This window comes from Miniopterus schreibersii (assembly GCF_964146895.1).
Source record: "Miniopterus schreibersii genome assembly, chromosome: 10".
Classification (NCBI taxonomy): Eukaryota; Metazoa; Chordata; class Mammalia; order Chiroptera; family Miniopteridae; genus Miniopterus; species Miniopterus schreibersii.
In genome coordinates this window covers 23343391-23487569 of record NC_138110.1, presented here as the reverse complement: position 1 = coordinate 23487569, position 144179 = coordinate 23343391, and the positions used below count along the sequence as shown (strand labels likewise).

The 144179-nt window shown below is 45.4% G+C and overlaps 2 protein-coding genes across 3 annotated transcripts; both read left to right on the top strand.

The window, feature by feature from the left end:
* Positions 1–51064: 51064 nt before the first annotated feature.
* On the top strand, positions 51065–116304 carry LOC308563103 (urea transporter 2-like). The gene is made up of 10 exons (XM_081149832.1): positions 51065–51143; positions 90984–91168; positions 94013–94193; positions 95180–95369; positions 97271–97399; positions 101386–101578; positions 105521–105668; positions 106740–106874; positions 108585–108634; positions 109127–116304. Exons 2-10 carry the CDS (start codon positions 90995–90997, stop codon positions 109307–109309), a joined length of 1383 nt encoding a protein of 460 aa, XP_081005958.1. The 5' UTR covers positions 51065–51143; positions 90984–90994; the 3' UTR covers positions 109310–116304.
* LOC308563104 (urea transporter 2) lies at positions 109263–139068 on the top strand. 2 transcript variants are annotated; one of them, XM_081149834.1, is made up of 11 exons: positions 109263–109301; positions 124882–125004; positions 127102–127184; positions 127900–128059; positions 128743–128932; positions 129264–129392; positions 130260–130452; positions 133050–133197; positions 133850–133984; positions 135078–135127; positions 138005–139068. In XM_081149834.1, exons 4-11 carry the CDS (start codon positions 127912–127914, stop codon positions 138203–138205), a joined length of 1194 nt encoding a protein of 397 aa, XP_081005960.1. In that variant the 5' UTR covers positions 109263–109301; positions 124882–125004; positions 127102–127184; positions 127900–127911; the 3' UTR covers positions 138206–139068. The 2 variants fall into 2 exon arrangements, with proteins under 2 accessions (XP_081005960.1, XP_081005959.1); XM_081149833.1 differs by lacking the exon at positions 109263–109301 and adding an exon at positions 117746–118525.
* Positions 139069–144179: the final 5111 nt, after the last annotated feature.

Sequence of the window (144179 nt, the reverse complement as noted above, 5' to 3'; positions counted from 1 at the left end):
GCAAGGAAGGGTGTCCTTTCTCTCTACTGACCTCACTGTGTGCCACCTATGAGCTGGTCCAGGGACACAGAGGTAAGCGAGACAGGTAGGGTGGACAACTCACCAGAGGACACAGCAGGCTCAGGGACCAGCTCCATGTGGTGGGCTTGATGGTGACAGCAGAGCTATTCCCTCGAATTCATCTGACTCTAGTTAACTTTGGGCAGGCCACCTGAGTCAGCAGTAGGGCAGAAAAAATGACCTCTCAAAGTAACTTCTCATGAGACATGGCCCTGGCTGATTTGGTTTGGCTGGGATTCCGAGACATTCCAATATCTGCCCAGAGGGCAGGCCCTCGGCCCAGCCAGACTGACCTCAGCCTCGCCTCTCCCAATAGATAATTACGCCTTCAGGTCTCCAAAGCAGCCCCAGTGTGGGTAACCCTTGGAAGTGACATGCTGTTTTCTGATGAGAATTAAAGGGTCTGAAGCAGCCAAAAGGCTTTTCAGCTGGAGAGTTTATTATTCTTTTAATTGTGGCATTAAACCTCGGGCTAGCATTGCATGGACGGTCACGCTGCTGTCCAGCTCGCCCAATGACAGGCTTCATCGTGGCCAGGGCCAGCCTGACCCGGTGAAGGCGGCCACCAGTTCTTGGCTGTAGTTGCAAATCCTGGAACTCGAGGAACTCCATACCCTCACCTTCTCTCCCAGAGCTTTCTTGCCTTTTTGGCTGATGCCAGACATTCTACCTTTGGGACTTGGGACATTCTACTGAAGACTTCAATCCCTCTTTTCCCTGGGAGGGAATCTTAGGTTCATAGGGGTGCAAAAATAGAAGTTCCCGGGTTACAGAGAAGAGAGAACAAGCAGTTTGCTCAACAGAACAGCTGCTCTAAGAGTTTTGTGCTCATTACAACTGTTGTTGAAGGTGGTTGCACTGAAGTGCCCAAATTAATGCTGTCTTAACTTTGACATCTTCGATTAGATGTGTTAACTCTAAGCTATTAATATAATAATAATAAACACAATATCTAGACTCAATCTGCTTTATACTCTATCATATAGAATAAGGAATGAGGTACATGATGTATTTTCCTAATTGCAGTCCCATGCTTCAAAGAGCTGTTACCTGCCAAAGCACAGATCACAGCTCTGGTTTATTATAGCATTTCTGAGACACCTTTGAGAGATGCCATCTCATGTCATGGCTGATACAAATTAGATCCTGTTCACCATGTGCTACATCCATTAGCTTTCATACTTTATTAAATACTGTAATTTTTTTAAGTAAATAATTCTTTTTTAAAAAATTATACTTCCATTGTTTGCATGTACCCAGTGTTAAACTCCAGCATAACTCCTCTAGACAGCATTTGCATTTGGTCATTTGGTCATTCATTCAATCTACTTAGCAACTGTCAAGTACCATTCTAGCCTCCAGGATTACCGGTGGAAAGCCCACATCTCAGTCTGGAGGTGAAATAGACATAAAGTAAAAGAGCACTGTGACTGCTAGGATCGTGCAGTGACAGAGAGAACCCAAAGGAAAGGACCCTAACTTCGGGGGGCCCTAGGAAAAGCTTCACAGAGGAGTGGTCCAAGCTGATGCTGTCTGAACTCAGCCCCTGGTAGCCAAGGATTGAGACACTGTGACAAGAGCTCACATATCCTCGTGTTTTCACAAAGAGATGGATAGTCTAGGGGACTAGAGTTGAAAATTTTTTTCTAGTTCTTTCCTTACAAAAAAAGCCAGCAACAACAACAGACAGATCTCAAGGTTTCGGACACCTCTTCAGTAGAGTGCCACCTTAGCTCCTTCTCCCCGGAGAGCAGAGCCGAGGGCAGGCAAGCTGGCTTGCACAGGTGTCAGGAAAATAAAAGTGTCCACCGTGCTCCTGGCAAGCTGAGAGCCCCAGCTGGCAGGGGGCCAGCCCAGTGGCAGGCAAGCAGGATAATACACAATCTAAATGCAAACGTTTGAGGCCTGTTTGGGGAATCAATTAACAATAAGCATATATATCCATTTATAAAATAGCAGTGTGCTACAGTATACCCACATTGTGACTGGAAACTAAAATAATACCAGGAGGAATAATTGTTAAAAACTGTTCTCCAAAAAGCCAAGTATATAATATTAAGAAAATAAAAAATGTTGTCCATCTGCAGAGTTATATCCTCAGGGAGGCACCGCAGAACACACTAACAAGCAACTGAATCCATATATAAATGAACTGAAATTCACGAAGGTTGAGGAGAGGCGAGGTGGGGACCGGACTGAAAAATCTCCCTTGCAGATTAGCTGCCCCTAACCCAGGCATAGTTCCATTTGATCGCTTCTTGTAGGAGAGGGAATGCTCTGAGGCTGGGCACGACCCTCAGGGGAAATTATCTGCCTATTCACGGTCCCCAGTGTTAGTTCTAAACTTGGATCATCCTCTCCCACTTCCACACCCCCAGGCCCACACATGAGCACTTGTGAGCGCATACACGCACACACACACACACACCCCTCACTGGCTCACCCCCCAGAGAGAATCCCAGATGCATCACTCACTGTTAGCTGCTCGCTGGGGAACAGTCCCCTGGCAGGGACTAATTGGGATAAGGGGACAGGGGTGAAAACAAGGAAGGTAAAGAAAGTTCATAAAATACAACCTGAGTGCTTGGCATTCAAAGAGGTGCCAAGCCAAATATCTTCTGGCTAATGACTCTAAGAAATTAATTTAAAAGTTCAGAGAAACCCACTATGCCCTGGCTCCCGGACCTATGGCTGTGAGAACACTTTGGGTTCTACTCTGAGGTGAGGTATCTGAGTGAAGCCAAAGTCAGATGGAGTCCTGAGCTAGGAATTAACAGGCTGGTGCCACCAGGCACCTGGCAGTGACATCAAGCTATTCGCCAGCTCCTCTGGGCTTTAGCTGACTTTGCACAGAGTAGGAGGTGGCAGCTACTGCTCCCTTCACATACTGGAAACCACACCTGTGGCATGCTCAGAGGTCTAAGGTCCAATGGGTGTGCCTTGTAGTCTGTTTGATTTAAGTTCTTGAAGGTTGGAAACCATATTTGATATGTCCATGGAGACCAAAACGATGCTTTAGCCATAATGTTGGAATGAGCCATTCCACCCTGCTGGACAATCCTGGAACCACTTTCTCCACTGGTGTGGATAATGGAGACTTGGTTGTTAAAGAAGCAAAGCCCAGATAGGCTTTGAGTCCCTACCAGATGTAAAGCTTGAATGAAAGTCTCAAAACTCCCTTCAAAAACATGAAGGTACTACACGTGATTGTTGACAGATTACTTGATAGAGAACTCGGGTGACAGGTGGTGCAGGTCGTGAGTCAGTAGGAATGCATTGAATTTACCCCTTTATTCCCTACAGTGCCTGGTTCAACGCTTTACATAGTACTGAGGACATTAACACCTTCTGAATGACGATTAAACATACTTAAAATTGCATTTCTTTCTGGTTTTTAATTAAAATCTATGAAATAAGCTCTGCATGTAAAAGGAGTTAAATCTTTAAGGAAAAGTGTTTGGGAGTTGACATCCCTGGGCCAGAAGCAGTGTGGTGCCCTGGGGAGAGCGTGAAAAATTTCAGCATCAGGAAACTTGGCTCTAACACCTCTAGCTGTGTGACCTCGTGTGATTTACTTAACCTCTGGGAACTTCCATTTCCTCCTCCCTAAACCTAGAGGTAACAATTTACCTAATTTGTAGGTGATTGTGAAAAGATCAGGGAAAAGGCTTAGTAAATGGCAAAGCCCTGAGCAAATATAAACTGTTATTATCATAATCATTACTATTGTAGGAGCCTGCATTCCATTCTTCGGAATGACACAGATGCTTTTCCTGTGCCCTGCCTGAGTAGGGACTTCTCCCAGCTGAGGGATGGTGTACACACCTTCTTCCCACCGCCTCTGAGACCCTCGGAGACCTGAACAGCTGGCCCAGCCAAGAGTGGTGTCTAGGACCCACTAACAGGCCCACCTGTGGGCTGGCTGGACCCACACCCTGCACCTCCCATCACCCCAGTTCTTAATCAGGTGATCCGTCACTTATCATGTTTAGTCCACCCATATTTTTGAGTCCCAACATTTTTATTGCCATATAACATTACATTAGTTTCTGGTATACGACAAAACAATTCAATACTTATATATGTTGCAAAGTGATCACCACAATAAGACTAGTTAACATCCATCTGGATACACAGTTACAAAAATTTTGTGTGTGTGACCAGTACTTTTAAGATGTACTCTCTTAGCAACTTTCAAATATATAATATAGTATTAACTACAGTCACCATGTTCTACATTACATCCCCATGACATTTATTTCATAACTGGAAGTTTATATCTTTGACCCCTTCCACTCATTTTACCCCCATCCCACCCTTCACCTCTGGCAACCACCAATCTGGCTTTTGTATCAATGAGCTTGGTTTTTGTATTTTTGTTTGTTTGTTTAGATTCCACATATAAGGAACCACATATGTATTTCTCTTTCTCTGTTTGACTTATTTCACTTAGCATAATGCACTCAAGCTCTATCCATGTTGTCACAAATGGCAAGACTTCATTCTTTTTATGGCTAAATAGTATTCCATTGTGTGTGTATATATATATACACATATATATGTATTATGTGTTATATATATACATATATATGTACATGTATATAAAACATTTTTATTCATCTATCAATGGACACAGGTTGTTTCTATATCTGTACTTGTAAGTAACTCTGCAATGAACATAGGGGTGCATATATCTTTTTGAATTAGTGCTTTATTTTCTTGAGATAAATACCAGAGGTGGAATTGCTGGATCATATAATAGTTCTATTGTCAATTTTTTTAAGAACCTCCTAAATGCTTTCCGTAGTGACCGTACCAGTTTCCATTCCTGCCCACTGTCTATGAGGATTCCTTTTTCGGCATCCCTCACCAACACTTGTTATTTCTAAGTCCCTGTATTTTTTAAGAGACTTTTGAGATTCTGGTCTGGGCTTTACCTGGAGGAGACTTGATGCCTATTTGATATGGGCTTTGCTCCTGCACTGTGTGGATTATCCACACCGATGGAAGGAGCAGTGCTAGGCAGAATCCAACAGGGTTAAATTGCTCATTCCAAGGTTATGGTTAAAACATCTTTTCCAGCTTTGTCTCAAGCACTGGACCAAGGACTCTTGAAGACACAGAAGACTCACCCTTAGAGAGCGTCCAGGGTAGGGACAGAGAAGCACAAAGGCAGACCCATAGTGACTACCAAGTGAGATGAGTGTGATACAGCTCAGCGGCCAGAGGCACTAGTGCAGGGAAAGGGTCAGAAAAGCTTGGAAGTTTGGGAGAAGCAGGAAAGAAAAGGGGACATTTAGACAGAAACCGTAGCCTTGGAAGAGCCCATCAAAGCCTGGCCGGGCGTGGCTCAGTGGTTGAGCATCGACCTAGGATCCAGGAGATCGAGGTTCGATTCCCGGTCAGGGCACATGCCCAGGCTGCGGGCTCAATCCCCAGTGACTCTCTTGTCACTGATGTTTCTGTCTGTCTCTCTCTCCCTCTCCTTTCCTCTTTCTGAAATCAATAAAGATTTTAAAAAAAAAAGGAAGAGCCCACCAAAGAGAAAGCCTGTCCTTTTTCTCCTTTGTCTTTCTTCTTTTTAACTTTCCTTTCAAGGGGAACAGATTTACATATGAGTTTACGTCTGGCTCAAGTTATCTTCAAAATTCACTGTATTCCCTAAACCATCAAGTTGCAAAGTTTAACGTGCACCAGAACCTGTGGGTGAGTGTGTCAAAACTAGATTCCTACAGAATCAAGATCTCTGGGGTTGGATCCCAAAGCTGCATTTGTACCAAACAGCTCGGTGATTCCGGGGACTTGAGCAGAGGAGCGGGTGTGAGCCTGCTGATAGTGAGGGTTAGGGAGCATCCCCAGAGGGTGAGAGCATTTACCCAGAGCCTTATGGGGGAGCTGGCCTCAAGTCCACTCATTGAGCAAAAGTCTTATTTGGGGGCAGTTTGTCATGGAGGAAAGAGTGCTGGGCTGGGGAGTCAGGAGACACAGGTTCTAATCCTGCCTTGAGTATTTGCCCCCTGAGTAATGTTAAAGCAGCCATGGACCTTTTCTCACCCACAGTTTTCACATCTTATTACCAGAGACAACAATCGCCCTCACTGGGTTATTGTGGATTTCAAATGGGAGTATGAATGCTAAAGGACCTTCAGAAATATAAAGTGCTATAGGAATGCCAGCATCATGCTATGGGTATGTTGTGTTCTGAAAAAGAAACATTTTTGGCATTCACATTGTTATCCAAAGCAGCTAAGCCCGAGAAGCATGACCACTAAGAGCCCCTGAGAAACGTCTAGCTTGCAGTGATAAACTCGAGAAGTTTGCCCTGGCGGGCTTGCCCTTAACACTTCAGACCAGGGTGAGTTTCAGCCCTGCCCTCTGAGGCGCGACAGCTTCCCAGCAGCATCCCTCGGCCCCCGTCTCTCATTCTGCTTGAGATGGCCCCCAGCTCAGGGCGGGAACAGGCCTACATAACTCACTACCAGGAATGGAAAGGCCACCAAGCACACTTAATTCTGAGCTGACATTTCCCGGGAAACAAGCCTAATTCTCCATCGTCCTCTAAAAGAAGCTGATGGTTTTGGTAATAGGACTTTCTCCAGGAAATGCCATTCATGCATTCATTCATTCATTCTAGACCGCAAATATTTATTGATTTTTTTTTTTTCATCGTGCTTGTTGTCGCTGCTGCTGTAGTTTGCTGCGTGAAGATGTTGTTTATTTGCTTGCTTTCCTCTGGCTCTCATCTGATTTCTCAGTTCTCACTGACATGTGGGTCATTGGAAAATCATATCGTCCAACAACTACACCCCATTACCTAGGGCAATGGAAGTCAGAGGACATTTTTAAGGACATCTGGTTTAGACAATCTGGATTGCTTAAGGTTCCCATTACTGATAAATTCCAATGCACAGCATACCACAGCTTTGTATATGTTCAGCCAAAATACTGGTCTATTTAGGGTTCAAGTCAGGAGCAGTCCAGGTTCCTTACCAGGACCCCGTAGATGGTCTGCAGCAGGCTGTGGTCTCTACCCAACACTAAGGGAATAGAAACTAAAGGGTCTCCGCTTTGCAAGCTGGAGAGGATTGTAGCTAATACTCAATTTGAAAAGTGGATTAAAAAATAAAGAGGAGAGATGCCAAGAAAGTCCCTCTAGGTGCCATTACTATGATGGGTCTAGGAAACCCAGCCCAGACACCATGCAGTGTAGGGAAACATCAAGAAGACTGTTCACTCAGGACAGCAGCAACCAGGGCCCCTTGGTTGCCACCATTTTCTTCCCCCACCAAATCCTCCCTGTCTTTAGATACTTGTCTCAAATGATGCATCCTGCCTGTGACCTGACCCAACCCAGGTCAGCCTCTGTCCTGCCATGCAGACTGCTGGGACCTATGCTGAGGGCTGTTTTTGCCAATGTTGTTCTATTTTTCCTGGAGCATCTGGATCTCTGGTCACATTTGTCAAGCATTTACCCAACACTAGTCCATTTGTGTGGATTTTACCATTTAATCCTCATATCCATTCTATGAAGAAGGTTTTGTTATCCTCAATCTGTAGATGAAAGATGCAGAGAAGTAATTTGCCCAAAGACACATAATTTGTAAGGGGTAGAGTTGGAATTTAGCCTCCAGACTGATTACAAAGCTGGAACTTTTTGAATACTATGGGCTGCATCTAACACCTGTCTTTCCTGGCTTTGGAAAGATTGGCAGAAACTAACATAAAGAGCCTGGAATGGAGTCTGGTAATTTGTAGGTGTTCAATAAATTATCTTTATGCCTGTTCTTAGCCTTGGACTGTGGATCTAAATTGTTTACAGATCTGCCTTTCTCTTGAGCCTTAAACAAAGAGTTTGTTTGTCACTGAGTGTCCTCAGCACCCCCAGAGAGTGTCTGGCTATTCAATGCCTTATGTTTGTGAGGTCTTCAATAAATATCTGTTGAATCACATTATATTGCATTGTATTGAACTCAACTGGGTCTTGAAGACCTGGCCAGGTATGAATAGAGTGGGAAGAAGAGAAGACAAAGGCAGTAGGAGGGTTGTGCACTTGACACAGTTTGGAACCAGCCAGCTGGAACCCAAGTGAGATGACAGGTACCAGACAACCTAGAGGAAGCTCAGAGCAGCCTGATCACCTACGGTTAGCAAGGCCCTCATCCAGCCCACAGGAGGATCAGCAGGCAACACATGTACATGAAATGTTGACATTTCATTCTTTCTCTTAGCTCAGGTCTCATTCAGAGAGTAGGTGAGTGAAGTTTTGGTGGCAAGAACAAAGGCTCAGAAATGAGAATGTGTACACAGGTGTAGAACCTAAGTCTGCTCCCATCCTTAAATGACTCACCTGCCTTCTCTGGCCTGAGTCTTCCCATCTGTAAAATAAGGTGTTGGCACCATGGCTCTGCCAGCCACTGCATTTCATGACTCTGTGACTAAATGAAGTTTAAAACTTACAGTGCCTTATCTTACAGCTGCCTACAACAATTGCTCTACGGTAGCACCAATTAGCATTCCATCAGCTGGCAACCAACACCTACTCGGCCCACATCAGTATCAGTCACAGACGAAAATACAAGAGGAGGAGAAATACAAACCCCTGTCCTCAGGGGTCTAAATCTAATATGGAAACCGGAAGAACCTCATGAAACCACTGGGGAAGAGAAAGGCTGCTGGGCACTCAGTGCTCCTTTGCAGGCTCCAGAATTAGCTGCCTCAATTTCTGTTGGATACTCTCAGTGGCACCTTGCTCTGACCCCCCAGTCAGTGTGTGAGGCTGGGAAGAGGCATGCAGGATAAAGTCAAAACCAGGATCTCACAGAAAGGCTATCAGGGCTTGACCCAGGTTATGACAGGTAAGGGCAGAGGGGTTCATGGGCCAAGGAAAAGAAATGGCTTCCAGTGATTCTCTGAAGGCATTAGCCTGGTTCCCAGTCCTTCCTAAATTAGGTGCCCATCCAACTGGATTTCTAGCTGGTTCTCCAGGATGGCAAAGGCACTGTTGGCCAGAGTCATCAAGAAGGCCACTCAAGGACAGGCTGGGTGACCCTTGGCTTTCACATCCATGAATTAGTCAGTCTTCAGTTTTACTGATGGAAAAGTTCTTGGGAGTTCCTAGGCCAGTTCTGAGATCCAGTGGGAAATAACTGGCTCTGGCCATTCTGTCTGTTGCTAGACACCTCCTCAGATGCTTCCTGCTTCTCTAGTCTGCAGCTCTCTCCTCCTCCCCCACCTTGCACTCTAGGCTTCTTTAACATAGCAAATCCCTCCAGTTCTATTTTTCTTCTCTGAGCATCCCTGTTACATCCACTATGACAGCTTGCTATTCCTCTGTCTCCCCCCCCCCCCCCGCCAACACCAGCTTCAGCATAGTGCCTGCCCATTGAAGGGACTCAGTAAATATTTGTTTAATAAGTGAATGAATCTAGAACATTCAAAATAGTTGGAATAGATGACTAAGAAGATCCAGGGCTGCGTCCAATTTTCCCTGGTTCCTCCCCTCCTGCTCCAGACGTCAGACATTTAAATCAAAACATCAACCAAGTCCTCTTACATTAGAACAACTTTTCATACATCCAAACAACCACCTAAGCCATTATCCCATTTGGGGCTGCACAAGACTTGGTCTGAAATTCTAGTTTCTGCCACATACCTTATGCAAATTACTTAACGTTTTTGAGGTCTAGTCCCTCATATATAAAACAGAGATAATATTTTCTTCAAAGTGCTGTGGCCAAGATCAAATGAGAGAAAGCATTCAAGTGCCTGTCCCAGACATGGGTGCCCACAAATCCCTACACCTTTCCTGGGAGGCATGATCGCCCCCACCCCATTACCACTGCAAATTAACAGATGAAGGAGCCTGAGCTGAGAGAACCAGTGAACACCTTGCCCAAATACGTGGCAGAATCAGGAAGAGAACCTGGCCTCAGGTTCTGTCTGCTTATCCCATCTGGTTTCCCAGAAGCTCCCAGAACCTCTGCATATGTCACGGGGTCATGCTGTCTGGGTTGGAGCGTGCACAGCATCAAAGAAGCAGTTTCGGGTGCAAGGACTGCCACCCACGAGGTGTATTTGGGCAATCCACCTGATTTATTCATCTGAATCCCAGAATTTTCTGTGTCTCAAACTGAGAGCTATGACCCAGCCCTAGCACACAGGATGTTTTCAATGATTCAACTACAAAATATATGTAAAATGCTTTAAATAATAGAAAATACTAGGAATCTATGTAGCATGGTAAAGGTTGTTTCTCCCCCTGAAGCTGGAAGTCTTTCCCCTGCATTTTGCCATGCCTCACCCCCAACCCAACCTTGAGATGAGAGACCCCTGTCCTTTTTTCTGACCTTGGTTGGCACTGGGGAGGTTTCTGGTTGGCCTAATTCAGGAGATCTACAGCATTCCACCCACTTCCTGACCACATTAGTCACCAAAGGTGGAATAATTTGGAAATCCCAAGGCAGACGACTGTGTGTGTGTGTGTGTGTGTGTGTGTGTGTGTGTGTGTGTAAATATTCCTTACTATCAGGTGAAACGCCATAAAGTGTCCTCCCTTCTTCCCCTGCCCATCATTTAAACTCCCCTTTACACATACCTGGGGGTACTTTAAATATGGTTTCTATTAGTGATGAAGCAAACAAAATGACTTGCAGTTAATCATAGAAATAAGCAAATGAAATAAGGGCCTCATTGGATCAGCCCTGGCATCCCATTTCCCCATCTCCCTCTCCCAGGAAGGGTCAGGTGGATTGTGCTTGCCATAAGTGATTGATTATAGCGCCACCAGTACAGTCTACCCTACATGTCTTGAGAAATGTCCCTTCTCCTACCACCTCCAGGCTCCCTAGGGATACACAGCCAAGATATTCCTTGGCCCCATTTCCCTTTATTACTGGCCATTAACTCCTTTGACTTGGGTTGAACATGTGCCAAAGCCCTTGGCTCAAACACAGGAATCGCTTTTATTAATCACTAGTGATGAAAATATGCTTATCTCACCCACGATAATTTCAAAATGCTCACAAACTTAACTGACCTATTTGCTGTGCATTCCAATTAGTGTTTTATAAATTTGCTCAAAAATTATTTTCCCATTTTGATAAGACTCCTAAGACTAGGAGTATATATTCTAATAGAGTCCTAGATGAACTATGGCCCATGACTCCACCCAATGCACTGGCAACTCTAAATTTCCAATTGTACAAATTCAAATTGAGGACAGATGTGCCGTTTTTAAAATAAGTGGTGGCAGAAACATTTCATTTCTAGGTGTTTACTGAGACAGGATGGAATTCAAGGTGCATCTTGGGGCTCTTTAATATCACACAAGTCTCATCAGAATCAACCCACTAGTTCAAAGGATATACTTAAGCAACAAGGGGAATGAAAAATGATAAATGGTCAACAAAAGCATCATTTTACTTGGTTAAATGAAGAAAGAAGATATCAAGTATTGAGTTCTCTATATGAGGGACGTTTTCAGAGAAAATGAACTATATTGCATATATAAGTATTTGGTTTATGCAGGGAGGGTCTTTGGCGTTGCAAATCTTAGTCTGTACAACCATTCTCTTCCCAACAGTGACCCCTCATGGTTTACCTTCACTGGGATTTCCTATCCAGCTGAAGGGAATTTTAAAAATCCTCTTTGCTGGTGTAATCTGAGAGAACCATGTGTGACAAGGCCAGCAGTTATTGTCAGGATGCTTTGACACTGCAACAAAATATTAATTCCTAATTCTGGCACCTAATTGGGAGGTAAGCTCTTCTAACCAATAGATTGATGCTGTCAGACATTCCTACCAATGAGTAGACCAAGGCTAACTGTGCTTGGCACTGTGGGGGCACCAAAGGAAGAATCGCATGATATCTGAGTCGAGTAGCTTGTAATTTGCTTGGGAAGATAAAGAAACTACCTAGAAGATCAAGTAAATGGAAATCAGGAGGGCCAAACTAGTGCTTTGGATAAGAAGTGATGTTGAGAGGTCAGCAAATTGTCACAAGGTGGATAATATAAGAGAACTGAGCTGTGAAGAAGGGGAGGTGGGTAGAATATCTGATTTAGCTGTAACAGAAAGTTCATGCAGAAGAGGAAGGGGAAATAAATACATTGTGGACAGGCAGAATGGAGCAAGATTGCAAAGGCCTTATAGGCCAGGCTAAGGGGGTGAGTTTTAACTTTCATAATCTTTTATGATTATCTGGAGCAGGGACTTTATAGGCAAAGAGGGAACTGCTATAAAATTCACCATGACCCCACACAGAACACACAGAGCACAAACAGAGGAAATGTAATTAAAGGAGGGAGGTATTGGACAGGAAGAAGATTCTTGAAATCAGAGTAATAGATGCTAGATGGATAACAATGGAAAGTTATAAACATAAAATGTCAGAGCTGCAAGACTCTCAGGGATAATTTACCAAAGCCTTCATTTTATAGATCAGGAAAGTAAGACCCGGAGAAGGGCATGTCTTGCCCAAGGTCACACAGCTGGTGAATGGCAGAGCTGAGATCTTCTAGAATCTGTCCCCAAGAATAGAAAGCTTAGCTTTCAGCTCCTGCATGGCAGATTTGTCCATGTTCTGATGAACAATAGGATCCTGAGTCCTCAGACAGCAACTCTCTGCTGATGAGACAACTCTGGCAAATCCCAGACTTAAGGTGATTAAAAATAAAGTCACCTTTATGATCTCATTTTTCATCTCTTAAAATCATCACAGCATATCCCCTTCGATGTCCTATTTGTTGTAAATGATGTTGATGATGATGATGTTGTCGAAATAGCTTAAGAGAAAAATAAGACAGGTCCCCACCTAAAACTAGCAGTAGCAACAGAATTACATAAATTACCCAATTACATAAATTATCCAATTAATCTATTCCATTTTTTGCAAGAAGAAAGCGAAAAAATGTATATTTTAGAAAAAATACATAAATCTCTGTATTTTCTACTGAGTTCTTTGAAACTAATTGCCCTAATATAAAACTGTCATTCTACTGGACCCAGAGAGTTTTTCTTTTTCATCTCATACTACCAGCCTCATTTTTCCCTAATGCCAATGCCTGTCATATCCACTTTCCGTTCTAATTCTCTTCTCCATATCTAACCTTCTCTAAGCCTTAACAACTCTCTATGACTAACATTTTGGAATTACTTGTTGAACAAGAGTAGGGTGCTGCATGAGAGCCTAAGTAGAAAGAAAGTATAAGGGTTTTACTTACAATAATTTCTGTGGGAAGCTATTTCAGTTGTTTGGAAAATTTTAGAGCATGAGATCCAAGGTCCAAGTTGTTACTAGTCTGGCCTCTGAATAAATGAGATACTAAAATAGTAATAATAATAATAAAAGTAAAGAAGTGTACCCTTAAAACAATAGTATGCCAAGTCTAAAAGGAACCTTAGAGTTTATCTGGTCCAACCACATTTTATAGCTACTTCTTCAAGGTCAAACAAGGGATAAGTTGGGCTTTCATGGTGTCTGAGGGACCTGGGAAAAGGGTTGAAAATGGAGCAGAAACATATAAAATAATAGATTTAGAAACCTCAGAGATCATTAGTCTTACCTTGCATTATATGAAGGGTAACCCTGAGATTAGACAGAGGAGCTGGCTAGTTCCTTGTCAGTTGATGATAGAGTTGGCACCTAAAACCTGGCACCATTTCCTCAGCCTAATATGCTATTCACTGCACCACAGGATGTCTTTGCAGCCATTGATGGAAAGAAAAAAATATCCTTCAAACATTAGCATATTGTAAAATCTGAGTTTACTGGGATTCTCAGGAAATGCAGCATTCTGTTTAAATGAATTAGCTGGTTAACGAGACTCAAGGTCTGCTCCATGTCTGTAATTCTTACCCACTCTCCCATCTTCTGTGATATCTGATCCTTCACAAAGAGGTAACCAGAAAGTTCCTCCTGTTTCTGCTCTGGTTTTTTGGGAATCTTTCCAAAATGTCAGATTTCCATTATCTTTTTAATTCTCAGTCTAGTCTAGTGAACATCACTGGGCCTTTGTTTGCTGATGAAGGATCTCGCTAGCACTGTGTAATGCTTGCTATTAATGACAAGGCTGAGATAGATTATTTTGCACACTTCTATTATTTCTGACAACTTTTCCAACTTGAGCTGAATGTGACAAATAGACAAAGACTTTGTTGAAAATATAATTTGTTTCTGCCTTTTTCTAGTCTGGAGTGTATGTGATGGGAATAAAAGTTAAGACAGTTGTGTACTGAGTTCCCACAGTACACAGTACACAGGCTCAGTTTCTCAGTGACATTCTCATTGATCTGTATTTCCATCCCTGTTTCTCAGATAAGGAATCTGAGCCTTGGGAAGGTTACATAACTTGCCCAAGATCATGCAAATAGTGATGGGGCTGGGATTTTAACCTAGCTCTGAGTCTGTGGCTAGCAATGACCATGCAAGGGACTGGGGTATATTCCCATCTATTTGACTTTGAATAAAAGCCTCAGTGTTAACAATTCTATACGGAGACAAAATGTTTGATGATTTTTTATCTTTTGGGGGTCATGTTTCCTGTCCAGGCCTCAGCTTCTTCATCTGTAAAACAGGAAAATGAGAGAAGTGAAGCAGGCCCCTACTTACTAACCAGTTCCTTATCCAGCAGCATGAGTCTCTTTATAATAGTTGGACTTGGAGCTATAGGCCATGAAGGAGACAGATTTGCTTGTTGTCATCTGAGGACATTTAATCAGAAGACAACATGGCAATGAATGAACAAGTCAACAACAAATGGATAAAACAGACTGTCTACATTTTCTTGAGCCAATAGATTACACACTAAATGTGAGTAAAGAAACCAGGTGTTCCAGACTTTAACCTTTAAATACAGAAATGCTAAGAGCATTCCTCCTTTTCAAGCTGTCCAAGAGGGCTTCTTGGAGGACATGAGATTCATTGTATTGTGTGTAAGAGAGAAAACACCCTGGAGAGAGGCAAAGATGGTGTGTTCTAATAGTCTGTTAATGCTGAGAGAAGGCTCTGAGGCAAGAGTGGGATGGTGTTGACGTTGAATGTACCAAGTATCTGTTAGTTTCCTGGGGCTGCTATAAGAAAGTACCACAAACGAGGTGGCTGAAAACAACAGAAATATATTCTTTCAGAGTTTGGAAGCTAAATGCTTGAAATAAAGGTGTTGGCAAGGTTGATTCCTTCTCAGGGCACTGAGAGAATTCGATTCGTGCCTCTCTCCTAGCTTCTGGTGATGGCTACCCATCCTTGTCATCCCTTGACTTGTAGATGTATGTCTTCAATCTCTGCCTCTGTCCCCACGTGTTGTTTTTCCCTGTGCATCTCTGTCTTCTTTAGAGGACAGTCAGTCATCTTGGCTTAAGGGCCCACCTTTCACCAGTATGACCTCATCTTAACTTAATTAGATTTGCCAAAATCCTATTTCCAAATAAGATCCCATTCTAAGGTACTGACCGGTTGAGACTTCAACAGATCTTTTGAGGGGACACAATTCAACTCATGACAAAATGTAAAAAGCAGAGTGACTGGATGTGAATAGCAGCAACAAAAAACACAGAAGTGAAAATATCCAGGTTTGCTGGATTGTGAGAACAGTGAAACTATGGGATTCCTGGGCAGGCAAAGGCAGATCAATCAACTGCATTCCCTGAGCCCTGGCCTCAGCAGGGCCTATCACTTGATCCTTGGTAGGAAATAGACTGCAGTGGCCATGGGAGGGGACAGAAAACAGATAGGAGGCTGTACCTGGCATCCAGGTGTTACCAACAGCTGAAATGGGGAAGGTTGTACAGGAAGCAGGTTGAGAGAATGATTACTTCAGTTTGGGATGTAGGATGGAGATTGTAAAGGAGGCAGTTGGATATATAATTCTGGAGCTCAGCAGAGAGGTCTGATTTGGAAATAAAAATATGGTGTCCATCAACATATAGATACAGATGGTGTTTGTATTTGTTATCTATAACTGTGTAGTACATTATTCCAAAAGTTAGCAACCTAAAATAACATTCATTTACTCACACAGTTTCCCAGGTCAGGAATCTGGGAGCAGTTTAGTGAGACTACAGTCAAGCTGTTGGTCAGGGCTACAGTCATTGTTAGGCTCAACTGGAGCTGGAGAATCCACTTCCAAGCTCATCACCTAATTGTCAGGCCTCAGTTCTTGGCTGGCTGTTGGCCAGAGGCTTCAGTTCCCTCACCTATGGGCTGCTCACACAACATGGCAGTTGCTTCCCCAGAGCAAGTAATTCAAGAGAGAAGAAGAGAGGAAAAAAAAGACAGAGAACGCAGTCTTTTTTATAACCTAATCTCAGAAGCTACATGCTGCACTTCTGCCATATGCTCTTAGTCACAAATATGAACCCTGGTACAGTGTGGAAAGCACATGATATGAATACCAGCAGGTGGAGATCATTGGTGTCATCTTGGAATTTGTTTTTTGCTCTATTTAAAGCCATGGGCCAAAAAGAGATCACCAAAGATCCCTCTCCCCCTTCTTTCTTTTTCTTCTTTCCTTTTGTCTTTTTTTTTTTCTTTCTTTTCTCTTTTTTATCTTCCTTCCTGCCACATGGTTGCTGACTACCTACTACATGACAGGCCTTTTAAGGCCACTGGGGTCAGAGACAACTTAAACACAGTGCTTGTTCCTGAGGAGTTCTCAGGGATGGCAAGGCAGCCAAGTAAACACATAACCACACCCAGCACCATCGTGACCCAAAGTGGGACATTCCAGGTGCCCTGGGAGCCCAAAGAGAGAAGCAGTGAGCTCTAGGTAGATGTAGGGCTTCAAGGAAACCTCTCTGAAGAATATGGAGCCAGTTAAGAGCAACCATGGGGTTCTAGAACATTCAGAAACAGCTTCAGGGAGAAAGTTGGAGACCAAGAATAAGAGAACCACTGGACTGTGAGAAAGATGAAACTAAGACCCCTCCTCTCATCTTGGCTTTGGGCTCTGTCTGTGAGGTGAGGAGGTTATACCCTGCTTCTAGAAACCCGCCCACCAGGATGTGGATGCTCACTGCCATCAGGGGTGGCACCTCAGCAGGCAAGGATGAAGGAGTGTGTGAGGCCAAGGGCTGGGTGCGCCTCCCACAGGTGGGAAATGTAGTGGCGTGGCCTCAGAGCTAAGGATCAGATCAAATCCAGACCCTGCCTCTATCCCCAGGCAGCCAGCCCTGCTGGAGCCCAGCCAGGCAGCCCCATCGATCCCAGACCATGTAGGAGAGCCTTTGAAATACGGCTGCCTCTTCTCGGGCCTGCTCCCCGTGCCCCCATGGTGTCATTTCCAAATCCATTACATTCCAATGGCTTTGGGATCTTTTAATTACATGTGACGAAGCTTTGCCGTTGCTGGAATTAGACGGCCTGTGTTGACGATTTATAGGCCTCAGCTTTCACGCAAGCAGGGTAATAAATAACATGAAATGGGCCCTTCAGTATTAAAAACTTCAGAGCTACCCACTAAGCCATGACAGAAGGAAAAAAAAAATGAAAGGGTAAAAAAATAAAAAAACAGTAATGTCTGTGTCTCATGTGTTTAAAATACTGTATGTGAAACAGGGAATGTCAAAAATACGGGGTGCTGAGCAATAGGCAACTCATAAAATTTTATCTCTGGTATGAGGATTTCCAACCATATAATGAGGACTTTCCTTTTTTTTCTTTTTTAATCCTGGGCAATTCATGCCTGATGAGGTGACTGAGAGGGCAGGTTGGCTGCTATACCCATTTTGCTTCCTCAAATTTAATGGCAGGGTAAGGACTGAAGGCTGAAGCAACCCCAGCCCCCAGCTCCCCATCTGGACTCTCCTCCTGGTCTCCTTGACCAGTCTTGTATCCTTCCTCAGACTTTGGCTCATTCTGGTCTCCATAACTGGGACAACCCCCCTAATCCTTTCTTTCCAATCATATTCTCTGGCCTACCCTCCAGCCTTCCCCCCAGTGCTTCCTTTGACTTCATATGGCACCTGCCCCAAACATGTCACCCAAACCAGTTCATACCAGGGTCGGTCAGATGCTTGTAGGCCTTATCTATCCTGCCAGAATGGAAGCTTCTTGAGGGCCAGGGCTGGGGGGTCTTCCTTCCTTTCTTTTCCATCTTGGCACCTGGCACAGAGCTGAGCACACAGCAGAAACTCCACAAAGACTTGCCCTTGTGATTAAGAAGCTAAGAATCAGGAATTCAGTTGGGTTTCAGTTTAGAGAGGCAAGAAACAGAATATGAAAGAGGTTGACAAGAGTAAGGGGCGAGACTGGAAGAGAAGGAGAAATGTCTCATCTCAGCCATTTGGATTGGGAGGAACATGAGCTCAGGACACTTCAAACACAGGACAACAATACAAGTGGGGATCAAAGAGCATTGGGATCCAAGGCCATTCTGGAGGCAGGGATGTTTTGTGCCTATCAGCAGCAGGAATATTTGGTATCCTTACCAGTGGTCTGCCTCTCCCATAATTCAGTTGTGTGTGTGTGTGTCCCTGTCTGCTCCCTCTACTGACCAGCCTGATGAGTTCAATTCTGAGATCAGACAGCCCACTGAAGTTACATTGTCCTTAGGCAAATCTCTTAAACCAAGACCCATTCATCAGCACCTGGCCAACCTAGAGATAAGCTTCCCCTGGATCAGGTGCCCACTGTGGTCCAATCATCCATCTGTAAGGGACAAGCTTACAGGCACCAGCTTAAGTGCTCAGGTAAAGACATAGATCAAACTTGTGTCCATTGGAATGCTGAGGAAGGGTCGGCTTTCTTGGGGCTTCATAATCAGAATGGTTCACAGAAGAGATTTACCTTGGTTTGAGCCTTAAAAGTTGGTCCAAATGTATGTATGTAGAGATAATTCTAGACTTGAAAGAGTCAAAGAGCACTGTCTAATAAGGCATTCAAGCCTTATGAATAAGATGAGATCTAGATTTCCAAATCTGAAGGAGGGGAGACAATTTGCGGAGGGCACCGAGGTGGATGAGGGTGTGTGAGGTCACTGGGCTGCTTACTTGCCTCTGTCTGAGGATTCTTGATGCAACATAGTCAACATGTGGACAAGAATCACAGAGACACATTTACTGCTGTGTTCCCGGTGCTTAATAAATGGTCTACACAAAGTAGATCCTTATTTGTTAAATGAATTAATAATGTTGAAAGGCAAAGATCTCTTCCTGACAGCAGGATAACTTCTTTAACAGAATTTATGAGATGTATCTATCCTAGGGGCTTGTTAGATGAAAGAGAAAAGGGTCTTTAGTTTTGGGGTCCCTCAGGCATCAACCTTCAGAAAGCCTAGCCCTGGCTCAGTTGGTTGAGCATCTTCCCATGCACCAAAAGGTCACCTGTTTGACTCCCCATCAGGGCACATACCCAGGGTGTGGGTTTGATCTCTGGTCAACGTACACGCTGGAAACAACCAAACAAAGTTTTTCTCTCATATCAATGTTTCTCTCTCTCTCTTCCTGTCTCTCTAAAAACAATCAATTTTTTAAAAAGATCAGAAAGCATAGCTTAGGTATTCAACTCTCTTGGCTGAAATAGCCTTCAGGACTATTACAAAGGTATATTTCCCTGCTTAATAATAACTTTCTAATCTCTGTGGGCTGGAGTTCCCAGAAGTCATGGGTGAGAAATGTAGTTAGTGGCTTTGGAAGTCTCAGTAAAACTCAGAGTGGATGGTCAGGGTCAAAATAGAACTGCCTCTCCTAAAAGATGGACAAGGAGAAGACAAGACTAAGGGAAACTCAGCAATACCAGTGTCTCAAGCACAAAAGGTATTATGCTAAGTGAAATAAGCCAGTCAGAGAAAGACAAGTATCACATGATTTCACTTATATGTGGGATCTAATGAACAAAATAAACTGACGAACAAAATAGATCCAGAGACATGGAAGGATGCAACAGACGAATGAATCTCAGAGAGAAAGGGGGTGGGGGTAGGAAGAGATTAACCAGAGAATTTATATGCATATATACGTAACCCATGGACACAGACAATAGTGCAGTGAAGGCCTGGGGAGGAGGCGGGAACTGGGTGGAGGGAGGTCAATGGGGGGATAAAGGGAAACATCTGTAATACTTTCAACAATAAAGATAAATTTTTTAAAAAGGTATTAGAGTGGAATTTGGTGAAAGAATGGAGAAATGGGGAAGTTTGACTTAAGACACAGAAAGTGAACTGTATCAGGAAGCTACTGGACAGTTTGTGTATTTTCTTTTCTCCATGAACTTACTACAGTGGATAAACAACAATAGTATTTGTAAAGATGAACCTTATTTTATATAAGAAAAAAAAAATTCTTGAAATATGGAGAAAAAACTGGATTCCCTTTACCCACTGACTTACATTACTAGATTTCATAGAATCGGTGAAGTATTGTCTAGTAGATCTGTAAGGTACATTAGAGGTTTAGATCAAATTCCTTATTTTATAAATGAAGTATATGAAACTAGGAGAGTCCATAGTGAAAGTAAAAATGTGATAGTAAAAAACCAGTGGGAGGGGTTAGAGCAATCAGCATCAGCCATTTGCTCACAGTACTGTCCTCAGGGGCTGGACTTGGCCTTAGACTCCAGGGCTGTTATTCATTTAATATTTAACATTATTTTATATTTTTATTTAAATTTTAATTATTTTATATTTATTTATTATTTGCTACTTGTCTTTAAATTGACCCACATTTTTTAAAAATTAGCCTTACCCTAACAATACCTATAGTATCAGGGTTTTATGAAGATTATAGGTAGCTAGACAGATAGCTAGGTAGAGATACATACACACATTTATACATAATATCTATAATATATTATAAAATATTATATTATTAATTCTATATTACATATAACTTAAAATCAAAATAAATATATAAACATAAAAATATGAAATATTCATCCATAGATGGCCTGAAACATTCTTGCATACCACTAGTGGTATATGCTTGCCCTTTGGAAAATACTAGACCAGATGATTTTTATGAAATTTTAAGATTCTCTGATTTCTGAAAAGAGGGTGTTTTGTGAGTATGGGCCACACCTGGAGCACTTCCCCTTTTTCTCTCCACATTCCTAAATCCTGGCCCTGCTCAAATCTCACCTCCCCCATGAAGGCTTCTGTGCAGAAAAGAGGTAACATATCAGTCCCGAGACTGCCATCTGTAGGAAAGCCTTTTTGCAAGGCTGGCCTTCAGTTGGGGTGTGGGAACTTGGATTTCAGGAATGTTCCCGGCATTCCCTAACTGATCAGCACTGCTCTATGAGCCTGAACTTGTGTGCAAACAATATGGTTTATGCTGAACAACTACTTCCTTCTCTGGGAGTCTGGAATTTGGGTACGTGCTAGGCACAGGGTGTCTCTAACCCCCAATAAAAACACCAGGCACTGCATCTCTCATGAGCCTCCCTGGTAGACAACACTTCACATGTGTTGTCACGATTGAGTTTTGGAGGGATTAAGCATGTCCTGCATGACTCGGCTGGGAGAGGACTCTTGAAAGCTCTATTGCCTCCAGACTGCCGTGTGCCCGTTCCTTTTGTTGCTTTTGCTTTGTGTTTTTTCACTGTAATAAATTTTAGCCATGACTGCAGCTCTATGCTGAGTCCTGAACCACTGAACCCGGGGGAGTGGTCTTGGGAACCTCACATACAGCTTCCTTCCAGACCATTCCACCCTCCCAATTCTCTTGCTAGTCTGAGCCCCTTAAGCAAATTAGATATAAATATAGTAATGCAACTCTGTTCCTTGTTTCTTCAATTAATATATCATTAGTAATATACAGTGTCTCTCGCCCACTAAGCTTCTTTAAAATCAAGGGATTATTTCTTATATGACTTTGATTTGCGTTTGTGTTTGTGCCTAATAATGTCTATTCATAGTAGTTATTGTTCTAAGTTTTGTTTTTGAGAAAAGAATCCAAAACAAAACAAAAAGATAGATGCAATATGTGGTTATTGTAAAAATAACTTAGAAAATACAGAGAAACAAAAAAAACTTAAAATTGTCCTTGATTCCCTACCCAGAAATATCCATTTTAACCATATGGTTATATATCCTTTTTGCCCTCTCATTACCCAGAAGTAGCTTTCATAAAAATGGTATCATGATTTTTGTTAGTTACCTTTTCTTACTTAATATATAATGGACATTTGTCCATGTGATTACATGTTTATCAATACTGTCATTTTAATAGTTAGTTAATAATAACTCATTATGTGTCCCGAACTGGTGATTTTCAAGCAAAACACCACCTACAGATATGCTTTTATGTGTGTGCCACATAGTATTGACCTACTCAATATTTATAAATAATATGTTAGAATTAGTTGCCAGTATCTGTATATTGAGAGACTTCACATAAATGTCTACATTTTCTGCTTTTCTTTAAAAAATGATAACACCACATTCCCATTGGGTGACATGGATAGAGCTGAGTGGAATCTACCTTTTTTAGACGGAGCTTATGTTCTCTATTTGCCTCAGTCCCCACCATGCCCCATGGCCTCCCTGAAACTGAGGCTGAGGATCAGTTGCTATTTATCATGCTCTTGGGCTGACTTTCTTTTGCTACAATCAAGAGAGAAGTGAGACATTTCTTGTACTGATATGTCTAGCAAAAACTAGACTAAAAGATACAAATAAAGAAGGCAGTTTGTTTCAATAAAATGGAAGGGATCATATTTCTATAATCCTCAAACTGTGTGCCAAGGAACCCCAGTGCACCACAAGGAACTGGTAAGAGTACTGAAGGATGTTTTTAATGGTCAAGGAACATGCCATGATACTCATTATTGTCAAATATTGCCCAAACTACCAGCTTGAGGAAGTTCAAAGTTTCAATATTAGATCACGCTACATATGATATTATCATATTTTTGCAAAGCTGGGTTACTGTGTTAAAAAGATAATACCATACAAAAATCAATGTGAGACAGGAAATAAGGGTGGAGGTGTCCAATCTGATCCCAAGGTTTGAGTAAGGCTACAATACTCAACAGGTACACACATCTCGTTAGTAAGTAATTATGATTATTTAAGAATGAAATATAAATATTATTTTTCTTCTAATTTATGTGTAATATTTCTTCAAATAGCTATTAAATTGATAGGACACAAATACTTATTAGTTTATTTGGGCCTGTCTACTTACATGAGGCACTTATTTTGGCCTAAGGGTGCTGTAAAACTATTACTGAAACCAAGTTTCACAACCTTTGGCACGTTCCTTGTGGAATTAAAGATACCATGCTGACTGGTTTCACTCTTGCCTGACTAGTCCCAACACACATGGTCACTATGTCCTTACAGTTGGTACCACCTGTGTTGGATACCTCTAATGCCTTACCCCTGAGACATTTAGATTGCCTTTTACTATTTAAAAAACAAAGAGGAGCATCTTCATAGCAAATATTTTCAGGTATTCAAGATTATGTTCTTAGAATAAGCTCCTAGAAGAATTGCTGAACAAAGATTAACCAAGCTTTTAAGGTTATGAAAATTATTTCTAGATTGATTTGGTTTCGTTTGAGAATCCCAAGACAGAGAAAGCGGCCTGACATACAATTAGTACAGAATACATGGGGACTGAATTGAATTGGGTCAAATTGCATTGAAGACAATCAGATCAAACTGAATCTCTAAAAACACTGGGCTAAGCTTTTTCTTTCCTTTGCCTGAAGTTGCCTCCTTCCTTGGCACAGGCTCTGGAAGCAACAGTCAGCATCACTGGAACAGGAGAGCTCTTGCTATGGCAAGGAAGCTGGTGGGCAGGTTCTTTTACCAAAGAATATTTTCTGAACCCTGAAAGGCCAAAAAGCTGAACAGTTGTGTCTGGCTTTGATTCCAGACTAATTTCAAATCTACCACTGACTAGTTGTTGACTTTAGACACATTACTTAAAGTTCTGCGCCTTCATTTTCTCATCTCTATAATGAAAATAATAATAAAAATTACTTCATGAGTTTGTGATAGAGGTAAAAATGAGATAGTCTATGTAGATTCTTTGCATAGTGCTTGACACGTATTAAGCTATCAATGCTAGTCAGTGTTATATGTTCTCTTGTATTTTTTACATGTCCTCAAAGCAAGATTCACCTGGGTTTTTATTCCTTCCTGCAGGCTGACTGCTCTTGCTACTGATTAAGACATAGGGAAGACATACCAGACCATGCCCAGCCTTCTTAACCCAGGAACTATTCTATTTCCTATCTTGGTCCCTGGACCCTTTTGGGCCAACCTGAGAAGAAGGCACTGTCTAATCTGTTTCCGATTAGGACACAGGCCAGGAGGTCCAGGGCTCCTGCTTGTGCTGAGTGGAGGCAGCTACCAGAGCAACCTGTTCTTAATAGTTACAGAGCCAAGAATATTGCCATCTGAACAAAGCAAAAGCAAAAGCAAAAGAAAGATCTTTATTGATTTTGGTTTAAAAAGCATGAAGGATTTTTTTCCTGGTCTTCATCAGGCTTAGAGACCCATTGCTTTGAACATTAAAGGGCCAGATCCCCACCCTTAACATGTCTGCTCAGGGAGAATTTTCTCAGAAGCATTTACAGCCTGATGTTATGTCCTTGAAATTCCTCATGCCTCACTCCCCGTGCCCCTTTCCTCTAATCCCTTCCTAGTCTGTCTCATCCTGCAGCAGCTCCTCCCCTGATTCCTTGGGTACCTTCAGAATAAAGAATAAACTAAGATGCTCTGGAATAAACTAAGCCAGGCAATGGGAATGCCCACAGACCCCACAGATGCTTGAGTTTCACAGCTTACATTGTAACTGATAGAGCTCTTAGCTTGGAACCCAGGAGCTGCATTTGAGTCCCTGTCCTGCCCCTTATAGGCCTTCTGGTGACAGCCTTGACCCTCAATTTACTCACCGTTAATGTAGGAATGATAATGTCTATGAGATGGTAAAATAGGATGACCTCCATGAAAATGCTTTGTAATATGTATATATAACTACGAGATATTTTAATCAAGAAAAACACTTGAAGCCCACTGTGTATTGATTGGGCCCAAGAAGACTTCTTGTAAAAGAGGGACTTTGGAGGACAGAGGGATGCATAGCAGATGGGTAATGAAAAAGTCTAGGAGAGCCAGAGGGCCCTGAATTAGGTGGAAAAACTAAAGGGTTGTCCTAGAGCAGACAGAGGAGGGGATGACTGGAAGGTGGACAGGGGAGGGTAGGATTGAAATAAGACTTTGTAGCTCAGAAATTGGAGTCTTTTTTAACTAATCATTCAAAATATTATTAGTGAGAACCTTCTAAGGACTCATTCTGGTGCCAAATTGTTTCATGTGTCAGAGAACTCTGTTCATGGGAGGCAGGAACACCAAAGTCAAAATGGGAGAATGGCTTGGCCGGGCGTGGCTCAGTAGTTGAGCATCAACCTAGGATCCAAGAGATCACTGTTCAATTCCCTGTCAGGGCACATGCCCAGGTTGTGGGCTTGATTCCCAGTGAGGGGCATGCAGGAGGCAGCCAATCAATGACTCTCCCATCATTGATGTTTCTATATCTCTCTCCCTCTCCCTTCCTCTTTCTAAAATCAATAAAAATATATATTTTTTTAAAAAGGGTGGGGGGTAGAATGAATACAGGACCAGGTGTCCAGTGGGAGCTCTTGAAAAGGGGGAAGCAAGCCTGACATGTGGTGTCACCCTGGGCTCAGGGCTGAGGATGGGGGTGGGAAGGTGGGCCTGAGGCTGCACAAAGAAGCCCTTGTGCCTTCACCACCATCACATTAGCTTTTCCCAACAGCATATGAGTAAGATTTCCTTTGGCAAAGATCAAGATGCTCAGGGAAATGACCAGAGGAAAAATAAGTTTCAATCAGAAAAGAGTAGTAGAGGAAGCAGGTAAAAGAATCATAAACTTTAGAGCTAGATGAGATCAGTTCACCCCCAATTCAGAGCCCTCATTGTACCCAAGCTGAGGCTTATATGGGTGATGTCACTTATCCTACAAGCGGAAAGCAAGTCTCCAGTCTCATCATTTGGAGATCTTTCCATTCCTCGAAAGTGGCTTACAAGGAGCCAAAGCAAAGGATCCTAGACTATGGGCACGGTCCTGGAGGGCACGCTGGGGCATCTGTGGTGGGTATTGTAAAGGCTCTATGTACCTAGACGAAGGTGAAAAGGGGCCCCAGAGAATGGAGAAAGCATCACTCTTGATCATCTCATAGTAGTGCCAAAGGTTGGCTTCCCCCCCCCCCCCTTCCCACGCTACCAATTCCCTCTGCTTCACGCCAGGATTTGGGATATGCATTATGTAGGCAATGAGGTGTGAGTGGAAGTAAAGTTCCAAGGGCTGGAAATGTGACCACAAAGGGCTCCTCCCCCTTCTTTAGATTGGAGCAGTTAAAGAAATAGGAGCTTGACTTCTGGTCCATCCACGCTCTGTTCTTAGTGGATACCTGGAGCCAATAAACTCGGGTGCCTCCAATGAAGGGCTAAGATGTGCTGGGCTCACAATTTATGCAAACGACTGAGATTCAGATGTGCTACAAGCATGGCAGGGCCAGAGCCAGCCAAGCCGCAGGAAGCATTTGGGGAAAAGGCTGGAGCAGCTGCCTCCTCAAATCCCACACACCGCCTCTGCGCGGCCTCTCCTCTGCCTTCCCCAGACAGGAGACAGCTTGTTCCGGAGACACTTGTGAACATGAAAAGGGAGAGGGAGGGAAGCAGAGGGGAAGAAATCTATTCTACCTCGCAGCTTTCCATCTATACCCCAGTGGAGCGTGGGTAATTTGTTATGCCTAATGAGCAAGAGCTGCCTTATGCGAAGGCAAAAATGCCAGTGGGATGAGAGGCGAGTTGCTATGGGAGACCAAGGGACCCCACTGAAGTTTGTACAGCCTGGCGAGGGAGTCTTTGCGGGAGGAAGGAGCGGCTGTCTCCCTCCATCAGGGTAATCTGCCCTTGCCTTTGGGCTGAGTTTTCTGTGTTTCGAGGCTCCTTTACAGCTATTGTGATAGTTGAGCTATACGGCCACCCAGTGTAGTAGGTGGGTCTGGGGTTATTTTCCCTGTTCTTCAGGTGAAAAGACTGAGACTCAGAGGAGTTAAAGAAAGTGTCCAAAGTCATGAAGGTAGGAGGATGGATATATTTCCAGATTCCTAGTTTCCAAATATTTTTCCATATGTGTCTTGTTTTTAAAAGGGCAATCGGGGAGCTTGAGGGATGTCAAATACATCAAACCTTACATAGAAAGATGGAAATGGACAACGTAAGGTCAATCAAGTCCCACTTCCCAGAGGAGGACACCCCATAGATGACTCATTACCAAAGAGAAATTTAGATAAATGCACACATTGCAGTTGGAACAAATGACCTAGGAAACTGGATGGGAATCTCGAGCCGAACAGGGTAGGGCTCGCACCCTGGCCCTCCTACTTTTCCAGGGTGACCTCTCAGCACTGCCTGTGTCTCCTGCACCCCAGCAACTCAGAACCATGGCTGCTCCCTAAGTCCACCAGACCCTTCCCACTTTCGTGCCTTTGTGCACCCTCTTCCTGAAACTTCAAGTTTAAATATAAAAAATTTTAAATTCCCTGAGTTTATTTCTCCCTCCTCTGAAATCACACTGAAATGCAGATGTGTCTCCCCCACCTTTCTCCTCCACTGGACTATGAGCTCTTTGAAGGTAGGATCTGCAGTTTAGTCATCACTCAATCCCCAGTACCTGCCAAAGGGCCTAGCACTTATTGGGATCCTAGTAGGTGCTTATTAATTGAATGGTTCCATTATCAAAACCATCTTAATTTAAATCAAAATCATTCACTGAGTATCTCCTTGAACTGGTCATTATGCAAACAATGGGGTGCGAGTTAACTCTTCCCACACTCTAGCGCTCATGGAGACCTTTGGTAAAGCAGAAAGAATGTTTCCACTATATTGAATTTGAACAACTTAATTGACATTATAGGACTTCAAGTGTGGTGAAATCTGAGCTGTTTAAGGAAGGATCTGAGGAGCCTTGAAAAAAGAAAAGGAGTCACAGGTCTTTCCAAGACTTTACTGAGGGCCCTAAGGGCTGGGCTCTGTGGCAGCTGCATGACCAACACGAGGTACAGTCCCAGTTGTCACGAACTGAGAGGTATCAAGCCAACACAGCTGAGGCAAATAGAAGAAAATGAAGGACTATGTACTAAGGAGCTGTTCATTTATACCATGGAGATGTCAGAAAAGTGGAGGCAAGAATAATCAGGAAGGCTTCATGGAGGAGGTGGCATGAGCTGGAATTTGGATTATATTTAGATTCAGAAAGACACACATACCCAGAATAAGGGACAATCATGGGTCTAGAACCAATAACTAATCAATATGGCTTAAAACAAGCAACAAGGAGCCTTAAATCTATCCTCTACCCTAACACAGGCTCCACCATAGGCAGAAGACACATGAAGACATGAACCTTCCTTTGCACCAAGACACTAATTTTTTTTAAATATGGAGAATTTAAGAAGAAGAACTCCAGATGGATTTTAAACACAGTGGGGAATTGGGCGGTGTGATGGCAGATGGCTATTTCAGCTGCACATGGGTAAAAATAATTTCAACTCCCCAATACCCAAGACTGCTCTGAACTTGTGAAAACCTCTGAAGGAAAAGCTGCAGTGTGATGCTCAAAGCACAGAGCTGCAGCAGATGGGGCCCGAGGGCTGGGAGCTCACCAACAAGAACATATCTACCGCTGTTGGAACAACAGTGCTCAGACCATTTGGGGGAGGCCCCTTCTCACCAGATGCTGTCAAGGCTGACTCTCAATTTTAGGCCAGGCTGAGCAAAGCTCTCTGGCATTTCTTCCTCTACATAGAGAGGCAGGGGAAGGGAGATGAGTCCAGTTGAGGGCTATGTGTGGAGGCTGTGAGTTGAAGACATCAAAGGAGCAGAAAATATCCAGAAGGGGATAGTGGTGAGTGTGTGCTCCTGGGAGGAAAGGTGACCCCAAGGGGGGCAGGGTGATGACTGTGAAAGTTGTCACTTCTGAGTGTCTGATGGCTGCAGATGTTGCCGGACTGGCTTTACTGTGGCAGGCTGGGTTTTCCCACATTTACGGTCATGTACACTACACCCCAGAGATGGAAGTGCATTTTTTCCATCTGACTGCCACCTTGTGGAACACTGACTTTTGTCACACTCCACTATAGGGGCTACCAGAATGAACTGACCACAGGAGTGAGGGAGTCAGCCAGGCCATTAGCAGCGTGATGAATCAGGCATTCAAAAGGTCTGGTGCCAGAGAGCAGACAGAGACAGTAGGCAAGGACTAGGAGGGGCATGTGTCTATGTCCGTAGGAAATTAATTCCAGAGGAATGATCTAGAACAGGAGTGGTTAACAGAAGTTGGTGGCTAGTCTCTGGTCCAAGTTCTAGGTGGTCAAAGATGCAGGCAAGAGACCCTGAGTGAGCTCTGACCCTAAACAGAGGCAATGCTTTCTGCCTTGTCCAATAGGTCCTGACATCTAGGGACCACATTCACTCATGATGTCACTATGGTTTCCTGGGTAGTGTGGATCTGCCTGGGCAGCATGCTGGGTACACATTAGCTGGAGGAGAACATAAGTCAGCAATACAGCAGAAAGGATGAGGAACACTGTGACATCAGGGGAAGCTGGTTCTTAAAAGTAGTCATTTACTTGTGTCCCATCCAGATCCGCCTCTCTATTTTAAGGTAGCAGGAAGAAGAGGGCAGGGCCATGGGTTTATATACAGCAGTGATTCTCAGTGACAAACACAACAGGGAGGTCTCTGCAAACGATTCCAGGGGGCCTCAGTCTCAGGGCCAACCTCAAGTAGAAGCATGTGACAGAATCTAGTTTATAATCTGGCCTATGGACTTGACTAGGGCTCAGAGCCCAATATTAGCACAAGAAAATAAAAGTATGCCTTTATCCATATGTTAACCCATTGAGGGAAAGGCAGAGAAACATTGGTAATGGATACTCTTGATTTATTGGTTCAGAAAGAGACTCAGATGTCTCCTTGTGTTTTCATGTGGTAGGAGAAAGGATGGTGGGAACCTGAGGTAAGGATTACTGTCCACCAAGCCAGCAGGGTCTGTGTCCAGCTCATTCCTAACAACCTCCATCCTACTCTCCTTGTCTTGCTCTCATCATTCTTGTGTGTTACGTGCAGGAGGACCTAACTTCTTCAAGAGGTCTCACATGACCCAGTTTGCCCCTTGTCAATGTCATTTCTTCATTCTATCCTCATGACAACTAAGACAGTTTCCCAATGATGCCTTCGCTCTTTGATACCCCCTTTGGTAGGGATCCACCACCAAAAAGAAGCAGAGCCTTCTGCTCCCAAATGGCAGCTAAGGGGATTATTGGGGACAGAGGAGACCATCGGGTGGGTGAAGAGAAACTCGCAGTAATGTGTGTTGTGGGGTCAGCTGCCTCCTAAAGCCAAGAATGAGCAGCGGTGAAGCCATCCAACATAGGAAGTCAGGAAAAGAGGCTGCAGGGGTGGCTAGGGCTTCCAGGCAGGCTTTGCGGGGGAAGCAGTGCCTTCCATGATCTGTGCACAAAGGGGGGCCTTCAGACAGGTGAGGAAAGGGGAGCACAGTCACAGATATGGAATTTGGATTTTCTCAAAGGCCCCTGAGATTGCAGCAAGTATTATTGCAAAATATTCTTATAAGGGTTTAGAATTAATTTGCATCTCGTATTCATAATAAAATCAAACAAATCCCTTCATCTTGTAGATTTAAAAATAAGACCCAGGTAAGTAAAATTATTTGTTAGCTGCAAATCTGTGACTTGTAGTGGGTTCCCAGTACCAGGCTCTTGTCCATATATGTCCTTTATCATTAGCCCAGCCCTTCCTAGGGCTTAAAAGATGCAACAGAAAGAAGAGAATGAAATGGACCCAAGCAAATGCTCCATTCAACTCTGTTAGGTTGGGAAGGCAAGGGACACCCTCTCTGTGTTACAGATGAGGTAATTGATTCTCAGCACCCTTACTACCAAGGAGAGAAAGGAGCAGGGCTGGGCTCTCAGGTCCCCAGGCTCCTCTCTCCCCTACATATGTGTGGCTTTCCCTCCTTCCTCCTCTTTTCTTAGTCTCCCAATGCCCATCACACACTCTGGACTCAGCAAAGCTACTTTTCTCAAGGAGCTGGTATTATGGTGGGGAGACACAGACAAACACAAATCAACATGAAGTCAGGTGGCATTGGGTACTGTGGGGAACATAAAGCAGGAAAGAGGGGTTAGGGATGCTGGGGGCAGACAGTGGCTGCGTTAGACAGGTGGGGAGGAAAAGCAGCTCAGATGAGGGGCTGAGTGAGCAGTGACTTGGAATATGGAAGGAGATCAGCCATTGGAACACCCGGGCCAGGTGCATCAGCAGCAAGTGCAACAGATGTGACGGGGTAGTTTGTCTAGCAGGTTTGAGAAGCTTCCAGGGGCTGGGGTGAAATGAGCACAGGGAAAATAGTAGCAGCTGAGGCCAGTGCAGGAGGCCATGGCAAGGAGTTGGCTTTGACTAGGAGGAAGATGGCAGCCGTGAGAGAATGTAAGCTTAAGAGGACCATACATCCTAAAAGGGCCACCACGGCTGCCTGCAGTGTTGGGAGAGGGACATGAAGCAAAGAGAAGAGTGCTAAGGCTATAGTAGTAATGGAGGTAAGAGGTGATGATCAGTAGACCAAGGGCTTCCAAACTTATGAGCTCAAAAACCCCGTTTTTGCATTAAATAAGCTCCCAGCATGATACCAGCTACCATTTTAGTATCTGTGGATTGGGCTAACACTATTGCTAAATGAACCCACAGTGTCCACGTTGCAACAGCACTTACATACCTTTGGAAAACAGTGGTACATGGGTGCATGCACGTTGCCTTATTTATGAGGTCTGCTGACTCAATGTTCAATGAGTAGGTGATTTTCAGACTCCCTCCTCCCCATTGAGACCCAAAAATAGGCCACTGAAACTGTTCCTGTCACCTTTCCCATTACACTGACCAGCCTGAGCATTGTTTCCTCAGGCCTCTCTGCTAGAAGAGTCTAATAAACTAGTGCGGGCTCGAGTGTCAGTAATGATAACTGAGCAAGGATTCCTAACTTGGAATGGATCCCTACTTGGGATTCGAAAGGTACAAGAACAGCCCAAAACCATAGGCGAAATATATGTGAGTGTAGGCAATATGAGGTCAACTTTCATTAGATTCTCAAGGGGCCCTTAGTAAGAAAAAGGAGCAGGATAAGGCTCACAAGTTTAATGAGTTATTCCTCCCAGATACTATATATGTTTTAATAAGGACTTTCAATGCTTAACCCCAAACAGTGAGCACCAGATTGGGGGGGGGGGGGGACAGACATTTTGAATCCACCACTCTTCATTTCACCCCAAGCGGAAAGATCCACATAATCTATAGGTAAAAACATAACTTCCCTCATTCCAGAAAGACAATTTTCTTTCCCTCCTAACATCGGTCTTGGCCCCTGCCTCTGATATGCTCATTAAAAATCTGGAATGAAAAAGAAAAAGCTATACCAGTGTTCCCATCTGAGAAACAGCAGAAGGGCAAGGTCATTCCAAAGGAGCACACATATTGGGAGCAATAAATAAATAAATAATCCAAAGCCTATATGTTACCTTTGGGTAAATCATGCTTGATTTGAAGGTCAAGAGCGTTACAATGCCCCGCTTCACCGAGGGGCATGAAGGCTGAGGCTTGTGGTCTGGTAGAAGAATTTGCAGGGTGTAATTATGCACCCCTTCAACATCCCACCACCTTCCACGTGATGTGAAACAATGTGTCACAGTCCCGAACAGTCAAAGCAGTAATTTACAAGAGTCAGCAATTCCACAGGGCAGGTAGGCCATATTTCAAAATGGGAAAGGGAGTTGGGGGGGACGAAGGAGGGGGAGCCAGCCGATCAATTTACAAAGATCCTGTTTCTCTGCCACTCTGTTGACCTTTCAGGCAAGACCTAATGCCAATTAGCTCAGTTATAAAGTCCATAATTCTTGTGGGGCAGGCCGTGTGTAGCACATGATCATTTTACAACGTTTGCCCTAATTTGCAGCCCCCAAACATGGACTCCTGGGGCTGCAAGGTGGGGGTGGGGGAGTTTGTTGGCAAGCGGTGGGAGCAGCTGGAAGGGATCACAGAGCACAATTACTGTCTGCGCATGGCCACATCTGGAAAACAGCTCCGTGCTGGCTTTAAAACAGTATTAATGAAGAATGGAACCTTGTGCTGGGAAGGACGGGGTTGGGGGGAAGGAGGGTGATGGGAGGAAATAAGAGGGGGGCACCCTTCTGCCCAACTTGGTGGGGATGAAAAGACAACAAAGAAAACAGCCGGCAGTGTATAAGACCAAATCCAGGGAGAAGAGGGTGCTGACAAGAGAGAGGCGGCAGAGCAATGCTGTTCCTTCAGGAGAGGTCCCTGAGCCTCCTTCTTTTGCCATCTTCAAAGCCAGGCGCCCATGCAGGACGGGCCCTCTTTGCAATGATGGAGCAGACATTTTTCTGTAAAGTGAGATTTTAGTGATATCTGGAAGATTCCTAACTAAAAGAATACACCCCACTAGTACTTAAGTTCTACCCCCACACATTAAGGCCTTTGGTCATGGGGTCCTTTCTGAGATGGATTTAAAAATGCAGATGCACCTGCTCCCTTTAGGACACCAGCACATAGTAGTCGCCCCATAAATATTTGTTGGCTAGAACTGAATTGAATGAGCTGAGTAAGTCCTTTTGTGACTGTGACCACATTAATTCCTATCTCTGATCTCTCAGCTATAAGGGTGATGCTAGACCGATTAGGCTCAACTGTGAGGGCAGGGTCACGTCTTTCCAAGGGGGTACATCAAATTCGATGGGGAGAGGAGAGAGAGCATTCATGGTCTGAGAAAGAATATTCAATAGTATAATATGCTAGTTTCATATTTTGAAAACAGTCTTCTAATACAAAAGACTTGCCTAACACAAACTACAGAAAGCAATGCTCAACAGAATCTTTCTGGCTGGTGAGGATTCATAAACTGACCTTAGAATTCAGAATGGGCCCTTCCTCTCCCACCAGAAATCAAAGCATCTCTAGATCTCTCAGGGAAGGAGGGGGGTTTATTTTATTGTGGGTCAAAAAAAGGCTGAGAAACTCTGAGTAAACGGATTTGAGGCCTCCAGCTCCAGTGTTCTCCATTTGGCAGTTTAATGTTCCTTCATCGAGACAGAGCAGCTGCTCAGGTTCCCAAGGTCTAGGTACCCTTAAAGGGAGAGCAAGGACATATTGCAAAGAAAACAGAGTCCGGAAGGTGTAATAAACTTTCCCTCCTTTCTCTGTGCCTGTTTCTCTGCCTGCCCAGCATTACATTTGGCATTGCTTAGGGGTTTGGAGGACATGGTCCACCTGAATGTATGTTTTCGTGTTTACCTGAAAACTTCAAAGACTATAGACCTGTAGAGGTAGAAGGAGCCTTATCCACCCCTACCCCTGAGGCAGGGCACCCTTCATCCTCCCACAGAGCACAGAAACTAAGCCCTTAAGCAGGCCTGAGTTCAAGTCCTGCTTCAGCCATCTACCTGCTAAGTGCCATTGGGCAGTTCATGTAATCTTTCTATGTCTTGGTGTCCTTTTCTGCAAAATAAAGATAATAGTACCCACCTCGTGGGATTATTGTGAGAATTAAGTGAGATAATATACGTTGCTGTGATTTCCCTGCTGCTTGGAATTCTAAATTTCTATTTATGCGGCACAATTTCTATTTATTTACATACGACTTTATGTGTAATCTATATATAGCCAGATTCAGGATGGGCTTAGCATGCATGCCAAAAATTATGTTTCTGCTAAGAGTTGAGCCCTCGCATGAAGCACCCATAGGGGAGATGTCTTCGTCACTTTCCCTCTCCTGAGAGCACACTACTCCTCCACGCGATTGCCAATATTAAGTATAAAAAGTTTCTGCATATGCGAATTCTTTAGAATACTCTTACCAAAAGAAAGCATTTCCCACATGTTCCAAATAAACTCAAGTGCCGTATCTATAAACCTGAATACAGCCAGCTCTTTGCTACATGCAGTAGAGCATTAGGCCCTGCACACGGTAAGTGCTCAGGAAAGGGCAGGCAATACTAGTACAGCATCTTTGCCAGTAGTACAGTCCTCGAGTGTTAGGAAACTAGTATCCTCTAAATTCTTAGCTTTCCCTCCATGGAAGCACTACCCACGGAGCTGAACCCCTCACCCAGATGACCAGTCATCAGATATTTGACAGCTGCTATTTTGTACTGTCCATCACTCTCACCCCCTCTCATTTTCCCTACACTTCTCATTTCCCTTCCCTAACAGTTCCTGCAGTAGTAGACTCTGCCACCCTGGTCTAGACGTTTTGTGCTAATGCCTCTCTATAAAAGGAGTACATGTTCAGACCAAGCCGCTGAGCCCCATGAATGTGTCTAAGTTTGCATTTATTTTCCTGCCAGCCCTGTCGTATTGCATGCTCAGGTACTATGGTTACACACCCCTGAACTTCCTAAGGAAAAGGCATTTGGAAACAGCTTGGAGCAGCTGGGTTTGACGCAAACTTTCCTCCCCCGCCCCCCCCAAAAAATAAAATGCCTCCAGTGCTGCCTCTTGCAGGGTCCCAATTCCCAGCATCTCTGGACTTGGATTATGGCCAGGGGAAGTCCTTGCCTTCCTAAGACACATCAGAGGCCCTACATATTGGGCCTCTGGTATGTGATAAGCAATCCCCCCACCCCAGTGTAGCTTCCTCCCCTACTTTTGCCTGTTCTGTCTGGCAAGTTTTGCTCTCTGAAGAGCAAGGAGCCTAGCAGTAGCTTCTTGCCCACTCAATCTCTCCTGGAGATAATTCACACTCCTAAAGCAGGGTAGGCACCTAGGAGAGACCATCCTAGGCCCACATGAGTGTGGGCCCATGAAGATGTCCTTCCCCCAACTCTCAGTTGACTGTAAAAGAGTGCCTGAGTGTCTGGGTGTTTCCAAGAGTAACACAGCCATGAGCCACCCTGACTGTCGCTCGGCCAGCACAAGGTGAATACTCATAGACACTCAGAAACATGTTAAGTATATGAATAATTCCCACTCTTGGCCCCATCTCCTATAATCGCTCCTTCCCAGCCACTTCATTCATTCACTTTTCCCCAGCACTCTTTCCCTCTTGGTTCTGCATCTCTCTTTCTCCTTTGCCAGTTGAAGTGCTGCCTGTCCTCAAGGCTCAATTTGAGTGCCACCTCCTCTGAGAATCCCTAAGGACACCATCCTTAGTGAGCTCATGCTCTCTTGATAGCCATGCATTGTGTCACTGGTCTGACCCTCCCTTGGATGGCATTAGTCTGAGACTCGGGTCTATGCCACCTCATGGGAACCGTGGGAGCTTGAGCACCGGGCACAATGCAGAGAAGGTTGGTATGAGAAAGGAATGACTCTGAGGAAGACGGTCTCTGGGAGGCCACACTGGGCTGTGAGTTTCTCAGGGACAGAAGGGAAGTGGTTAGAAATTGAGGAGTAGAGCAGAGAAGAAACCACAGATGCGGGATCTCACAGGTGCTGCGTGTTCTGCAGGGACTGGTAGTGAGCCTAGCTTCACTGAGGTGGGCTAGGGGCATAAGGAGATGGGAGCTGAAGGCAGGTTGTGGTCATCTGTTAATGCTTGCAGGTTGGCAGGCATGAGAAGTTATAATTCCCCACAAGAATCCACATGGCCACAGATATCAAGGAACAAGGTATTACTTGGTCACTAAAGACTCTATCTTCCTAACCAGTCATCAAATAATTTAGGGTTCCTTAGCACTGTGGTCAGTGGATTAGGGGACACAGGGAATTAGAAGCTAAACATAATCAGTGCGTTCAGAGAGCTCATCACATAAAACAAAAAAAAGGTGAGATGCTTAAACAGCCACAATGCTCGGCAGGGAACGCTAAGTCAGACATGAGGGCAGAGGCACTGAACATTTGGGAGGTTAGGAATGAGAGGATGGTGAAGATCAAAAGGTCTAGTTGAAGCTGAACCCCTTGGTCTGGTGGGAAAGAGATGGAGATTGAGTGGAGCCTTGAGGATGGCAGAGTGGGCTAGAAGGAGAGGAACAAAATGTTACATTAAACTGGGTTGGTATGCTCAGCTCCACTCAGCAGAGAGAAGCTTCGTGCAAGATCACCAAAGTGGGAGAAAACACAGAAAGACCACCTGGTCAGTCTGTGAAAGTCTTCAGTGTCCAAACAGGATGTTCAGATTTTAATTCTCAGCCTTGGGTTTGGAGCCCTCTTCCCCAGCAGCTCCTTGTAGGGAGCCTCCATGCTATGCTCTGTCTTTCAGTCTTGGGGGTGCATTCCTGCTTGCCCCCACCCCTCTCCAGGAAGGTTCCCTTTTACCCCAACTCTGGAAGTTCTGAACAATGTACTATAAGCCCATCAGACACAGAGGACACCAGATAGACTCTGTTATTCTTGTCCCCCTTCTTAGCACAGAAAAGGTCAACTTAGGTCCTTCCTGGACAGATACAAAAATAAGGCATTGTCCCCGTCACCAAGATATAAAGCCACACTGTGGGGTTAAAGCCAAAACAAGCAGTGCAGATAAGAGTTCTGAGCACTGGAGGGGGCGTAGGAAGTGATGTGGGGGATGTGGATTCATGTGGACGGTGCCCGGGCCAAGCAGAAGGGTTTTATGCTAGAGTATGTGCTGTGAGAGCAGGGATGTAGGGGGCTACATTCCAGGTGGGGAGCAGGCCAGGAATCAGCAAAGTGTTTTGGGGGACACTGGGGAGACTGACCAAGATGAATCAAAGTGCAAAGTACCTGGGAGGTTGGTGGGCCAGGCAGCAATCCAAGACTCCCCCTGCACCCTGTGGACAGCTTTGTTCAGTGGTCATTCTTCCCTATCCTGTTCTTTACAGTCCAGCTTAGTCTGCAGAAGCTCCCTGGGGAAAGTGACAGCAAAATCAATGGCTGGTTTGCCTACTTCTAAGGCTGCTGGCCCAGCCCACGTGTTCCAGGGGCCAGGCCTAGAGGTGACGTCTATCACTCCTGCTCACCTGCCCACTTCACTGGCCAGACTGAGGCTACAGGGCTGCACCTTGCTGCTGGTGAAGCTGAGAAATGGAGTCCAGGCATGGGCCAGGAGGAGGGCATCCTGCCAGTCTCTTCCTCACGGAAACTCGTGTAATCACCAAGCAGCATTAGCAAATGTTAACATTCTCTTATTTGCCTCAGATCTTTGTAATGAGAAAAATATATATACGGAGAGAATTAAGGAGGCTTATGTCCCATTCCCCATTCCCTGTACTCTCTCTCCAGAGGCAACCCTGGCAAGGACTGCATGTATTTTTTCTCATCCTATGTTCACACATGGACATACTCATGCAGATCCATAAAACACTATGTAGTGTTGGTTTATGTGGCATTGAACCTTCATAAATTGCATCTTAACAAACAACCTTTCTGTTTGCGGAATCTATACATTTGATGATTCACCTCCATTTCCTTTACTGTGCTCTTGCTCCTGTCATCATGTTCCATGTTCTCTTTATCCATTCTTCGCTGATGGACATGTAGCTCAGGTCTTTTTGCAATTATTTATTAATTAATTTTTTAGTTCTTCTGTTGGAACCACACTGCATTGAAATCCTTGTACCTATTTCTTACAACCCACATTCTCCTGTTGTAGAGACAATGTTGAGACTCTCCATTCCAGTCCAAATACAGCTGTTAAGCCTTTCTCGCATGCAGAACACCAAACTAAATGCAATAAATGATGCAAATGACGCATCCAGAGGAGGTCCTATCTTGGAAGAGCTTACGGTTCAAAAGCAGGGATCACCCTGTTAGAAGCCTGCATGTCAAAAGCTCTAAGACAGTGCCCATGTGCAATGAGGAGATAATATGTAATTGACTCAATACAGAGGAGTGGAAGGCAGTGAGACTAAGCAGAAAATCTACATGGATATGGATTTTATCAAGAAAGCTTTCTTAAGAGAACTTGATCTTAACAGGGACCTCAAAGAAAATATAAGATTTAAGTTCTTGGTGGTAAGTGTTGAATGAACAGGAGGAGAGAGGGCATTCCTGGCAGGAAGAAGAGCAGGAGCAAGTGCCCTGGGGCAGGACTAAGCCTGGAATATGAGATGTCTAGTCTGGCTGGAGCGCCTGGCTGAGATGGGCTGGGAGCCATTCTTCCATTTTCAAATTCGAGCTCAGCCCCACATTCGGGACGATGTCCACGTGGCCTGTTGCCCTGGGCAGGCAGCCCGGTGGTATTTTTCCATTACCCTGAGCGGGGAAGAAGTTCAGTGACTTGTTGATAGCAATGTGACCATTCAAGGAGAAAACAATTAGGGATGCTGACCTCTGGCCCCTGGAGAGGAGGGAGAGAAGGAAAAAATTCTCCCCAGGGGGAAGGAGCCGGGTGGGAAACATCCAAGAGGGTAATTGGTAAATATTATTGTTTCATTCCATGTTTGTCTGCTCCGCTCAGGTCCCTCTGCAAGTGGTGCGTTTAAATCACACTGTCTGACTTTGGCAGGTTTAATTGAGTCGCCACTGAAAAAGAAATTATCCCTGTGCTATTAATTTTTATAGTTCCTCGGGGCTTTTAAAAAGTGTTTGGATTTTCTAGGACTTTGAAAATGAAAACATTAAATTTTATTAAAAGGAAATGCAGGGGGGCTGGCAGGGCCCAGCCAGGTCCTCACAAGACTGTTGGTGGAAAGGTTTGGGCCTTCACAGGCAGAGTGACAAAAGTTTTGCCCTTTTTGGAATTAGAGTCAGGTGGTCTCCAAGGATGTGTGATGTCAGCCAGGCTGGCATGGGGCACCCAGACCCTGTGCCCACATTCAAGCCCTCTACTGGCAGCCACAGGCCAAGAGAGCTCTGTGCGGGGCCAAGGGGTACACAGGGCAGACCCAGCTTGTGGGAGCCAGAAACTTTTACAATTTAGGGGACCTTCTTGAAGAAAAAGAATTCCAAATACAAAATTATGCTTGAAGTGAAATAAATCGTATTTAGAAAGAGAAAGTAAACCGAAGCAAATTATAAATTTTAAAAAGCTGACAAATTCCACAGGCACCACAAAATTTAGAATAACTATCTGACACTTGTCCATATTACTTTTTCTCCCTCCATTTTTTTTTTTTTTTTGGCCATCAACTCTTTGATCATCTCTTTAAATGACTATCATTTTTTTTCCATGTCATTTTTTAGAAAGAGAATACAAAGATAATTCATTCTCCCCTCTAACAAGTTGATTCCATTTCATATTTTATTATTCACACTTTAAAAAAGTTCTTTCCATCTCCCAATTCGTCACTGGTAACGCCATGTGAATTTTCAGGATTGTTATCAACCTTGGGAAACCCTCTGTCAAGTATCTTTCATTATGAGCTATGAGATTTCAGGGCATTTCAACTTCTCTCTTACAGTGACAAATCTAAAATACTCTTTGAATTTATGAAACTTACTAACCAGATTGTCATCAATGTCCTCCATGCAGTGGGACATAATGAGTTTTACGTTATCTCTGTCAATGTCACTATTTCCTGTCAAATCAGTGAGACACTTAAACATGGGGATTCTGATAAATTCTCTGTCGGTAATTCCCATCAAAAAGGAAACAAAATGAATGGTGCATTTATAATAGCATTACTTTGCATGATCGAGTATATTCTTGATGAGAGAGAGCTTTCCATTTTGACTAGGTGGTGATGAGAACAGAATCCTCTGCGTAGAATTTCACGTACCTGTTTTACACCTTGTTTCCCTTCCACTCTCCTTGAACTTCCAGGACTGAGCACCTAAGATATGTTTGCTCAGGTCTCCATACAACTTCAGGTGTACCTTCATGGCCTGACAGAAAAAGGGCACCTGCAGAGGGAGCAGCAGGGTGTTCCTGGAAGCCTTTGCTACGTGGTGACAGCTAGCGGATAAGTGAAGTACACAAAGAAGTGACTGAACACCATGGAAATACGTCTCACTAAACCTAAACCAAACATACCCCAGTTCAACTGCCACATAGCTAGTTTCCAAAGTGGTCACTCTGATGCCATCAAAATGAGAAAAGTATAGCAGAGGACTAATCAGAGTTGAAAATAACCGTGATATGAACAGATTATAGTTAAAATATCTTGGGTTCACCAACTATATGAAAATGGAAAATTCACTTCTGCACACTATGGAAGATCTGGGGAGAGGACCTTGAACCTGGAACTGCCAGGGAACTAACTGCATGTCGAGTCATAAAAACACAGAGCTACGAACAACCCAAACATGACAAGTAAATTGAAGGAAGTCATGTGGGGCTGCCATTGAGGTTCAGACCAGCAGGTGATCAGATTAGGGTGAGACAGGAGGGCCAGGAAGGCCAGAGGTGGAACTTGAACTGGGTATGATTCAGATGGCTGAAGAGGAGCACACCTGTGTTCATGGGTGTGTGTTTGTGCACACATGCACATGTGCCTGTGGTGCACTGTGTGTGCATGTGTGTGCCTCTGTGTGAGCATGCATGTATGTGTACATGTGTGCACATGTGTGTGTGTGTGTAGGGAGGAAATAAAGGGATCAATATAAAGTCTGCAGGAGAAATAGCCTGGCATAAGGTGGACATCAAGGTGGCAAATGAGGACACTGAGGCTCAAAAAGGTGAGGCAATTCGCCAGGTTCCGCAGTTGGTCAGTGGCAGAATGCAGAGCCATCCCCAGGTGTCCAGCACCCCGCACACAACCTCGGGTTCCTCTTGGGGGTTGTATCATCCTGTCCTGCTTCTCCACAGGTGGGCGCCTCTTCTGAGGGTCACTCAGTCGCTATAACTTACCCAGCCAGTCCTGACTCAGGAGAGAAGGAATTTGCCGTACCCTTTTACAATGATGCCTCAGAGCCAGCTCTGTCCCCGGTTAAACCCACAAGGCACTGAGTGTCAGGCGGGGAGATGAGTTCAGGGAAGATGTCTTTTGCTTTTGTGACAGGATTGTGGAGGTTGGCCCACTTCTTCCTTAAGGAAACAGAGTAAATGTGAGTCATTTCTGTTCCAGAAGTAAGAATTCTAGGTGGTTTATGTGTTATTTCAGGTGAGGAAGTAAGAATGTTTCTACCAAACATCGGGTAGAAAATCAAGGAATTGTAATAGTCACTTCAGATTTCCAGCCCTGTGCTCTGCATTCAGCAGTCTCAACTCTATAGTGGCAATTTTCTGATCATGCCCATTTTATAGACAAGGAAACTGAGGTTTAGAGAAGTTAAGGAGTTTGCCCAAGTCACACAGAGCCAGAATTTAGACTCAGATAGTCTGATTTCAGGGCCTGTGTTTTAACCCCTGTATAAAACTGCCTCTAATGGAAGTGGGATAATTCTCCCATAAGCACAGAACATGGGACTAGATACCCTAAAACATGGGATCGTTTAAAAACCCTCTAAATAGAAAGCTGATGGCAGCTCTCTTTGTGCTGTTACCCCAACACACACACACACACACACACACACACACACACACACGTCACTGCCTCCCTGACCTGGGTCAGACTTCCTTCCTGTGACTGTACCCCCACCAACAATTAAGGCTTCAGCCAGTTAGTTGGTGATCTTTGACTCCTGTTTAAGCTCCACATGGACCTTCAAGACTTACAGCTTTCGCCTCTGAATATTTCAGTGTATTAAAGGAAGAGTCTCGGGGGTGGGAGATTATATCTCCATTAACAGATAACTGCTGGCGAGGCGGTGCAGGCTGAAAGCACTTCCAGCTTGGCTCGGTGGGTCAGGTTTATGATGTGGCCCGGCAGGTAAGGCAAAAGGTTTTCAAAGTGTGTGTGTGTGCACGCACATGTGTGTGTGTGCATGTGTGTGCGTGTGCTTGCATGCACATGTGAGTGTGAGTGTGTGTGCATATGTGTGTGTAAGGTATTTTCAAGTGATAACTAAAGTTGCAGCCTTATGTGGTCAATGGGAGTCTGGTAATTTATTTGAGTTGAGTATTTGTGGAGATCTAGAAGCAAACCACTCTATCATTCTCTCTCACTATATAGCTGAGTGTGTGCACATAGGGTGTGTATAAGTGTGTGTGTGTGTGTGCAACTCACAAAGAGAGAAAGGACCAAAGAGTTAACCTGACACAGCCTGAAGAGTACCAGTTCCAAATTTTCTTCTTAGTTCTGTTTATCACTGTTCATGCCAAAAAGTAAAGGGCAACACCCCCCTCCCAGACTTAAGTCATAAATCTCAGGCTTGTGGGAACAGGGCCCACCCTTCCCCAGCAGAGACGCACAGAGTGTGGAAACTTCCACTGGCCTGTGATTGACCTCCCTACCTCCAAGCTCTTGCATCTTAAAGGGACCCTGGCCAGCCAAGAGAGAGCAAGCTGGCTGGACAGCCCAGATCTGTCTGCCAGTTTTGAGTATGCCTTACAACTTGAGAAGGAGTCAGAGTGGCCCTTAAATTCAGAAGCCTGGGGTTATTTCACTCTGCTTCTGAAAAAGCTGACCTCTCTCTGGGGAATGGCCCGGTGAGCGTGCGGCACACAGGAGATTGGGGAGACAGGACTCCTGGTCATCAGCTCCTCTGCCTCGAGCAAGCCGCCCGCCTCTCTGGGCCTCCACCTTTGCTGACCACTTCACTGAAGAGTTGTTGGACTCAAATTCACAGTGGTCAGTTACCTCAAAAGGAGGCCTGTGAAACAGGACTGTGAAAGGCGGGCAAGTACGAATAATTTCATTAATAACAGACCTAGCCCAGGATCTTCAGGAGATGAGCATGACGATGTGGAGAAGGGCAGCGAGGTCTCCCTGAGCCTGCTCCTCAGCATCACGGGGCTTGACACAGGCCAACCTTTCCAGTGTGACTGCGCTCGATTCACTGCAAGGGAACCTTCATGGGTGTTGAGCTGCCCTTATCCCCTCATCCAGACACTCATGGAAGTGCCCAGCATGGGGGGGACTGAACCGCTCAAGATGGCAGGAGTAGATTCCTTTCTGTGCCCTACGACCTGTTCCTTGCGATCCCTCCCTGCCACCCTCAGTAGGGCCTTGCCTCACTCACTCCCTGGGAGGCTGTGAAACTAGGTTAGTTGGTGAGCTCTACGGGTGAGCCAGTACATCACTCTCTTGTGTGTGGTGCTATAACTGCCCAATATGGCACCCCTGCCAGAGAAGCAGGAGGCCCAGGCTAGCCTTGCCTTCTGAGAGCATACTGTCTGACTGGAAGAGTATGGTAGTCATTAGTACTGTCGGCTAAATATTTATGGTGGTTCCCCATTCAAGGCACATGGTAGGATTACACCTCCTGCTCATGGTGGTGGGTAGTTCCACAGGCATAGTTTTGGCCCATAAGTTGTGAGCAAAAATGTCACGTCACTTCCAAGCCAGAACTTCTAATTGCTGAGTCAAGGCCTCACAAAGAAGTATTTTATCTTCTTGAGGACCAACTGCTTCAAGAAGGCAGCTCCTTTGTCAGCCTGAGTCCCCTGAAGGACAATGCTGAGCAGACCTCAACCCCATTCCCTATTGACCTTGACAGACAGTTAGTATAAGCAAGAAATAAACCTAGGTTTTAATCCACAGAGATTTGGGGATTGTTACTGCAGCACAACCTAACCTACCCTGACTGATACAGAGACACAAAGCACACAGGTCTTAGACAACATGAGAGTAATACAGGGCTGTGGATAGTCATATTCTGAATGTTATAGAACTGGTGGTAAATGCTGGATGCAACAAAAGAGGAACTTATTGTTAGCCAGGATGGTCTGCGGGTACTTCTAGAAATCTGAGGAGGATTTAAATTAAGAAATGTCCACCTCTCCCAGTTCTCCCTAAACATTGAGTACTGATTTTAACCTAAACTGCACTTCCACCATCTCATTAGTTAGGAGAGCATCGAGCTTCACTTGCACCCTTCACTACCCCCTTCCCTCATCCCAACTGCTTCTCAACACACACCTTCAACCTTCTATTTATTTCTATCTTCACTCACCCTTACCTCCAGTCTGAAAAAATATGGTGCCCTCTTCCTGGCCAAATCCAATCCACTCCACCAACTCTCAGGGACCTCTCTCCCTCAGTGATTCACCATTCCCCACTCTTGTGTTTATACTCCCCCCTCCTTCTCCACCGCTTCCTTATCAACAGCCTGGAAATGCTCTCAAACACCTTCCTATTTGAAATAAAAATCATCTCATAACCTTGAACCAACCCCTTTACTCTAGTCCAAATAATTCATTAATATATCAATTCTACACTTCCCCATTCCTTTAGAATTCACTATGAGCTTCCTTCTTACAAAATAAAATTCAAGATTTAAGGATCAGATGCTATAAAAAGCAACTCAAGGTATATTTAATCCCGACTTCATATCTCATTCCTGGACAGTGTTAGCCCTCTCACAATATAGTATCTAGGAAATCAATATTCTATGAAATAGCAATTTCAAGAGGAAAGTTCACCCTGGCCGGCTACATGTGGGCAATTAGGTATGCTATAGTGACAATGGGCCTGATTTACTATGAAGTGCTCATGCCATTATGATAAAATAATTTGGCTCATTAAGTAATCTGTCTGCCAAGAAGAGTGCTGGTCCGCACCAATATCAACTCTCACCGACAGTGAGAAACAGAGCCCTGCGATGGAAGTCAGGAGTCCTGAGTCCCTGTCCCAGCTGTCACCTAACCAGCTGTGTGACCTTGAGCCAGGCTCCTGTTTGCAGCCTACTCACCTCCACCTTTAATCCAGAGAGTTTGACTAAATACCCTGCAATGTTCTTTAAAACTCCAACATTTTCGGTTCTCTCTCATCATTCTTTTCTGTGCTAAATTATAGTTTTGTCAAGAATGAAGAAAGAATTGTAACTGTATTAATTTGTTCCAGATAAGCAGGGGAAAAAGAATCTTTCATCTTGTAGCAAGTGTATGCCATTGAGGGGACCAGCTGGTGAGGGATTGCTATGGGCTGGTGTGTGGTTAGCATCTCTTAACAGAGAGGAAGTAGAAAAAGAGCACAGTCCTCTCTTCTCATCCCAGCAACACCCAGTATTAGCTGTGTGATCTTGAACTGGTCACTTAACTACTCTGGGCTACCCTTTGGCTCTAAAAATCTATGACATCTTAAGACTTTGGGGAAATGACATCATCAAAGGCAAGTCATTTTAAACTCTGATGCTAGACTCCTTTAAGTTTATCAGTTTATTTACCTGAGTCTTTGGGGCACTTCCTGAAGATGGGAGATTAGGATGTGATGTGCTGCACTTCATAGAGGAGGAAGCAGAGCTCTAGATGGATAAAGAACACATTCAAGGATGCACAGCCCAGAAGTATGGAGGCCAGGACTAGAACACATGTCAATTTGAGAATCATTTCTCTAATAAATGCTGTGAGCTGGGTATTGGGTTAGTCGCACTTTTAAACACAATGGAAACATAAGGGACCTCTGCTTTCAACTGGCTGTCTTTTCTCTGTCCATACCCAGGCTTGGCCTGGGCAGTCCTTTCCTCCAAGATACTATGGCACAGAGCCCTCCATTCGCCTTTCAGGCCCTCATAACAAGCTTGCCATTCTTTTTCAGTTGCAAAGATTTACTGGTAATTTCTATCAGGGCTGCAGAGATGGGTATAAAAAATAAACATGTGACCAGTTATAAAGTCTAAGAAATTAGACAGTGTTTTACAGTTTTGGTCCTGATCATAGTTCTTGGCTCCTCACTGGGAGTTACGTAGAAGTCTTCAGATTCCTGCCCTCGGAGTCCTTTCTACTGCTCCACCACACCTTCTGTTTTCTTTTTTGGGTCCATATTTTTTTTAATATATTTTCCATCACCATTTATCACCTCTATGCCTTCTTCCACCTCCACCCACCTCTCCCTCTCCTCTGCAATCACCGCACTATTGTCCATGTCCATGAGTTCTCTCTTTCTTTTTCGCTCAATCCCTTTACTCCCCACCCCACCCCCAACACTCCTGCCCCTCACCAGAGCTATCAGCCTGCTCTTTAACTATGAGTCTGTCTCTATTTTGCTTGGTAGTTCAGTTTGCTCAATAAATTCCACATATGAGTGAAATCATATGGTACTTGTCTTTCTCTAACAGGCTTATTCCATTTAGTATAATGTTCTCTAGGTCCATCCATGCTGTCACAAAGGGTGAAATTTTATTCCTTTTTACCGCCAAGTAGTATCCCATTGTATAAATGTGCCACAGCTTTTTTATCCACTCATCTACTGATGGACACTTGGGCTGCTTCCAGATCTTAGCTATTGTAAATTATGCTGCAATGAGCATAAGGGTACATATATTCTTTCAAATTAGTGTTTTGGGTTTCTTTGTATAAATTCCCAGAAATGGAATCTCTGGGTCATAAGGAAGTTCTTTTTTTAATTTTTTGAGGTAACTCCATACTGCTTTTCATAGTGGCTGCACCAGTCTGCATTCCCACCAGGAGTGCACAAGGGTTCCCTTTGCCAGCCAAGATCATTTATGTCTGCCAGACATCCCAGCCTGCCAAGACTATAGCAACCTGCTCCATTATTTGAAAAGTCACCAAAAATCGGAAACAACTGATGTCTGAAACAACAGAAACATTTTCTCGTTGAGCAGAATATGTTCCAAGTTGTTGGGGTTGGTTGAAGATTATCTGAGACCTACAATTATGTTTGTTGGACCCTCTAGGGGCAGCTGGTCACAACCCGGGCTGCACATCAGAATCATCCAGCACATGGGCCCCACCCTGCACCAATTTAATCAAAGTGTCTGAGGGAAGGTCCAGATACCGATTTTTTTTTTAAGCTCCCCAGTGATTCTAACGTGCAGCCAGGATTGAGAACCGTTGCTATGATGAGCTTGCTTCCTTTCCTCTGGGGTGTCTGAGACTTTATGGTTAGGCTAGTCGTTAAAGATATTAGGATTTAATTAACACATATGCATTTTGACTGGCTTCATTGAGCCAGCCAAGGCAGTTCCCAAGATAGGTTTCAAGGGTTTAGACTTCTGTCTTTTTTCCTGAGAGCACGTGTTCAGATGCCCCTAGCACATCACCAGGTGAATATCCCACTGACCCTAGGGAAATCTAAAACATAAAAGTGGCCTCTTATGCTGATTTTATCACTCAGAGTTTCTGGGCTCCCTTGCCTACCATCAAGACCCTCAACACCTGGCTCAACTTCTTTCCACTATATTCCTCAAAACATACCCAGTGCTGGTAGTTGCTCACTGTCCCCCTGCCTACACCCCCATTTTAGTCTGCATATTTAATCCTGGCACTCACCTACCTGAGAGGAGTGTCCTTCCCCATTATCATCTCTTGTAGCCTATCTTAAAGTATCAACTCAAACCCTATCTTCGATTTGCTTCTCTGTGTGACCACTCCAAGTCTCAATCTGCTTCCTCTTCTGAGTTTATTGACAATCACAGGTACCATTCATTCGGACACTTCTAATACACTGTATAGAAATTGCCCAATGGTCTGTAACACCTATGGTAGCAATCAAGATGTCTTGATAGTGTGATCCAACATAAAATAATAAGAACCTGGGAACCCTTGAGAATTCTGAGAGGTTCACAAAAGGATCCTATGAAGGTGTGCATACAATTCATTATTTGATCTTTAGAACCACCTTGTGAAGTATTGTTATTTTCTCCATGTCTCCAGTTGAAAAAAATAAAAGAATAGTCCATCTTTATCCCCAAAGATGCCAAGACAGACAGAAAAACTGGCATGAGGAAACTAAGACTCAGAGTGAGTCATACTGCCTTTTAATAATAGAGCCAGAGCTAAAATTCAAGGTCTACACTGCCAGCTCAGCTTTCTTTCAATCCATAGAGTGATTCTCAAACTTTAGCATGCATCAGAATCACCTAGAGGATTTGTTCAAATAGCAGCAGGCTCTGATAATTGCATTTCTAGCAAGTTTCCAGGTGGGGCTGATGGTACTGGCCTACGGACCATACTTTTGAGGACCACTGCTCTAATACAAGCTGTTTCCTAAAAGAAAAAAGATAGAAACATATTTCAGGCCTATTAAGAGAGATGTTAAAAAAGCAAACCAAAGTCATATGGAAATAATAAGAAATAATAAATGACTAAACTTATTTATTTCAACATATGCCTGTCTGTAAGAGTAATTTGTTATAAATTACAAATAAAAACTCAAATATGTAATAAAGAAATCATTCTTGTTAAGACTTCAAGCCAAAATATCAATATGTTCAAAGGAGATGAAATAAATTCAGGCATGATAGATGCATAAAGGATCAGAAATAATCCCACAGAATGATAAAAAAATGGCAAGGAGACTATGGACTCCAGACCACCGGAGCTCTTTGCATATTCCTTTATGCAGGAGGGAGTTGGCAGCAAATCAATTGATCCCCCCACCTATCTGCCTGGTACTTAATCAATGGGCCTTTGCTCATATAGACTTTATACCATTCAACTCTGCTGGCCAATGAGTGGAATATAAAAGTGGCCCAACTGCTTATAAGAAATATGTCATCTAGTTTCGGATCCAAAATCTACAACTAAAAATTTGGAGGGCAATGTTATAATTTTGTTAAAATTTAGTAGTAATGACATTATATGAAGTAGAAGTTAGGAAAATCAAGATCAATGTGAGCTGGAGAAAAAAAATATGTCTCTGTGGCTGTAACCCAAGAATTGGTATATGCCAGGGTTTCACTGATGAGTCATTGAATGAATGAACCAATAAATAAACAAAGTTTAAGGAGTTCAACTTGAACTAGATCTTTTAAAATTAGTAGGATTTGGATGGATGGAAAGGAGGAAAGGTATTCATAAATAAACTGTGTGTGTGTGTGTGTGTGTGTGTGTGTGTGTGTGTGTGTGTAGGCAGGAGAAGTGATGAGGTTTATGCTCACACATAAAGGTTCATAGAGCAGAAGGGATAGTGGTGAGAGGTAAGTTTGGGACAGTAGATTGGGTCCAGATTGTCCCATAGGTCTTCAGGATCTTCCTGTAAATGAAAGCAGCCATTACTAACTCTTGAGCTGAGAAGGTGAGAAGGTTTGTGAGATATGTTAAAGTTGAAAACAGTATCATCTCACAAATCCCACCCCACCCTCAAAGGAGAAAGGCTGGAGAAAGGCTGAGCTCCCTGCAGCTGACACAACAGACCAAAGGCACACTCTGCCTCTGCCTTGTGCACAGACCCTCTCCTGACATTTACAGGCCCCGGGCAAGAGTACATATGGAGGCCCAAATGTGCCATATGTTTATATAAGCGAGAGTTATAAATCAAGATAACAAATGTCAAATACAATATGTTCCCTCCTCTTCCCATTGACATAAATACCTTTATGTCAACCTGGAAAACCAAATCTGAATTTAGAACGTTCAGAATTCTCAGCTTTCTGTACTGAAGCTGGAGGCCTGAGATGTGTAAGCTCCAGCATCTGGCCTATACCTCTCTTCCCTTCCCACCCTTGGCTCCACCCCACATTTAAGGGCCTTGTGCATGTGTAAGTGAACGTCACAGACCATGTGTCCCAGCTTCTCCACAGCCTGCTGTAAATAGCCACCACTCGGCCACCCCTCAAGTTTTGAGACGTGCACAGCACCGGTGTGGTCTGTCCTCAAAAGCATGAACCAAGAGGGAAGTTCATGCAGCCCTTAGAAGTGGGCTTGGAGCCATTCGGTCAGGGAATTATAGCTCACAGGTACCTAGAGTGAAGTCTAGAAGAGGACAGTGGGCTCCAAGTGAGCATGACTTCTTGTACCATGGATTTTATTGCTTGTGTGGAAAGTGTGGCTAGAGGAGAGTCAGAGTAGGGAGCCTGGATCAGGGGCTCCTCTCCCCTGAGCCACTGTGAGTCGGGAGCCTGCTATCACAACACTCTGCCAGTCAGTCCCCTCCCTCCACACTCTTGTCATCTCCCCGTGTTAGAAGTTTCTCCCTTTCAGCTGGTGATGGAAGGGTCACTAAATCAAAATGCCAGCCTGGGCTCAGATCCGCCCTTTGATGGAGAGCTCAGTCGATGGGGAGCCAAGCCAAACAAAGCGTCCTGCAGGGGTCTCACTCGCAGAGAGTGTAACCCATCCTTCACAGGCCTCCTCCCCCGCTGCACTGCCGGGCTGCGATCAGGGGCTTCAGAAGCACATCTCATCACTTCCTTTTTAATCTCGACGTTAGCACTTGTGCCCTCCTTCAAGTGCTCCAAGGTAATTTTAAAGAATACCTCATTTTGCTTTCATTTTGCTCTGGCCTGGCCTTGCCATAAATCAGGGCCAAGGCAGAACTTGAGAGGACGGGGCTAATCACAACTTCAATCTCAAGAAATGTTTAAATATAAATCAAAATAGTTGAAGGCTCTCCAGATCTTCAATTTTCTTCGAAAGCCTAGTTTGTCTTGTTTTCTTTTCCCTCCCCCTCTCTCTCTCTCTTTCTTTTTTTTTTTTCTGATTGGCCATGCTGAGCTCTGAGTTTTATGCTCGTGCCCCTAGCAATATTTCTAAGTAGTTTAGATGTTTTCTTTGAGGCACTGCACCAAGCAATATAAGCGAGATATTATTGGTGCTCTGGGGTAGTGGGTAGGGGCAGTCTACAGCATTTTGCTAGAACTGGAGAAATTTCAAATTTTTGGAAATTAAATGATCTCCAAAAGGTGTAAACAGTGATTTGGCAGTCAAAAGAAATAGAGATGAAATCAGCAGAAACATAACTGAGCATCCCTCCAGTTTCAGATACCTATGACTCTGCAACAAAACATCCAAGCTTACTGTTACAAAATAATAGTCATTTTATATGATTATCTCTCATGGTTCTAGGGGCTGACTAGCAGTTCTTGCATGGACTCTTCCATGAGGTTACCGTCAGAGGGTGGTTGGAGCAGAGGTCTTCTTGAAGGTTTACCCACATATCTGGCACTTGGGCTACAAAGGTTGCAACATCTGGGACTGCAAGAACCAGGACTCCTCGGGCACCTGCCTCCCCCTCTATGTCATCTCTCCACGTGGTGCCCCCAGCATGGTGCCATGATGGCTGCAGGGCACCCAGACTTCTTACATGGCGCATTAAAATGTAGGTTTTATTATTGTGCAAGTATGGTGAGGCCAGTGGATCAGGAGACAGTGGTCATTGAAAAGATCATTTGTTATACTCACAGATTCCAAGAGGTGGGGATACGCCATGCCATAGGGATCCACATGGGGAAGCATCAGGGTTAGTCAGGGGGAGGGGAGGGGTGGAATGTAGACAAGAGCCTTCATTGTATTTCTCTGGGAAGGAACAGGTGAGGCAGAATGCGCAGCCTTAAGATCGGCTAGTTTGAAAAATTTCGACAGACTCTGGGGCATAGGAGCTGTCCCTAGGGATATGGTACCTGGCCCTGAGGTGATCAGAGCTGATGGATAGTAGCCCAGAATTTGAGAACCCAATAAAGGAGGCAGTTGGGGGTATGGGCTCTGTATTGTTTAGTTTAAAGGTGCACCAAACAGGCAAACTGTTTGCTATCTCTAAGAATTAGCTATTCCTGGGAGGGGCAATCCCTCCAAGGCCAACAAAGCCCCAGAAAGCAAAGCCTCAAAATACAGAAAATAAGTGTGGTTAATACACAGGGTGGCTCAGGCACGTGTCCAAAGCTACAGAGCCAGGCAGAAGCTATTGCCTTTTATGAGCTAGCTTCAGAAGTCATGTAATATCACTTGTCACTTTTTATTTATAAGAAGCAAGTCCCTAAATCCAGCCCACAATCAACAGGAAGGGACTTGGACTCAACCTTTTTGGTGGGAGGAGTGTCAAAGAATTTGTGAACATATTTTAAAGCAGCACACCTCCCATAATAAAGTCTCCACACCCAGTCATTAATGACTAATGGGCCCCTTCCCCCATCCCTTACAATCCAGAAGCCTTAGACTCAAAAGCAACCAAATCCAATTGCTTGTCTATTAGCCCCACATTTGCCCAGCCAAATTCCTAGACACGGAAGTGGGGTCAGAATTATCCCCAGGACTCTCTTAGTAGTAGGGGTTGAGGGGAAGAGCTGTGATCCCAATGCTGTGAATTACAGGAACCTGCCACAGTGAGGTTCAGCATTTGGTCAGTGTGCACGTGTCAGACTGTCTAACTCCAAGGGTGATGTAAAGAAAGGAGGAAACCGGCTCTGCCCTCCAGGAACATGCAATCTCATGGGAAGGAAAAGTCACGAGGCACATAATAATGCAAGGCATGGAGTTCAGAGAAATGATGAACTAGTCTTTGGGGAGGAACCAGGGACAGCTTTACGGAGGATGTGGAACTTAAAGGATCCCTCCGATGTTGTCCCACGTAGAGGTAGCTTGTGTCCACTTTCATGGTTAACTCACTTTCTCCCAATCCTGAAGTCTCTTTAGCCACCTGTGCCAAACCTCCTGATCTGTCACACACACACACACACACACACACACACACACACACACACACACAATGTTCCTCCCTTCTCCTGGACCATGTAATTCTCTTCCTAGAAGGCTGTTCCCTTTCTCTTTCACCTATTAAAATCTTGCCCTGCTTTTCGCTCCAGTTTCTCCATGACCACTTTTCTGACTACTCCCAATCAACCAACTCCATCTCTACCACACCCCTAGGACCTAGAACTTCTACCACATATCTCACCACTCACTTACATGTCACCATTTTTATGTTGTTTATTTTGTGTTATTTCAGACTGGTTGATTTCCCCCCACTAGACTGAGGTTGTTGCAGACCATATCCCACTCATTCTGCTTGCCCTGAATGCTGCCAACTGTCTCAAAGCCAAGTCTAAGCGTACAGTAGCTACTTCATGTATATTTTGGGAGCAGGTGAATAAGTGATGGTGTAAGTGTAGTGCTTGTCAAACTGTGTTCCTCTAGGAGTCCCCCCAGGAGCTACCATGCAGAGAAGAGCCAAAGAGAAAGAAACTTGTGGGGCTCTAGGGCCCCATGCCAACTTCTTTTGACTGGTTTTCCACATTTGGATTCCTTATCATTTTACTTGTGACCAACCAACTAGTAAAAACCACTGTTGTTATGGAATCGGCATTGAGTTAGGAACTGAAGATTTGGTTCATCAAGCCTCTGATTCCTTGGTTAGAAAATGGGAATAACTTCCATTCCTGTCTTACTTTTCTCACAGGGAGTGTATCAGTTAGCTAGCACTGCATAATAAACCACCCAAACTTACAGACTTAAAAAACAATTATTTAGCTCATGAACTGAACATTGGCTGGGGAGGGGGCGGCTTACCTAGAATGGCCTTGTTCCTGTCTTTTGGCATCTGAAAGGTCAAGTATGGTTGGCTTTGCTTGGCTTGCTCACATGTCAGAGGTCTTGACTGAGATGAATCAGCTGACTGAGCTGTGCACCATACGGTCTCTCCTCCTCCAGTAGATTGGCTTAGACTCACTCACAAGTAGTGGCAGGGGTCCAAGGAGCAGAAGCTGCAAGGTCTTTGGTGGCCTAGACTATAACTAGCACAACATCTCATGTTCTACTGGTTAAAGCAAGTCATGAGGCAGCCCAGATCCAAGGAAAATAGATTCTACCTCTTGGTGGAAACATCTACAAAGGTTCTTTGTAAAGGGCATGGAAGCACAGAGAGCTGGAAAATCAGGGCCAGTTTTGCAATCTACCACAGGGAGGTCATGAAGATCAAATAAGATCATATATGTAGAGGTCATTGAAAAATATACAATGTAATGCAAGAAATAACCATTATCACAGGAGTTTTCTTTTTCTCATCAATATGACTGGGATGGTAGTGATGCTCTAAAACACATTCAGGTGTCCACATTAACAAGGCTGTATAGAGAACAGATATTTGCTTCCCCCTCTTAAAATGATTTTGTAAGTTATAGTTTTTTTCAAATATTTTTAGATTATGTTTCCTTCTAAAAGAAAGGGAAGAAATCTGCTTTCATGGCTTAATTCTCTATCATTTTTAGATATGTGTCATTGCCATGCCTTAAGCTTCCATGTCAACAGCATGGGGTCAAGTAGTTCACTCATTCATTTACTAGGGATGGGCCAGGCACTCGCTCTGCACCAGTCCTGCAACAGTCACTAGGGATACGATGACAGATAAGACCCACCTTTGTCCTCAGGATGCTCACAGAATAGCGTGGGAAACAGTGCAAAGTACTGGAGGAATGAACTGAAACCTGTAGGAAACACGAAGAGGAGCATCTGGTTTTGCTTGGGGGAACCAGAAAAGTTTTTGCAGCAAAAGTAAACTGAGTGCTAGAGAAAGAGAGTATGCACCATGCAGAGAGCCAAGAGGAAGGTATACCAGATGGAGGAAACAGCAGGTGCAAAAGTATGGAGTTGTGGAAGTGAAGGGGGGCTGAGGTGTGCCTTGAAACTGGATTAGGTGATGAGTAGGAGGGAGTGTTAGAATTTGTTGTTGGAGGAATAGATTGGGGCAGATTGTATAAAGAGTCCACAATACTTTAATTCTGAGGCAGAACCTTAAGATCAGAACTGAAAGGTGTCTACTGGCATCGGGGAGGCTTGCAATCATGCAAGAAAGGAGACAACATGAGCCGACACCATAGCAGGGCCAATGGGTTACAAAGGAAGGACCATGTGCAGGAGACAGTTACAGGGGGATGGAATAAAGGTGGCGGCTCAAATGTGGAGAGAATCCGTCCGATTTCTTTCTGAGAGATAGGATGGCTAGAAAGCCACCATTTGTTGAGGCTGGGAGAGCAAGAGGAGGAGACCCAAGTTCCATTTGGAGTTTGTTGATGTTATAACATCTGTAGTGGACATGCCCAGTAGGCAATTAGGTGTACGAGTCTAGATCTCTCAGGGCTTTCTCCAGGGGAGGTAACAACTAAGTCCATGGGGCTAGGAATACAGAGAAGGTCATCGTAGCAACAGACTGGAAACAGCCCAGGTGGCCCACAAGGAACTGGTTGAGTAGATCATGGTATAGCGTATAATGGAGTACTACGCAGCCCTTAAAATGATGACAGAGATCTGCATGCATTGCTGTAAGTACATATAAACATATATATTATATATCATATAAACACACATAGAGAGAAGACTGAGGATCTTACCAGAGCTATAGACAGTCAGTATCTCTCAGCGGTGGAGTTATGAATGATTCACATTTCTTTTTCTCTTTTCTTATCTATACTATGCAATTTTTTATGATGAACATGAATTGCTTGTGTCAGGAAAATGCCAGAATTTTAAAAAAAGAAATATGGGCATTTTCAGCAGATCTATCTCAGTTCGTGATGGGATAAACGAGCTCACGGGGGAGGACCATGCAGAGAGACAGAGGCAAGGGAGGTGAGAGAGCACCAGTCTCCATGGAGGATCTGGGAAGGAGGCCAGTACTGCAGAGGAGCCTGAGAAGGCTCAGCCCTAGGGCCAGGGAAGCCTGGGAGAAAATGATGCCTAGACACCCCAAGAGGAAACAGTCTGAGGGAGAAGGGAAGAGAATCGTTCCAGCTAATTCTCAGTGAGGGCTCACAGTGAGCCATCCCCGTTCTATTTGTTTTGCATATATTAACTCCTTTAATTCTCACAACAGCCTTATACTGCTGGTAGTGTTATGAATTCCATTTACGGGTGAGAAAACTGAGGATCAGGGAGGTTATTTAACTAGCTCAAGGTCACAAAACTAGTAAGAGGCAAGGCCAAGATTCAGACATAGCCTGTCAAGAGAGGCCATGCTCTCTATACTGTGCTGTGTGACCTGCCATGATGAAGAGGGACATGGCCAGTGGGGATAGGAGCAAACAATAGGTCTGTGGCCAGGCCATGCAGAGGCAGAGTAATCTGGGACCACCAGGAGGCAGAAATCTGAGAGTGAGGCATTAAGACTGAGGAAGCAGAGACCAAGAGAGCAGAGGCCTCTTTCAAAAGTGGAGTGGGAGGAAAGACAAAGAGACTATAATTTCAGGGAAACAATAGGCAATTTTAGGGTGAGAAAAGCTGACCAATGGAGGTTAAGGCAGAAGAGGGGATACTCAGGCAAGTCCAGGCTGGGAAGGAGGCAGGAGGCAGGGCTGTTCTGCAGGCAGATGGAAGGAAGGGAAGCCTTGGGAAAAGACAGATCAGGGAGGCAGGGAGGCCAGGGTGAAAAACAGAGAGTGGAGGTGGAGTTAGGGTGTGAGGGGATGAAAAGAGCAATGAGTGTTTAAAATATGTACCTGGGAAATAAAAAAGGAGCTGAGAACAGGAGGCAGTGAACCAGCAGGGTGGGCACCAGATGAGCATGGGCTACAAGTGTGCCTAGCCTCCCCCATAGAACTCAGCACTCCAGGGCAGGGCTGCAGAGCCAAATGACAGGCATGGGATGACATAGGAGCATGAGGTCCAGGGTCCAGGCTCCGGATCCAAACTAAGTAGGGAGATCATAGAGAGGAGAGAGTCCATAGCAGAGGGACAAGAGAGAGCTGAGAAGTAGCACTCTTGAAGAGCAGGCCTCCTAAGAGGAAAGAAGAGCCAGAGGTCAAAGGGGAGGAGAGAATCACCAAGCGCAATGGGTAGTGGCCAAAAGCAGCACCAACACCCAGTGCTCTGGGTCAGGGACCGGGTTTGAATATGGCCCCTGCCATACACATAGGGCAAAAGGTGTATCTTCTCTCAGCCTCAGTTTTCTCACCTCCAATATGGACATCATAATAGTTCTCCTCCCACAGTTGTTCAGAGAAGTGCGTTGGCACATAAATAGTGTGCCTGTGTAGTTGTTGTTATCAAGCAGCCTCAGAGTCCTGAGCAAGCCTAGGGGACAGTCATTCAGTCTAGTCTCTGAGCAGCACAAAGGGAACCACGGTCTCAGCTGTTTCTAGTCCCCCAGAGAAGCTGCCCTCATTTCCCTGACATGTGCTCAGCCTGGGGAATGAGCTCTGGTGTCTGCAGACCCTCCAGGGTTCCCAGGCATCTCCAGGGTTCCTCTGCTGTCCACAACCCCAGGGCCCATAGGAGAGCTCCACTTACTAGAAAGTTCTTTCCTCCCTAAGACATCTGACTCCTTCTGAGTGCCTACAGTCTCCTTCCCTATCCAGCTCCAAGCAGAATACATCAACCATTATGCCACCCAACAGCCCGTAAGGTGTTTGGAAATAGCTGTTACGGTGTCTGCCCACCACCCCATGTCTTTTAATCCCTTTTCTTTTAACTAAACATGATCAGTTCCAAACAGACCCGTGTCCAGTTTTTTGTTTTTTTTTTGCTTATGTGTTTGTTAGAAAAATAGTTTGAGGGGAACATTGCTGGAACTACTGTTGTGACAATCCATCCATCCATCAGCAAGTGCTCACTGAGGGGTACAGAGTACAAAACCCAACAGGGGCACCTCAGTTCCACCTCCTCCCTGGTCACTTACAAGCCTTCAACTTCTAGGATCTATTTCCATTCTAATCCTCAAAAGTCTCTCTGAAGGATAGGCAACCTTTTCCCCATCCTACAGACAAAGCAGTTGAGATAGCCAGCGAGCCGAAATAGCACCAGTGTCACGCAGTCCCCAGGAAAGCATACAAAACTCCTTCACTCAGCCTGCACACCCAGGAAAGAAATCTGGGAAAACAAAATATGTAGAATAGAACTGAGAAAAATAATGTGAGCAGAAGTGTGTTGGTAAACCAGAAGTCAATAAATAAATAAAATGCCACTTTGTAGTGCTTGCCGATTCTCAATTTCTGTGGCACAAAAATTTCCACCATGGCTGATTTTGAGCTACGAACTTGACACCACGAACACAGAAATGGGAAGAAGGGTGCACGATTCCTATCCTGAGCCCATATGAGCCAGCTCCAGCACACTGACCATTGAATGCAAGCCACACATGTAATTTTAAATTTTCTAGGATCCCCATTTGTCAAAAGAAACAGCCAAAATTAATTTTAATAATATTTTAGCTCAACATATGCAAAATCTTATTTCATCACCCAATCCTTACAAAAGACTATAATGAGATATTTTACACTCTCGGTATCACAGTAAGTCTTTGGAATGCCTTAGGCAGTGCAGCTCTACTTGGACTAGCTGCGTATGGCTGGTGGCTGCTGGTCAGGGGCAGCACAGGTCTAGCCTCAGCATCAGAACCACACGGAGACAGTGACATGCCCATCCTGCCATTTTTAAGATTTTGTCAATGACAATTTTTAAAATAGCATGTTTTTACAACTTTAGGCACAAACAGTATTTGTCCCATGGGCTAGATCAATTTACGAGGAGGCCAGATCCACCGTACCTTACCTGGACCTCATGCCTCCTCCCACCCATATGCCTGCTCCATCAGAATCCTGCACAATTCTTAATTACCACACATTCTTTCCAGCTTTCAATAAGTGAGATTGAAAACAGCTAATGCACACCAGCTACACTTTTCCCTCTACCCCACCTGCCAGTTTAGCCTCAGAAATTGCCCTCTTCCCAGGGCTACTCATCCCATCATGTGACTGCTGGCTATGTACGGGAACACAGATAATAAGACTTGATTTTACAGAAGCTGGATGTGAAAGGAAGGTGTTCAGAAATTCACCTGTTGATTAGCCGAAAGCAGCAGGCCTTAGTGGGAGATGCACAGACTGGAAAAAGGAAAATGTGGGTTCTTCTCTCGGCTGTGTCAGAAATAGGCTATGGACCAGTCATTTAACCTCTCGGCCTTTTCCTCATCACTAGAATAAAAGGGCCCCACTAGGTGACCCGTGTAAGTTAGATCATGTCATCCTTTATTTATACCCTCCCATGACTTCCCATCTCCCCTGGAGTCAAACTGCCCCACCCCTCCCCCTGACACCATCTCCTCTTCCCCCTTCTGCTTGCTCTAGACTTCAGCCATTCAGACCTTCTTGCAGTTCCCTTGACCCTCACTTCTCACTCAGCTCACTCCTTTTAGTGAGGTGCTCCCCAACCACCCTATCTAAAGTGTAACCCCCCCTTTTACTTTCTTCATAATAATTCTCACCTCTCATAGTATAATGTAGATGGTAGGCTCCTGATGCCCTGAAGGACCTGAGCCCAGGCTAGAAGTCAACCAGTCAGGGGAGCTGTTGAGGGGACCGCAGTTCTTTGGAGCGGTTGGAATGGGTGGCTTCTGAAGTTCCTTCTGAGTCTGATATTCAGCAATTTTATGCACGGGGAGCGTTGGGCTCTCTCTCTTTGAAACCAGAAAGAGTTTCTCCCACCCACTTGGCTAGAGGCATTCTCCCCAGTGAAGCCTTCCCAAAGGATGACATCTAAAAGTCCTCCAAGGACGGAAGGAGAAATGGCCTTAAATCGCGTGACTTCCATAAGACCTGTGAAAGGCTTCCTATAATGAGTTAAAGGTGGAGTTCAGTTGCCAGTGGATGCTCTCGAAGCCTCTCTCTGGGTGATCTCTGAGGAGAAGGTGGATGTCCATGGACCTCAGCACTGTAGATAAAGGAGTATGGAGACAGGGGGCTGGACTTCATGACCTCTCCAAGTCCCTCCCAGCCCCTTCCAGTTTTAATTCTATGATAAAACTATTAGAAGGCCCAGAGGTGATTTAACCTCATTTCTCCCGTTCTGATGATTGAACACATTCTTTTAAATCCTATAAACCCTAAACCATAATTCTTTTACAGCAGCGGGAAAGACGGGACAGTCATGCACAGTTCGGAGCGAGGGAGTTGAGGGGAGAGGTTAAAGGGAGAGGAAGGTTTGTTCAGATTGGGGTTGATGGGGAGGATGTTAAATGTGAAGTTTGATGACTGAACAAAAGCAGAGCAAAGGAGAAAAAAAGAATGTGAAAGAACTCAAACCTGCAGTTTTCTGATACACAGAAGGGAAACCCAAACTCTGCTCATTACGGCGCATATTTATGGCCGATCATAACATGAAATTACAACTCTGCAGCCTCGGCCAGGACTGTGGAGTTCTTCCCATGTGCTTCCAATTAAGGGCGTTTGAAGTTGCCCTGGATATTTATTTGTAGGGGATTTACTGCGCAGAACGATTAAAGTTTGTTCGTGTTAGGAGTTTGGGGCTAGTTTTGGGGGCAGGGGAGATGGAAAGGAGGAGAGTTAGCTAGAGAGAGAAAGGGGGGCCGCCAGGGTACCCCAGATGAATACCTGTGTATGTTTTAAAGTGCACACAAACACACACAAGGGCCCTTTGTTTGCAACATGGTGAGGGTCCAACATCTCTGACTGTGATTTTGTTTATAGGAAATCCTTTATAATGCACGTTTAGTGTTTCCATATGGAAATCTCATAGGACATTTCCCTGTACTGCCCTCCCCCCTCCCCTTTTTTTATTTGGATAAGGCAAGAGAAAAGGGACTGTACATTCCAAAGATTCATAGTCATTCCGGATCAAATTCAATGGATTTTGGCAAGAGTTGAAAAACCCAGATGCAGGGCTTCAGCCTCCTGCTGAGCCGCCTCCAGCTGCGAGTGTCTGGTGGAGGCACTTTGTAAAATCATGAAAACCCTATTAAATTCGTGAAATATGATATACTGTCGTTTCAGACTAACTTTCCATTGAACTGTCCATGAAGAGAGAATTTGGTTAACTCGCTGAAGAAGGGGAAGTGGCATGGCGGGGGCAGGGTGGGAGGCGGGGGCGCTGTTGAGGAAAGAAGTGCTGGGAATTCTGAAGAGGTTGTAAATTTCTGTGTCTGGGCATGAGGGCCCCTGCAGACCCCAGCAGCACCAGGCTTTCTCAGGGTTTGACCCCTCTTAGAAAAGGAGGTGACCACCATGATTCCTCTCCCTGTCAATCGCTGAAGATTCTACAGTGACAAGTTAGCTACTGGGATGATTCATTTCAGAGCACAAGAGACCCCAGCAATCCCAAGGGATACGAAGGGTCCACCCCTTTGTTTTACTATAGCTGAGGGGCAGAGGGAGAGAGAGAATGGCCTGCCCATGGTCCAGCATATTGAAAACCCAGAGCTTCTGAATCCCAGTGTAGTTCATTCCATCAAAGCATGCTACTTCTCTGGATACCCGAGGCCCAGCCTGCACAGGGCCCTGGTGCACCCTACCTCGGATCAGAGCTGCTGACAACGTTGTTTTTTGCACGAACTCATAGCCCCAGACGCCCTCCAGCTATGAAATGGCCCATCCTGAAGAAGCTGGACACTCTGAGTTCATTTCCTCTTGGACTGTAATTCACATCATAAAATGATCGCATGTTTATTTTCAAACAGAACAGGGTGAGGGCTCCCTGAGGTGAACTGGTTTTGTTCTCTGGAAGCAGCCACAGGACCTGGGCAATTGCAGGTGTGTGTGCAGAGTTTACCTCACAGGAAGCCAAGCGAGGCCCTCCTTCCCCATATGTCCTGGCACCCTAGGGATCCAAAGTCCAGACTCCTGGAATTGAAGGGCACACAGAACATAGTGGCTCACCTGTCATCCATGCAGTGGTCCCTGAAATAGGAATGGCACACTCTGAAAGTAGCAACACCTCAGACCCAGCTGCCAGGGGCAGCTTCATGCACGGAAAGTTAATGTAATAAAAGCTGCCTTTGATTTAGTGCTTACAGTGCTCTCAGGAGCTCTTCTAAGGCTTTGGCATGAATTAAATCATTTTATCCTAATAACCTTATGATGTAATGATATTATTATCCCCCTTTTTCAGATGAGAAAACTGAGGCAAGAGACCCAAGGTCTTCTAACCTATTAAGATCCCATAACTGACATAAGTGACTGAGCCAGTATTTGAATCTCTGCAGTCAGGCTCTGGAGCTTGAGCCCTCAAACTGCCCACCTTCACCCCTCCCACCACACCCAGACCTAAATACCAATAGCAGACACTGAGGTTTTAACTCTCCCCACCCCCACCCCTCTTGAAGTTGTATTTGAATTAAACTTTTCACAGTCTCTTCACCCTTTTAATATGCAAATACCCCTGAGTGTGGTAATGTATTAAGTCACTAGTGCTCCAGTCCAGGGTTTCTCAAGCTGTAACTGGAATACAAATTCCCTAGCAATCTTGTTGCAGTGCAGGTTCATTCAATGGGTCTGTAGAGGAGCCTGAGACTCTGCATTTCTAATGAGCTTGCAGGTAGTGCTGAGCTATGGAGCACACCTTGAGTAGCAAAGCTCTCAGCTCTTGACCTGATTGCTATCCTCCACCAAAAGAGGCACCCACAAGATGGTGCCCGGCCTGCATGGCTCAGTGGTTGAGCATCTACCCATGAACCAGGAGATCACGGTTCAATTCTGGGTCAGGGCACATGCCCGGGTTGCTGGATCAATCCCCAGTGGGGGGCGTGCAGGAGGCGGCTGATCAATGACTCTCCCATCATTGATGTTTCTCTCTCTCTCTCTCTCTCTCTCTCTCTTCCTCTCTCTGAAATCAATAAAAACATTTTTTTTAAAAAGAGGCACCTGCAAGAAGGTACATGGGCAACAAGGCAGCTGGGGGGCCGAAGACATTTTATCAATTTCACAGCATGGCCCAGACTGGCCCTGTTGCCACCCCTCAGTAGAGGCACTGCATGTCCATGCTGCAAGGCTTGGGCACTGGGAGACCTAGGGAAGGTGTAGAGTCTTTGAGACCATGAGAAGTACTTTCATTGAAATCTTTGCAGCAGCTGGCAATAGCCAGGTGCCACAAGAACAGAGTCCAGGGCCTCTTCCTCCCTGGCAGAGACAGTAATGAGTGTACGGTAATCGCTGGGTCAGGAACAGTCAGCACCAATCCTCTCTCACATCTTGGTGGGAAGGCTGCTGACCAAGAGGAACTGGCCCAGCGTGGCAGTTTCTACATCTTGCTGGAGAATTGGGGCAGACATTGAACCTTTCTGGTTCCATTTGTTGGACATAGAAAATGAGAGGACTGCACTAGATAATCTTTCAACCCCTCTTCTCCTTCCCATCCCAAACTATGAGTCTATAAATGCCTGTATGGTAAACAAAAATTTAGCCCATCGTCTACATGTCAAAATATTCAGATGTCCTATCGCCAACACCACCTCAGGATATCAGATAGAAGCAGTTTCCTCTCCAGCCGGAGGCTGAGCACCATAAACAGCTCTCACATGAACCAAGGCAGCCCATTCCCCATCTGCGTCTTGGGGAGCAGACGCAGGAGGTTGATCCCTTGCAATCACCAAGCATACTGCCCATGAGCCAAGACTGTAAGGTGAGAGCCTCGTCCCCAGGGTTCTGTTGCTCTGTTCACGGCCAAAACACACCATCTTGTGTTCCTCCCAGCTCTGAAGGCCCTGTACAGCCAAGAGAAACAGGCATTTGAGAGTGGGAAGGGGCAGCACTTGACCCCTGGCCTCTTCCGTCTGGCTCTCTCTGGGAAGGGGAGGTAAAGCATTGTGGCAGGGATGCCCAGTAAACAGCTGGTCCAACAGATCTGGATTTGAGTCCTAGCTCCCCCAGATCTTGGTTACAGACTCAACCTCTGTGGTCTTTAATGTTACCGTGAGCATCATTCCTTGAAAGGGCGAGGCACAGAGCAGGTGGGCAATAAAGAGAAGCTGTTCTTCTCAGGGACTGTTGGTATTAATCAGACACTCCCTGGACCTCTTCTCCAATCTCACAGAGTCCAAGGGAACCCTTGGAACCTGTATTGCCGAACACTAAAGATCCAGGGCTCTAGACCAGCACCGTCCAATAGAAATATGATGCAAGCCATTGCATGCTATGCATGTAACTTTTAGTAAACAAAGTGTTTTTTTTATTTTAAGTATATTAATTTTAAAAATTAAAAGTCACAGACCAGTTCATTGTAATCATTTGTTTAATTGATTCTAATATACCCAAAATCATATCATTTCAACATGAAATCAACTTTTAAAATTATTAATGATATATTTCACATTCTTTTTTGGTACTAAGTCTTTGAAATTCAGTGTGCATTTGATATTTGGAGCTCATTGCAGTGTAGGCCAACCACAGTTCAGGTGCTCAACAGCCACATGTAGCTGGTGACAACTGTACCAAAATGTACAGATAGAGAACCAAAGACACCAGTGGACATCATGCCAGCAGCGGCAACAAAAGCTGGCTGGGGGTAGGTAAGGTTTAATCCTTTGGTCATCACCAAAAGTACCCCACAAGCCACCCCAAATAATAATATTAATAACAATAAAATCCTAAGAATAATGTTCTTAGATGTGGTGATTGGGCATTTCTTCAATCTTGTGTAAAGGGTGAACAAAAGGTTTTTCAGAAACTCTTTGCTATTTTTACTGATTTTTAATATTCAGGCTACGTAAAAACTATGGCTTGCTGTGCACATGCAACTTTAAGACACTAGCACCACCTCCTTCCTGCCAGACTGTTGCCCTAAGCTCCTTCGATAAAAAATTTTGAACTGTGACTGACCAGTGGAGCAGGAATTGGGCAGCACAAAAGACACCTGCGGGAGGAGTCCCTCAGCAAATGAAGTGTTCAGTGCTGTGTACTAGTTAAGAGCACATGGTGCTGGGAGAACAGACTGCATGGGCGCAGGGTTTAGAGCACAGAGTCGTGGCATTAGGGAGCAGAGGAAGGGTTCATGTGTATGGCATGGAATATTTGCTGGTAACAGAGAGGTATGGTGCACGTGACACAGACCATTCAAGCACCGGGTACCAGGCGAGAGGATGCAAGGATGCAGGGTGTTAGGAGCCGCGCTATAACAATGGGGGATTTAAGCGTAGGACCTGACATAGAATATTGGACATTAGATATGAGGTTCAAGGGAAGCAAGGCACAAGGTGAGGGGAAAATAGGGTTTGAACAATTCATGGCCTCCTCCAGAGAATTGTACTGCAGGGTTTGGCACTAGCTTCATGACTTGCCTTATTTATGTTTAGAATTACAGGGTCCTGTTTGTCCCTCCCTTCCTCTCTGCCACCGCCATCCCACCCACTACTAGATGGATTGTTGCCTCTGTTACCAGAAGGCATCAGGACACAGGGACAGACCAGGGAGAGTGGGGTATGTGATAGCAGGCCCATCACAACTCTTGGCACCTTACAAGTATCTTTCTTGTGAAAAATGGATAATATTTACTAGCCTGATAGACTGGGGGCTGAGCCAGATGTCTTCTAGCTCTCAATTCTGGAATTCTAGGAAACAAGCCAAGAACGCTACAGAATAAGTCTCGCTTCCAAAGTGAGACTTTCACTCGTGGACTTCATGGCTCACCACTACCCTGACTCCACTGCCCTCAGCAGAGGTCACAGCCATCAGAGCATGCTCTTTCCAGGCAACTGTCCATAATCCCTACCCATGCCAGACACACAGACACACAGGCACACACATGGACATTACACAAACACATATGTAAACATGTATACGTACAGATACAGACATAGACATACACATAGACATATATACATAGTCACACACACACATACACACAGATACACACACACATAAACAGATACACACACAGATATAGACACGCACAGAGACATACATATACACACACACACAGACACACACACATAAGACACACACACATAAATACACACACACTAAAACTTTCTCCCACCTCCGTGAGACTTTCCCCCCCTCCAGAAATGAATGCTTCTTTTTCCAAAACACAGCCCTTCTCTCCAAACTCGGCCCAGACTTTTAATCTTCCATGAAACTGTTTTGCATTAATCACCCCAAAATCTTACCACCTCATTTATTCAACCATCTCCTCAACAGTTTTACCTACTTGTGCAATCGCCTTTAAAAATTATTTCCTTGCATTATAAAAATAATAATAGTATGCTTTACACCCTTTCAGTGTGTTTGCATATAGTATAGTACCAAGCATAATGTTATGCAGAAAGCAGGAGCTCATTTAAAAATGAGCCGAAAAAATGACCTTTACAATGTCTCTATTAGGGATTAATAATAGTTAACACTTACTTAGCATTTAACAATGTGGCTGGCACTGTGCTAAGCACTTCATATGCAAGATCTCATTTCATCAATAACCTTTTAAAGTAGGCATTATAGTTTTTTTAAAGCTGTAGCATAGAAGGTTCTAGAACCCAAGGCAGTCTGATTTCAAATCCCTCACTTTGCCACCGTATTAAACTGTCTTTCCATTTAACCATTAGCTAAACTGAGGCACTTGAGCATTAAGTGAATTTCCCAGGCACGTGGTTGGGTCTAGAAACCGGGCTCTCTCCACTGAGCCTCACTTCTTTCAAGCTTCGAGATTGGATTCTGCCTTCCCTGTAAGGAACATAGCATATACAGGGAAAGGCAAAGACTTTAAAGCCAGGCAGAGCCTCCATTTCCCCTTCTGCAAAATAATAATAATAATTACCTAACAGGGCTGCTGTGAGGATAAACAGGGCTGAGCAAGACTCACACATTTCCCCGCATGGAACTAGGGAGTGAGCCCGTGGCAGCCTCCAGCCTCTTCTCTTCTCCCCACCTCCCTCCTGCCCACACTCTGCAGTCTGCAGGCAGCACCCTTGTCCAGTTCACCTGACTCGGTCCTTGGGAGCCAGTGTCAGACTGAGCAGGCTGCCCCCAGCATATTCATGAAGGAGGATTTCTGCCCCCGACGGTCATGAAGACAGTGCCGAAGTGGGATCACAGGCCTGTGCTGCTCATGCTTCATGGAGGCCTCCCGCTGAGCAGTGCAGAGTTCTCCCAGAAAATGAAAACCACCCACTGTGGGTGGGAGGAAAGCATCTGCTCTGGGAGGACACCCGCCTGTTCACAGGGACCCTCCCCCCTCCAGCACCCCTTTACACTCTCCCCGTGCACCCCAGTTGCACTTTCCTGTCTCGCCATGGTGGCAGGAGGCTAAATTAATTAATGGGTAAACCATGTGGAAATGTTTGGCTTGCCAAGCTCTCCTGATAACTTTGAAATACTATTGGAAGCAGTGGAAATTGGCACGGCTACCTGGAACAAAATTGATCTCACCCCCAGACTCCTGAGATTGATTTTGGTTAATGGAGGCAAATGCAGACAGAGTGGGATCTTCATTAAAAGCACAGTGGATATATTTCAAACCCTTACAGGGGAGCAGGGAGATATTAGAATTAAAAGGGGGAAAATATGCCAAAAAGGGCATTCTCCTGTGATATGTTAAACCCAAAGAGAACTGCCCAGAAGTTGGATAAGAGAAAGGGGGTAATTTATAAAGTAAGGCATATTGGGTAGATTGGTTTGGAGAGGCAAGAATCAGTACTACCACTGTAGGCACATGTATTTACTCACACACACAAGGTAGACAGGAAGTTGCTTCCCTTTCCCAGACAGACTTATCTCTGCTGCCTGTTATTCCAGAGTCCTGAAAAAGGAGGCAGGTGAAGAGGCACTCCCCTGGGGATGCCTGCCTCAGGCAAGGGGCTGGGCTTGGTTCCCTTCATAGCTGGTGTATCAATCAGGGCTCAACCAGAAAAGCAAGATGGATGGATGGGTGGATGGATGGAAAGATAGGTAGATAGATAGATGATAGATAGATAGATAGATAGATAGATAGATAGATAGATAGATAGATAATAGATAGATAGATAGATAGATAGATAGATAGATAGATAGATAGATGATAGATATAGATTGATTTATTGCAAGGAACTGGTTTATACAATTATGGGGCTGGGTGGCAAATCCACAATCTGTAGGGAACTCTCAGATACAGGCTGAAGCTACTATCCACAGGTAGAACTTTTTTCTCAGGAAAGCTTCAGTTCTGCTTGTAAAAGTCCTTTCAACTGATTGAATCCAGCCCACCCAAGATCATCTAGGATAATCTCCCCTTCTTAAGTCAACTGGTGATGGACTTCAATGACATCTACAAAGTACCTTCACACCACACCTAGATGAGTGTTTGATTGAATAGCCCAGCCAAGCTGATGCATTAAACTGACTGGCACAGCTGCTCTGCCCTTCCTGCCACTCAGCCCCCACCTCCTTTACTCTCAGACCCTTCTACCACCTCCTGAAGTCTTCCTTCCCTAGTGTCCCTGTCTCCAGGAATGGCCTTTGAGCTGTCTGCCAACGAATCCCACATAAACCTTGAACAGGTCTCCAAGACAGACTGCTTACACATCTTCTCACTGTTCATCACTTCTCAAGTGAGTTCCTGAATTGGCCTCCTGGCTGCTCTGCCTCCTCCAAATCCACACTGAGTGTATTTTTCAGCTCTGTACCTGGACCAGCCCCTTCCGCAGCTGTCTGGTGGCTGCCAGGTAAACTGTGCACTCCTCACCTGCCCACCTTACCCTCTCACCGATGGCCTTACCCTCTTGCCCACATGTGCTCGAGCCTCAGCATCAAGGCCCACGCTCTCCTCTGGCCTTAGCACATGTCTTGCCTCACTGCCTCTTACTCCCCATTGAAGACTAGCTCAGAGCACAATGCCCTCCAGGTGTAGGAAGCCCCCTCTCTGGGCTCCCTCAGCTCCCCTGCTTCCTTCTGATGAGGCAATCATCACTGTATAGCTTAACTCCCTGCTTCCTGTCTGCCCCCACCACAAACTGATGAACATCGAATCTCTGCACCACCTTCCAGCACCCATCCTGACATCCATCTGGCTCCCAATGTGTGTTCCACGTATGTTGGATGAATTAATGGACAAATTGTTTGCCAGGAACATTATCCTGGGCCCTCTGCTGCACCTCCAGCTCTTTCTGCAGTGCTCCTCACTTTCTCCCTCTATCCGTGGTTCCATCTGAAATGCACTGAGGTGAGAAGTGATTTTTTTTCTTCTCCCTCTCCCTTCCCTGTCAATTTGAGAACTGTTTTGAGCAATAAGTGTCATGGAAATTTACGGCATACAGAAGTTATAGCCTGAGGCAGGGGGGCCAGTTCAGGAACGGACAAAGCACAGACGCTGCAGCCACAAGGGTAAGGCAGGCAGGTGAGAAGGGAGGCTGGACGTGGGTCTAAGCAGTGTCACCCACCCTGAAGGCTGCATGGAGCCTCTGCAGGGTTCCCAGCAGGGAAGGGGCAGGCTCCAGTTATATCTTAGGAATACCCTCCATTAGCAAGATGCGGACAGGCAGGACGACCAGCTACCAGGCTATTTCCGGAAAGCAGTTGAAAAGAGATGAGGGATGGAACTAGGCAGGGGTCCCAGTGAGAAGAGGAGGGATCGGCAGGATTTGAGGATCCAAATCTGGGATAAAAATAAAACCTGCCCATACAGGCAGATGTTCAAACATTTTTAAAGAATAAATTACTTTATAGTCCCAGCCTTTTATCCATTTATACAACAACTATCATTTGAACACATGATTTGTTATAAGCCTAGGGATATGACAGTAAAACATGGTCCTTGTCCTGCGGGGGGGGGGGGGGGTTATGCCCTAGAAAGGGATGGGCAAAAGGCAAATGTGATATGATAGAGCATCAGGTGGTAGTGACTTCGCCGAGGAAAGGCAGGATGGGGAGCTATAGCAGAGAAGGGGCTGGAGAATGCCTTTCTGAGAAGAAACCTTGACTAACCAGGGCAGGGTGTTCTAAGCAGAGGGAATGACATGTGCAAAGGCCTTGGAGCACGTGTGGGTTTGGCATGCTCAGGGCAGGGGAGGAATCATGGGGGAGGACATTGCATCAGAGAAGTAGCCAGAGGACAGATTGTGGAGGCCAGTTGGGTGCCAGAGGCATTTTGACTTGTGTCTGAGTGAGTTGGAGGGGTCCTGAGCAGTCATTGCAGGGGTCCTGAGCAGGGGAGGGACTCTTGCTAGTTATTCAAAGGATCACTCAGTCAGCTCAGGCTGAACTGAAAGCAGGCACAGGAGGAAGTGGAGAGACTGGTTTTACTCACATAACCCAGGAGAGACAATGGTGCCTTAGGCTCGGCCACATAGCAATGAAGGTGATGGGAAAAGCTGGTTCCAGATGTAAGTTAGAGGTGGAGCTAACCAAAATTGCTCATGCATTGGGGGTGTGGAGTATGAGAGAGGAGCCTGAGTATCAGATCAGTGTCTTAGTCTGTTCCACACACTATAACAAATACAGTTGACCGAGTGGCTTATAAACAACAAACATGTATTTCTTGCAGTCTGGTGGCTGAAAGTCCAAGACCAAGATCAAGGTGCTCTCAGATTCAGTGTCTGGTGAGAGCCCACTTCTTGGTTCATAGCCGCCTGTCTTCAGGCTATGTCTTCACATTGCAGGAGGGGCAATGGAGCTTTCTGAGTCTCTTTTATAAAAGCACTAATCCCGTTATGGAGGTTCCAAGCACATGACTAATCACCTCCCACAGGCTCCACCTCCACATGCTATCCCGTTGGAGGTTAGGATTTCAGCATGTGGATTTGGAGGGTGGGGGACACAAGCATTCCATCCACAGCAGTGAGTGACAGTCTCCTTTACTGAGATTGGGGAGCCTCCCAGGTTGATCAGGTTGGGAGAAGTACAGGCCAGTCAATATACACCCAACCAGAGGTATCCAACACATCTTTCATTTTACTAAATGGAACCTTCTACAGATGGGTCATTCATACATTTATACAGCAGCTCTTACTCACACATACCATGGAGACCCTGAGGCCTGGAATATCCTCAAGTGCCTTCTGGTCAAAACTGAGTCCACAGGGGTTTACTCTCCAATGTGGATTCTCTTTTGCTCTTTACCCATCATAAGGAACTACTCAGTATCCCTCTTCCCTGTTTGAAATGATCTCTCTGCAGAGAGATAGACAAAAAGACATTTGAGACACTGGGGCTTAAAAGGGGGTGGGGTGGGGAGGGAGTGGAGCCTCAGCATCACTGTAGGGTAGAGGTGACTCAGGGGGCTCCCCCCCATTTCTCCCATAGCTCTCTTGGGTGGTCTGTGTCAGCAGGGCCACATTATGACTTGTGAGGGCCCTGGGCACTTGGCTTTCATAGGTCCCTTCCCCCATAAAGAAATATTAAAAATTATATTTTATGACTGCATTGGTATCAAGATAAACATAATGTAAGCTGGATTATATGCAACTTTTTCTTCTGATTTTATAATAAATTAAAGCATCTTTGTGGGTCCTTAAATGCATCCTGGGCTCTAGGCGCTTTGCTCACTGTGCCCAATGGGAAGTCACCTGCACATATAGGAAGGAAACAAACGTGAGTCTGGAGTAGCAACAGCCATTAGGAGGCAGGGGCCCTAGTCCTGACTTCCGAACAATAAGCTATGAGACCTATGGTCAGTCTCCCCACCACTCAAGGCCTCTGCCTCCTCCTCTTTCCAGGGGGGGGGACAAGAATGGATCATCTCTCAACTGCCTTCTAGCAATAACTCCCCAACATTCTAACGCATGCATACCTCAAGCTTCATTTCTAACTTTCTTACCCCAAGGGAAAGCTCTCCCCCCAACTACAATATTAAACTTGTTTTCCTTTTCTGGATCTCCTTCACTCATCAAATCATGTGCTGGTGTGTGCAGCCACTGATTTCCAAAAAGCGGCCATAAAACCATAATGAGTGTAGAGATACCAACATGAAAATGACAGAGAGAAAGCCATAAACACTCAAATAAATATATAAATATAAACAAGTCTATAAACCAAACCCTGGAGGTATTTTAAATGCATAATGTAGCATTTATATCTCTTACTTTGCACAGCAGAACTTTCCAAGGAAATTCATTTAATTCTATTGCTCACACCCCTAACCCCCATCCAGGAGTACTTGCTAATAACCAGCACAATTACTGCCTCCCTCCTGATCCAGAGTTCATTTTAGAAGCTCGTTCTTGAATTCATTATCATGCTGGAAATGAGCTGAGTCGCAGTGGACGTGACCACATGACATCCCCCTGCTCCCTTGCAGTTGGGTTCAGCGAGATGCCTGCCACAGCTCTGGTCCCGACCTGCTCTATTGCAAAATTAGTTACCACTCAATACCTGGCCCGAATTAAAGAAGTATGTCAGGAAGAAGGAAGAGAGCAGATAATTCTCTGTTTTGTTATGAGCTTGAAGGGCTGAGGGAAGCCCTCCATGGAGCATGACTGTGGCCTGCCCTCTCCAAAGGAACAGAGCCCAGGTGGACAAGAGTGTATTGAGCGCTGTCTAACACCAGGCCCTGTTCTGAGCGCTTTCAGAATCAGATGCTTACCCATCTAATCCCCATCACAGCCCTAATGTAGAATCAGGGCCAACTACAGAATTTGTAGGACCCAGTGCAAAATGAAAATGGGGGCCCTTGTTCAAACAGCAGGGGGAAAGTGCAGTTAAAAGTACTAAATTATAAGACTTTTTTACTCTTCTTGGGGTGGTTTTTCCTCTCACTTTCTTTTTCTTTCTCTCTCTCTATTTGTGATGGTGTTTTATCTGCTATTTAATGTTTCACTTCCTGGGGCACCAGGCTACCTGCCAGGTGATTGTAGACCCTCACAGGCACCCAGAGGCCCTACCCTGCAACTCAGTGAATCTACAAAAGGCCCACTGGCTGCTAGGTTCCTCTCCCACCAGCCAGCAGACTGATACCCCATGCCCCAACCAGAGCGGAGGAGTTGAGCCAGGCATCTCCCTTTGCCATAGGCTCTCTGCCCCAACCCGCTATGAGTGGGCAACCCCCAAGGGATTGCAACCTCTGAGCCAGGGTGTGCTTGGTACCCAGAATGCACCAAGATGCTACAGGGTGCATCGTCCAACTCAGACCCTCCCCATATCTGTGCACGGGGGTAGCAGCAGTCAGTGCCCAGGTGAGAGCTAGAAGGGAAAGGAGGGAGCGGGTGATTAAGAACAGAGAGACGCAGCAGGAGGCAGAACCAAGTGTGAGCCGAGGACCCAAGCCTTCCCCACTCATGACCCATCACCCTATTGGACTTCACTGAATAATTGAAGATATTAGAATTATCAAGAATTTAAAGATGGCAACTGTAGAGCATCAAACTCCAAGCCTGGGGCCCTTTTAAGCACAGGCCATATGCAGTTGCACTGGCTGATTGCCCATGAAGCTGATCCTGGGTAGGTACTACCACTGTCCTCAGTTTGTAGATGGGAGAACACAGGCCCTGTAATTTGCCCAAGGTCATGATGCTGGGGTGGGGGAAGGGGTGGGGGACACTAAGACTCCAACTCAGTCACCTGGACTCATAGCTCCCTTCTTTATCACTTCCCTATGGGTTTCTTATTCCACCAAACGTGACTGCCTCCCCTCAGAGGGGTCAGCAAATTATCAGCAGATTTCCACGTGGTCTGGTGGAAAAGGCAGAGGAGAGTACACATTCAAGCCTGCCCCATCCTGCTGACTTAGCCACCAACTGGCTGTGTGACCTTGGGCAACTCACTAAGTTTCTCTGAGCTTGAGCCCAACCCGCAGCATGGAGGTACTGTAAGGAAAATAAAAAGCATGGGATCATAAAGTCACATTTATGTGGAAGCCCCAGTGTCACCTAACATCTAGAAGACAAGTGGAAGAGCCAGCTCCTCCTTTCCCAGGCTCTTCCCCACCCTTTCTAGGCAACTGATCTTGGCCCCAAGTATCCACAGGGGACAGTGTTCATAACTTTGTAACTTCACTGCTCTGTGGCCACACAGTAAGAGAGAGACAAGAGTGGTCTTTCCTTGAGCAGCTCAGGTCCCTGCAGGAGATCAGAAGACACAAAGAAATTACTCAGGTTCTTCCAAAGAATTCTCCTTTTGAATTAGCTTTTTGTTTCTTGAGGCCAAGCACCTTGTATTTCCCTGGTGTAAAATGCAGACACTTGAGTGCTTTCTCGAAAGCAAAGATTGGTTGACACTCCTCACTGATGGATTCAAACATTTTGACTGAACTCGTTCAAGTTCCCATCACTGTAGTCAATTGATGTCATATCAAATACCTGTCAACACAACCAGCCATGTCCTTTAGACACCTGGTCTTTTTAGTTAGCTAAACCTGTTATTTCCAGAAACAAAAATAAAAAAATCAAGATAAAAATAACCTATCAATTTAGTTAGAAACTGATGAATCACTTCTATCAAAAATGTACATTTTTGTCAAACAACTTTGATTTCTTTTTTCACTGAATCTACTAAATCAATCAGTTACATGGGGGGGGAGGGGCTACTGAACAGATGTGTCAGCTTGCTGAACCAGCAGAGGTGACTCAGAAATGACATCATCAAAAGGTTTCATCAGAATGGCCACTGTTCAGTCATCCACAACAACAGTGAAAAAGAGGATCTTGCAAAATGTATGACAAGTAATCCCTAATCACAACAATTTTGTATGTTGAAGAGCATTTTTTTCTTTTTTTCCCTAGAAATTCACCTTCTTGTCTCTTGTTTGTCCCTAACTGATAAGAAAGTGGGTATGATTGCCCAGAGAGTGCTGTGATTTGTATCCCAGATTGCCTACCGACAATCAAAAAGCCGATGGCAGGGTCACTGAAAACTGAAGCTTTACCGTACTTATTGAGGTCCCTCGAATGTTGTATTATACTGTATTAATTCTGAGAGATGTGATTTCTACCTAAGTCCAGAAGACTGTGATAAATTCAGTGGTTGGCATAGTCTATTTTAGACCTGAACTAAAGTTCCCATCAAGTACTTTCTTTGTTAAAAGTGAAATTATTACAGTTGGATGTTGGCACTCTTTGCCTTTACTCTTTCCCCAAGACTCAGCAGCTCACCACCTCCTCAGGCGCCTCCTCCCAGGATGCCCAGAGCCCTACTACTGTCCCAGAGCTCTCCCCACAGGTGGAACCATTTAATAAACCAAGTCACACTAAGGGGTCTTTGACTTGAAGTGCTAACTCCTTCCAGGGGTGCTTGTTTTTCAAAGGAGAATACAGGAAGAGGTCTGTGTTTAGCTCCAAAGGGTGAATCAGTAATGGCATAATTTCAGATGCCAGGTAACTGGAGAGTGTCCAAGTGTCAGCAGATGAGGTTTTAACAAAACCAGGTATTATGAAGAGCCATTGTGCTTAGAGAATTGGAATATATTCACTCTTGAATGTATTCATACAGAATTAAGTGGCCCATATTTTTCCTATTCAGATTTTCCACTGGTCAAATTTTCTCCTGATCACAGACGTTTCTGCAATGGGAATAAGCTGATTATTTATTGCTAGTCTCTCACCACCTACAATTCACTTTTCCAATTTCCCTCTGTTGCCTCTACAGCACCACTTTGTCAATCCCTGCCATTTATTGACTGTGTCCTGATGGCTGGGATAAACAAATTACTTTGGGAATGACCGTGGTGCGCAAAGGCATTGCTCACTGGGTTCTAAATGATGGAACTGGTGTGTGAACCAATTGGTTCTAATGTCAGGAGACAATTCACCATCATGGGGGTGCAAGTCACCATAACCCATCCTATCAGTGACATAATTTCGTATGGTACATAATATTTCCCTTTTTTCTCTTATTCTCAGTAAATATTGGAGGACAATATCCAAATCAAATGATTTTGCAGATAAAATACTCCAAATTTTAAAGACTACTTCTTTAAAGCCCACTGAAGGTACACTACAGAGTAACAACTCTGCTTTAATAATGCATTAGAAGTACCGATGACCAAGGAGTCCACCTTCTTGCATTAGGCCAAAGAACATACCCTGAATCTAGTGCAAGTCCTTACACAGTTTAAACCCAAGTCTATGCCTAGCTCATTGGTCTCCAAATTTCTTTATTGTGCAATTCTACCAGAAGAAAATTTTTGAGCAGTCACCTCTAAGACATTTGTTTAATTATAAATTATATATGTACTTAAAACAGCCAAGATGTCAAAGCACAGTAAACACCAGGTGCAGGTCATCTTTAATGACGGTGAATGTAAATCCTTTTTTTAAGTAGCATTCATAATTTTGACTTTGGTTTTTTGGCCTAATTCTAATTATAGCCAGTTAGGTTGTGGTTGTCTTTACTTCCTAATGTGGTAGTGATGAGTTCATAATCAGAACTGAGAAAGCAATAGCCCACCACTTTCTTGGGGTTCATTTGGACTTATATTAGTCAATCGTTCTTTATCATCTGAAGCCTCTATGCAAGAATCTTATTAATCTTCTGTCAATTTTGTGTAACTCCTTGTGCACCATGGGAGCTCCACTCTTTGTCAGAATGGTAGTAATAATAATAATAATAATCACCAATAAAAGCCCTTATCCAGGATGTCTGTCTCCAGAGCCTGCACAGGCAGTCACCAACCTCTCAACCTTGTGATGCTGACCTTTACACATGATACACAAAGTTCATCCATGACATGTGACAACTTGAAGATGATCTGAGCCAGGACACCGTATATTGGATGGTAGTAAAGCTTAATCTTCTTAATTTTTAGAGAAAAATACACATAGAAGGTCTAATATTTTCAACCCATACCCCATTGGACTGTCTTGGGTACCCCTCAAGATGAACGCCCCATTTGGGGAACCACTGGTTCTAGTTCACCTTAACACACAGCCTTTGCTGGAGAGGAGGGTAGCGAGGCCCACTGACACCAAATCAGACTCAGTGTCCTGCCCCAAAGTTTTGACATCCTGGGGGCACTGGGAAGCATTAAAGAGTCTTAAAGAAGAGGTGACATGATCTGATTTGCATTCTTACAAGATTAGCCTGGGTGCCCCAAGAAGAATAAATTCTGGAGCATGCACAGAGAGCAGGAATTATAGCAGGAGAAATTATCATGGTCTTAGGTAAGGTTGCAGCCTTTAAAATGGATAGAAGTGGGCAGAGTCACAAGATAGTAAAGATTTGGTTGTTAATTAAACTTGCCCAAGGTTAAACAGCTGGTAGGCAGCAGAGCTAAATTTAGATCCCAGGTCTCCTCACTCCCAATATAGTGATTTTTCTTCTGATTTGCCATGTCAGAGAACACCTGGTCCCTCTGTTTTATGCTCCCCCAGGGAGCTAGGTGATCAGGAGCTAAGCCCATTCAGCAGCCTGCAGTTTCCAGCTGGGTGATGAAGGGAGGCCACAGGAAGGGAAAAGTACTGCCTCCTCCAGATGTATTTATCTTTGCAGAATCCATGAGGGGCTCCATGACAATCTGTTTTCTGGGTATTGAATCCTATATTGAAATAACACACTTCCAGTGATAACAAATAGACACTCCAAGTAACTATTCATTCCAGTCCAGGCCTTAATAAAAACCATAATCCACCCAACTGAAGAGTGGACATTGATAGGGAGGTACCAACCTGGGGAAAGAGAAACAAATTTTTGTAATCACTCCCATGCAGAGCCTTCATCTCTCCTTCTGGACTGTTTGAAATCCTTCTTTCTTTATGCTAAAAAGTTACCTCCTCCCAAATCTTCTAATTACCCTTTCCCTCTCCTCCCCTGCCTCAGCTTCTTGAGTCTGGTTCCTGTCTTAGGCCATCGATCACTCAGGGTCTAGTGCAGCAACAGAAACCACTGCAGGCATTTTAAGCAGAAAGAGATTGAATACAAGGATTTAAGGGCTTGTAAAATTAGGGGGCAAAGTTGTAGGAGGAAGCTCTCTTGGTTAGGGCAGAAATGACTCCTGGAACACTACAAAACTGATCTGCCTGCCAGAGGAGCTACTGCCTCTGAGGCCACCACTGAGACTATTGAGTTTAAGATCTCACCACTATATTCCAGCATCAGGAAGCCAAAATCATGAAGTTCCTGTAGCTACTGCCTCACAAACCTTGCAGAGCTGGTGGCTGAGCACTGAATGACAGAAAATATATGTTTGTAACCTTTTATGAGAAAATAGCTGGAAGAACAAGACTTCTGCTTCACTTCCACCTTCTAAATTTTGTCTAAATTTCACTAACTGGCAAAACCTCATTTTCTCCTAAAATCTTAGCTGCAAGGGATGCTGAAAAATTTGACTTTTAACTTTCCAGACTCTTGGGTAAAATAAGGTGCCCTAGAAGAAGGACTGAGCAAGCCAAACTGCAGTAGGTAACAGTACCTACCACATAGTACGTGTTCAATAAATAATGGGTTTTTTACCTCAAAGAATATTTTCATCCCTAACAAATATGCCTTTCTGGGTTCCTGCTAGGAGGCTGGCTAATCGGATATTTGAAGAGGTATTAATGGCTAAAGTATTAGTAACCTATTGATTAGTAACCTATTGATATGTACCAAATTGCCCAAAACTAAGCAAGATTAAACAACAATAAACATTTATTATCTTCAAAATGTCTTTGGCCAGAAATCCAGGAGCAGCATAGCTGGGTTGTTCTGACTTAGGGCCTCTGAGATAGCAGTCAAGATTTCAGCTGGGGCTGCTGTCATCTGAAGGCTTGACTGTGGCTGCAGGATCCGCTCTCAAGGTGGCTCACTCACACAACTGAGTTGATGCTGATTATTGGCAAGAGGTCTCAGTTCCTTTCCATGAGGAACTCCTAAGGCTGCTTGAGTGTCATCATGACATGGTAGGTGTTCCCCCAGAGTAAGTGACTCAAGAGTGCAAGGTTGAAGTGACAATGTCTTTGATGACCTAACCTCAGAAGCCACAGACCATCATTTCTACAATGCCTTGTTGTTTACACGGGTCAGCCCTGTGAGTCCCAGGAGGCAGGGATCATTGAGCACTGCCTTGGAGGCTGGCTGCCACACCTATTAAGAGCCTAATATATTAGCTCTGCTAGTGACTATAACTGTGATTTGGGAGAGATTTTCAATGTCTCAGTACAACTTTGTGCAATATTCTTAGAGATGAATTAGTCTTTGGTGGCATTTTAGCTCTGGAGTACATTTATTAGACACTCAGGAAATATCTGAAGAATGAATAAACTTGTCCTTTAAGCAATATGTAGGCATTCCCAAACATGGAGCCACTCAAGAGATAGAGTATCTATGAGCCTTTTCTTTTAAATATATATGTACATGAATTATGTGTATGTGTGTGTGACAAATTGTTGTCCACAAAATGAAATACAATAAAGAACCTGGGAATGTGTAAGCGATAATAAAAAAAGTAGAGATGATCACTGAATTCCTATATACATATGAATATATGTATAAACAAGGTTACAGGGGTGGGCAAAAGTAGTTTTATGGTTGTAATGCAAATAAATAATACAATAATTAATAAATCATAATAAAAGAATAAACTCTGTGTTTTGTGTATTCACAACTTTAAACCTACTTTTGTCCACCCTTGTATATATATCACACAAATATATATTCTACATATAAATATTCTTTCTTCTCTCAATGGATAAAAATAAAAATATGATAATTGTGAATTACAATGAAATAATAAAATGAAATGGTATAAACCTTAACAAAGCAAAAATAACAATAGTAATAAAATTATTAAAAATTGATAAAAGTATAAGAAAAACAATTTCCTTATTTTTTTTAGTGAGAAGGCAATCAATACTATCTAAATATGAAGCATGGAATTTTTTGAAAGATACTAAGTTCTTAATTTTTTTCCAAATAGTTTTTCTGTTTTCTTAACCTTAAAGGGTTATAAAAACTAAAAATACTTTCCATGATGAATAAACATTAAGCTAAAGTTTCGCAGTTTCTTTAGTTTCACTTTAATTCATTTTCTTTTGTTAAAGTCATGTAAAATTAAATATAATACTTTTAATTTTAGAGAATAACTCATAAGGCATGATCCTGGTTCTAGAAAATTATTATTGTCTGTCCATTTCTGCTGCTTGAAAATATGAGCACAGAGACATCTGGAGGTTAGCACCCCAGTGTTTATGGGGGCCTTTTCTGCATTTGGAAATGGCAATAAATGTCTGCTTTCTCCTATGCTCTTTAGTACTGGAACTTTTCACCATGAATATGCACAGTTTTATGAACATGATAGCGAAGGACTTAAAAAGAATATTATGTGGTAGAATATACAGTCATCTCATTTTAATGCTTATCCCCCAAAATGTTTAAAACCCAGAAGCCCTTGAAGATGTTTCAGATGGGCCATCAGTTTGTAGAGGTCTGCTTGCCTGCTTCTTGTACTAGCGGTTAGAGTGTAGACTTAATTGCAGCCAAAGACAATGGGTTCAGATTCCCAAATAAACCATTTGTCTTCTCCCAAATCTGTGATCCTGTCTGTACTCCTAACCAGAGCTGAACCTCTTGCAAATGGAAATTACTGATCAGGATTCGCTCCTGGAATCCTGATCAAATCCCACTTCTTAGTTCACAGTCGGTCCATCAGTCTTGTGCATGAAGAAATTAGGAACATTACGAAAAAGAAAGAAAAAAAGCAACACGATAGCTAAGTGGAAGGAAAAGCCCCAGGAGAAGAGGAATGCACCTGTAAAATCTGAAACCCAGAAAGAAACAGGACACAGGACCCCTTAACACCCAAGTCAAAAATCTCTTAAAAGTGGATCTTAGGAAAATGATGATATTAAAAATCTTTCTGCCAAGAGGCAAGTTTTTAGTTTTCATGACTTTTTTCATCCTTGGTCTCCCAGGGTTTCTCATTGAGCATTTTGAGTGGGACAGTCCTGTGTCATATAACCTTACCCTCCCTGGCCTTCAACCAATAAATACTAGCAGTGCTCTTTAGTCATAAGATACTCACCTCATTTCTACCTTCCTTCAACACTCCCCTCTCCCACAGTGGGGACCAGGGCAGTGCCATCCATTGGCACTTACAGTTCACCTTCTGGTTTCCATTAGGACAGAAAGCTTTTTCTTGTTCATTGTTGAATCTCCAGTGACTGGCACATAGTAATGGTGCTCAACAAACACTTTTGAGTGAACAAACAATATCCAATATAGGATTTGCTATGGAGATGGAGATCTTGGTGTTTTAGGAAGATTACCATTTTTTAATATTTACATCATAAAAATTCACTCTCATTAAACCCCTGGTAGTTGGAGCCTTTAGAGCTTGTGAGCAACCCCAGAAAACACCGGAGAGTGAGACAGAAACTAACACTTGTTGACACCTACTACATACCAGGCAAAGCACTAGGCCTTCTGCATGTGGCTTTAGGAAGCAGTGATCAGCATCCTGCCCCATAGATGAGGAGGGGTCTGCACCTGATGTGGCACCACGGTAAATGGCAGAGCTAGGATTTGGCTGGATTCCTAATCCTTTCCATGGGGTTTGCTCATCCACACGCACCCTCCTTTCAGATGCTCTCGAGAAAACACATCTTCAGAGATTTCACAACAGCTTGATTTATTTTCCAGGATGTCCAGACAAATTCCATCCCTTCAAAGTCTTGGTTGTATAAATAGAGCCAACTTGTCTCTTCCATTACCTCAGTCAAGCCACGGGGGTCAGAGGACAAGCATCTTGGCAAATGCCTTCAGCCACTTCCAAAATGAATACATTCCTTAATACTCAACTGACACAACCCCGAGTGGCTTCTTGGGGACCTGAAGAAAGCTCATTTAGTAAATCTGGTTTTGCATGAAGGAGGAGAAAGGGTGGGGTAGAGTGGAATTGTTAAGTTCCCTTCTCCAAGTCAGGGTGGCTCTGGTTTTCCTTCTCACGTGGCTGGGCCAGGGGCTGTCTATTTCTAAGTCCAGATGATATGCAGGAGCCACAGGGCGATACAAAAGCACCCCAATTCCTCTTCTCAGGGAAGATCATTGCTCTCTCCTTCCCGTGATTCTTGGAGGAGGGGAGAAGAGCAATCCTTCCAGGAGGCTGACAGCTTGGAGCCTGTTGGCTCCTTCAGAGCAGGGACATGCACAGAAGCATCCATTTCTCCCAGGCCCCATCTCCTCTTCAGCTGGTTTGCCTCCCCCCCAACACCTCACCACCAGCGCTGCAACTTCTCCTGCTGCAACTCTCCCTTTTCTCTTCTCTTCTCTTCTCTTCTCCTCTTTCCCTTTTGCCCTCCTGGTACAGCTTTTCTACTCCTGGCACAGCTTTCCCTGTTCCCTCCCCTGATAGTGCACAAGCTTACCGTTTAGTTGCTGGTGGTTTGTGCCAGTGCTCCCATCCCTGCCTCCCCTGCCCAGCATTCACCGCTGAAGTTCATAGCAAGGCTGCATGAGGGCCCATAACCAAAACTCCCTAACTCTGACTAGCCCCCACGTGTCTGCTCTTTTCAGGGCTGGACAAGTCAGTGACCCATCTGTCTCCCCTTTACGGTCTTGTATGAGCTTACAAGGCAAAGGTGAGCATTCAATTCAGATTTCAACCATTGAATGAGCCTCCAATTCCATAAATAGTGCATTTTTATTTCTGAAATTGTGCACACCCTACAGCTAGCTTCCTTGGGAGCAAGCTGTGGCTACGACCCTGAGTAGGGTGCATGGGAAACAGGGATTTCGTTTGCACAGGCCGAGACACATGCTGGAAAAGACTGGGGCATTCGCCACCTCCTTTCATCTGGAGATAAAGGATGTAAAAAATATTTAATTAAAGTCATAAATCTGGCTTTTGTTTCATTTGGGGTTTGCTGTTCCTAGCTCTAATCTGCTCTTGCTTGTTTACTGAATGCTTTGACCACTAAGCAAAAGTTCTGAAATGAATGAAGATTGTTTCCAGGCCTTCTCCCAGCAGCTACCCCCCCCACACACACACACTTCTAGCTCTGCGTTCTCACAGCCCACCTCTCACAGCCCTGCCCAGTGAGAATCCTACTTGGGCTTCTTAGACCTGCGTGAGCAGACAGACCACCACGGGGTCTTGTCCAAATGCAGATCCTGCATCTGGGGATGGGGCTGAGATCCTGCATTTAGAAATGCAGCTGATCTTCAGCCCTCACCTTGAGTTGCAAGGGAATAAACTGGGTGCAACAGGAACAAATACAGAGACCGAGGCCAGTGCTTCCCAGTCTAGGCCACATGTTAGCCTCACCTGGGAAGCTTTTAACAATTCAATGCCCAGGTTGCACCCTGGACCACTTCTGTCAGAATCTCTGGAGGAGGAGCCCAGGCATCAGCATTTGTTAAGCTCCCAGATAACGATGACAGGTGACTGAGTGCTGTCCAGGTTGTGGATCTCCGCTTTCTGGTTTAAAGGAAGGAGCATCTGCATCCGGCTGAAGGGAAAGAGGAAAGTGCTCCGAAAATAACATTGCCCTCCGCTCACCCAGCTGGTTCTCCACCAAAGCAGGAAAAGATGGGTCGGGTTCATCATGTGCAGAAGGTGGGTTATGTAAGGCCAGTTGGAAGACTAGGTGACTCAGGGAAAGCCAACGTCTGTGATGACCTGAGCACATGACAGATGCTGAGAAGCAGCATCTGTAGCATGGAGGATGGGACACGTGGGAGGCTGCTGGAGGAGAACCCAGCTCCTGTGCCCCTTGGGGTGGTGCTTAAGAAAGATCTGAGATTTAACACCAGCCCATTAATTACCTCCCCTTACCCTCCCCCAATACAACCCCTCATCCCTTTAAACACCCCACTCTGTCTATAAGGACTTTAATCGAGTTTTACCTGAATAAGAGGCTCTAGGGACAGTGCCTAATGGGATCTGTCCCAATTTCTACACCCTCCCAGGGACAGCCCTGCCTCCCCACTTTAATCAGTATTGCTTTTAGGAAATAAACATCTTTGCAAAGAAAAATATTATCAAGGTTTTGTTGAAAAAAAAGAAGGTAGCTCAAGAGGCTAAAGGACATGCCACTCTGAGTCCTTGGAGAGGTCAAGTGCAGAACTACAGCCCTGCCCAAGAAAGGGTGGAGCTACAGGCCACCTGGGCTGTGCATGGGAATTCCCAGCTTTCACCATGGTCCGGTTCCTGAAAGGAGATGTGTGTTTGTACACATTGAACCCCAAAACCAAAAACCTAAACTATATAAAGCCAGGCGGCAGGAAGAATCAAATACCCGTGAGCCCCCAGTCCCTGCACAAGAGGACAGACATCCTCAGAGAAGAATCCAGGGCCTGTGGCTGCTAGGAAGAGTCTCGGCCTGAGCATTAGGAAACTGCCTTCTGGGCTGCTTAACTTTTCTCCCAAGTACCCTCACTCCTGGGAGACTGGACACATCACCCCCAGGTGGTTTGAGGTCACACCTGAGGCAGCTGCCGGCTCACCCACTCAAAGTGCCTTCCCAGAAGTTTTTGTTTTAAAAACAAAAAGGTTTGCATTCTACTCTTTTATAAGCCCTGTTTGCTTAAATATACAACTAGTACCTATAGTCTGTATTTGTTCCCATCCAGTACAACTAGCATTCCAGAACATGGGGGTCACCATACTCTGGGCCTGGGCCACCTCCAGGGATAACATGCCCAGTTCCAGCAGCAAGCGACTCAGACACGGACACCTCAAAAGCTTTCTGAGCCTCGGCATGACCAAGTAGTGTTTTAAGATAATTTGTTCATCACCAGTGGTGAGGTGGAGAGGGGCTGGGGAGCCTGAAGTCAGGGAGACCAGCTGGGAGCTGACCTGGACAGGGAAGGGGCTGGCCCAGAGGGAGAAAATAGACTGATGCAGACAGACGTTCTGGAAGGAAAGTCTGACAGCCTGGTAATTGCTATTGCTGGGAGGTTGTGAGGCAGGGGCTGGACATAGTGCATGGAAGGCTCATCCCACTTTCAAGTATCAACTGAGAAGGGTGAGCCACGTCCTCCAAGTGTCCTTCCAAACACACTCTAATATATTAGGGGATAAAAGGAAGTCTGACCTCTAACCCCCACCCCACCCCACTAGGCTCCTGAGCCATTCAGCTGAGGTCCAGAGCTCCCCAGACAGGCCTGCTACTCCCAGCTGGCCCTGTGGAGAACTCAGAAAGATACAGCCCCAAGTGCACTGGCCACCAGCCATCTCTAAGCCGACAGCCTGCAGATGGCCCAGGGGAGGTTGTGTTGCCTCCTGACTGCGGTCCCACCCGGCCTGACCCTCTGGCCCCAGTGAGTCAGGCTCCTCTCAGCCCACATCAGACTCGTTGGCTGCAGCTGCTAAGAAAGCTCTGCCCTACCCCCAATAAGAGGCAGCACTCGGCCAACCTCTTACACAACCCAGCCCTGAGAAAGGCACCTCTCACCTTAGCCCAGCTGCCGGCCAGCCCTTTCCTCTGTTCCCCTGCCTTATCCGTCTAGTCATCAGACCTCTCCTGGCTTTGTCCCCTCCCTGGCCTCCAGGGGTGTGAGGCACCAGCCCATGAGCCTGTTCTGTCCCCATTCCAGCATCCACTTAGCCCTGCACAGCTGATCTCTCCCTTTCAGCAGCTGTCCACCCGGTTCAGGGATCAGCAGAATCCCTGGCCCAGGGACCCAGCCTGACTCAGCAAGGTCCTATCGGGGTGATGTCTCTATCTCTGATCTAGGGGCAGGATGGCAGAGAGTCTGGGGGCTTTGTCTGGTGAGTCAAACATAAGGGAAATTGAGAGGTCTCCCTAGAGAGGAAAAAAAGGTTTAGGATTAATCTCCAAAGTGCTCTCAGGTGGAGAAAGGAGTCCATGTGTCCTGTGCTGATATGATGGACAGCACTGGAACTGGTCATGGGTAAAAGTCCTGGGACTTGAGGTCAGCTCCAGAGATCCATGGCTTTCTTGTAATCTGAGCTGTTCACACTAAAAACAGCCTGCCCCTGGGGCCATGGGACCCCAGTCAACAGTCAGAGGCACTAAAAAGTGGATCTCTTCATTTTATGAGGGAGACAAAGAATGTCCCTTTTGGTCCTTAGGTTATAAAAATTTTTTTGGAAAGTCTCCTTTTCTCTAATTGCATCAGTTACAAAGTCCTGGGCAAAATTATTTAATTTAACAAACATTTTGGAGAACCTGCTGGTTGCCTTTTCTTCTCCAGAGCTGCTATGACCTCAATAACTCAGTTGCTTGGCATATGACATACATGAGGCCATTTTAGATTCACCCCCTCTATGGCAGGTTTGCTGGCCTACTTAAGCCCAGTAGGTCATAGGGAAGAGAGAGCCTTGAATCTGCACTAATTCACAGCAGCAACTCAAGAAACCCCTCCAGTTATGGGTCCCTTTCCACGCATGACAGCAAGAGCATGCCAGAGAAGGCCCAGCCTGTCCCCATTGGCATGGACATGTTTTTGCCTTTCTACCTGGAATGGGCAGTCTTTGAGAGAAAAGAGCCAGGAGAAGAGTTTTAAGTTAGTACAATAGAGTCAGAGCCGTGTTTTCTAAACACTGGAAGGAGACCTGGGGTCCAAATACAGGAACCGAGAACTCTTTAAAGCCTGGCTTCTGCTTCATCTTTTATTGCCTGCTGACACCCTCCCCACACTCCAGCAGGGTCCACACTGGGATTTCCTGGCACAAACCATGTGTTTTCTCAGGCATTTCCTTGGCCTGGAGTGTGCTCCTGCCCCTTCCCAACATGAAAGCCTGGCACCAGTCTCCCCAGGGCTGGGAGGTGAGGGAGCTGCTCGCTGCTCCTATAGCTCCCCTCACTCCCCTTGGCCACCCTGCTTCTCTCTAACGAATGTCTATTCACTCCTCTCTTTCTGCCACTCTCTGCAGGCAGGGCCTGGGCCTCTCACGTCTGCTCCTTTTGGGGTAGCCCAAGGGCACACAGTAGGTACTCAACAAAGAGTGCTCTTACAAGTAGGATGGAGGAGTCGCACTGCTTCTGAGCCTCACTGAGGGACCATTCGAAGCCTGGTTCTTTGCAGAGATGTGAGGCTGATCCAAACAGCCCTTTCTGTCCGCATTTCTGAGGGAGGAGAAGGTGTGGGCAGCCAAGGAGAGCGTGAGTGTGCCAAGCAGATAATTATGTGTTCTTGGAAGCAGGTTTAATGGACTGGCTCAGAGCGGAGCTGGGAACGGGCTCCGAGGCCTGCGCCTTCAGACGGGACGTGGCTCAGGCAGGGATTTCGCCGTCCAGTTCTAACAAGTGGCCGACGCCTTGTGGAAACTTTTGAAAGGCGTTCTGTTTGGGACCAGCCAGCTTGTCCTTCATCTGGTTGCCCCAGCCATCTTTCCCTTCAACTTGAGAGCACAAGAAGAGGGGAAGCTAAAAATCACTGAGCACTGCCTAGGTGCCAAGAACCAAGTCAGCAAGTTCACTGTCCTGGGAATCCCATGTTGTCCTAGAAAAAGGGAGGAACGGAGGCCCATGCAGTCCCTGGTGGCAGGGAAAATGGTGAAGCTGGGCATCAGACCTGCAGCCTGTGCTCTTTCCAGACACAGCGACCTTCTCTTTACAAGGTCATTTTTGCTGCACGTCTCACTTCTACCCCAAAGCCAAAATTCCCCCGTTGGAACAGGATAAACATTCCCATGGCAAAGGAACGTTGTGTTCCCAGAGGAGATGCAATCACGTTGTTCCGCCGAGGCGATGCAGGCTTATGAAATAGAACACTGGGCTGAAAGCCTGGGCCTGGGCTCAGGGGCCACCCCTCCCCTGCATCCCTCAGCTGCATCCCCAAGGCAGTTGGAGAAACAGAAGGAGCCCAGGGAGGGGGACTGGATCTAATCTTAACTCTGCAGCAAGCTGCTGGCTTTTCTAGGTCTCTGCTTCCTAGGTCCATCATGAGGTGGAGAGCTTGCTTCAGAAAGTGTGGAGACTTGCATCCATGTGAGAAACACCTGTTTTGCTTTCTTGCACCTTGATTTCTCCATCTGTAATTGGGAATATTGTTTGCATAAAGGAGGGACTTAAAGGTGGGGGAAAAAGTGCTTTTTTGGAGATGATTCTGGAGACTACATCCCTGTGCAATCATTCTTTCCATAATTCATTAAACATATACTGAAGGCTTATTATGTGTCAGGCTTTCTCCTGGGCCCTGAAAATACAGAAATCAACAAGGTAACAGGCCCTCTTCCACATTTTCCATCAAAAAAAATATAAAAATGTTTTCAGCCTAGAGGTTAGAAATAATTTTTTAATCTACCCATTCTCATCTCCTAACTACGTACTCGAGCTCCATCACTTTAAAAAACAAAAAACAAACACAATTTTTCCTTGATTAGATGACATACATTGTTTTTATATTTTAACATTTCTGAAATCAAGATGTATCCTACAATTTTGATTGGCAGAATTTTCTTCTTTCTCCGTGATACACAAACTAAAGACGCTTCTTATAGTTTATAGCATCTTAGATTCAATGAAATAAATTTGGAAAAAAGTTATTTTTCAACTGGAATTTTAATGAATTTCACAGCCACTGAATTTAACACAGGGCCTTTCCAAAATATTTCAATTTCATCCAGATGTGTGGTGTCACGGAAATCATATGTCTAGATATCTAATTGCTCCTTACTTTTTATCTGGATGGCTTGGAAGGAATTTTGCACCAACGGGTAAGGATGCTTTATCACCTCATGGCCACCAGAGGGAGAGAGAGTGTTGGAGAGGGACAGTGTCAGGCTTGGCTTTTGCTCTCAAACCTTTCCCTCAGCCTCCCTGCAGAGCAGTCTGAAACTCACTGACACTTACCTGCAAGGCCAGAAGAGAGGAAAAGACCCCTTTCCAGAGCAATGACAGCCTCAGAAAGAGGAGTTCGTTGGATCTGAATGATATTTGCTGACCTACACTAAAAATGAGATGTTGTGTAAATGAGCTCCTCCTGGGAATGAAGACTGGTGCTGGACACAGAAGAGTTCAGGTTCAGAAATGCAGGTCTGGTGGGTAGCTCCACACCCTTCGTAAGCCATTCAATTCTCTTGAGACCCACATGACTCATAAAGCTCTCCAAGGAAATGGTCCCACTGTAGTAGACACCTGTAGCTTTCTGCCTTCCTTCCCTCATTTAACTATCTATTTATTGAATACCTACACTGTACTAGGAGCTGGGGATACAGCAGTAAACAGAACAGAGACAGTCACTGTACTCATGCATCTTAAGTGCCAGTGGAGAGGTAGATACTATACACATAAATATACAAATAAATCTATCATTGAGTAGTGCAAAAAAAAAAGTATAAGAAAAAATAATGGGTCCCCTGACCGCATGTGACAGGAGAACACAGTCAGGGTTGGATCTGGGAAGGTTTCTCTGACAGGCGATCATTGAGACAAAGCCTGAAAGAAGAGTAGAACTTCCCCAAGTAAAGAACAAGGGAGAGACCTTCCAGGCAGATGGGCCGGCATTTAAGGAGACCCTGAGGTGGAAAAGTACTTACTTAACACTTTCTAGGATCTAAAAGGAAGCCAGTGTGGAGCCCAGAGACAAAGGGCAAGAGAACTTAAACATAATGGGAACTTGGTGATCCATGTTAAAGGCATATTTTTTCATCTGTAGCCATTGAAAGGATTTAAACAAAGAACCGACATAGTTGATTTGAGTATTAATATGACAACTCTGATTGCCCTGTGGAGCATGGCTTGGAGGAGAAATCTGAGAAGTGGGATGTCCAATTGGAAGTAAATAGAGAAGGAGCAAAGGGTGATGGCAGCCAAATATTAACATTGGACATGAAGGTGTATTTAGAGATAGAATTACTGGGTTTGGAGAGTAGAGAAGAGGGAATATTAAGTTTGACTCCTGAGATTTCTGAAGGAGCAGTTTGGATGGGGGGAGGACTTGTCCTTGGATGAGCACCTTTGAGAGAAGAGGACAGGACTTGGGGAGAAAAAGGTTATGAGTTGTTTTAGTAGATTAACTTTAAGTTACTTCTGGAACATCCACCTGCAAGTGTAAGCTAAACAATTAAGTCAATGAATCCAATGGGCATACAGAGGGAAGATCAAGCCATAGCAAGAGCTGAGTTCACCTGGGTAAAAGCATCATTAAAGAGAATGGGAGGGGGAGAAGCACAGCACTACTTGGGACACGAAAATAAATTGGGGAACTGAGGAACTTGGGAAGATGTTGTTCCAAAAGCAAGTCATGGCATAAACCCTGGCCCTAGCAGTCAGACACAGAGGGGGGAGAATGTCCAACCTGGTGCACACAGTTTCAAATAGACTATACCAAAGTTTCTAGGGAAGCAAAGGGGAGAAGGAGATGGAAAGAGCACTGAGGGCAGAGGGGAGAGAAGGGAAACTGGAGGTCAACTGTAAGCAATATAGGATCCATAGCAATTAAGAAAACAAGTTTCTCTTGGATCCCCACTAAGTTGGAAGAGCCAGACCTATGTGTATGTATCAAGGGAAAACATATGTACAGCTAGCTACCGCAATAAGATAGTACAATGAATAATATAAAAAGTAGAGAAAAATATTTCAGTAATCAGGAAAAAAGGAGAGGCATCTATTCTAACTGGGTGGCCAGGGAAATCCTCACAATGGAAATGGACTTTCTTCAGGACTTGGAAGAATGGGGGAATTTTGAAAGGTAAAGGTCACATGGGTGGAGGAATGGCTTCAGAACCCTCTGGTAGCACAAGCTACTGGAACAGTAGGTCACATGTGTGTCAGGACAGACCTTATGCCTCCTGAGGCATCTATCCAGCTTCGGCCAAGTCCATGTGGACCTGATCCTGACTAGCCTGTTCTTTTTTCTTTTTTTCCACCAGTTGCATGACCAATGAGCAGCCGCCCCCCGAAGGAGATGTCTGAAACTCACAGCAGTCCTCTTCTGGCAGAGCCTCCTTCCAGCAGATACAAACTCTACGAGTCAGAGTTATCCAGCCCTACCTGGCCCTCCAGCCCCCAGGATACACACCCAGCCCTACCCCTCCTGGAAATGCCTGAAGAAAAGGTGAAGAATGTTTCTCCTAGGATGTTTCCCAGGTGGGGTGGAGGTTGGGTAGGAGAAGGGTGGTGAAAGATGCTACTTTCCCAACTACCCAATGCACGTGTTAGATAATGCCACAGAGGGGCCAGTGTTCAGGAATATTCTGCCCAAGTCAATACATAGTCACTCCCATGATTGATCCTACTTGGCCTAAGATAGAAAATATAGCTTGTGTGCAACATGATTTTAAGGACAAGTAAGGAATGCACACACTCATGCATCAGTCTTCCAACCAGTCTCCAAAATCTTGCTCCTTAGGCCTGCCCTCTTGAATTACCTATTGTCTCTAAAAGGAAGGCCTTCATTCAAAAGGCCAGCCTTTTGCACTCCTTGAATACAGCAGCACAGAGATAGCCTGACTATAGCTACTGATACAGTGAAGAGGGATACAAGCCAGCAACAACAAACCCTGTAGAACAGAAGAATCTGATTTTCGGAGTTGTCACACTATATCATTTAAAACATCCAGTTTTCAATAAACAATAATGAGACATGCCAAGAAACAAGAAAGTATGGCCCTAGCCAGTCTTGCTCAGTGGTTAGAGCGTGGGCCTTCGGACTGAAGGATCACAGGTTCGATTCTAGTCAAGGGCAATACTTCTGTTACAGGCTCAATCCCCAGCCCCAGTCAGGGCACGTGTGGGAGACAACCAATCAATGTGTCTCTCTCACATCAATGTTTCTCTTTCTGTGCCTCTCTCCCTCCATTCCACTCTTCCAAAAAAAATCCATGGAAAAAATATCCTCTGGTGAGGATTAACAACAAAAAAAGGTGGGGGTGTGGGGAGAAAATATGGAACAGGGGAAATAAAGCAGTCAATAGAAACTGTCCTTGAGAAAGCCCAGACATTAGACTTACTAGAAAAAGACTTTAAATCCCTTAATTACAGTCAAGGAACAACAACAACAAAACATGTCTAAAGAGCTAAAGGAAAGTATGAGAAGTATGACCATAATATTTCACCAAATAGAGACTATCAAAAAAGAGGAAATTATTAAAAAGAAACAAGTAGAAATTCTGAAGTTGAAAAGTATAATAGAAGTGAAAATTTTACTAGAAAAGCTCAATGTCAGGTTGAAGCAGTCAGAAAAAAACAGAAAATTTAAAGTCAATTGTTGTTTGTCTGATGCCTTTTCTGAAATAATTCTGGATAGTCTATATTTTTTGTCATGTCTAGCCACTGACGTCTCTGCTCATTTAGCCTACTGGTCAGCTAATGATTAGACAGACATTTTCTAAGGGATCTGTGTGCATGTTGGGGTATACCTCCAATAATCATCCAGGCAGTTTTCAACTCTACCTTAGCCTTCACTTTCTGCTCTCACAGAAACTCAGACTCAGCCAGGTGAGAGCTTAGGGACTTCTCAGTTTTCAAAGAACATGCACACTGTCCTGGACATGTGCGAGCCCTAACATGCATGAGGCCTTCTAGATTCACAGAAGTAAGCCCAAGCTTTTTAAAACCCTCTTTGGACATCTCATTCCCCAGTTTATCCTTTTAAGCTTTCTGACTAGCTCATTGCTCTCCCCAACTATTGTCCACCACCTCAGCCACAATTTTTTCCAGTGCTCTCATTGCCTTCATGGAGGAGAGAATTTCTGGAGGTTCTTGCTCCACCATTTTCAGTGATATCCTCAAGGCATTTAAGTTTTGATGCAGGGAGGAGTTTGGAGAAATCTATAGACCATCAGTGTACGATTGAAACAGAATGTGAGCCACATATCTAAGTTTAAATTTCTATTAACACATTTTTTAAAAGTAAAAAGAAGCAGGTAAAATTAATTTTAATAATATATTTTACTCATCTTAATATATATGAATATATATAATATTATTTCAATGTATAATCAATATAAATTATCATTGAGATATTTTACACATTCTTTTTTAATACTAAGTCTTTAAAATTCACTGAAAGCACATCTCAGTTTAGACATTTCAAGTGCTCAATAGCACATGTCCCATTGGCTACTATATTGGACAGCACAGCTCTAGAGCAAGGAGTCCTGACCAAGGGGGCCACGGATAGAATAGGAGTATGAACTTGAGTGGGAAAAATAATTTATCTTTATTTTTATTATTCACCAAAATATTTAGCCTTTACTTCAATTATGAATATAGGAAATAAACAAGTCATATTAGCATATCTGAGATTTTTGTCATTGTCACAGATTAGGTTCCCCTAAGAAGCTGACTTGGAGATTTGCCTCTAAGAAATGCACAGGGGTATGCCATAGGAGTCAATACTTGCAGAGAAGTAAGGTAGGCAGCAGGGTTAGAGAAGACATTGGGCTGTGATGCAGGCACAATAGAGGCCTCTGCTGCTCCTATGGTGAGCTCTGAGCTGGGAGGGCTATACAGAGCTGTCCTGAGTTGGAGTGAAGAGGCCCCAGATATTCACTGGTTACTATTTTGAAAGTATCATGGGTATTGGATCTGCCACGTCTATATGTGTATCACAGTGTTTTTTAATATTATAATTCCATTTCAATGTGATTGGTTTTCTTTGTAATCCTACTCACTTTATTCATTTACAAACATTTACATTTTATAAAGAAGTCCATAAGCTTGCCAAGCTATCAAAAGGGATCGATGGCAGAAAGGGTTAAGAAACCCTGGTACGAAGAATGTGTGGAAATCCTGGGAAGAGCAGGCCTGTGCGGGGCACTCTGAGCACCATTAGACAGTGCATATATGTCTTATGATCCTTCATATCAAAAAAACCTGACCACCTTCTTTATCCCCAAATGCCTCTGCTCTCAAAAAGCTAAATTATCTGATATTTTATCATGGCTTCTGCTGAAAGGATCTCCGGTCATCCAACGAAGAGAGCCACATCGTGAAAATTGAAAAACCCAATGAAAGGAGCAAAAGGAGAGAAAGTGGGGCAGCCCCCCGAGGCTCTGCAGGCCGGGGGGGCATCAGTCTCTTCCAAGCAGTGGGCTACCTGACAGGCGAGATGAAGGAGTGCAGGAGCTGGCTGAAAGGTAAGCAAATGCCCGGGGAAGAAGCAGCCAGGCCAGGCCAGCGAGACAGCCGTCCCTCTGGTTTGGACCGAGGAAACTGCTCCCTCACTCACCCATGGTGAGGGCTCCCACAGTTGGGGTGCTCCAGCCCTGAGTTCCCTCGGGTAGGCATAACATACCCTACTAACTTGCAATTCCAAAGGGTTCAAAATTAAAAGCATTTCACTAATTTTAGTTCTTTGAAAATTCTTCACTCCTTCATGGAATAGCGAAATAGCTCTAGGACAAGCACTTAGCTACATGTGAGCCATTTCCCAAACAAGCCGATCCTTCTTTCACTTTTCCTGGCCATGCCTTATGTGCCAAGAAAGGATTGGCATCACCCTCCCCAAGTTCTTTCCTTTTAATGTTTTCCTTCTCCTCATTTCCCTAAACTAAATGCTCCAACGAGCACGCCTCACCTCCCTGCCCCACCTGTACATGCTGTCCTGGAAACTGAACCAGACAATGAGGCAGAAAGCACGTCCCCTCTTCTGGCCCCGGCTTCCTCCGGGTCCTGACTCAATGCTGATTTTCACAGCTGGGCTAAAATCATCTTCCCCAGCATCCTTTCTCCAGACTACTTTCTTTGCTGCTCAGATACCAGCCCTCAACTGAGTCATACAGCACTACACAAAAAGAGCTTCCTTCGCTCTCCACCCCTTCCTTTGGATCAATAAATTTTCTTGGAATGCTCCTGGGGCTTCCTTGCCAAGCAAGCCAATGGCTGGAACGGCGTTAAATTGGCCTCAGCACGGTGCCTCAGTCTGTAAGGCAAAAACCAACACCCACTGAGGACTGATTGCGGGGCCGTTCAGAGATGGGCTGGGTGCCAGGATAAATGAGGGGAAATGGCCTGGCTCATGCATCCCTGTCTGCCTTGGTTGCCACGCCAACCACTGGTCCAGCAGGGAAAGGCAGGTTGGACCCTGCTGATGGCTCTGGCTCTGCCTGTCTGTCTCTTTCAGATAAGCCACTGGCCCTGCAGTTCACAGACTGGGTCCTGAGGGGGACTGGTCAGGTGCTGTTCGTCAACAACCCTCTCAGCGGGTTCATCATCTTCATAGGGCTCCTGATCCAGAATCCCTGGTGGACGATTGCTGGGGGTCTGGGGACAGTGGTCTCGACCTTAACTGCCCTCGCCCTGAGCCAGGACAGGTGGGTTCTTTTCTATGTTGGGTTTGGGTCTTGGGGCAGACAGGTGGAGAGCTGATTACTTGTGCGGTCAGCCAACCTTGTCCTATCAGCCAGGCCAAGGTCTCCTGAGTCTCGGCTGTGAACAGGTCACTGGAGATCCTTAAAGAATTAATCTACTCCTGTGCTCACAGCAAATGACAGGACCAGGCTCCACTTGACTGTAGAGCTCTGGAAACACTTCCTCTGGGCAAGTGCAGAAGAACACTTGGGCGGTTCTCTCACAGAGCCTGCAATCTTAGTTGAGGGGGACAAGTATAACAGGCAAGAAATGTCTCAGAACAGTACAAGGCAGCAGGCAGTGGAGAGTTTGGAAAAGGCAAACTTAAGACAACTATGTATCAGATAAAAATCCAACCTCTCAACTTGGCTCCCAAAGTCTCTCTAATGGACCCACCCTACCTATTACTCAACATTTTCCTCAATTGAGCACTTTTGCTTCTGCCTTTCTAATCCTACCATTCCCTCAATCTCTCCTCCTCCATGGAGCCACCCCTGATTGCCCTTGTGCACTCTGACCCTTCCTTTCTCTCTGAACAACCATAGACCATACCCTATTGTTATATTGGATGGTTCTCTAATCACTTTCTGAGTCTTCTCTCCCTGGCTATGATCTAAGCATGTTCAAAATGAGAAGTCCAGTTCACATGTTCCATATTCCACTCCAGTGCCTAGAAAAGATGTGAACTTCACTGTTAATAAGTCCATACCCTGTTCTACACCATAAGTGCAAAACTCTAGGCACCCTACACACACGTCTTTCCAAAGAGCCACGACTTCACCACTGTCCACAATAAACCACTGACACAGCCGCATATCCTGGTCATAACTTCCACCACCTCGCTCCACCACCACCACCCCAAGTATCCCACCCCCACCACCACAGCCCCACTAATCAGGACACTGTACTTTACAGATAGTACAAGGTCAGCAACACTGATGCTGCAGTGTCCTGATGGAACGTGATCCTAATGAAGACCCTTTTGCATTGGGGTTGAACTTAATTTTATATTCTTAATGGTCAGAGCAGGGATATAAGGTAATGGGTTTTCTTTTGACAACCAAATCCAGAAGCCACCAGAGTTTTGGTGAAGAGTTCTGGGAGGGCACCCTCCACAGGAAGGGCAGCTGTGGAGGCAGCTCCTAGGGGTGCCCCAATTTTATCTCCCCTGAGCTCCCTCACTTATTCCCACTGCCCCTGGTATACCTAGGGGGCAGAAGGACCTCATCAGTATGGGCTAACTGTCTTTGCTCAGTTTGCCTGAAGCAGCTGGTATTTAAAACAAAAGAAGTACTCAATTCTAACCCTGAACACAGATGAGAAAATGCACAGAGAAAATGCAAGCCCAATGAAAAGTAATGATTTTCCCAAAACACAGTTGCTGCTCCTCAGATAGTTATTCTAGTCCCAAGGAGATTCTGAACACCAGTGGCTTTCCCTGCACCTCCATTTCTTCCAAGCCACACCCCATCTGCAGATGCCCCATATATTCCTGGCCTCCACCCCCAAACACACCCCCTCTCTTACATACACACACACACATCTTCCAGGTGTCATACCTCAGGTTTCTTTTAGATTCCCCTCTATATGTAGCAACCTGAGACACCCCTGAGGAGAAGAGTTTACACACAGAGAAGACAAAAGTGCATAATTCAATTCTACATCAGCAAAGGTAATCAAGATGTGTGTGTGTGTGTGTGTGTGTGTGTGTGCGTGTGCGTGCGTGCAAGCATGTGTATATCTAGAAAGGTGCTGGCAGCTATGTGATTGCCTGACATTCATCTAATAAATTGACTTTTTTCTGTGAGTAGCAGGAGGGAGAGACCACTGAATTCAAACACAGAGTAATTCTGTTTCACTCCAGGTCCGCAATTGCCTCCGGACTCCACGGGTACAATGGGATGCTGGTTGGACTGCTGATGGCCGTGTTCTCCAAGAAGTTTGACTATTACTGGTGGCTTCTGTTTCCCGTGACCTTCACCGCCATGGCCTGGTGAGATGCCTCATTCTTCCTTCTCACAGACCCACAAAGCCCCAAGATGACTATGTCTTACACTGGATTGAGACAGGCACCATTACGGGGCCCAGCGTATTCATAGTCAGGCTGGTTTGTCTTGAAAGGTGCTATGAAAGTCCACAAGTTCAATTGTAACCCCAGAGGATCTTGTTTGAATCCAGAATAACAGGGACCCTTCAAAGCAACAAAGCACCACAAGTTTGGTCTTGTGCTGATTCTTCCTTGCATGATAGGCTTCATAAGAAAGGCTAACGTTTATTTGAGTATTTCCTACATGCACAGTACTGAGCAGGGTAGAGCTATTATTATTCCCCGTTTACAGAAGGGAAAGGCCAAGGCACACAAAGGTTACATAACTTGTCCCCAGATCACACTCTAAAAGTTATCAGTGCTGGCCTTGAACCCAGAGCCTGCACTGTTAAACCCCAAGCTATAAGGTAATCGTCTGTCCTGTGGCCTAACCAAAGCCCAAACACTGAAAACTCGCTTGTGATAGAAGCATTGCACTTTCCTGGACCAGAATACCTGTATTTAGAGCACAGAGTCTTTGATGGGAAGCATCAGTTGAGATCTTACTGTGAAATCACCTCACTTTGCAGAAGGAAGGGAAAAGCAGCCTGGAAGGAGATTAAAAAGAAATATCCACTGAGTGCAGTGTGTGTGAGGCCCTTTACTCATAGGGGCCTTCGTTCACTTGCATCGGCAGCAGGCCTGTAGAGTCCAAGGGTATCGTAGTGCCCACTGTCAATCAGAGGCAGAAAGCCTGAGGTGAACCCATGTCCCCAACCCCTGTGCTCACCTCCTCAGACATGCCCACTGATTTTGAACATCTCTAAGAAGTAAATGTCTTTCTTTAGTTTCAAAGTCTAAAGTTACTAAAAGCAGTTAGTTTAATTTAGTTTAAGTACTGTTCCATTACTTTTTAGTAGTTCTTGCAAATAAATTACTACATTAAGCATTCTGGGCAATTTATGTTTTTTCTTAGGGCTTCTTTCTTAATCTATCAGGACAAACAGCTAGAGCAGTCTTTTCTGTGTGGATTTCCTTAATGTCTCCCACAGGCCCGAGTGTAAGGAGTGGGAGGACTTGTCTTCATTTGTATACATTTGGTTTAGCACTGAATAGATTAAGCCCCTTGGCACAGCTGAGCCACATTGCACTGGGTGACAGTTTGTCTCCCCAACCCATCCTCACTTCCCAGTTTTAAAGATAAAACACCATTGAGCACTCTACTCTGAGCTGAGCTCTGTGCTATTACCGTAGCTGCTCACTCATCTCATGTAGTCCTTGAAGTCCAATTCACAGGGTTGGCATGAGTAGTGTCATTTTCCAGGTTTATCCAACAAGTATTTGCCGAGTGCCTGCTATGTGCAGGGGCTATTCTAGGTGTTGGGGATCATTATGAGCAAGAGAAGGTCTCCATCCTCTTAGAGCTTACATTTTTCTTGGCAAAGATAGAAATAAACTCATGAACTGGTTAATTAAAAGGACTGTTTCAATGTGTGATAAGTACTTTGAGGAAAGCAAGATGAGGCAAATGGAACTGAGAGTGATTCCAGATGTGGCTGTCAGGAGGCCACTTTGCAGAGGGGCATTTGCCCTAAATGCTAAGAAGTCACCTGCCCTCTTATTGAGTGGAGGATGCTGCACGCAGAAGCAGCAACATGGGTAAAGACCCCAGCTGCAGAAGTGTGATGTGTTCAAGAGACAAGACCAGTGGGGCTGAAGCCCTGAATGGAAGAGGAGCTGCAGGAGGTCAGGGCAGAAGTAGATGAGGGCCAGACCCCATAGGCCTTGTAGATCCAGTAAGCCTTTGGATTTTCATTACAACTGTGATAGGAAGCAGTTAAAGGGTTTTAAGCAGAGGAGTGATAGGATATGTTTTACATTTAAACCATTCACTCTGCTTGTAGTGTGGAGAATGGATTTTAAGAGTAAATGCTGGAGGCATAGTTACGAGTTTACTGCAAAAGCTCAGGAGGGATAAGAGTGGTTTGGACTAGGGTGATATCCAGAAGGTGGTGAGAAGTGGTTGGGCTTGGGTATATTTTAAGGAAGATAGAGGCAACAGGACTTCCTGAGAGGCTGTGGAGCATGCGGGCTGTGGGGGATGACTCAGATACTCCTATAATTTGGTGGAGAAGACTAAGGAAAACAGGTTGGTGGTTGGAGACAGGATGCAAACTGAGGGTTCTGTTTGGACATATTAAACTTTAAACTTCCAAGTAGAAATGTTGAGTGGGTCATTAAATGTGCAAATCTGGAACTTAGTGCTATGGTCAAGATTTGGAAGGCAGAAACATAGTGGAGATATTTGTGACCGTGGGACTAAAGATATTACCCAGAAAGAGAAGATTTAAAAGAGAGAGAGGAAAAAAACCCAAGAAAGAGTCATCTTCTAATATTTAAAAATTGGCAGAAGAGGGGAAGAGCAACTGACAGAGTTGCAAAGGAGCCGCTGGAGAAGCAGGAAGAAAACTAAGACTATGCAGTGCCGTGGCAACCCAGACAGAAAGTGTTTCAATCCCATCAGAGGGTCCAACAGTCACATGCAGGGGCAGGGAATGACCATGGATTTGGCAAGGTAGACGTCATTGGTGAACTGGACAAGAGTCATCTCCACAGCGTGGGGAGAACTCTGATTAGAGTGGATTTAGGAAAAAATGGGAGCAGAAAGATTTGGGGTAGCAAGGATAGGCAATACTTTTGAGGAGTATTGCTGCAAATGAAAGCAGAGAAAAGGGGCAATAACTGAGCAGATATCAGATGAAAGGGGAAGGATTTTTAAAGGTAGAAGATACTAGAATAGGTTTGTGTATTTATGAGAAAGATCCAGAGGAAAAGGAGAGAGAGGAGAGAATGGCAGGAGGGAAATCTTTAAGACAGATTGGATCCCAAAGTACAGGGGGGAAAATTAGCCTGATAAAAGAGGAGGAACACTTCCATCATACGAGAAAGGCACAGAGGAGAGTCTGTGGACACAGGGCAGTCGGAGTGTGAATCTTACAGTTGAGGAAATGAAGCATTTCTCATCTTGTCATTTCTGTTTTCTTAATGAAGTAAAGCAAGGTGGTTAGCTGAAACTACAGGGACCCAGACATGAAGTGTTGAGGAAAAAGGAGGAAGCGTAAAATAGTTGTCTCAGCAAGTTGGAGAATTAATTTTCTAGGGATGTGTTTCAGGCGGTCTTAAACACCCATTTGTGACTCGTAGTCATTAATTAAAAGTAGACCACTCAACCAGATCATGTGATTTCATGTTTTGTCCTGCGCTCACTGAGTGTGGAAGACATAGGGTGTTAGGTATTTAGGGTGTCTGGTCCCTTCAGAGGAAACCAAAGCTAAGGAAGATTAATTACTGAATGTTGCTCATTCAGCCGGTAGTGAGAATTTGCACCTAGCTCCTTCTTTCTCCAAAATCTATGTTCTTTCCAAGGAAGAGGCCAAGAAGAAAGAGAACATAAACAACTCAGGTTTTCATTTCCACACGGTGGTTCCCACAGTAGCTCAAGGTACTTTAACGGAATCCAATCCTGTGTGTTACGTGTGTGCCATAACAGCCTCCTCCTAGGAGGTCAGACTCCTACAGCATTATCACAGCTCAGCATAGTAGCCATTGAACATCTTGATGATCCAAAGGTAATACATGATATTTTGTAAGAATTACATTTTGTTTAGCTTTCTTGGTTTAACCAACAAGGAAATATTTAAATTATTCTATGAAGTATTCTATTCAAAGCAAGTTTATACTACTTTTAAATTTTGTTTCTCAAAGATGCAGCCTTAAATTGAACACCCTATTCCCAATCGCAGGTCAATGGACTACTAGAGTCTCAAGGGAGCCAGGAATGACTGTGCCAAAGAGAAGGGAGGACAGTAAATGGCACAGTGGCCAGAGCTGATGAGATAATGTAGACCTAAGAATGGCCACAGTGATCAACCCTTTGTTTCTTCCATCTTCAGCCCAGTTCTTTCTAGTGCCTTGAATTCCATCTTCAGCAAGTGGGACCTCCCAGTCTTTACGCTGCCCTTCAACATTGCGGTGACCCTGTACCTGGCAGCCACAGGCCACTACAACCTCTTCTTCCCCACAACACTGGTGGAGCCCGTGTCTTCAGTGCCCAACATCACCTGGACAGAGATTGAAGTACCCTTGGTAAGTTGCCCAATGACAGATGAGTTGGGACGCCCTGATTCCACCACAGACCTCCTCACTAGCTGGTTTGTGCATTTCCCAGGCTCTCGGCCTCCCTAGATGTCCCTCCCTTAGATGATGGGTCTGGTGGAGAAGAGGCCGGAAAGGGTCACCACCACCTACCTTCGCATGTTCTTTCAACAAACATTTATTGAAAACCTAACCCGTGCCGGGAACTTTATCAGACACTGGAATACATGGGGACAACAACATCCTTGCCTTAGAGAAGCCTACACTCCACACAGAAAAACATAATAAACAGGAGTCCATACCAGTGTTAAGTCGGCCGTAGAGAATGGTGGGATTGGGGGGAAATATTACATAGATGGATAGTTGGGTGAAAAGGCAAGAAACTAAAACATAGGTTTAAAATTAGGACTTACAAGTTATTATCAATAGAATTGGAGGGTGAATTTTCATGAGCTTTCCATATCAATGTTTCTCAAGCAGGGGAAATGTTGCCCTCTTGGGGACAGTAGGCAATGTCTGCAGACTTTTTTAATTGTCAAGACTGGAAATGTGGGGGTGCTACTGGCATCTAATGAGCAGAGGCCAGGGACTCAGCTAAACACCCTACCATGCACAGGGCAGCCCTCTCCCATAACAAAGTCCACAATGTCGATAATTCCAAAGTTGAAAAAACATGTTTTGTATCCTACTATCACAAATGTACACATTCATTTATTTTACTGATCTCTAGACATCCTAGATGAAGAGATATAATAGAAATCTAACATAAGATAAAACATATAGAATGGTAAAAATTTGGCCTCATTAACAAACCTTGATATAGCTAACAGCTACCACTAAGGCAAGTTTATTATGTATTAAAAGCTGTTGTAAGCCTTCAACTTAGTAACTCATGTAACCCTCATAAAAACCCCATACTAGGAATACTATCATTATCCCCATTTTACAGATGAGAAAGCTAAAGCACAGAGAGGGTTACTTGCCGAGGTCAAACTGCAGCTAGTGCCTGAACTTAAAGCCCAGGCATCCTGAGCCCAAGCTTTGAACCACCATCCCCTTAGTCCATGGCGGACCTGTGCGCTCAGCTGGGAAGATCACAGGGAGGCGAACCCCTCTGCTTCTCAACACAGGCCACCCATTATAAGGTACCTTTAAGTGTTGGAGTGTTCTTTACATTCCTCAGAAGTCTCCCTTTATTTTTCACCCATTAGTTCTAGCTCTCCTTTTTAGAGTAAGTTAGAATATTGTTTCCACGATCACCATTTCAGTATTTGAAAAACTACTTATGTCCTCAAATGTTTGTGCGACCTGATTTCTGAGCCCTCTCCCCCCAGCCATGCCTGTTGTCTACAGATGCTTAAAGCTCAGTGTGGCCCTGCTGCTGGGCAGGTGGACAGCACAGGTCCTCCAGGGACAGGCACACTGTTGAATCTCGCCCCACCAGGAAAGGAGAGGCTCCCCCACCCCCGGTGGCAAACACTGCTGGCAACAGTACAGAACCTTTTTAAAGTTTCGTCTAAGGCTGAGGCCATAGTAGGATCAGAGGCAGGGTTAGGCCCTAAATCCAAAACAGGAAAGACAGAAGCCTATGTTTAAGGAAAAGCCTGCCCTCTGAAACAGAAAATGCCTGGGACAAAACTAACTTTGATAGAATCGTCAGTAATCAGCCCTCTGGCAACCAGGCACTGCCTTTGGGGCACAGACCTGCTGTGCCTGAGCCCTACCGTGAGACACTGCCAGAGAGAAAGGCTCCCATCCATCCTGTACTGTGTGGCTATCCAGTCCAGCACTGAGGGGACTCGAGTGGAAAAGGCCACAAAGAAGAGATGCCTCTCATTCATCTTCCAAATAAACAGAAAGTGGCATGACCCCAAACCACGTACCCTGAGACCCAAGCTCACTCTCTGAGCTCCGACCACACCACCACTCTGACAACAGGCTCCTCTTCCACACCATCCAGACCTGAGTTTGGGTTAATCAAGGCCATTTCCCTCTTTCTCTTTCAAACAATGAGGGAGTGACTTCCTTTTCTGTTGAAATGGGCAAGTTGTTGTTATATGAGGTTTATCCAGAGTATGAGGAGGCTGGTGTTCAGTAAATTTCCACTGCACACCTGACTGCCCCTCACACCAGGGTGTCAGCTGTGGCCTGGAGAGCAGCGTGGAGGGGAGGGCAGGCTGCCCCAGGGCCAATGCTCGCCAGGCTAAAATACAGTCCCGGTGGAGGAAGCTTCATTCTAAATCCAGGCTCCATTCCAAGGCAGCTTGTGGCCTCATTCCTCTCATTCTTGACTGCTTAGGCTTAAAACCTGTGTTTCCAGGTGAGAAGGTGGGAGCCGAATTCTCCTTGGTGTCCAACATTCCTCAGACTTTGGGAAGTCGTGGAATATTTATTGAGTAGATTTCCAATCTATTCCTGGACTTAAGCTGAGTTCCCTGGACTGGTACAAAGTGTTTTGAGGGTTCCTTTAAATAACACAGGGCTCCTGCCCTGTCATCCCTTGCACAAGTCTATAGGGTCTGGCCCAAACAGTGCTTGGTTTTTAAAAGGCCACATACTCAGAGACAAGGGTAGACAAAACTTAAAAGCCCTCTGAGACTCCTCATACAAAGAAATCAGACTAACTTCAGAATTCAATCAAGTTGTTAAAAGGTACAAAATTTCACCAATGGGAGAAAGACAATTAACTCCCAACATCTATAGTAGATTATCAATATCTAATTCATTGGTCCCCAAACTCTGTTGCACATTCAAAATCCCTGAGGCCCCGGTTATGCTCCATACCAGTTAAATTAGAAAGTCTGGGAGGAGCCAGGCATCAATATTTTTCTAAAGATCTTTAGGTGACTTCAGTGCACACAAAGTCTAGAAACCACTGAGCTAATCAATACATAGTTACTAAGCACCTCTTATGTACCCAGCCATAAGGGATCCCTGCCCTCAAAGAGGTCGTATGACCTGGTAGTGGAGAAAAAAGTTTGCAGAATTTTAAAGCTGGAAGATCATCTGCTAGGGCAGCCTCCTCGTTACAGAGGGGGGCATCAGAGCCCAGAACGAGGAGATGACATGCCCATGGTCACACAAGACCTTGTGCAGAGCCTCCCTGAAAGCTGGAGCCCTCAACCCCCAGGCCAGTGCTCTCCTTACCCTGCCAATCTCCCCCCTTCCCTTTTGCCCTCAAAGGACAGCAGAATGTGGGTGATTCAGCTTGAGCAGAAAAAGGCCATCTGACATCACTGCCAATTAATCATGTTCTATTCCAACATGACAAATGACGCTCGGCTCAGGGACGGTTGGCTTCGTGCTGTTCTCCAGATGCTCTTCACGTTCTCTTTCTTCAGTGCTGAGAGCTCTTCCACAGTAGGGAAGTGCCGCCTCCTCCTTCTCAGGCCTCACAGTCCCCAGGGTAGCACTGACTGTGCAGCGGCCACCAATAGACCAGGGGTCAAGCTCAGAGGCTATAGCCTGGGCTTGGTCACCGATGTGCTGAGTGATCTTTGGTCCAATCATCCATCATAATGACTTAGGAACTTCCTAATATTCCTGGGATATTTCTAGGATTTCAGAAGGTCTAGAGGATTCTCATAGGGCCCTGAAACCCACAATGGCAGTCTAAAGAGGAGGTGTTCTCTGGTCCCCTCAGAGCAGAAGCCATTTGTCCCTCAGAAACACCCTACCCAGCCCCTGTGACGGGAAGCCCTGCTTGGCTTTGCATGAGGGACGCTCAGATGCCTGCTAGGTGGTGGAATGAGGAGCCATTTGTTCCAGCTCATGCCCTCCCATCTTCTCTCACATGCTGGAGGGCACAGCCATACTCCCGTTCCACCCCATTACCCTGCCACCACCCCAGGAATGACTCAATCCTGGCCCCGAGGTCTGGTCTTTGCATTTTCAACCCACACTCCAGTGATCTGGATTCTATTTACTTTGCAGCTGCTACAAGCCATTCCCGTCGGGGTCGGCCAGGTGTACGGCTGTGACAATCCCTGGACAGGCGGCGTGTTCCTGGTGGCTCTGTTCATCTGCTCACCGCTCATCTGCCTGCATGCGGCCATTGGCTCCATCGTGGGGATGCTGGCAGGTAGGGCAGGGCCCCTCTACGCAGGGATCATTTTCCTAAGGTCAGTTTCCCACACACACAGCAAATATTCTAGACTTACCATCTTCACTGGAGTTTTTAAACACTATTTTAAACACTATCAGGGGTAGGGACTTACTTTTCCCTTTCTTGACTCTCCAAAGGGAGCAGATTGCAGTAGTGGGACATGTGGAGACATGCAAGGGGAATGAAGACTGGTTGGCCTGAAGACTGAGTCCTTAGGAGCTGAGGGGTAGGAGAAGGGGGTGGGAGCAGAAGCGGACCAGACAGAGGCATAAGTGAGCCAACACTTTGAAATTTGAAGTAAGCTAAAAGAAAAAAGTTCTCAAAAATTGTATTGCCACTTGACAAATGTAATTTAATACTTCTACATATATGTATATGTGTGTACACACATCTATACATGTATATGGACAATAGAGTCGGAAGTTAGAGTTCAGGGCTTTGGGAATAGGAACCTGTTGACTTTTTTCCTAAGATTTTTCAAAAATGTCTTAGAAGCAGAACTATTTTATAAAAAAAAATTATCTGGAAAAAATTTCAAACTGATCAAAAATAAAAGTAGCACAAAAGTCACCCATAATTATTTACCCAGATTCACCAATTGTTCACATCCTACTATTTGCTGTAGTCTTTCTCTATCTCCATATATCTATGCACATTCATACCTTTTCTCAACCGTTTGAAGCTAAACATTTTTAATTGAAATCTTTCTTGCTAAAAATGCAACTTCTCTGGCCAAAGGGAGGGCCTGGAGTCCTATGGCCTTGCCCTTCCCCTCCCCCCCCCGCCCCTACCCCCCTCCCCAGAAGCAGTCATACATCTTTGCGAAATCTCTGAAAAACAGTTTGGAAACCACTGTTTGTTGGTTTCCATTGTTGGTTTCCAAAGACCAGACACCATCTGTAGAGGCTCCTTTAATGGGTAGGGGTAGGAGGGGTGGGGTGGGGACAAAGGCTTGAATGAAGCCACCCTGAGTCCCAGCACCAGCCACAGGGTGGCCTTTGTGCTGTGACCCAGAGCCAGCCAGAAACACCACACTTTGTCCCACAGCCCTGACCGTGGCTACACCCTTCGAGATGATCTATATGGGCCTCTGGAGTTACAACTGCGTCCTTGCCTGCATCGCCATCGGGGGCATGTTCTACGCCCTCACCTGGCAGACCCACGTGCTGGCCCTCGTCTGTGGTGGGTATTTGGGAAAGCTGACAACTAAGTCACTCTGTTATTCCTCCCTCCCCCACCCCACCCTTGGTGATGTGAAACCCATGTGACCACTACTAAGAAGTGAGCAACAGTGATAGAAGGAGCAGTGGCTTGGGTCTTTCACAGCTGGGGGACTTGAGGTTCCTCCTCACTATAACTGCTATTATATTTACACAGCGCTTGAAAGTTCACAAGGAAATCACACGTGAATTTCCTCATGTGCAGCATTCTTGATCTCAGTGACTCTTCATTCAACAACGATTTGTAGGGCACCACTAGGTGCCCAGCCCTAGGCAAGACATGGAAAACACAGTCGTGTCCACATCCTCATAAAAACATAGTCTAGCAGAAGAGAACTCATTGCACAATTATTAAAGTTGTGATGTTTAAAAGAAAATCTAGTGATGTTGGGAAAATCTAGTGAAATGGTGTACCTGGGAGCACTGAGATCTGAGAAAAATATAACATAGCTCTGTGGAAGCTTGAATTCCATAGAGTAGAGAGAGAATGCTGTGCCAAAGAGAAATTGGTCACAATCTTTATTATATCTGCACCCAGCACCACGCTCTGTGCTATATAAACATATGAACTCACTTAATCCTGGGATCACTACCAGCAATAGATTGTCAACCCATTTTACACATGAAGAAATGAGACTCAGAAGGCTTAAGGAGGCTAGAACTCGACAATTAACGGCAGAAATAGGATTCAAACCCCAGTCCCATCTTTCCACCAGCCTTCCTGCCCTGGTTTGCTTACATTCTCTGAAAACAGCAGGATTTTAATAAGCAAAATTAGAGACAGGTAAAAGGAAGAACAGCATCCAAAAGAGCTTTTCTCTTGTTTTCTCACACCTCAGTGTGAAAAGGCTAAGTGAGTTCCATGTCCCTTGTATCCGCCTCAGGAGCCAGCACAAGGGTGGACATGGAGACAGTGAGTTCAGTAAATATTGTTAAGTGAAAAGCATCAGGTATTTTGAGGTTCAGACTGGAACTGCCTTTGGTCTTCAGAGAAGTGGCAGATTCCTGTGGCTAGAACCTTCTGGGAAGGCTTCAGAGGGAGGCTGAGGTTCATCTCAACACTTCCAGGGTGGTATTTGGATAGGCAGAGAGAAGAGAAGGTGTCCTGGACAGAGAAACAAAGAGAGCAAAGGGGCAGAGGCAGAAGGAGCTTGTCCACAGGCACCAGGGGTATGGCAGAGCTCCCCTAAGTGTCCTGGGAACACACATCCTGCTGTTGAACCCAGATGCCTGGCTCCGAGGGATGGACTCATAAACCAATAAAGTCCAGCTCTAATGGGACTTAGTGAAGGTCCAATAGCATCATGGTAGCTCAGAACCTTGGACAAGAGGGGCCTTATCTGGAGCTCTTGTACTTTTAGTCTGACCACTCACTCCCCAGACAGGTAATCAATCATCCAGTCATCCAGCTTGTGTTAGACCATCTTCAAGGTCAGTGTGGACAAGCAAAAGATGCTTAACAACCCCTGACTCTATACAAGGCCACCAGGGAAGTGGGAGGAGATAAAGGGATACGTAAGCTTTACTCTCTGCCCTCAGAGAATGCGTAGTCTGGTGGGAGGTGGGCCTCATGTCAAGATGAGGCTGCTGGAGACAGGCTGGGATCCCTGCTCTTGGGGAGGGTTGCGGGTGGGCCCTTGGAGCTGACTCGACGATCTTTGCTCTTCCACAGCCCTGTTCTGTGCATACATGGGAGCAGCCCTCTCCAACATAATGGCAGTGGTAAGTTTGGACTCTCCTGAGCACTGTGCCCTCCCCTAGCCAGGGCTTCAGGACGCTTGGAGTCTTGTGAAAGAATCCTGAGTGGGTTAAGGTAGCTGATACTCTGCACAACGCCTTTGGCAAGGTTTATCCAGGGTTTGTCCAGAGAAGGACTGGCAATTGGGTACATGTGCCTCTGAAGTGTGCATGGTGAGTGTGTGTGATATGCAACCAGAAGTGAAAAAAGATGCACAGATAGAAGTACTTGTGTTTGGCTGGCTGTTGGAGGTCATCCATTCCTAGGCCAATTTTCAGGTTCCATCATTAAAAAATTTTAGTTGTGTCTAAAGGTGACAACACCTCAAATTCCTAGACCAGCTCCTCTGTCCTTACGATTCCAGATATCAGTGCTGTCACTAAGGAAGGGTTCCCACCTTCAACCCCAACCACATCCTTTTCTCTGAGTCCTTGGAGCCCAGGAGCATTTTCAGACCCCAGTGCTTTTGCTTCCAGGTTGGCGTGCCACCAGGCACCTGGGCCTTCTGCCTCACCACCCTCATCTTCATGCTCCTGACAACCAACAACCCAGCCATCTACAAGCTGCCCCTCAGCAAAGTCACCTACCCAGAGGCCAACCGAATCTACTACTTGACATTGAAAAACACTGAAGAGGAGAAGTCCCCCAGTGGTGACTAGCCAAGTTCTAGGCAGAAATGCTCTTTGCCTGGACCTTGTGTCTGCTCCCTGTGGTCTCAATTCTAGGTCCATCAGCAGCAGCACCCGCTTTCTGTGCCTCTCCTTGCACCTGTGTGGAATCAAACACACCTATAACTCTCTTTCTGGTGCCGGTTTTCTCTCCCTATCCAAATTGCCATAACTATACATTGTGTGACATTAGAATACTGAGCTTACTGGAGTTAGAAGCAAGGCTTGTGTTTTAAGTGTCATCAACTTAAACCAAGAACATTCTTTGTATTTAGTCTTTTGGGAAGGTGATTAAGAGATAATCTCGTTGGCATGTTTAACTAAATAATAGATGCTATAAAATTGAACTTGCTGAATGGTTCCTAGGCAGACACAGAGTGGGTGAAATTTCAGGGGACACTTGCAAAGAATTGAAGGCACCATAGTGCACAGTGCTAGTGGCTGATGGGCACATGTAGCTTTACACAAAAGAGGAATTTCACACTGATAAAGTTTTAAAGTCCAAATAGGGACAACTAGGCAATGGCAGTGTCTAAACATGGAGTCTCGAACATTTAGTAGTCAGAGTAAAGGGCAAGATGATATTCCACAGCAGGGAGGAATTAATTAATTAGAATCCTATATGTGACTTTTATTCTGAAGGATAAGCATTTCTCAGCGTAGCTCAAGCCAGCAACTTTGGGTACAAATTTCAGTTGAGGAAAATACCTGAGCTCATTTGTGAATAGCTAGGGAAATTTATTCCATTTTCATATTTGCCTGTGGATATTGGAGGCTCTGTGAGATCTATGATACTTAAATGGTTAATCTTGACTCTAGAAGAACAAACAGTTATCCATGAATTTTATAATTTGACTTATCAATTAATATAGTCTTTAGCTTGCATTCAGTCTTTAGTTATATACAGATCAGAAATTAACAAACTTTTTCTGGAAAGGGTCAAATAGTAAATATTTTCAGCTCTGAAGGCCATACAGTCTCTTTTGCAAATACTCAACTCTGTCATTTTAGCAAAAATTAGCCTTAGATGGTATATAAATGAATGAGTGTGGTTGTGTCCCCATAAGCCTTCATTAAACAGGCAGCAAGCTGGATTTGGAGTAAAGCAATAGTTTGCCAGTGCCTGATACACATAATCAACATTAGCAATGGTTAGGAGTTGATGAGCAGTGGGCAGGCCCAAGGACACCACTAGTTCTATATTACAGACATTTACCTGCTGACTGACAGTGTGAAGATTCTTCGGAAGTGGAGCGGACATAAGAAAATGAGATTAGCATGACCAGACTCCGGAAGATGTGCCCTGAGCTCTCAGAGATGACAGACCCAGTGATGCGCACTAGCGGGTGCAGTTTCAAACCATTCCCCCTGCCACACTAATGTCTGGAACCACTCCTAAGACTCTCCATCCCCCACCTCCTCGCTCTGTTTCCCCCTGGCCACTGACTCACCACCACGCAAGAAAGAAAAAAATGTGACTCTTCAGAAGCCCAGGAGTTTCCAGCAGCAAGAGCAGGGAGGCTCATAGAATCTCAGGGTTGGAAGGGAGTGTGGAAGCCAGGTGGTCCCCCATCCTGTGATGCATGATCCTCTATAGGAAGCATGGGGGCTTCAGTTGCCAGCCAGGCTTCCAGTCGGGGCTCAATTACCCACAATGGAATGGAGACCCCAAGGTATTCTAACAAGACATAGCAGAACCAGAGATAACCTAATCATTGCTCTAGGAAATCACCCCTCCTCTCCATTCAGCCCTGGAGACGCTCCACCCAAGAACTGAATTGGATGGGAACTGTCTTTTACTAGATTCCTAGGAGAGAAAAACTAGTGGATAAGAAAATTCTTTCTGCTCACTTGGGCAACATTATCTGTTCCCCTCCCTTCTCTTCCCACCCACTTCCTAGTGTGACATTTACAAGATGCCACTTTGGTCACAGGGATCTGGGTTTTGGGGGTTTTTCCCCTCCCAAGTTCCCACTTTAAACCGCCCCTCCAGGAATGAAAAGTTAACTGTCTTTCAAGCTGCCAAACTCATTTAAAGACAAAGGATTAAAAGTTAAGTCAGTCAGAAAAGGGAAAAATATGCCCACCAAGTCTGGAAAAAACACAGGTCTCCAGAAATTCTATAAAACACCATGAGCAAGATGGCCAGATACTTATGCAAAAATAGAGAAACAAATTATCTACTAGTTTGAGATAGGAAATGCTTAAATGCCTAAGTTAATCACTGCATCTCTTTGCCAAGAGAAGTCAGACAAAAGTGATGAAATTTTTTTTTAAAACACTTTTGGGGCAAAGACGCAGGAAATTGATGGCATTTCCCGAATGTGGTTAAACAAGGTCCTCCTGGAGACAGAACAAATCTCATTAAGACAGGCGGTGGGCAGATGCTACATCTCTCTGTCCTGGGTGTGGGCAAGGGTGGGACAGAGTGAAAATCCCCATCCCTCTGAGAAGTATGCCCAGTGCAGGTCACCTTGTCCACAGGCCATGGACAGACGCCCAGATGTCCTCTGAAGTAGCTCAAATAGTCTCAGAGGACAGGAGAGTACCCTGAGTGACCTTGTTCCGCCTTCACCAGCACTTCCCCATCTCACTGACACCCTGAATGAGTAGAGGCAGGAGCCCTAAACTTACAGATTCTCACCATCAACAGGAGGTTGCAAGGGAGCAGGCCTCCGGATATTGTCCATTGTCACCCCAAACTACCAACGGTAGCTCTCAGTTGTGTAAATTATAGCTAAACATAATCACTTGTGGCTGAACATTAATAAGCAGTCATTAAAGAGAGAAGGAAGATACGTTTAGGACTGGGGAGAAGGGGCTTTAGAGGAAACACTGTCTTAAACACTCTTTTTCAATCATGCACACCCCTTTCCACTGTCTCCTCCCCAAATCTCATCTCCTCTCCCTCTGGACTCACCATCTCCCCCTGGCATTTTCATCTCTTCTACACTAAAAGTTCTACTGTCTGTGTAGAACAGTGTTGTCCTCCTGCATTTTTAAATCATTGATCTCAAATCATCTTTCCAATCACTTCTATGATCATTGACATAGTCAAGTTTTCTACTTCTTTGTGGTCAAACTTGAGAGTTTGTTTTCTAGGAAATAATCCATTCTCTTTAGTTTTAAAATGTTGATGCCATAGAGTTACTCATAATGTTCTCACAATAATTCAGTCTCTCCTATAGCTCTGCTTTCTCTCCTTTGTAATTTCTAATCTTATGTAATTTTGCTCTCTCTTTTCCTTAATCAGGTTTGTGAGAGATTCATCCATTTTATTGGCTTTGTCAAAGAAGCAGTTTGGCATTGTCATTTCTACTTGTTGTGGTTTGTTTTCTATTTTATTGATTTTTTTTCCTATGTTCTCGTGGTTTATCTAAATGTTCGTTTTTAACAAATGTTTTAAAATTGATATAAAGTTTCTTCATTTGAGATCTTTTTTCTTTAACAACAAAGGCGTTTAAGGTTATTCATTTCCCCCTGACTACACCTTTAGCTGTGTACTGTAGGTTTTGGGGTAAAATATTCTACTTTTATCAGTTTTTAAATAGCTTGTAATTTTAGTTTTGATTTCTCTTTGATCCAAGGATTACTTAAGAATGTGTTTCTTAATTTCCAGCATTTAGGATCTTTTGATACTTTTAAATATAATCAAGTTTTATTGGATTATAAGCAGAGAATATGACTTGTAAAATCTCTATTTTAAAATTTTATGAATTTTTCTTCGTAGCCAATTACTTGATTGATTTTGGACATATAAAATGCAAATTTTTATTTGAAAGAAAGACATTAAATTGATTTATTAATTGCATCATTCAATTCTATGTGCTTATTTTTTGTCCATGGGACCTGAATTATTAAAAGAGTTTATTAAAATTCAACTATAATTGTATAGCTTATTAAACTCTTTTGTATTTCTAAAACCCTTGTCTCATGTATGTAGCAGGTACATTGTTTGGTGCCTATTGACTATCATTAATTCTTCACAGATTTTATTTTTTACTATTACAACTGCCCATTAGGGCTTTTAACCTCATTTCAGCTCATCCCACATTGATGTTGCCACACCTACTTTCTTTCTTATGTCTTCTTATACCTTTGTTTTAACCATTTTTATTTCCTTTTAACTTTATCATTTTCTTTTAACTTTATCATTTTCTTTTAACTATATTTCTTAAAAATAACCGAGCAGTGTTTTGTATTTAACCTAATCTTAGTGTTTATGCAATTTAATAGGATAATTCAACCTCTTCATATTTAGTGTAACAATCAATATGCTTGTTTTATTTCTTCCACTTTATTTTTTACTATTTATTTTTGTTACTGCTTTTGTTTTTCTTACTTTTCTCATTTGGCACATTGGATTATGTTACTTACTATCTCTTCCTTTCTTTTGTTCATTTGGAAGGTCTGCTATTTCTTTCCATCCCATTAGAAGTTGCTGCTCCTTTCTCAGTGCTCATAATCAAAACCATATTTCTCTATTATTAGATAAAAACAAGATGCCAAATATTTATCCTCACAAGATAGCCCATTTCGCCAATGCTCCTTCCTCACCCAGAGGAATGAAACCTTTATACTGCTTTCCCTGGCCTCCTACCCAAGGCCCTCCCTGGCACACTTCTCCAATATCTTGCACCCCTAGATTTTGCTGAGCTCATTTATCATTTTCAGTTCTCTCTTGCAGTATTCCTCGCTGTTATTACAAGAATCCTTGCTTAACGCCTGTGTCACACATTCCCAGGAATTCTGTCCCTGTCCACTTGGAGTTTACTATTTATGTATATTGGGCGCGTTACCTTTTACCACTGTTTCTCTATTCATTGCCTTCCCCTGTGTTTGTGATCTTTGTTCTTAATCATTAACTACCTGTTTAGGACCCTTTCTTGAGTAATTTCTTCAAATAATAAGTGACAAGATACAGGCGGCGTGCTCTCTGACTGTTCGCATGTCCCCCGTTTCTCTCTGCTCTGAAGTGAGCGGCGTTTCAGGGGGATGGGCCCCTGGGCGGTGGCCTTGCCCCTCAGCTCTCTGCAGGTGCCGTGTCGTCCTTTCCTGGCCGCCACGTGTTACAGATAAGAAATCCGATGTGGGTCTCATCCTTTCCTTCTTGGAAACAACCTGTCCTTTCTTTCTATGAGGTCGTAAGGTTTTCGCCTTCCCCTCGGAGTGCAGCGATTTGGGGACGCTAAGCCTAAGCGTGTGTCTTTCATCGGCGCTGCCGTGAGGCTGCGAACTCAAGCCTTGCTCGGCTCCCGCTTGTCTCGCTCGCCTCTTCCTCCCCCTCCCTTGTGCCGTTTCTGGGGTACCTGGCATCCTTCGGTTGGCTCTTGAGCTCTGCTCCAAGTTGTTCGTCTCCTTCGCAATGTCCACCGTGTGTCTTTTTGCTCTGTCTTGAGATATTTCTTCCATTTAATCTTCCAGACCAGTGATTCAGATCACAACAGTAACCTGTCTTTTCTTCAATGCAACAGATTAGTTGAATATTTAAGTTCAAAACTCAGACTTTTCATTTCTCACTATCTTTGGGATGGGAGCCAAAATTGAATCTCCATGGGTGTATGTTATTCTTTTGTTGTTACCTCCCTCCTCTTGCTCCATAAATCAGACACAGCTCTGGCAACTCGTGGCCCCAGGCTTCTGCCTATTCCTCTTACTCCATGATTCGTGGGCCCCCGTCCTGGTAGCTCAAGGACACTTGCCATGAGTCAAGGCCCTGGAAGCTCTGCCCTGCGGCCTGACCTCATTCACTCGTTCATGCAGGTGACATTTTGTGAGGAGCTATTAATATGTTACTCAAGCCCCTACTTGACAACAAACCAGGAAAGAATCAGACCAGTCCCTGCCTTCAAGGAATTCATTTTATGGGGATTTGCCTGGGCAGGTGAGTAGTCTCACCTGAGGTGGAAATGAGGCTCACACCACAGATTGCCTGAGCCCCGTAAGTTAGGAGCACCAGTTTTATTATTTTGAATGAATTATCTGGTTGGGTTGGCCTTCTGTTCAGGAAAAGCATCAAGCATGATTTTAAGGGCCTGGGGAAATTTCTGTACCCATCCTCCTCTTGTCTTCTATCTTGCCATTACCTGCTGCCCAAACATTCCCAGCCATCCCTTCAGCTGAAGGCTTTGAACCTGTTAAAATATAAACAGTTCTGGGAAGGTACCCCAGTTAGCATGATTAGTCATTTGCATCTTAGGTGGAAGGAATCATTTCTGAGAATAGGTTGAATGAAAAAGGAGGGGAGAGTACAAAGAAAAAAAATGGGTAGCACATTTTAAGAGAGCCTTTGGCAAGGAAGGGTACCCTGAGATGAGGCCGAGCTGGGTGAATGAGGCCTGGGCCCCCTTGGCTCATCGGTGATGATAATGAGGGCACTGTACTGGGCTTTCAGAAAAGAAGAAATGACTGGGGATGCTTGCTTTGGGTGGGGGTAGACCAAACAACCACTGTAGACTTTCCCTTCCAGCTCTGAGTTTCTGTGATTCCATGGCCCTGAGTCCCTGCAGAGAAATGAGGAGGAGATATCACTGAGGTGGCAAAAAGTTAAGAACATAGAAATCAGATGTACCCAAAATATGCCGTTGTTGCCTTTACAGCTTTCCTTAGAGCTTACCCGGTTAGTCATCTGGTCGGTTTACCAAAACTTTCAACATGATTGCTTGCGTGCGTGCAAGCTGAGGGACCAATGTCACTCAGCTGTGCCTTTACTTCACCTTCTCCTGATCAGTGTCCCCTCTCAGGGGGTTCTTCTGGTCAGCCTCTAAGATCTGCCCATCAAGATGCTCAGTCTTTCTGGCCTATATCTATGGCTACATCAAACCCGTGGGCTTCCATTTTTGTGTGTGCTTCCTGTAAGAGTCTGTGTTTTCTTGGGTCATAAAGGTTGCAAGGGCCTGGGGACAACTATAACCTAAGACCAGTTAGGAGTGGGTAGTTTCAGGGTGACTATGATTTCTACTCAATAAACTTCAGTCTCATTTGGCAACTTTAAAGGTCTTCATTTTTATGTGAGATTATTTTTTACTTGCCTGCCTTTTCCTGCCTCTTGCCATTCAGAGAAGATAGACGATGAATCCATAGGGAATCCTTCTGTCTTTCCAATGTCCCAGGGAGGGGGAAAGGTGAGAAGACTGCCAGAAATGTCCTTCTTAAACTCCGTGAATTGATAATTAGGAGCCCTCAGGCCCCTGCTACAGGTGTACAGGCTGCTGGAACCGATAAAGTAAAGAAAGTAGCTCTTCAGAGAACTTCTGGCTCAGCTGGCGTTTATGCCTCTGAAGAATCTGACTTCTCCAAGCTTAGCCCCTGGCGGTCAATGCAGCCTCCTCCCTCTGGGTGGAAATGTCGAGTTGAAGGGAGTCGTGAGCATTGAAAACTTAGTTCTGAAGTGAATTCTGATTAACTGAGCCTCAAGGAAATAATCTGTAGGTACAGACAGATCTCTTGGGGAGTTGTTAGTTAATTTTTTTAAATTATGAATGATTTCATACCCCAGAAGGAGGAACAAAAGTTACCAAAACAAAACACAAAAGCCCACCTGTGTATCATTACATTCGTGACACCCAGTAAAAGGCCAAGGAAAGTTCTGGGACCTGTCAGAGACAAGATTCCATCTTAGTCTTCTGCTTTCTAGGAGGGCACTTGATTGCCCCACCCTGTGTCTAGTGTGTGACCACACTGCTCAGCACCATGGTTCCATTTAGCCCACGGCGCAGCGTGTGAATGGTTCCTGGACGGTTCCTCAGGAATAATCATTTCCTGTCTTTTCAAATTGGTTACATGTTGTGCGTGGGTAGCATCCCCTTGTTACTTTTGGTGCAAATAATTAGGGGCTATAGTTAGGGAACCATAAGAATCTCAGAAGCCCTCAGGAGAGGCCAGCACACGAGGGCACCCAGGGCTGAGCCAAAAGACCAGCCAGCTGGAGAACAAGAAAAAGTGTCGTCAGTAGACAGCCATGGACCCTGAACTTGCAACAGGGGAGGGCCCCCTGTGCGGGAAACTGGCCTGCAGTCAGTTCCCACCTGTCCCTGGAATGTGTTTGCTTTCCTTCTTTTGAAGGCCTCGGTGATCAGGACCCCTCTTTGGCAGTTCCAAAACACCTGGCACGGTGGTTCGGGGGGTTTGACGTCAGTGGGCAGTTTGTCTACTCAGGTGTAGCTAATTTCTGCAGTGCGCGGTTCTGCTTCTGAACCTGGGTAGGCCACCTCACACCTTGTCACGGAGTGGGGGGACCGGGCCGGGGAGGATACACAAGCCCGAGGGAGGGGGGGCGGGTGATAATTGACCCATCACACCGCAAAGCCAAACAAAACGTGTTTTGATTGGGCCCCCTCCCCAAACTCCAGCCTTCCAGACCCCAGGGCTCATGGGACTTGGGAGGGCCGCCTTCCCTAATATATAGAGCTCAACATCCTTTCTGGAGGCGGGGGTTAGGTCTTACCCTTCTTGCTCTGAGCGGGTCCCATGGTGAGTCTCCAGGACACCAGTCAGTAGAAGTCAGAAGGAGGAAAGGCCTGAATTTTTCCACAGAACCAGAAAGACAGTGTCTGGTATTGGGCTATACAGAAATTTCCATCAAGATGCCTATGGAACACTGTTGCCCAGCCGGTGCCCTGCCTGTACAGGGAATTGAGAGAGTTTATTGAGGTTGGAAGGCAAATTGGCCCCCCGAGGAGATAACTCTTAGATGATTGCTTTAAAGGCAAATGCTGGAGTGAAAATTCTAATGAGAGTAACTGGATGGTAACGCTTGAAGGACATGAAAGCTACTGCTAGATAGTCCCCGGCTCTGCCCCTTTAAAGGAAACCTGCCTGATCAAACCAGGTCAGGGAACCATGGTAGCTGGCGCCAGGATTCCCTGGGGAGTTTAGGAAGTAATCTTTTGTCAAGAAGGCCAGAGAGAGCGTGAGCAAGCTGCAGAAAGAGCATCTGTCTTTCCTCTCCCTTGTCCTCCATGGTACCCTTCCTCAACTGGAAGGCATGCGCCAGGCATAGGGTTAGGAAATGCAAAGGGAATTTACAGAAAGTCAGCAAGAGGATGGGCTGGAGGGTTCCAGGAATTGAAGGGGTTTGGGTTTAGGGAGAAGTCCACCGCCTGGAGTTGAGGACCAGAGACGCCGCCCAATCAGAAAGAAGCTTCTTTCCAAATCTCAGTGGTCTAGATTCCTCCAGCCCTGTGCAGGACATCAAAAGGAGCCCAGGTAAGAGGTCCTGGGGGGAGAGAAATGGGCCATGTAGACCCTGTAGTCAACGGGACCACCTGACTTTTCAAAGGAAGAGTAAAAAGAAAGGCTGATCTTTTTGTGTTCCTTTCTTCTGTTGATCTGTGGTATCTGGGGGAAGGCCAGTCTTGGGACAGGAAACTTTACTAAGAACTCTAAAAATAGTTTAGATTCTGGAAGCTTCAAACTGAAAAAGCTCTTTTTTTGTTGTTTTTTGGGGGTTTTTTTGTAATTCAAACCCCTCACTTTATAGATTAGGAAACCACAGCTTGTCCAGGGGCCTGTCCGAATGATAAAAGAGCCTGGACACATGCCCAGGAGTCTTAACTCACAACCTTGGGCTCTTCTTGCTCACCTGGTGCTGGAAGTAGGTGAATCCATCAGCCCTCAAATCCCCTTACCACCATACCTGCCCACTGGATGAGCCTTCGTATTATTTGTCATCCTTTCCACAACTCTCTAATTCACAGCTCTGACATTAGTATGGTCCCCAGGGCAGCACTGTGTTGAGTTGAGCTGTGGGATGTTAATGAGGTGGATTCAAAAACCTTCCTCCCAGGAATCATTACCTGCTGCTTCTAGGGTGATGAAACCTGGTCCAGGCATCTAAACCTCTCTCCTCAGGTTCTAACCCCTTCCACAGATGTGCCTATAGAACTAGACTATCTCAGTATCCACAAACATCTTAACACCCCAGGTTCACCACCTATCTTCTTGGTGCCCCTCTCTTACATGGTCATCTTAGGTTACTATAGACATATTCTGAGTGGATATTTCTGGAAGAGAGATAGCTGTGCCTTAAGGATTGACATCTCAGGATATTGAAGTTATCTGATCAAAGAATGGGCAACCTGTAAGGTATGTGATCTCCTCCAAAACTGGCACCAAAGGATATGTGCCTTGGTGAACTTGCTGGGTGGGGGAAGATTATCCGGTGAGACTTGGAAGTGCTCATGGCCAGGCCTCTGCCTGCTGTCAACCCTGGCCTTGACATACCCCTGCTCTCGAACGTGTACAGCATCTACACCTTTCTTCAAGGTTAGAGGAGGGGAAATACGTTTACTATCAAGTGCCAATTCTAACTAATTGGTATTGATTGTCTGCAGCACTGTGTTAAGAAGAATTCTGAGGTTGTGTTGAAACTTACGAGGAACACGCTTATGATCAGTTAGCTGTTTGCCATAGATAATAGAAGTAGTGGTGGAGAGGAGAATGTGAGAAAAGGGAGTATGGAAATATTGCCACAAGAGTAGAAGTTGGTGTACAATGGCGCAGAACTTTCCTTGGCCTTTTATTGGGTGTCACAAATGTAATGGTACACATGTGGGCTTTTGTGTTTTATTTTGGTAACTTTTATTTCTCCTTCTGAGATATAAAATAATTCATACTTTTTTAAAATTAAAAATGTCACAAATCCATTCAACCATTTGAGAAGGCTCCAATTGTCTGTAAAACACCGACAGTGCAGGAGTAAAGCATCAACACCAAGTCAAAATTTGGCTCCACAACTGGCTAGATATGTGACCTCAGGTGAGCCACTTCCCTCTGGACCTCAGTTTCCTTCTGTCAGTGCCCAGACTGGCAGGTCACTTGGTCAAGGATTGATAATTCCAAGTAGTTTCATTAGATTGGAAAGGATTTATTAACTTTTCATGCGCATGGTAACTATAAATATAAAACTTCACATTGCCCCTAACTTTGAAACATGTAGCCTAAAGTCTTCTACAAATGCAATGGGAATCCAAAGAATGGAATGATCCATATGGCCAAATAAGTCAAGGATGGCATCATTGGAGGAAGTAGAGCATAAATCAGACCTTGAAGGGTCAATAGAAATTAGGCAAGAACAGGAAGGAAACAGAGGGCCAGTGATGAAGCCAGAGTGCCAAGGCAGGGTGCGCGTTGAGAAGGAACTGGAAGAGCTGGACAATGAAGTTAGCTATGTTGTGAAAACTCTGGAAAGCCAGGTAGAGGAGCCCAAGCATTATACTCTTAGCAATAGGGAGCCATGTAGATTATTGAGTAAGAGAGTGACATAATGATATGGCCCATGGTTGAAGCAGAGAATGGTTTGAAAGGGGAGAGATCAAAATCAGGAACATGGACAGTGTAGACATTCAATTCTGAGGGTGTGGGCTGGGGTTGGAACAGGGGGAGAAGAGTGCACAGTCATTCTGGAGGAAGATCAGACAGGTGTTACCCCAATCACAGGTAGCCTGCTCTGACTGTTGTACTTTAACCTCATTTATGAAGTCATCATAAGGTATCTTGAGGTTAAATGAGATACCAACTCATTTATGCTTATTAATGTCTTCTCCGTGGGGTGAGCCAAAGACACCAAAAACAAAGCAAAACCAAACAAAATCTAGACAAGTCCATTGGCCAACTAGTGAGCTCTGTGAGGAGGAAGAGAAATAGTTTAAAGCATTTACTATGAGGATGGGATCTCGCTTATCTCAGGATTACAGTGACTCTACCCCCACCTTCTTAAAAATTGGCCAATTTAAAAGTTGGGACTTCCAAATAATTTATCCCCAAGTGTTCCCATGGACTTGACCTCCACCTTTACTCTGTCCATGTCCCTCACAACTCCTTCCCAGTGCAGCTATAGGAGGAAGGCTCAGGAAGATTCATGGGTTTTTCTTGAATCCCCCAAAATCAGGGTTGAATTGATAGACCGAAAACAAATCCCTAACAGAAAAGAAGGTGTAGGGAAATACGTCTTGGACTGGAAGGCAAGAGATGATCACTTGTGTGGATTCCAGTAAATCGCTCTGTTTTTCTAGGCTTCAGTTTCACCATCTGTAAAATGAGAGGGCTGGAGTGGATAATCTCAAAAAAGTTTTCAATTCTAACATTCAAGGCCTCTGCTAGCTTAAAGAATGATCTTTAAAAATGTCAACTAAACACAACTTCACACAAAAAATACCATTGCATTTACCACCCACAGGTATCCATCCATATCTCTCTCTCTCTCTCTCTCTCACACACACACACACAGTGCAAAGCTCAACTTCTGCATAAGGAAATATGCCCAAATTGTGGCCAACGTGTAACCATATAGAAATGAAGGAAGAAAAAAAATCAAATCATATATAATGTGTCACTTCAAAAAAAAGTCATGCTGGCGTAGTAAGGAAATTGCCTTGTGATGTGTAGGCTGGAGTAACAGGAGACCCAGGGAGCTGGGAAGGGATGACAAATGGGTCTTAATGGTAGGTTCCAGATGCTCCATATGTTGAGCATTGCAAGTGATATAAGGACAGCATCGATCCACCTCCAGGAGATAGCAAAACTTGTCCAAAACCTGAGAAAGACAGCTTGTGGAAAGTGTACAAGCATGGACCTGTTTGAGTAAAAGGTTGGCTTTCAATAAGATCAGCTAGATCATTTTTTTCCTCTGCTGAAAGATGTCATAGATGGTTTGAGGTTGTTTTGAGCCCCTCAAAGAAATTGCAGTGAGCTTCCAAATTGTATTTGACAGGTGGGCTCTTCTCCTAAATCTCTTTCATCCCTGTTATTTGAATGGTTGGTGTTTTCTGTGCAGTAGAAGTCAGTAGGGGCGTGAGTCCTGTGGGACAGGACTCCAGAAAAAGTGTTTCCAAACAAATCATTGTGGCTCTTCACTGTTCTTTCCTTCTCTGAGTCAATGGGTGGAAAGCACCATTGGATTCTTGCCTATTCAAACATGGGTGGCAAAAATCCTGGAGGGCAGGGACCGTGCCCCTGAAATGGTCCTGAACGGCCCCGTGTGAAGCTACATGCACCAGGACACCTAAAAAGCTTGTCAGAGTAGGAGAGGGCGGCAGTTCCTACACCAGGCGGGCATGCCGAGGGGCCACTCAGCTGCTAAGGTTTACCCGCAGGTCATCGAGGACAGAGCTGCCCAAGCCGTGTGCCACAGCACACTCACAGCGGGCCTGAGAGAGCAACCTCCTCGGCTCTCTACGCGACCAGGTGGGACTTGATGTGGCCACAGTCCCTGGGCCCAGCTATGGGTCCCCAAAGTATCAGTAAATTGCTGTCACCTTAGCTTTAAGTTTTTTCACAGCCTCAGGAAATTTATTACTTTATCTCCAACCTTCTTCATGGCATCTGTTCCCACCTTTCATTCTCAATTCTTGGCCCGTCCGTCTGGAGGGGCTGCTGCCTCCCTAGGTGGTCTGTAGCCTGGCAGTCAAGTATCACCCACCTGAGAGAGACCCAGACCAACACCGTATCAGACCATACTTGGTGCCACCTCCCAACTCATCCCAAACAAGGACAAGAAATGTTTTTAAAAGAAAGCGAGATGCCTTTGGTTTTTGTCTTTTGTGACTGGGATGTCAACTCTTGGAACTCAAAGTAATATGAGTCGTGCAGAGCCAGGGCATGAAAGGTGAGCCAGGCCTCCTGCAGCCATCTATGGAGCAGCGGATTGGAAGTCGGGGGCCTGGGTGCAGTGTCTGGCTGCACTTGAGCGAGTTGATTTCTCTGATCTAGAAGGTATCATGTTGAAACTCCACGAGTCTGTGATGCTCAGATCAAAACAGCGGTCTGCCCAGGGTGTGTCTGGGTAGCTGACAGTTAGCACGTGAGGAACAGGAGAGACAGGCAGGCAGAGGTGCCCTTCCAGCCATGCAGCCTGCACAGGGCTTGGCGCTTTGGGGAAATGTCCCGCTTTGTCAGGTGATGCGATGATCCCCCTCCTTGGTCCGTGTCCCCCTGCATGAACCCTGTCTGCAGAGGTGTCCCAGGGCAGGATGGCATTCCAGGTGTCTCTGAAGCACATCGAGAGGGCTTCTCCAGCCTCGGGAGTTAGGGTTCAATGCTGACCCCCAGACAGCATGCTGCATCGCGGGCTTCTTCCCCATCCTAAGCCTAGAGGGAAGGGAGATGGCCACATGTTTGCCCTGCAGCCTGAGAGTGCAGACAGACCCCTGTCCTTGCTAATACATGCCCCGCACCCTCTCTGGTTGTTGGCCGTGATGTGCTCTGAGCTTTCTGAAGTCGTTTCTAGGTGAGCAGTGTGATCTAGACCAGGGCTTTCAAACTTGGATGTGCACACACGTCAGCTGGGGAACCTCGTTAGAAAACAGATCCTGGGAGCTGCTTTGACATCCGGGAAGCTGGTCCATGAACCAGACTCTGGGCAGCAAAGATGGAGAGAAAAGGGTTGAAAGTTGAGAGCCGCATGGCTCACTGTGTGGGGGCTGCTTCAGAAATTATTCAGAGCCTTCCTTTCCCATCTTTTGCAGCTAACACTGCCTACTCCATCCGTTTAGAAGGTACTATTAAAGGAGCCAAGTGAGTTAACTTAGAAAGTGTGCAAACGTAACAACGGTGTGAATGTCCCCGCTCTTCCTGGCAACCGCTAGATCACCTAACCATAGCGTGCACTGGAACCCCACGCGGGAATTGTTAAAACTGCACAGCTCGTGGCCAACAAATGCTCCAACTAATGGCCCTGTGGGCACAGGAACATGCATTTCAACCTGCCACTAAGGCAGTGTGAGGCTTTCAGGTCTCAGACCACGTGCTCTGAGAGATCCCGTCCCATATGGCATTTGTACTCTGCTCTCCCCATGTGTGCAAATTTAAAATAATAAGCCACAGCAGAGGGTTTCTTGTAGCTGGTCACCAATTCAGGACTCTACTGCCCCATAGACTGGTGTTCATCGTGCTTTAATGTGCACGGAAGTCCCTGAGGGAACCTGGTTGAAATCCGATTCTGATTCCATCCGTCTGGGTGGAACCTGAGATGCGGCATTTCTAACATGCTCCCAGATGCCACTGGTCCAGGGAGCACACTTGGAGTAGCAAGAACCTAGCTCAGTGGTTCTCAACCCCAGTTGCCCATTACAGCCATCTTTTAAACGCTATGAGCATTTAAAAACTTTAATTTTTTAAATTGGTCTGGGATCAGGTTCAGGCATTTCTAAAGCACCCACGTGATTCTAATGCACAGCCAGCCTTGAGGGGCGCCCCCCACAGACTCCCGGCCACAGAGGGGAGCCATGCGCTGGCTTAGGGCCCAGCACCCAGGCCAGCCCAGGGGCTGGCTCAGCGAGTCTTAGGGCAGTTCCTTGCTGTAGAAACATGCAGACTGGCTCGTCTCTCGGCACCGGTACGTGTCTGTGGTCCGTTTTCTGTGGGGAAAGGAGCGGACGCTTTCACGGAGGAATGAAGAAGCTGGATGTTCCGCAGATACTGATGCAGTCCCTGTGCAGCTTCAGGCCACGCCGCTCTTTCCTTTCCAGCTCCTGCATGTGAATTTCCCCGCACTCTCTGCTTGGCTCTCACAGGGTTGCCGACCGGGGTGGGCCACTGACCTGTCTCGTTTTGCCCCTGGCTAGGTGGCGGTGGGGAGCAGCCCGTCACGACGAGCCCCAAGGCGGAGGAGGGCTCGGAGGCCGTGCTCCCCAAGCCCCGGAGTGTGTTCCATATCGAGTGGTCATCCATTCGCAGGAGGAGCAAAGGTGTGCACTTCCTCCCCCTCGCTCCCAGGCCCTTGATTTACTCATCTGTAAAATGGGTGCAATGGCAGCACCTGCTTCACAGGGTGGTGGGGAGAACCATGAGGGTCAGGCTTGTTCTTACCACAGCCGACTTCTGACCCCAGTCAAAGGTCCCAGTGTCTACACTCTCCCTGGGTGGGAGACTAAACAGGCAGTGGGCTCTGTAGGTCAAGGCCAGGAGGTCTCAAACTTGGCTGCACATTGGAGTCACCTGCATCCATCCTGGAAGGCTCCAATTTAATTCTGCTGGGGAGCAACCTGGGCGGGCTTATGGATCTTTAAAAGCTCTCCACGAGATTCTGTTTGCTGCCACGTCACAGACCACTGGTCTAGGAGCTGGGGGTGAAAAGTTCTCAGTACCGCGGTGGTGAGGAAGGTAAGGACGAGGGAGCAGGTAGAGAGGCATGGAGGGGAGGAGGCTCCCCAAGGCCAAGTCGGGGTCCAGAGGGCAACCAGAGCTGAGCCAGTGGGAGTCAGAAACCTTGGCTTTAGAAGCTGCAGACATGTTGTGGCCGAGAGGAAAGAGCCGGGGGTGGGGAGGGCGCTGTTGGAGGGTCTCCTCAGCCCTTTGCAAGGTTGGAGCAACCTTGTGAAGAGTCAGGGCAGAGAGACAATCTCATTCTGCCCCCCAAACCCCAGAGAGGAGAGCCAACTTGCCTGGAGTCACCCAGTTGGCCAGGGACACTGCGAGGGATAAAACCAATTCCCAGGTCACTGTCCTTTTTACATCACATGCTCCCCAGAAGTGACTTTCTTGCTCCAGGTCATCTGAGGCTCCTCCTTTCACACTCAAAGTAGTCAACCCAGAGAAATGGGCCTAGTGCTATGGAAAACATCACACAAGGTGAAGAGCCCCTCTAGCCCAGGAGTTTGTATTTGTCAGGAGCCCTGATTTGGTTCGGGGCTGGGGTGGGGAAGGGCCTAGCAGAGAGCCTGTGCAAAGGAGCCTGGGAGGTAGAGCTTGATCGCAATTGCTGAAGAGCTGGCAGGTAGCAGGAGCTTCCGAGAGAAGCAGTGGGTCTGTGGGGATATCCCACACACTGGCCTCAAAGTCTAGAGGAATCCTCTTTGCTTCCTAACTCTTCCTTCCTAAGCTTCCAAACATTCATTTGTTTCTCTTACACAGTGTACCTTCCCAACCACAGTGGTATTTGCAGACCCTGCTCCTTCCAGAGTGGGAACACAGTGCTTGGACGCATTCCTTCTAGTGCTTAGGGCCTCTAAAGACTCATGAACACATCCTGCCTATTCAGTCTGAAAAGACCTGCATTCAGAGCCCAGCCTGCCATTCTCATACTTGACCACAAGAGGGAACCAGAGCATCAAGACTGAAATAGCTTCTTTTACAATGTATAAAACCCTACTGAAACTGGTCATCTTTAAAAATAAATTATCCAGTAATAATGAAAAATATCTTTAGAGCTACTTTACAAGTTTTCTAGAATTATGAGGGCATGCCAAAGTCAATTTCAAGCAATGGCATGGATATCACTTGTCTTATTTCAACCAGCGGTTGCTGCTAAAATACCTAAAATTCTGAGACATACAACCAAAAAAGAGACCCAAGCAGCCCAAGGTCATCCAGTTGGGAAGAGGCAAATGCAAACAGACCTTACATGGTTCAGGCAGCTTCGTATTTCATGAGCAATAGTGTCCAAGTCCCTTCCTTTGCACACCTATGAATTCTCTGTGTGGTACAAGAGAAAGTGGATTCGGGGATCATGGGCAAGTCACTGTTTCCTCATAAGGGTTGAGCTAAATCAGAGCATGTTAACTGAAGGTCAGTGGAATCTCCGGACTCTAAATTCCTGTGAAATGTTTACATGAGGGAGTGCATTTTTCCCCCAAAGGGAGAGACCAAATGGGTTCATAACCAGTAAAAAAAAAAAGGGGAGGGGGGCAGTGGTTTGGAGCTTCCAGCTGCAAGATGCCCTGGTTCTGGGCTTTCCCTAATGGAACAGGAAAGACAGATATTCCAACATCAGCCTCCACAAAATCTGCCGCTCAATGCCAGGGCAGAGGTGTCCTAATTGATGATTGTTTTCCTTCCAACTCCAGTGTTTGGGAAAGGTGACCACCAGGAGAGGCAAACCAAAGACCCTTTCCCCTATCAATACCGGAAGCCCACGGTCGAGTTGCTGGTGAGTAATGAGGGGCCCAAACGAGTGGCAGCGCACCACAGGCCCAGAGCCTGTGGCAGGTCAGGGAGCCGAGGCCCGGGAAAGGCATTCTCTAGTTTGGGCAGACTTTTCTTGAATTCATATTTCCAGAAACATAGTTACCTGGGATTAAAAAAAAAAAAAAAATGTCCATTTTTCACAGTTTACTTTATAAAGTTTCATATTCCTTTTATTTGAATTCTTTATTATCCATCTTCCTCTAAATGCAGCATTTACGCATTTAGGAAGCGAGCTGGAGCCAATTTTCAAAAACAGAATCTTTACGTGTTTAATTTTATGGACAGTTGCATTTTAATGTTGGAGAGGTGATTTCATCTGGAAAATGTGTGCTATAGTGGAAGTAAGGTTGTTTTTTAAAAAGACTCTAAAGATCTGTGGTTAAATCCGAATTCTACTGTTTGGCCTTGATGTCTGCAAATGAGAAAACCTCTCCACATCCACAGAATGAGAATAAAGATATTGTCATGTTGTATTTGAAGATTGTTGCTCTTATTAATAGAGGTGACATAATAAACAAAAGATATTCCAGGCTACAGGAACACAGAGATGATTAAATAGCAATTTCACTGAAAACCAAATGAAAACTTTAGCTTGGGCCCCAGGCAAGCACAGTGCCACTTCTGCGTGTGAGAAGCACAGAACATGGGACCTCTTGCCCTCTCTTGTCCCTGGGCAGGACTTGGACACCATGGAGGAGAGCTCGGAGATAAAGGTGGAGCCGAGCGTTTCCAGGACCTCCAGGATTCAGAGCTACCTGGCTGCCGGCGGGAAAACCATCAGCAACGCCCTCAGTTACATCACAGGAGAGATGAAGGAGTGTGGAGAGGGGCTCAAAGGTAAAGGTTCTGTGGGAGCGACCCCTGACCCTACCCTCAAAGGTCACCCCCAGTCGTCCCCTAGGAAACACTTTGCCGTGGTTCTCTATAGACTAGACTGAGTTCTATCTTTCAAAAGTAGGAGTTTCGCTGTTAGAACAGACACAATCTCTTGGGATGTAAATGCAGTGCCTGTAAGCGCAGGGCTCTCCCTGCTGAACACACAGCCATGCTTCTCAAATGGCCCATCACGGTGTGCAGCTAGGCATCTTAGCCCTGGGTTCCATAGCCAGCATTCTAGAAAAAATGCCTGCCCCGTGGATGGCTCGCCGGAGAGCTGTGCCTACCATTCCAAGAGGTTCTCTCTGGCAATCTCCCCAGAGCTCGGGCCATGGGTTTGACACCCTCTTGGTAGCAAGAGAGTCTTCTTTCTGGATCCGTCTTCTTGAAATTCATGCCATTCTCACAGGAGCATAGATAGCTCGGGTATCCACAACTTGGAAAACAACCAAAAACCACAACCATCTAAAGAGTTCCCTGGGCAGTCAAGTGCCCTCTGGGTTTCTTGGTTTGCCCTCTTCTGTGACAGGTGACAGCAGGGGGCTGGCTCCCTGCAAACCCACTTTGGGTGTGGAGTTTCCCTCCAGGGCTGGGCCCAGGGCCATCCTTCTGAGCACTGACTCCCTGCCCTGGTTCCATTTCAGAAAAATCCCCCGTGTTCCAGTTCCTCGACTGGGTGCTCCGGGGCACATCTCAGGTGATGTTTGTGAACAACCCCCTCAGTGGCATCCTCATCGTCTTTGGCCTCTTTGTCCAGAACCCCTGGTGGGCCATCTCAGGCTGCGTGGGCACCGTGGTGTCCACTCTGAGTGCCCTCATCCTCAGTCAGGACAGGTAAGTTCCAGGAGAACCAGGGCCCCAGCATGAGGCCAGAGGTCACTCCCTGCGGGACCACTGCCACCTTCCCATCCCCTCACTGCCTGGCTCCCAGCTCAGAAACCCCTCAAAATTAAGGACACTAATAACTAAACACAACCATTCTCCAATGATTTTGTAACCACTGCACGTCGTCGAGGGGAATGGGATGAGGGGCTGATCGTTTGAAGGAGTGTGTGGTCAAGCCCCAGTGGAGAAAAGTCTGACTCAGAAGGAAATTCAAAGAGGCAGCACCCCTACACTGGACCTTGGGGCCCCCCACTTCACCAGCCCTCCCTTCTCCCCCCAGATCGGCCATCGCGGCAGGACTTCAGGGCTACAACGGGGTGCTGGTGGGGCTGCTGATGGCCGTGTTCTCGGACAAAGGCGACTATTATTGGTGGCTTTTGCTCCCTGTCATTGTCATGTCCATGTCCTGGTAAGTTGGCTTCTGAGGCTGTGGGTGAAGATCAGGGGCTGCCAATCTTTTTATCCCAACTCCATGACTATCTGTCTAAACTCGCTTTAAAAGTGGCATTTGTTTAGCTTGAACATCGGCAACCTCCACGGGAAGTAACAGCTAATGCCATACGGTGCCAGCACTGTGCGAGGGGGCTGATGGACGGCATCTCGTCACCTACCAGTCCCTTACTCTTCTGTCTTTTAAGATCTAAAAGGGGTTCTGGCCCTGCCCTGCTGGAGCATAGGAAAAGAGACTGAGAGGCACATAGGTTAAGAGCCACACCACGGGGCCCGTCAGTTTCTGCTACTCTCATTCCTCCTGCTGCCACCTACCCTCTGCGAAGCTTTTCCCTGTCCTCAGGACCCCTAACCAAACTGGGACAACCTCCCAGTGCAGGCGGAAGGCCCAGGCCCCAGCCCCTCCTCCGCCTCCAGACATCGCAGGGCACTCTGGCCATGAGGCTCAGTGCTCTCGTCTGCTCAACAACATTCGCTGAATGAGTGAATGTCATTCCCTGGCTCGTCACTCCTCCCACCTGTCCCCTCTCCTCATGCCTGGACATGGAGCTGTATGACTTCTTATAGAACGTTCTGTGATTCCTGCCTTCAGACTTGCCCCCGAAAACCCTCCTTCTCAAGTTCAGCCTGGGTATCCACCCTGTCGCTGTACCAGGGACAGGGAGGAAGAGGCCCTGGGAAACCTCTGCTCAGGGCCAGACAGGAGCAGAGAGCGTGCCGACAGGCTGCTTTTCTCCAGGAAGGCACCGGGAGCACCCACTCCTGCTCAGTCTAGCGTCAGGGTCCGGGGCTTCTTGATGAGCATCTCCTTTGCTTCTGCCACCAGCCCCATCCTCTCCAGTGCCCTGAGCACCATCTTCAGCAAGTGGGACCTCCCTGTGTTCACGCTGCCCTTCAACATCACAGTGACCCTGTACCTGGCGGCCACGGGCCACTACAACCTCTTCTTCCCCACGACCCTGCTGCAGCCTGCATCCTCCGTGCCCAACATCACCTGGTCGGAGGTCCAAGTGCCTTTGGTAGGTACGGTGGAAGGTGGAAGGACAGCATCTGTCCAAAGTTGGCGTTAAAGTGGCATTTACTTATTTCGCACATCAGGAACGCCCACGAGCCATAACTGCTATTAACAATTACACAGCGCGAGACACTCTACATACAGTTGGTCATTAGCCACCATCCTGTTCTCTTCCTCTCTAACTAAGAGCTAGAAAGGCCATTTCTGGTTCTACAGTGGGAGAAACTGAGGCCAGGCTGAGACACTGCCTAAGGTCGCACAGCCAGTTAGTGAAGAGCAAAGTCGGGACTAGAACTCTGACCTCCTGTCCGCTAGACCTGGCTCTTCCTTTTCTTCCTTTTTGTAGAAGTCTTTTCGATGCTCTGTTCCAGTTTTCGCCCCCCTTACGCTGTGCATTTTCTGTCCTGCGGCCGGGTTGAGCCCTTAAAGACGCACCCGTCACACTGCCATCTGCTGGCTCGGGGCGCTCCGGCCTCCAGCTCCCCTCTGCCGTGTGAGGCGCGCACATTGGAGAGCGCAGGTGTTCCTCCCTTAAGACGCGCGAGCATAACGGAGCTTTTCAAGTTTCCGACAGGGGCCCTGTACATAACGCTGGCCACTGGCAGTCTGCCAAGATCATTAATAAGAAGCTACGCTAAGAGCATTAAATCAGCCTGGAGAAATGAGCCCATTAGCCGCCTTATCTAAGTGGACACGTTTTCTCTGAGCCACCACCACCCCGGTTTCCGTTACACTGAGCAGCCCCCCCGCCCCCCCAAGACCGGGCTCATTCGGAAACTTCATTATTGGCAATTCATCATCTAACCACGAAGCCGCCTGCCCTTGTTGAAAGAACTTTTAGAACTAATATTGCCTCGGTTCTCGTAGCCTTTCATAGTCTGCAGCCGCAGGGCAGAGCAGACAGGGCCCGGCACGTGCACAATCATCATTTAGGAAGAGAAATGGTCATGTTAGCCCCATCCTTGTTGATTTGTGCGTGTGCGTGTGCATGTATGTATGTGTGTGAGTGTGTGTGCGTGTGCATGCGTGTGTGAGGACCTTCATGAGCCAGAGGTGAGAAAAGGTGACAAGTTGGCAGTTCACCCCTGCGGCTTCCCTGTCATGCTGTTGACCCCAGCAATGTCTTTGGGAGGCAAAATTGCTCTAATCAGTGTGCTACAGGGAGATGATGTTATAAAAGCTAAATTTAAGATATTGTGCATTCTCCATGCCACATTTTCAATGGAAATGCTATCTAGGAATTTTGGAGAAATAATTTAAAAAAAAAGGAAATCCTATACAAATACTTTAAAATCCCCAAAGTTCCAGGAAAGAAAATTTCAGTTTGGGGCGGTTGTTCTTTAGAAATAACTTCCTGGATAATTGAATGGATTACGGTAATGATGAAGATGTTTTGTCTTTCGACCATCTCATTAGAGCCTGGAGTCTTGGGAACACAGGTGGTAAACGTCAAAGAGAAAATAAAACTCCCAGCAGTTTTGAGACCCATGGGTTCCTCTGCTCTTGTGTTCCTGGAAAGCCCCCCGGAGGGTGGGACCAGCTGGGGACGAAGTTGACCAGTGTCACTGCCTCTCCATTAAACTCCTGAATACCCTGCCTTTCCCCCACATGGTGATACCTGAGCCCCTATTCTGTTCTCTGTTCCTGGGGTCACAGGAGCCTGAGCCTGGAGGGTTAGCCCTCTAGGCCAGCCCACAGGCTTCTGCAGTGTCCTCCTGTCTCCGCACACCCCCAGGGAGCATGTCCTCTCAGAGGGCGTGGGCTAACAGCTGCCTCATCATAATATATACACACACTCTGCTTCTCCTCAGCTCACTGCCCAAGGGGTGAGATGAACCCCAGTGCATCCCAGCCTGGCCCAGAGTCTCCCCCCTTAAACACTTTCCCAGCTCAAGGGCCGTTGGCTAAACTCCCAAAACGCAGGATCCAATCCAAGTCACTGGGGAAGGCTGCCTGCGGAGGATCCTTTTTCCAAATCTAGAGCACGTGTGCCAGCGCCCACAGGCCCTGGCCCCTGGCCCCCTCAAAGCCTCTGTCACGCACAGACAGGCCCTCGACCCCTGAGATGCATGGAAGCCTGGTGCAAGCAGGGTGCTCATCTATCAGATGCGAGGATAATGCCTTCTCAGGGCTCTCCTGTGGGCACTAGTCCACTTGCTCACCCAGATGGACTAACGTGACCACAGCCCAGACATGTTGTTCTTGAAAACACAAAGGGCCATTTTTTTCCATCTCATCTTTAGCCTTCTAGTCATCATTTTAGCTTCAAAAAGGTTACCAGAGAGTTTCGAAACCCCAACTTTGATCAGACATCTACTATTTTTCTAATGAGCGATACCTTCATTTGAAAAGTTTTCTGTTTCTCTTCCCTGAGGGCTTACCGCCTTACACTCATGTGTCTAGACCAAGGACACTTAACATCCCAACCCCTTAATGTTCCAAGAACTCAAGGTTAAAACAACAAAGCTCATGTTCCTTTTAGAGTTAACCTATTTGAATAAGAATATCTTGGAAACCTGCTGCAAAATGCTAGTGTGGAGAGTTTGGCACCAAATCTTTTCCAGCCAAGGTTAAAGTTGTCTCTGCCTGTGATACCCACAGCTTTTGAGAGCCATCCCTGTTGGAATCGGCCAAGTGTATGGCTGCGATAACCCCTGGACTGGCGGCATCTTCCTCATAGCTTTGTTCATAGCTTCACCTCTTATTTGCTTGCACGCTGCGATTGGATCCACCATGGGGATGTTAGCAGGTTAGTGTCATCTTCTTATTCATGGGCCATAAGGATGTTAGCGCCTGGGGCTGACTCCAAAGAAAATAGTGATATGTGTCTTCAGTGCTTCACCTGCTTGTTTCCGTAAACTTTCCCTCCTCTTATTGCACCATGTTTTTTCTATTATGGGTGCCAGTGCCCTATGCTCCTGTGAGCAAAATCTGCCCTCCAGAAAAGGTTTGGTGTTAGTCACTTACACCTTAGTATAAATTTAAAGTTTGGGAGGGGGTTCTTCCAGGCGTGTTAACGTTTTAAGTCTTATATTTAATGATGATAAAAGGATGTATTCTCCGTTAGAGAAAGTTAAGATATCGATGAAGAACTAGATGTTGTCCTGTTTCTCGGCCAGGAAAGGATTGTCTATGGACTGTTTAAATCAGACTTCAGAGTTCCTCCTCAAAGGGTCTCTTCTACCATAACAGCTTCCCCACTAATGTTCATGTGGCTCTATGGCCATTTGTTTCCTTTAGGTGTTTTTTCTCTGAATAAACAGTGAAAAAACTAAGTTCTTTCTTATAAATGCCTAAGAGGATAACTAGTCTGGGTTTCGAGGACCATGGTGGGTTTCAGGGCTGGCAGGTGAGCCTCGGGGGACCCCAAACCCAGCAGGGATGCCTGCCTTCTCTCGCAGCTCTCACGATCGCAACGCCCTTTGAGTCCATCTACTTCGGCCTGTGTGGCTTCAACAGCACGCTCGCCTGCATCGCCATCGGGGGCATGTTCTACGTCATCACCTGGCAGACGCACCTCCTTGCCATCGCCTGCGGTAAGTGTTACCAATGAATCCCCTTCCCACCAAAACAGATGGCTCGTCTAGCCCTGCAAGGAAAACCACCCTGTGAAAATTCTGCAGATTCTTCAAAGACAAATGGGAGGATCGTTTGCTTTATAAAAGGGTTTTTATTGAAAACTGTTTTGAATGACTGTTTCCTGATGAATATTTTAAAAATTCTTTCTAATGAACACAAAATGTTCAGCCACTTGAAGACATGTTTTTTTAGTTGTGCTTGTTTGGTTGTTGCTTGTGGCTGTCTCCTGTGATTGCTACTTTCCTGGCTAGTGATTAGAACTCATTGACAGAGCAACTCTTGTGCAAATTTATCTTTATATTTGGAGTTGGGTGATTTACATCACATACAGAGATTAACCTTAAGCACCCAAACATTGACCGTAGGACCTTCCAGTAATGCTTAAACTGTAGAATGTGGTCAGGTTACTACCCTCTGGGCACTGGGTAACTCTCTAGTAACGGTTTGTCATTAACATCCTAGGAACAATTGGGATGCTTTTAGCTGAGAAAACCAAAGGTTCAGAAGCAAAGCCCAATTACGCTGACCCATTTTCACAGAACCTCACCAATAGCTGGCACTCGGCTCTTCCCAGTGGCCAGCCTGGCCGTGCCCTCCCCACGCAGAGCCTGGGAGACAGGGCAGTCGGCATATTTGGTCTTCCTCAAGTTCACAGAATGCTGCTCCTCCCTGGAAACCCATATTATGTTCATAACTTGTGATGAAATATGCCAGCAGGGAGTCCTGGGATTCACTCGTCTCGGCTGGATAGTAAAATTTTCATTTATGGTTTATGCCGCTAAATGTTCCTTTGCTAGAAAGCAAGGTGGTGGGACCCAAGAGAACCGTAACAACTCAAGTCTGGCCCCTTTTAACAAAGTTCATCTGCTGCCTTCGGTGTGCCAGCATCTGCATGGAATTTAACACTTTTCTAAGCTGCCATGCGACGGAAACAGAACTCAGTTTTCGGCTCTGAGAGAGAGCGTGTGTGGCTCCACCGTCGGGGGGGAATATACGCGGACGAAGCCTGAGGCGCTGTCAGTCACTGGCTCTTGCTTGGTTCTTTTGCAGCACTGTTTGCAGCCTACCTGGGCGCTGCCCTGGCCAACATGTTATCTGTGGTGAGTCCGTGCGCTAAGAATGGGCCACAACACCCTTCCTGGTATTCCCTCGTCTCCCCAAAGTCAACACAACACCCCTCCTCCAGGAAGCCTTCCCCAATTCATCCCTCTTCTCTCAAATCACACTACTCACCTCAGCACCTGCTGGACAGAAGGACCTGGGTCTCAAAAGTTCAAATGTCAAGAGTCGGTTAGTTTGATCCCCTCATCAGTGGGCCAGGGGAGCTCCCTATAGAAGAAAAATTTCAAGAGCCTTATCTTATAAATCACACTCTTTTTTGATAGAACTCTGGTTCTGTCATCCTCCAGAACTAGTTTTCCATCTTTATTATTTAATTTTTTGTATGTTTATAGATCATCTGCCCACCTAGCTTGTGGACCAGCTGTTTGTCCATAGTAACTAGCACTGTGTCAGGGACCCGAGGGAAGGCTCCGGGAAGACAGGGAGCCAAGCCCCAGTCCTGCCTGGGAGAAGCTAGAACTTGTGGCTATGGGCAGATGCAGCAACCCAAGGACCCCTTCTCTGAGCCCCAAGGCAGGGTGGTGTGTGAGGCCAGGAGGCACCACATGACCAGCCCCAAACCCCCTCATACACAGGGAGGGTCCCAGGCCCCAGCACAGGGTGCTCAGGGCTCAGCCAGCAGTCGATGCCTCCCCCTCTTGGATAAGGGTTCAAGGGCACACCTCACATGGGCAACCAGGAAAAGTCCAGTTGGTCCTGCGGGTAGAGATGGAGGTGGGCGTTCTACTCACACCTGCCTAAATCCCTCCTTAGTGAGATTGGCAATTTGAATTTAGCGTGGAAAAGAATTTTCTAAGCATAGAATTAGTCTTCCCTGATACCATCCTGTGTCCCCCAGTGGGCTAAGTCCCTCCTCTGAGCCCCATCAAATTTTGTGCATGCATCTGCTACAACATGTGACGTATAAGTACTGTGATGACTCAAAAACACATGAGTCCTGTTCCACCCTCGGCCTGTGTTCTCCTTCAGAACAGGGGCCCAGTCACAAACTCATCTTTATCTCTAGTACCTATTACAGTGCCCAGCATACAGTAGGTGCTCAAGAAATGCTGAGTGAATGAAACCCTAAGGTAGTGAGCTCCACCATTAGAGCTGAAACTAACTGGCCGGCCATCAGAAACACTGACTGGGGACAAGTGGATGGAGCGCAGCCTCTGAGGCCCCTGTCTGCTCTAGGCTTTCCCATCTCTTCTTGCATTCATCAATTCTCCCAACTGCCCATCCAATAAGCACATGTCACGTGCCTTCCTTGGACACAGTACTGCAAAGGATGTGAAACAGGAGGCTTTGGTTCTTGTTCATTGGCATCTATAGGATCACTGGCCCTTTCCTCTGCTGCAGGGAAGTTACAGGTTATAGCACTCAGTTTAGCTATTTTTCAAAACAAATTCAAGTTTACTTTCTGTGTGCCTACTATCCACTCTCAGGGATACAAAATTGTGCAGGCTAATAACACACTCTGAAGGACTTTCCAATCCCCTTGTGGATATACAAATGTTAAGTGACATTTGAGAAACCATTCAAGCCCTCCACAGGAGAGAGCACTTAGGAGCTGCCTCTTTTGCTTTCTAACTGGCCCATGTCTGTGCAGCCCATGTGTTCAACTCTGCCACCCTCTGATGATGACCACAAACTGAGGGCCATTTATTGAGTACGTGCTATGCTCTAGGCTCTCTGAGTAGATATTATTACCTCTAATTTATTATTGATGAAATGGGTCTCAGAAAAATAGAATGACTACAACAAGGTGATCAGAGCTGAGATTTGGATCTGGGTCTATGGAACTCCACATCTTTCCCACTACAGGACTCGAAGAAGATCCTTCCCCAAACGCCCTGTGCAGTCTTAGCAGGGCTTTGGAAAGACTTGTTGAGTGGAATTCATCACTCATGGGTGTTCCTTACAGTTGCAGTTCTGGTACCAGGCTGTCTCTGTTCTTCGGCTAGTCCCCTCCAAAAGAGCCATCTTTGAACTCTCAGGACTGGTATTGTTACCCCCATGTATTACCTGAGGCCTTTATTCTTTATAATAAAATGATATTTAGGGGAGAGGGGGCATGCTTTGATCTGCCTCATAGCTGAACTTGCAGACTCTATGTTAGCAACGTATCCATTCAACTTACCTCAAACAAAGAGTGGGGAGGGGTGTTTAAAAGCATCAGGGAATCTTAAGGAATAAGAAACATGCCAACATCATGAGAAAGGAAGCTGGGAATGGGAGAGCCTTGAGGAGAGGTAGCTACTGTCCAACTGCAGGTCTTGGAACTAGGGTGTCACATCTCTGCCTCTCTCCTGTGTCTCTCTGGGTGGGTTTCTGCTGCTACACACAGCCCCCAAATGGCCACCCAGACCAAGAGCCTCTGGACGCAGTCTCTGTGCCTCTTAGTTCAAATTCTCAAGAGAGGGATTCTGCTCCCAGGACATCTGCCTAGGGGAAGCTGCATTTGAGCCCGGTGTCTGTCTCTGGCCCAGTCAGCTGTGACTAAAGAAAAAAGGCCTTGAACAACAAAGCCATTCCTTCAACGGGGCCTATGGGAGAAGGCAGGGGTGGCCATAGTTCCTTGAGCTGGAGGTATAGGCTGCCCGGATAACCCAAAACAAAGCATCTCTCCTGCATAAAGGCATATTATAATAGGCTCCGGTGGCTGCATTTCGAAGTACGTGTGTTCACCTGTTACACTGCAGACTGACGCCACTGGCACGATCTTATTTATATTGGTCATAACTTAAGTATTATTCCTACCAATACCCATGAAGCATCCGCTCCCCTACCCAGGCTGGAGGTGTTTGGTTAGGGCTGAGGACATGGGCACAGCGTGTGACGTAACCACGGCTTCTCCTGTGCTCTCCCCCCAGTTTGGATTACCACCCTGCACCTGGCCTTTTTGCCTCTCGGCACTCACCTTCCTGCTCCTGACGACCAACAACCCGGCCATCTACAAGCTTCCGCTCAGCAAAGTCACCTACCCAGAGGCCAACCGGATCTATTACCTGTCCCAGGAGAAAAACAGAAGACCATCAGCTGTAACAAAGTACCAGGCCTATGATGTCTCCTAAGCTGCCTTTTCCAAAACAAGTCACTGTAACTTCAGCCTTCAGCAGGTTGTGCAGGTCCCCAGGCTGAAGGCCACTTCACCTCTCCTCCGTCCGTCCGTAACTCTCCTCCAAGCAAGCCTAACCCCACTGATTCCCAAGCACAGGGAAATATTGTGTAGTCGCCATTCAGGAACTTCCCTGTCCTAAGAAGCACAACACTTATCAAAGATACAATTAGTTTAGATTGCGCACAGCTCGCCCCATAAGAGCTTCCTTTAATGGGAAGTTTCCTTCTTCTGCAAAATAAGCCACATCCCTGACGAGAACTCACCAAGCAGGGGACAGAGATTGGTGACATGGTCATCCAACTCAGTCATCTAATGCAGTGATTCACAGTGTCAGGAAATGTGCATTAGCCTAGCAGGCAAAAGGGCTGCTTCTGCCCTGGCTCTGACACTAGTGAACTCCTACAGTCCTGAGTGAATCCATCCCCTGTCTCAGCCTCAGTTTCTTATTGGTTTTGTGACAGGGAGGGACTCTGTCATCCCTTCCACCTTAGAAGTGTTGATTCATCTCTTTCTTCTGTAAACTGTCGAAATCAACATGACCAGCAAGTAATGACTTTGAGTTAAGTAAGAGATGGAGGGTTACCTGGAGAAGAGGCAGAACAGTTTTAATGATCTATGGAGATTTATTCTTGAGTCATGAGAAGATGTTCTCCAGACTTGGGGTTGGAAATCCCAATGGGCTTTTCTTTACCTAACAGAAATATCTCTGGAAATGTCATAGGATGAAAATTGATCTTCAACATGCAAATCATATTTTAAACGTGCTTCCTTTTGTAATAGACACAAACATAACCCTCATTAAACTGTTAAGTTTGCAAGTTGGTATCAAGGTTTTCTTGAAATGCAGCTCACTCACATTGTCCACACATTGCCCACTTGAGGGGTTTCCCACAGTCAAGCATGTGTCTGAAATGAGATGAGAATGAGTGCAAACTTCTCAAGAGAAGGTGTGATTTGTTATACAGAGTGACAGTGGACATTTTTTCTGCTTGAGTTAAAGTTTAGGTTGTTAACCCATTTCACTTTTTAGGGCATATTTTTTTAGTCTTGCACCCTCAAAATTACAGGTCCAGACCCTTTTGTTATTTAATTACTCTGGTTGTAGCATTGAGCTCCTAAACCACAGGACCCCTTTGGGGGCAGCCAGGTGGCTCAGCTTTCCCACCCATCCCCCAAAGGAGTGTGGATGAACCTCTTATAGCCCTTCTGTGGGATACCCTCATCTCACACACTTCCAGTTTAGCATGATGGGGTGAGCACACAAGATGGGGGTGTAGGAAAGAGGCAAGGGGAGGGAACAGACCCTCCAGAAATGCAGCTTTAAGGAAAGAATTACATTTGACTAAAATCCATCATTAGGAAAAACTGGTGCCCACACTTCTCTTTTCTTCTCTCTGCCTGCCCTGAGATCCCGGCCATGATCTGCCAGCCCACTGGGCTGCCCATTTGTCTTCCAGGTCATATCTATCCAGTTACAACTTCTCCAGGAAAATGGAACACTTCTTACTGGAAATAAATCTCCCACCTAGGAGAGGGGAGAGAGTCACACTCCAGAGTCTACTTCTGAGTTTGTGGTCACACCTTGAGGTCAAGAAGGTCTCAGGCTATATTTTAATGACGATGGAGTTATGGCTCTCTGAGGATTAAGCATCCAGGAATTTCACCAGAAGACTGTTTATGCTCACAGCTCACTCAGCTGCCCCAGAACCTCTAAGTGATGACATAGAACTATTAAAATACCACTTTTCATGCATTTTCCACCAAAGTGTTATAATTCGGTTTTATTAAGAGCAGGAAACCTCCACATGCATGCCTTTCTGATTATTGACCACTAACAAATCCCTTTAGCTCTTCTAAGTATTTCAATATCCTCACCTATAAAGCAAATTGAGTTGGCCTAGGCTAACAAGCAAGGCAGAAATAGACAAGACAAAAGAATTTGACTTAAGAAAATATACGATGACCACAAAAGTTTATTCCAGCACTTCAATTGGGCATCAACAGAAGAGAGAGGGAGCCAACTCGTGCCAGCTCCTGAGAACTGATGGTGCACATGAGTGCATCTATCCCAAGGCCACATTCAGTGAAATCACACGGGTGGCTTGAAATTGGCCATGATAGGAGTATTTATACCACAGTAATTGGCAAACTACAGATCAGGCCCTTTCCCCCAGATAGCCAGCTTACCAGGACAACTGCAAGGCTTCTAACCAGAGTCTCAAAAACTAGGGCCAGAAGATTCAATCCAGCAGTCCTATATGGATGCCACTGCACATACAAAATTGTCCTCAGGCATAGAAGGACCTCCGAAGATTTACCCACAGAGTCCTACACTGAAAATGCTACAAATAGGAAAAAAATGAATCTAGGAAATGCTACTAGAGACATGAGAATACTGTAGGGTGATCAATACCTTGGTAATGCCCATTGTTTAATAGGACCAAAGGAGGGAAATGGAAGAAATATGCCTATAACAACCTAGAACTGGAATATTGAATGATGGCAGGAAGGGGGAGGGAGACAAAAGAGGCAGGAGAGGCAGTTAGAGGACTTAGCTTGTACACGAGCTGATAAGTTTAAAAAGGCCACAGGGAGGAAAAAGCATGGGTGATAAGGGCAACCACCACGAGAACAAAATTAGAAATATAAATTTTCAGCCAAAAGAAAATTTTCTTTCCAATGGAAAGCAGAAAAGGAGAAAAGAATTCTAGAAAGTCACCTAAAAAAGATAGTAAGTACAAAAAATAAAGAGAATGCAGAAATCAGTCATAATATGACAATAATTGACAAAAAAAAAAAATGTTAACTATTAAATTTACCACTGGAAGACAGAGATGCAAGGGTTGTACTTTTATTTTTTAAAAAGAGCTAATAATTTGCTCTTTGTAAGCAACACATTTGAAACAGAAAGACACAAAATATTTAAATACAAAGATGCAGTAAGATACACTAAACAAGTATGGACTAAAAGAAACCTAAGGTATCAACCATAATAGCTTGAAAAGTGAAATTTAAGGCAAAAAAAGGTAAAGAGCAAAGAATGATGTAAATAAGCAATAGGGCAAGAGTGCGTCATAATTATAAACACAAACGTACTAAACAATCAGCCTCAAAATGCATCAAGCAGCAACTGACTGAACTGCAGGGAGTAATAACCAAATCAATCATTGTAGCTAAGCTTTTACCAGAGCCTCAGAAACTGATACATCAAGAGAACAAAAAATGAGCAGAGATATCAGGGATCTAAACAATAGAATTAATATACATGTAAGATTCTAAATCTTCCCACTCACATCCAGCCCCCCCAAAAAAAAAAACAGAGAACATATATTCTTTTTAAGCACGCAGAATATTTACAAACTAGACCATGTATTATGCTAATGCAAAGTTGACCAGCGCAGCCATTCGGAGAACAGGTCCTCAGGATAAATATAAGCAGCCCCTGTGACCTAGAAATTCCCAGGGAAAGTATCCCCCATGTCCGAGGTGGGCCCCCAGGAAGGCTGCTCACCCCAGCACGTGCCATGGTGCAGAGGGCTGGAGGAAAGCGCAGAGGCAAAGTGGGTGGGACACACCGTGGAGTCCTACCCAGCAGGTAGACTCTCAGTACCACACATGTAGTGATGAAGATAGATTTTAAGAATTTAGTGCTGGGGTAAAACTAAGAAGACTATGTTTATAATAAATACCGTTGGCATCAATTAAAAACAAGTGCACACAAAACTACAATACGTATTTCCCACGCACACAAACAAAAAAGGCACATTGAAATGCTGAGGGGAAAAGAGAGTAGAGTGTAAAAATGAAAAGACAGACACACCTTCATATATTCAAGAGAGGAGTCTTGGAGAGACCAATGAAGATAACATGCAGGGACTAAGCCACAGGATCAACTCAACTCTCCGGTCAACAAATGTGTAACGGGCGGGGCACAGTGTGTGCTCTGCTCTGCCCATCAGAGGGTCTGGTTGTCAGTGTCAGAGTGAGCCCAGAATTGGGGCAGAAACCATCTGTAAAGCCCCTAGCTCTCTGTTCTGCCTCCACGAGCATTTGGAAGCATCGGGCCACGCTACAAAGTGGTTTTATGTACACAGGGTGTCCCAAAATAATGTATACACACTTTGAATAATTATTCTTTCCAATGGGTTAAATCTGAAAAGAAAGAAACATCAATTGAGCTCTCAGCTGTTAAAATGTGTACACATTTTTTTGAAACACACTACATACAAAAAAAAGGTTCTGCACTTTGCCTCCAAATTAAATGAACACTTTAATCCCCAGAGTAACAATGGTAATGAACATATGTATTTATTTGTGCTTTTAGGATGTTTTTAAATCTCTGATGAAATGTGGAAATAAGGGGAAATTTGTTGTTGTTGAAATTATGGAAAGGTGGGAAAGAAAACACATTCCTGAACATAAAAGATGCAGGATATAGACTGAGTTCAGAAAGAGCAAGGACCTAAGACAAAGATGACACATTCACATACACTCCCACAGTCATGAAACCTACCTGGGGAGACAAACAGGGGCACTGTGGAAAGATCACGCTTTGAAACCAGAGGAACCTGGTTGGAATCCAGCCCTTCTCTGTTACTACTGGCGGGAAGCTGCTCTCTCGGTGCCGGCAACTTGTCATCTCAAAACGAGGATCCTACCCGCCTAGGAGCAGTGTGGCTGTGCAGGCTAAATGGGAGCCAGGTAACGTAACCAGCCCGTGCCGCGGGGCCCACCAGCACGGGGGACGGAGGGGCCCACCCTCTTACCCACGATTCCCAGGCAGGCCCAGTGACCAGAAACACCCAGCAGGGCCTGGGCGTCATCTCATGGGTTTTCTTTAAAATGTGAGTGTTCAGGGCCAGAGGGGCCAGATCAGAACCCCATTTTAGCTCTAAGATGCTAAGAAAAGGACTGGCTGACTATCCAAGTGGGGGTACACTAAGGCTGCGCCTCGTTTCACCATTTGAACTATCCCTTTCCTTTCCCTTCTTACTTCATCAGAGCAGAGCACCAGTTGTTTTAGGAAAATTTCCTCAAAATGAACCTCCCAGAGGCCCCTTGAAGTCATTACCATGGAGTGCACCACACAGTTGTTCTGTTTCCATTATGTGGGTCTTTTCTCTCCAATGAGATCGCAAGTCCTGTGAGGATAGTTGTTGCAATAGACACACTCGCACATACACACAACACACATGCACCCCCATATACCTGCATGCATACATATACACATAGGTATAGACACACATGCTATATACACAGATGTAGACACGCATGTGTGCGTACACCTGCCTTACGCATTCACACATATACACCCATCTACAAGGTGGGGCAAACATAGGTTTACAGTTGTTTGTATGGAAATAATACAATTAATAAATAATAATACAAGAATAAACTCTATGTTTCATGTGTTCACAACTGTAAACCTACTTTGGCTCCACCCGGTATATAAGTATATCTACACACACACACACACACACACACACACACACACACAGTTGTTTTTGTCTCCTTCCTTCATAGACGTAGCCCACTAATGGGCACATAGTAGCCCCAAGAAATAACTGATTGAGTAATTGACTGAAACACCCCCATCCCCATTCTCTCTCCCTCTACAGAGCCCATTCACTCATTCTGCCTGGAACTGGAGATCTGTTTCACACGCCCAACCACACACACACAATAGACATGGGATCTCAGGCAGGCCAGCTGACTGAATCTTGCTTCCCAAGCTTCCGGCCTGTAGCCTCCTCCCAGCACAGATTCCCTGAACAGTGTTCAGGGAAAGAACTCCTCAGAATGGACACGCCATCTAACCCTGAGCATTTCATCATTGTATGGGCAATAACTTCAAGCCTCTCCAAACATCCTCTGTCATCGTCCTTTTCTTACAGAACTTCCACAGTTGGGACCCAAATCATGCAATG

Excerpts from the sequence above, each read along its gene's own strand:
- LOC308563103 (XM_081149832.1), top strand. The coding sequence starts at position 90,995 with ATGAGCAGCCGCCCCCCGAAGGAGATGTCTGAAACTCACAGCAGTCCT. Across the intron at positions 91,169-94,012 it reads TGGAAATGCCTGAAGAAAAG|GATCTCCGGTCATCCAACGA; the intron begins GTGAAGAATGTT and ends TTCTGCTGAAAG. Across the intron at positions 106,875-108,584 it reads CGTGCTGGCCCTCGTCTGTG|CCCTGTTCTGTGCATACATG; the intron begins GTGGGTATTTGG and ends GCTCTTCCACAG.
- LOC308563104 (XM_081149834.1), top strand. The coding sequence starts at position 127,912 with ATGGAGGAGAGCTCGGAGATAAAGGTGGAGCCGAGCGTTTCCAGGACC. Across the intron at positions 129,393-130,259 it reads ATTGTCATGTCCATGTCCTG|CCCCATCCTCTCCAGTGCCC; the intron begins GTAAGTTGGCTT and ends TTCTGCCACCAG. Across the intron at positions 133,985-135,077 it reads CCTCCTTGCCATCGCCTGCG|CACTGTTTGCAGCCTACCTG; the intron begins GTAAGTGTTACC and ends GTTCTTTTGCAG.